At 48.8% G+C, this 143,084-nt stretch overlaps 1 protein-coding gene and 1 pseudogene across 5 annotated transcripts; both read left to right on the top strand.

Annotated features, from left to right (window-relative positions):
* The first annotated feature begins 35,099 nt into the window (after positions 1 to 35,099).
* Positions 35,100 to 36,065, top strand: LOC118708724 (annotated as a pseudogene).
* A 31,511-nt stretch (positions 36,066 to 67,576) lies between these two features.
* On the top strand, positions 67,577 to 126,537 carry BICD2 (BICD cargo adaptor 2). Of its 5 annotated transcripts, none has more exons than XM_036420121.2 (8): positions 67,580 to 67,966; positions 106,298 to 106,510; positions 116,043 to 116,195; positions 117,537 to 117,971; positions 118,704 to 119,699; positions 119,921 to 120,072; positions 121,060 to 121,270; positions 121,816 to 122,149. In XM_036420121.2, exons 1-8 carry the CDS (start codon positions 67,727 to 67,729, stop codon positions 121,975 to 121,977), a joined length of 2,562 nt encoding a protein of 853 aa, XP_036276014.1. In that variant the 5' UTR covers positions 67,580 to 67,726; the 3' UTR covers positions 121,978 to 122,149. The 5 variants fall into 5 exon arrangements, with proteins under 5 accessions (XP_036276018.1, XP_036276014.1, XP_036276015.1 ...); XM_036420123.2 differs by lacking the exon at positions 121,816 to 122,149 and adding an exon at positions 126,142 to 126,537 and having other exon boundaries at positions 67,582 to 67,966; XM_036420124.2 differs by lacking the exon at positions 121,816 to 122,149 and adding an exon at positions 122,860 to 124,807 and having other exon boundaries at positions 67,583 to 67,966.
* Positions 126,538 to 143,084: the final 16,547 nt, after the last annotated feature.

Below are 143,084 nucleotides of genomic sequence, written 5' to 3'. Positions count from 1 at the left end.
CACCTAAACTGCCACCTTGCACAACAATCTCAAAACAACTAAAAGACAGAACAAACATCATACAAAACCACAGGAAAGCTGGCAGAGTGGGAAATCTACAACTAGAAAGAAGGAGAGAGGCTCATGGATCAGAGCAACTGCCAAGCGCTGAGGCAGGGAGATGCATGCACAAACAGAGAGGAAGGGTGGCTGAGTGCTTGGCTGGTGGGAGGGGAAAGGAAGCCCCTGACTGCACTGAACCCCAGTTCCAACTGCACTGAACCCCAGCCCCGGCCGAAACCCCGTGGGTCCAGGCTCATATGGGTGGAATCTGGACTGTAGAGAAAGGCACCTGGAGATTCAGAGACTGGGAGACTTGGGGGAGCGAGGAGTTGTAGTGGGCAGGGTCTAAAGTCGCTTGCGAGTGAGTGCGCATACAGAGGTTGTGTCCAGGCTTTCCCTAGCAGAAGGAGTCAGAAGCTCCTAACTGCACTGAACTCCAGTTCCAGGCAAGCCCTGGAGCACTCATGTTCTTGCACAGGGAATCTGGACTATAAAGCGGAAACTCAGGGGAGTGCGGAAGGCAGAGGTCTGAGGCATGTGCACAAGGGCTGGACTGACAGGAAGCCAAGACTGGCAGCTCAGCTCTGAGACTCCACCCCATTCAAGCTGAGCACAGAGGCTTTTGCAATTTTGCAAGTCTGATCCTATAAGACTGTCTCCAATACAGAAGGTATCCCAGCATAGACACAGCTGATACTACAATTGGCCTGGAGGTAAATTCCTCCCAGTGATGCCAACAACAATCAAGACTTAACTACAACAAAGCTGTACACGCAATCCACCAAGGAGCACCAAGGAGCACCAAGAGTGTCTACCTCAGGTAACTGGGGAGGCTGACCCACAGGGCCATATAGGACACCTAGCACACAAAGCCATCCTAGCAACTCAGAGAAACAGCAAAAATGCCAAGACAAGGAAACAGATCTCAAATGAAAGAAATGGAGGAGATCAAATGACTGGATATAGAGTTCAAAACCACTATTATAAGGTTTTTCAAGAATTTCCTAGAAAAGGCCAATAAATTTAATGAGACCCTCATTAATAAAAAAGGACCAAGTAGAAATTAAACATACACTGACTGAAATAAAAATATTATACAGAGACCCAACAGCAAACTAGAGGAACGCAAGAATCAAGTCAAAGATTTGAAATACAAAGAGACAAAGAACACTCCTCCTGAGAAGCAAGAAAAGAGAATTCAGAAAGTTGAAGATAGTGTAAGAAACCTCTGGGACAACTTCAAGTGAACCAACATCAGAATTATGGGGGTGCCAGAAGAAGAGAGAGAGCAGATACTGAAAACATATTGGAAGAAATAATGTCAGAAAACTTCCTCCACTTGGTGAAAGAAATAAACTTACAAGTCCAGGAAGCACACAGAACCCCAAACAAAAGTAATCCAAAGAGGACCACACCAAGACACATCATAATTAAAATGCCAAGGGTAAAAGACAAAGAAAGAATCTTACAAGCAGCAAGAGAAAAACAGTTAGTTACCTATAAGGGAGCACCCATATGATTGTCAGCTGATTTCTCAACAGAAACTATGCAGGCCAGCAGGGATTGGCAAGAAATATTCAAAGTGATGAATAGTAAGAACCTACAACCAAGATTACTATATCCAGCAAAACTATCATTCAGAATTGAAGGGCAGATAAAGAGCTTCACAGATCAGAAAAAGCTAAAGGAGTTCATCACCACTAAATCAGTATTATATGAAATGTTGAAAGGTATTCTTTAAGAAGAGGAGGAAGAAGAAAAAAGTAAAGATAAAAATTATGATCAACAAATACATATCTATCAACAAGTGAATCTAAAAATCAAGATAATTAAAATTCTGAGGAACAGAATAAACTGTTGAATATAATAGAATCAGGGGCAAAGAAAAGGAGTAGATTGATAATTATCAGGGGGAAAGGGGTGTGGAGGTGCAGGAAGAGACTGGACTAAAATCGTACATTTATGGATGAGGACAATGGGGCGGGGAGGTAAGGGCAGAGGGTGGGGTGGGAACTGGGTGGAAGGGAGCTAGCTATTGGGGGAAAAGGGAGAAACTATTGTAATAATCTGAGCAATAAAGATTTATTAAATTAAAAAACTAAAAAATAAAAATAAATTTATGTCTAATCACTGGGGGATAAACATGAAACTAATATAATATTGTCTGTCAACTATAATTGAAAAAATATAATAATGAATTTTAAAACTAAAATATCTTTGTTAATCGTAACAGAACAAAATGAAATCAATAGCCCTGGCTGGTGTGAATCAGTGGTTAGAGTGTTGGCTCACCACAGGGGCACAGGTTTGAGTCCCAGTTCCAGTCGGGGCACATATGAGAGGCAACCAATCAATGTGGCTCTCTCACATTAATCTCTCTCTCTCTCTTTTTCTGTCTTGCTCTCTTCCTTCTTTTCACTCTCTGTAAAATTATCCTCAAGTGAGGATTAACAAACAAACAAACAAAAAGTCACTAAGGAAACTAGAAAACACCTGAGGAAAGTGAGAGTAAGAGCACAGCATCCCACTTGTGTGGACGGCCGCTGAGCAGCCCAAGAGGACCCCGTGCAGAACTGCAAGTGCACATGTGCGGAAGGAGAGGGATCAGCCAGCAGCCCGTCCCACACCTCCAGAAGCTGGAAGAGAGAGAACTAAGCCAAAGCAGTCCAAAGAAGAAAACAGCAGAGACTAGAATATGAGGAAAACAGAATAGAAAAACTGAAATAAATCAACAAAAGTAAGAATTTTTTTAAGAATCAATTAAATTGACAAACCCTTAGTTAAATTAATTAAGAAGAAAAGAGAAGACTCAAATAACTAATATCAGAAATTGAAAGAGAAAGCATGACCATTGATACCACCGAAATAAAAAGGACTATAGAGAATACTATGAATAATTGGATACCATAGAAGCAATGGAAAAATTCTTTGAAACACAAAACCTACCAAGACTGAATCACAAAGAAACTGAGAATCTGAACAGACCAGTAATGAGAAAAGAGATTGGATAAGCAATTAAAGACTTTCCAACAACAACAAAAAAACACCAATGGCTTCACTAGAGAATTAATAACACTGGAGAATCATCTATCTCAGATACTTCCGAAAAGTTGAAGAGACATTTCTAAGTTTATTCTGTGAGACAATACCTTATACCAAAGCCAGACACAAATGTTACAAGAAAACTACCGTATCCATCAATATCCCTGATGAACATTGATGCAAAAATCCTCAACAAAATATTAGCAAATTGAACTCAGTATCATATTAAAAGGATCAGCCTGGCCAGTGTGGCTCAATGGTTGACCATCAACCCATGAACCAGGAGGTCATGGTTCGAGTCCCAGTCAGGAAACATGCTCAGGTTGTGGGCTGGATCACCAGTGTGAGGCCTGCAGGAGGCAGCCAATTGATTATTCTCTCATTGTTGATGTTTCTATATCTCTTTTTCTCTCTCTTCCTCTCTGCAATCAGTAAAAAAAAAAAAAAATGTTAAAAAAAATTAAAAATGAAAGGATCATATGCCATGAGCAAGTGGAATTTATTTCTGGAATACAAGAATGGTTCACTAGGTGAAAGTCAGTCAGTGTATGCCGAAACCGGTTTGGCTCAGAGGGAGAGCGTCGGTCTGTGGATTGAAGGGTCCCAGGTTCGATTCCGGTCAAGGGCATGTACATTGGTTGCGGGCACATCCCCGGTGGGGGGTGTGCAGGAGGCAGCTGGTCGATGTTTCTCTCTCATCGACGTTTCTGGCTCTCTATCTCTCTCCCTTCCTCTCTGTAAAAAATCAATAAAGTATATTTTTAAAAAACAAATAAAAAAAAGAAAGTCAGTCAGTGTAATACAGAAAGAAGGGAAATTGGCACAGAAAACCCATTTGACAAGATGCAACATCCTTTTGTGACAAGAACAATTAACAAATTAGGACTAGAAGAAGAAATCTAATTGCACACAACACAGGCCAATTTGACATGTATGCACACCTGGGCGGCCTCCCCAGGCCAGCACCCCTTCGTCCCCCTGGATGGAAACTTGGGGCACAGGGTCCCGGCGCCTGGTCCAGAGCCCTGGCCTGAGGGTTGGGCCGACGAGACACAAATCAGAATCCCGTGATGAGGAACATAGACCCGTTCCCCACTGTGGCAGAGTAACATGCCATCTTCATGTCACGGACACAAAGCCCTGCCCGGGAGCACCCGCACACAGCCAGGCCGGCCCTGCCCTCAGACACCCTTTTCTAGGGGGGTGGCTGGCCCCCTCCCAGCGTGGCCTGGCTCACAGGGTGTCTATCCTCCGGTGGCCACACCAGCAGCACCGCTTTCTGGGAGGAGCCCGGCTCCCTGCCCGACACAGCGGCTCCCAGGCCTCTGCTCTGTGCTCCTCCTCCCATCCTGGTGGCCTGTGTCTGTGCACGTGTGTGTATGCGAGTGTGAGTGTGTGCGCATGAGTGTGTGTGCGTGTGTGTATATGTGCGTGTGAATTGTGTGCGTGTGTGAGTGTGTGCGCATGAGTGTGTGTGCGTGTGAGTGTGTATATGTGCGTGTGAATTGTGTGTGCACGTGTGTGCATGTGCTTGTGTGTGTGTGCATGTGAGTGTGTGGGGGTGTGAGTGTGCATGTACCTGTATGTGCGTGTGAGTGCGTGCATGCGTGTATTGTGTGTATACGTGCATGTGTGTGTGCATGTGTGTGAGTGTGCGTGTGTGCATGTTTGTGAGTGTGCGTGCGTGCGTGCGTGTGTGTGTGTGTGTGTGTGTGTGTGAGAGTGTGTGTGCGCGCCTCCCGCGGGCGCTGCAAGGGCAGAAGCCGGGGCGGGCAGGGGTCCTGGCTGCTGAGCAGGCCGCCGGCTCGAGGCAGGACGGCTGGGTGCTCCCGCCCGTCCAGGGGCCTCTGCCATGTGGAGGCTGAGCAGGCCCCCACCTCCCTGCACCCACCTCCGGGCACCCACCTCCCGGCACCCACCTCCCGGCACCCAGAGGAGCGAGGCCGCCCCCAGACCGGGCAGGAGGGCACCCACCTCGGCCGGGTCCGCTCGGGCCCCAGGGGGGCCGCGCTCCGGGGCTGGCTCCTGGCCGCCGGGGGCCGCCTCGGGGTGCGGGGCCGGGAGCGCGGGGCCGCCCGGGCAGGAGAAGGGCCCGGCGGGCGCGCCGCGGGGCGGGCTGTCGATGCCGCTGTCCCGGTCCGGCTTGGCGGCAGGCTCCCCGGAGGGGCTCCTCGGGGCCGGGCCGGCGCGGAGGGCGGGCGCTGCGGGGACCCCTCCTGCGAGCTCCATCCTCGGGCCGGGCTCGGTGAGGGGCTGGCGGCCGGCACCTGGAGGAGACAGGGTGGTCAGTGCCAGCGGGGCCGGGGCCGGAGGAAGGAGGCGAGGGGGGGTGAGGGAGAAACCCCGCAGGAGAGCACCTGCCGCTCAATGAAGCGAAGACAGACCAGGGCCACGGCCGGGAGGAGCCGGGCGGGGGCGGGGGGCAGGTCCCGAGGCCCGCAGGGAGGGGCAGGAGCCCCAGCAGCGTCCCCCGCGGGGGCAGCCCCGGCCAGCGGGGCACTCAGGCCAGAGCTGAGCCAGCCCCTGGCCCCCAGGGGCGCCTGCCGGGGTCCGTGTTCTGGGAGGGTGCAGAGCTCACCCAGGGTGCGGGCCCTCACTGCCCCTCTGACCGCCCCTCACAGGGGAGGGCACCTCGGGCGCAGACCTCCCACCCGCAGCCGGGAGGGGGCACACACCCTCTGGGCAGAGCGCGGAGGTCCTGGTGGTCCTGGTGCGGATCTGCAAGACCAGCTGATGATCGGGAGCTGAGGGAGGCAGCCACGGCCTCACTCTCTAAGGCACATGTGTCAAACACAAGGCCCGCGGGCCAAATCCGTCCCGCCAGGCCTTGCAATGTGGCCCGCACCGCGCTGTCATCACTGCACTCCGCTGCGTTTCCATCACAGTGACAGTTTATGACTGTTCAGTAAACCATTCGGCCCGCGATTTAGGCTGGATTTTAGATTTTGGCCCCTTCTCTGATTGAGTTCGACACCCCTACCTAAGGGCTGACTTCCCAGCTTCCCCAGGTCAAAGGGAGCACCGGGCAGGGCAGGCCAACCCAGCCTCCCCCACAGCTCCGGGGCAGTGGGCCTTGGGAAGGTCACTCACATGTGGACACGAGCTCCCACATGCACACCCCTCCACAGCACACGTGTGTGCACATACACCGCCCAAGGGACCTTGTCCCAGGAGAGGCAGCGGGTCCCAGGCAGCCAGGACGGAGCTGAGTGACATTTCACTTAGACGCAGAGGCAGGTCTGGTCAGGGCTGCCCCAAGCTCATCCTCCCTGTGTCAGAGCCTTCCAACGCCAGGTGGTGGCCGCCAGAGCCCACTGGGAGGTGGGGGCTGCGGTGAGGCGGCTGCGCCCCGCGGGGGCCACTTCTGCCCGTGGGCAGCGGGGCTGGGCTCACAGCGGGCAGGCAGCCAGGCCCGCCTGGCCCTGGGACGCAGGGAGCTCTGCCTCCGCTCTGACCGGGAAGGACGGGAGACCCAGGCCCGGGCGCCCGGGCGCCGGCGCAGCCTGGCAGCTTGCGGAGCCGCTGCGTCAGGGGGGGCAGCTTGCGGTCAGCCCTGCCCCTTCCCCGCCCCCGCCTCCTCCAAGAGCGGAACCAGGGACCTGGGCCTCTGCTACTCCCCGGCTGGGGACAAACCACTTCCTCTGCGCCCGCCCCACCCAGCCCCCCGCTGTCAGGCTCCGGAGGCTTGGAGAGGGGGGCAGGTGCAGGCAGCCGGTGCTGCATGTGCCCGTTCTCTCCTGCAAGAACCGCGTCTGAGCACCAGCCTGGCCCTGGCTCACCGCAGGCTGGCCCCCGGCCCCTCCCGGAGCTGGCCTGCTGCCCGCTCCATGTCTCAATGTCCGCTCGCCGTGGTCCCTGGAGGCCTGGGCTCGCCCTCTTCCCAAGGCACCATCTAGACAGGGGCTGGCGCAGGCGGTCAGAGCTGCAGGCTCCGGGCCGAGGGTGTTGGAGGGCCCAGCCCCCAACTGTGTCTGGGACCACCCACCCCTCCTGGCTCGGCCTGGAAGAGTCCAGTAGCCGGCTGGAGTGGGGTCCCCCTCCACCAGTCAGCCGCCAGGACCGGCCACTCCTGCACTCAGGGTCATCTTTCCTGGAGACGGAGACACTGACGACCCAGCGCTGTCCCTGCTCTCCTCTCCAGGGACCCGCACACTTGCTCTGCACGGCAACCGACTGTCAACAAGCGCAGAGGCCCCGGGGAGACGACACAACCAGACACCGGTGCCTCCCGGGTGGGCCCAGTGCTGGTGGAGCTGGGAGTTGGTGGGTGGTTGAGACAGGACATTCCCAGAGCAGCAGAGTGGCCATGAGGTGGAGGTCAGCCCCCAAGCCTGGCCAGACACAGCTTCCACTGTGGACACAGCTCATCAGGGGCCTCGCCGCCTCGAGACGTGCCCCCTCCTGATCCCAGTGCCCCCGGACCCAGGAGCACCCTCAGGCCCCAAGCCCCACCACTCACCTGCCCGGCGGCTTCTCTGGCCTCGGGTGGGTGGAGTGCACTTCCTCTGTGCTTCCGGTGCGTCACAGGGACAGGGGTGCATTTCCGCACCGTCACACCCAGGCCGGCCCAGAGGTGCGGCCGGGGGCCCAGGGGCCCACCGCCCCCTCCAGGCGTTTCCTAGCAAGCCCGGGGCACGCGGGCCTGGAGCCCTCTTGGGCAGGAGCAGTGGGAGGGGCACAGGGGTGGGAAAAGGAGAGGCCCCTGAAAATGGGTTATTTCCAGGCTGACGCCAGCCCTCCAGCAGACTCCCCGCCTGCCCCCACCGGGAGGGCGCCCTGACCTTCCGGAGAAGGTGGATGCATACATAAGGACACAGTCCTGCGAGGCTGAGCTCACAGACTCCACTCCGACCAGTTTAATGGTGTTTCTTCATCCAGCCTTATCAGCTTTTTACAAACAGTCATTTCCTGGGCATTGGCTTCCTCACTGTCACACGGGTCACGTGGGGCCCCCCGGGGACAGCGCCCCACCGGGAACTGAGTGACAGCTGGTCCAAGGGCCCCCCAGGTTCCTTCACTTGCTGCCAACTCCCTGGGCCCCTGTCCCCCCACACCCTGAGTGAGGCTCACAGCAGCTGGGCGGGCCGGCTCCCTCCCTCGGTTCCTCCTGACATTTGAGGCTGTGTGCTGGGGGATGCGGCCGCTCCCCTCCGCAGACAGGGCACTGTGAGCGCACGCTCCCCTCCGTGCGGTCAGGGAGAGCCCACCACCCCCAGCCCAGGTCTCAGTGGGACTCCGCCCAGGAACCCGCAGGACAGAGTGAGGACATGTCTGAAAGATGAGGCAGGGGGCCGGAGAGCAGGACACAGGCCTTATTGGAGGAGAAGACCCTGCCGGGCTGCCTTCCGAGGAGAAAGAGCACACGTGCAGGGCTGAAGGCGCCTTTGAGGGCAGGAAAGGGAAGAGACTGGGCTTAGGGCACTCGGCATGAGCTGATTGGTGGTTTCATATAAGGCACATGATTAGGGACCTAGGGACTTAGGAATCAGGGGCGTAGGTTATTTGGCAGGTGCTGATTGGTGGTTCAGTGTACAGTCCATCTGAGGGGCTTGGCTAGTTGCTCGGGAATGTTCGGACTGCAGTGGAGTTTACGTCTTTCTCCGTCCATCAGTTGTGGGAAGGGAGGCTCTATCAATGTCGGCCTGGCCCGCTGGCCGCCACCATCGCTGGGGACTCAGGCCAGCCCCTAACAGGTGGCAGAGGCGGTGCTCGCGTCTCAGAGGCCCATGAGTCCACTTTCCAGAGCTTTCCACATGCACAGCCTGAGCCTCTTGGCCTGGTCACTCTGTAAAACGGAGAGAACGCAGGAGGCCAGCCCATGGGAAGCACAGTACCCAGCAAGGTCCCCATGAGCACCGCTGAGTCAGGGATCGGCAGCAGACCTGCTGATCAGAGCCGGCCTCAGAGGCCCTGGCCAGGCAGCACAGTTGGTTAGAGCATCGTCCTGATAGGCCAAGGTCCCATCCCTGGTCAGGACAAACACTAGAATCAACCAAGGAAGGCATAAGTAAGCAGAACAACAAATAGACGTTTCTCTCTCTCCCTGCCTCTCTCTTTAAAATCAGTAACAATTTTAAAAAGTAAAATACTTTTTTTAAATGGCCTAAGAAGGTAGATGTGAATGTCAGCAGCATGGAAGCAGGCCTGGTGTAATGACCTGAAAGGTGAGGGGTCTTGGCAGGTGACTACAGAAGGTGGAGTTAAGGGAGGGGTGTGGCCGGAAAGTAGAATGGGCTCCAGATCCTCTCAGCCTGTGGGGTGTCGTCAGCAGGGAGGTGACGCTTTGCAAGAAGAGCGTGCTTGTGGCAGGCACTTCCTGGTGACCCGAACCTGAGAAGCCATGCCCACCTCGAATAGTGCCTGGCCACTCTGTCAGCTTTGGGCTCCTCTCGAGATAGAAACTGGGCACCCTGTGTGGTGGAGGTGGAGCCAGTTGGAACCTGCAGAAATGAGTGGTGACCTCTGAGACCAGGTCTTGCACCACATTGCAGCTTCAACCTTTCTCTCCTGAGTCATTCGCTGTAGGGAACCAGCTGCCTTGTTGTGAGGAGAGCCCTGTGTGGGGAGGAGGCCCCAGCCTGCACCCGCTGGCCATGAGGAAATGAATCATGTGGAAGTGGATTCCCGGCCTCAGTCAAACCTTCAGATGAGCTCTCAGCCCTGACCAACATTAGACCCCAGCCTAAGGGAGACCTCAACTTAGAGCCACTCTGCACCCAAATTCCTGACCTGCCAAACTAACCAGTGATAAGTGTTTACTAAATCTTGGGTAATTTGTTATGCAGTGGTAGGTGATATAACATGGATATCAGAAAAAAGGAGTAAGGGGTGATCTAAGGATAGGGAGCATCAGCCCACAGTGGAGAAGTGTCCACAGGGAATTAATGGCCCACATTCCTATTTCTCTGTCTAATTATTTCACTACTGGCTCACTGGTACAAACTGGGTCCTCAACCCTGAAGGGTTTCCTGGTGACGATGGTGAAGGTCCCTTTATGATGTTCTCTCTCAATAAGGCCTCCCTCCTGTTCTGCCCCCGCCCGCTTAACGCCAGGGGCAGGGGCTGCTTTCTCCTCCCAGCCTGCTGCCCGGAGGCAGCTCTGCTAGAGAGGGACCTCCCACAGGCGGCAGCGGCCTGGCCAGCCCCCTCCTGCAGGCCTGGGGGCCTGTGTGGGGCCAGAGCTGGGAGAGCAGGTGCACAGAGGCTCTTCCACCAGAGGCGCCACTTAGCACTTAGCACTGACCGGGAGGGGGGGAGGGGGCGGGGCCTGGGCCAGGCAAGAACCCTGGGAAGGAGAAGGCTGAGCCAGGGGGAGCCCACATCCTGAGGGGAGGCTCCTCCCAGCTCAGTCTCACAGAGGAGGGTGTGGGAGAGGGAGAGAGAGGGAAACACCAGTGATAGAGAGTAATGTCTATCGGCTGCCTCCTGCACGTCCCCTCCAGGGGACGGAGCCCAAAGCCCAGGCATGTGCCCTGAGCGGGAATGAAATGTGGCCTTTCCATGTATGGGACGACGCCCAGCCACTGAGCACCCTGCCAGGGCAATATTTGGGGAGTTCTTACGATAACAAAATTATTCAGTGTTTATCTGATCTAACTGGGCACCCTGTATTGTACTGAGCAACCCTAATTTCACCCAGTGACCAGGATTAGCCAGCCCATTTGAGCCAAATAGCCAGCGTGTGACAGCCACACCCAACCAGGTCACCCGCACCCATTGTAGGTGCCCATTCCTTGGACACCAGTGCCCTTCCAACCTGCTCCACTCCACTCCGGCCACTCTGTCTGCTTTGGGCTCCTCTCAAGGTAGAAACTGTAATTTTGCCGAAACCGGTTTGGCTCAGTGGATAGAGCATCAGCCTGCGGACTGAAAGGTCCCGGGTTCGATTCCGGTCAAGGGCATGTACCTTGGTTGTGGGCACATCTCCATAGGGGGTGTGCAAGAGGCAGCTGATCGATGATTCTCTCTCATTGATGTTTCTAACTCTCTATCCCTCTCTCTTCCTCTCTGTAAAAAAATCAATAAAATATATTTAAAAAAAAAAAAAAAGAAACTGTAATTTCTCTGCATCATTGGCTAAAACCAGAGAAACAGACACAGGGGACGCCTCAGCTGAACTCAGGATCAAGTTCACGCAATGCTTTGACTGTGGGAAATGCTCACCTGTCTGAATTCAAATAACGGACTCAGAGCCAGGAGTGTGGTGAGAACTTGCTCTGGAGCAGGTGCTCCTCTGTCCAGACTCGGCAGCTTGCACAGCCTACTTTCTCCCGGGTGCGAGTCCCTCTGGTAGGGTCGCCGAAGGAAGATCCAACCAGCATGTCCTTCAGCAATTGTATGATGAGGTTGAAAAGGGGACATAGCCTTCTAGAGGGGTCCCTGTGGAAGGGAAGTCTCCTGATAAGAGGGGTCTTCCGTACTTGAGTTCACAGGGACTAAGAAAGGAGGTGCACGGGGGCTGCCCTGATGGGCATAAGGGCTAGCGGTAGGAGAGCAGGTTCAGGTCCTTTAGTTTTGTGAGTTAGTTTAGTTAGGTGAGACTGAATTAAGGACTTTGCCTTTTCTACCTCGCCTGAAGATTGGGCCGGTAGGGGATGTGAGTTCCGCTGGATGTTCAGAGTGGAGGAGACCTGTTGCATTGTTTGAGATGTGAAAGCTGGTCCATTATCTGATTGCAGTGAGGTGGGGAGGCCAGATGTGGGGATGAGGAGCTGAATGGGAGCGGTGTGACCTCGGAGGACTCTCAGACGCAGTGGAGTGCTTCTGCCCAGCCTGAGAAGGTGTCTGGAGGATTAAGAGATACTTGGTCCTTCTAACAGGGGACAAGTGAGTGCAGGCAATATGCCAGTCTTGTCCAGGGACTTAGCCCCTTGCTGAGGAGTGGGGAGAGAAGGAGGTCTACCCTGTGCTTGGGGAGATGCTGAGAACAAGTGGAACAGGTTTTGAGATATCTTGCAGTAGGGAGGCCTGGCTAGGACATGTGATGGGGGCTTAGGAGTTGTAGAAGCCGTCTGCACCCTCTCTGTAGGGAATTTTTGATGAGTTTGGATAACAGTTTATTAATTTTGTTTATACTTTCAAAGAACAAGCTCTTGGTTTCATTGATATTTTGGGCCTGTCCAAAGATATCATGGGCCTGTCCCTGGGGAAGGATATACTTTCTCTGAAATTCTTTTTGTTAGTTTCTCTTTCTGTGAGTTCATTATTGGTGTATAAAAAGGCCATGGATTTCTGGGTATTAATTTTGTATCCTGCTACATTGCCAAATTCATTGATTAAGTCTTGTACCCTTTTGATAGAGTCTTTGGGGGCTTTCTATGTACAATATCATGTCATCTGCAAATAATGACAGTTTTACTTCTTTTCCAATTTGGATCCCTTTCACTTCTTCTTCTTGTCTGGTCACTATGACTAGCACTTCCAGTACTATGTTGAATAGAAATGGTGAGAGTGGGCATCCCTGTTTTGTTCCTCTTTGTAGAGGAAAAGTTTTCAGATTTTGCCCATCGATTGTGCTGTTGGCTATAGGTTTGCCATACAGGTTCTTTCTCGTGTTGAGATATGATTCCTGTATTCCCACTTTGCTGAGAGTTTTTATCAAAAATGGGTGTTGGATTTTGTTGAATGCTTTTTCTGTGTCTATTGATATAATAATGTAATTTTTGTTTTTCAATTTGTTTATGTGAGGTTTATTGATATGTGAATATTGTACCAGCCTTGAATGCCTGAAATAAATCCCACTTGATTATGGTGTATGATCTTTTTAATATATTGCTGAATGCGAATTGCTAATATGTTGTTGAGGATTTTAGCATCTATGCTCATCAGGAATATTGGCCTGTAATTCTCTTTGTTTGTAGTGTCATTATCTGGTTTTGGAATTAGGATAATGCTGGCCACATAAAACGAGTTTGGAAGTGTTCCTTCTTCTTAAATTTTCTGAAATAGTTTGAGGAGGATAGGTATTAGTTCTTTGAATGTTTGGAAAAACTCCCCTGTGAAGCCATCTAGAACTGGCCTTTAGTTTGGTGGAAGGTTTTATTTTTTATTATTACTTCTTCTATTTCATCAGGGTTTTTTGTGGTTTTTAAAAAAAATGTATTTTATTGATTTTTTACAGAGAGGAAGAGAAAGGGATAGAGAGTTAGAAACATCGATGAGAGAGAATCATCAATCAGCTGCCTCTTGCACACCCTTACTGGGGATGTGCCCGCAACCAAGGTACATGCCCTTGACCGGAATCGAACCCGGGACCTTTCAGTCCACAGGCCGATCGATGCTCTATCCACTGAGCCAAACCAGTTTCAGCTATTTCATCAGTTGTTATTGACCTATTCAGGTTTTGTTATTCTCCTGATTCAGTTTTAGGATATTGTATTTTTCTAGGAATTTGTCATTTCAACCACATTGTCCAATCATTTGTATTTCTGTGGTGTCCTTCTCCACTTTCATTTGTGACTTTATTTATTTGGGTCTCTCTCTCTCTCTCTCTCTCTCTCTCTCTCTCTCTCTCTTTTTCTTTGATGAGTTTGGGTAATAGTTAATTAATTTTGTTTATACTTTCAAAGAACAAGCGCTTGGTTTCATTGATATTTTGTTTTGTTTTTTCTGTCTCTATGTTATTTATTTCTGCTCTAATCTTTATTATTTCCTTTCTTCTTGCTCTGGGCTTTTCTTGTTGTTCTCTGTCTAGTTATTTAAGTTATGGGGTTAAATAGTTTATTGCTGATTGTCCTTTTTTTTTTTTTTAAAGAAATCTTTATTGTTCATATTATTACAAATGTTCCTCATTTTTCCCCCCTCCATTGCTCCCGTTCACCAGGTTCCCACCCCACCCTCTGCCCTTTCCCCACCCCCCATTGTCCTCATCCATAGGTGCTCAGTTTGTTCAGTCTCTTCCCGCACTCCCACTCCCCTTTTTCCCTGAGAGTCATCAGTTCACTCCCCTTCCATACCTCTGATTCTATTATATTCAATAGTTAATATTGTTCATCAGATTTTTTTTAATTCCCTTGGTTTTTAGATTCACTTGTTGATAGTTATGTATTTGTTGTTCATAATTTTTATCTTTATTTTCTTCCTCTTCCTAAATAACCCCCTTCAGCAATTCATATAATTCTGGTTTGGCGGTGATGAACTCCTTTAGCTTTTTTTTTTTTTTTTTTTTTTTTTTGTGAAGCTCTTTATCTGACCTTTGATTCTGAGTGATAGCTTTGCTGGGTAGAGTATTTTTGGCTGTAGGTTCTTGCTATTCATTACCTTGAATATTTCTTGCCATTTCCTTCTGGCCTGCATGGTTTCTGTTGAGAAATCAGCTGACAATTGTATGGGTGCTCCTTTATAGGTAACTATCTGCTTTTCTCTTGCTGCTTTTAATATTCTCTCTTTGTCTTTTGCTCTTGGAATTTTAATTATGATGTGTCTTGGTGTGGTCCTCTTTGGATTCCTTTTGTTTGGGGTTCTGTGCGCTTCCTGGACTTGTAAGTCTATTTCTTTCCCCAGATGGGGGAAGTTTTCTGTCACTATTTCTTCCAGTATTCTTTTGGTATCTTGCTCTCTCTCTTCTTCTGGGACCCCCATAATTCTGATGTTGGTTTGCTTGAAGTTGTCCCAGAGGTTTCTTACATTATCTTCAACTTCCTGGATTCTCTTGTGTTCTTGCTTCTGTGGAAGAGTGTCTTCTGGCTCTTTATGTTTCAAATCTTTGACTTGATTCTTGCAATCTTCCATCCTGTTTTTAGGACTCTGTATAATATTTATTATTTCAGACAACGTATTCTTTATTTCTAGTTGATCCCTTTTCATATCCTCATAGGTCTTGTTTATTTTATCGGCCTTTTCTAGGAAATTCTTGAAAAGCCTTATAAGCATGGATATCCAGTCGCTAGTTGTCCTCCTTTTCTTTCGTTTGTGATCTGTTTCCTTGTCTCAGCATTTTTGCAGCTTCCCTGATTTGGTAGCCTTAATAGTCTCTGTTTTCACCTTAGATGGGGCGGAGATTCAGGGTGGAGCCTACAGCCTTGGCTTCCTATCAGTCCCGCCCTATTAGGTTTCTGAATCTCAGTGTTCCTCAGTGTCCTTTAGTACTCGCAGCAAGCAACTCTGAGAGAAAGGTGCCCTCGAGTTTCACCCGCTACCAAACAGTCTAGGCTCTCCCCCAATGAGCCCGGAACTGGGGTTTGGTTCAGTTCAGTTGGAAGTGGGGTTCAGAGCAGTCTGGAACTTTTGTCTCCTTCCCACTAGGGCAATCCAGCAGCACAGTCAACCATCCGTTCTCTGCGCACAATGTGAGCGCCTCCGGGACTTCCTTTCGCCACTCCCCTAAGTTTCCGCCTTACAGCCCAGGCTCCCTCCTATGTGTCTGGGTCCTTAGGGTCTCGCCCAGAACTGGGGTTCAGTGCTGTCGGAACTGGGGTTCATCCCAGTCCAGAGCTTTTATCTCCTTCCCGCTAGGGAACACCAGCCAGGTTCTCAGCTTCCCCTCAGTCCTCTCCCTGCGTGCACGGTGTCTCCGTACCTTAGGCTTTACAGCTCCTCTGATTTTCCTTCTGGCTTTCTCTTTCCTTCTTGTTGTAGAATTTTCAGTCAGCCAACTTTCCTGTAGTTCTGGGTAATGTCCATTTTGTATTTTAGTTGTATTTTTTTTTAATTGTTGTGTGAGGCTGCAGTTAGGTGTTTACCTATGCCACCATCTTGGTTTCTCCCTGTCCTTATTCTTTAAAGTATGCCTGTAGTGCTATGAACTTCCCTCTCAGGACTGCTTTTGCTATGTCCAAAGATTTGGAGTTGTTGTGTGTTGATTTTCATTTGTTTTCAGAAAGCTTTTGATTTCTTTATTGATCTCATTGGTAACCCTTTCATTGCTTAATAACATGTTATTTAGCCTCTAGAAGTTTTCATACACACACACACACACACACACACACACACACATGTGTATATGTATATGTATATGTATATGTATATGTATATGTATATATTTCATCCACATTGTCCAGCTTGTTAGCATATAGTTGTTCATAGTATTTACTTACAATCCTTTGTATTTCTGTGGTGTCTGTGGTTACTTCTCTACTTTCATTTCTGGTTTTATTTATTTGAGTTTTATTATTTGTAGACAGCTCCTATAATGGGTGCATAAATGTTTACCAGGATTATAGCCTCTTGTTGGATCAATCCCTTTAGTATTATGTCGTGACCTTTGTTGTTTTCTGTGATGGCCTTCATTTTAAAGTCTATTTTGTCAGATATGAGTATGTGACTTAAGTTTTTTTTTTTTCTTTTCATTTGCATGAAAATTTTTTTTCCATCCCTTCACTTTCACCCTGTGTGTATCTTTTGTTTTGAGGTGGGTCTCTTGTAGACAGCATATAGTTGTGTCATGATTTTGTATTCATTCATCTACCCTCCACCTTTTTATTGGAGCATTTAACCCATCTACATTTATGGTTTTTAATGAGTGGTACTTATTTATAGTCATTTTAATTCTGTATGTCTAGGTTTCTCTATATGTTTCTTCTTCTCAGCAATCCCTTATAGAAATCCCTTTAGCATTTCTTGTAATGCTGGGTTGGTAGTGATGAACTCCTTTAGTGTTTTTGTCTGGGAAGCTCTTTATTTTGACTGTTTTTGAATAATAGCCTTGCTGGATACAGTAATTTTGGTCTTAGATCCTTGCTTTCTATTAACTTGAGTACTTCATGCCATTTTCTTCTGGCCTATAGAGTATCTGATGGGAAATCAGGTGTCAGCCTTATGGAAGCTCCTTTGTAGGTAACAGTTTTCTTTTCTCTGGCTGCCTTTAATATTCTCTTTGTCTTTAATTTTTGGCATTTTAATTATGATGTATCTGGGCATGGGTCTGTTGGGTTCTCCTTGTTTGGGGTTCTCTGTGCCTCCTGAACTTGTGTGACTTTTTCCTTTACCAGGTTAGGGAAGTTTTCTACAATTATTGTATTTCTTCAAATAACTTCTCTGTTCCTCTCTCCCTTTCTTCCTCTTCTGGCACATCTACTATTCTAATATTGTTACATTTCACATTGTCCCACAGCTCCCTTAAGCTGTCCTCCTGTCTTTTAATTGTATTTCCTTTTTTGTTCTCTAATTAAGTGATACTTTCAACTTTGTCTTCTAATTCACTGATTTGATCCCCAGCTTCCCCTAATCTGCTGTATTCCTTTCAATGTGTTCTTTATTTGTGTTACATCATTCTGTATCTCAGACTGTTCTTTTTTCATAGTTACTATATCTTTTTTTATGCTATTGAGTATTTTTATCATCATTAATCTGAACTCTGATTTGGATAAAAAAAATTTTATCTCTACTTCATTTGTCTCTTCTAGAGAATTCTCTAGTTCTTTCCTTTGGGAGTTGTTTCTTTGTCTCTTCATTTCCTTTTTGGGTTTGTGACTATTTTTTACGTAGATCCTCTACACCTCTCAATCTCCAGTGCAGGACAGTGTTAAAGGCCATTTCTGACTAATTTGATCAGTCATAGACTCAAAGCCTCCAGAGACTGCCTCTGTCTACAGACTAATAGGATTCTATCTTGAATTGCCCCCCAGCAATGGTCCTCAGGGTAGTGAGAGTTTTTTAACAGAGTGGGACAGTTGCTTCTGCCTGGAGGCTAATTGTTACTTTTAATCTCTTAAGTGGCCTCAGGGCAAGGTGTTTTCAAATAGGTGTGTCAACTGTCTTCCCTGCAGGCAAGACAAATGTCTATTTGGAAAAGATGTCCTCTGTTCTGTGAGGGAAGGAATCAATCCAGAAAACTTGGAGTGTCTGCCTTCTGAGCTCTACCCAGCCCCCAAGTCCCCAGTCCTGGGTTCTACTCTCACAGCTGCAGTTCACCTCACCCTCCCTTTGCCAGAGCACAAGGTGGGTGGCTCCACAGGGAATTTTTTTACATTGGCCCTTCAAGAGGGGCCAGACTACTCCCTGGCAGACAGCACCCCACTGCTTTCACAGTTAGATGTTATGTGGGTACCCTCCTCAGTTTGATGCTCTCTGCTGGGGAGCCCATCTTTGGTATTAGGTCATAGAGTTCTCGATGGCACCCCCCCCCCCAAAACACACACACATACATACACACACACACATACACACACACACACACACACACACACACACACAGCTGAGATATCTCTCAGGACTTCAGTTGCCATCTGTGGGTGTCCTGCCAGCCCTTTTGCACCTCTGCCCTCCTACGAGTGTCTGTGCCAGCTCTACCTTGGTCCTCGGGTATCAGATTTCTCTCCTGTGAGTTTTCCATTGATTATTCAGGAAGACTTTCCACATTTCAGTTGTAATTCCAGCTTGTTCCTGGGAGCATGTCTGTGTAGCATCCACCTACTCTGCCACTATTTTTAATCTCTACTTTTCCTGAAATTTTAACCATGGATCTTCCTAAGTGGCCTCAAGAGCTAAGAAGAACTAAGTTCCTATGGAGTGTATTAGGGTGTTATATGGGGTGGAGCTAAGAGTTGGGGAGACAGGGCTTCCTCTGAGCTAGTGCCTTGGCCTCCTGGTGTGCTTTGTTATCTCCCTGTGTTATGGGATCATTATTGATTTGGTGTCTTTCACAGTGTATGACTTTAAGAAGGCTGGGAAGGGGAAGATTAGTGCATAAATACCATGCAGGAAGAACTGAGAGACTTGCAATGATAGTGTCAAGCTCTGTGAATGAGCAGTGGAAATAAAGTCTAGGCTCCAATCTGAAGACTAAGAAATTGGAGAGAGCCTGGGCAGGCTGCTTTAGCTTCCTCAGAGAGAAGAGGTCCCATCGGACATCAGGGGAGATCAGATACTGAGTCTCTGGACAGACTTCTACAACTTTCACAGATCTTTCTACCCATTCACAAATAACCAACTTTAGCAAAAAATTAAACAACCAGCATTTACATTTATGAACACACTTTAAGCACTCTCTTACTTTCAGGAAACTACATTCAACAACGTACAAGAGACCTTCTGTACTAAAAGCATTCAGCAAACGAATTTAAAACTTGTCTAGCAATCAATGTTCCAGTATTTTATGTTATTTAAAAATATTTAGATGTTTATTTAACCCAGCAATACTCCAAAGCCTTAAAGTTATCAAAGACTTTGGGAAATTATGTGTAGGCACATGAGGCTGGAGAAAAGGCAGGGGTTGCGGGGGTTGGAGAGAGCAGTCCCATCAGCCTGTTCCCAGGCCTCCAGACACTTAGATTCCAAATGGCTACATCTTTCCTTAGGGATAACACGCTAAGGCTTGCGTGATAATGAGTTCAGCTTCTGAGAGTAGCAGGACTGTTAAAGGTGGTGAGAAGGTGCTAAGAGCAGTTTTTAGAGCATTAAGGGGGTGAGAATGTGGCCTTGGGATCTAAAGCCTCAGTGAGGGGTCCCTTTGCTTAGTAGGAGGAGACTAAAGTTGGGACCCAAGGGTAAAAGTATCCGGTGAGCACAAGAAAGAAGACTATTTCTCATTTAGAGGAGGGCACAGCCATGGAGGAAGTAAGGTGTGTATAGGCCCAGGAATGGCTTGCCTGTGGGGTGAGAGTGACACCGAGGTAGATCCCTGTGGCTTGGGAAGCTGGGCTTTCTGAGGGATGCACTGCAGCCCCGGCTGGGCACCGAGGAAGAACGAGAAAAGGGTGGGTAAAGGGGAGTCTAGTAAGTGCAGTGTAGAGGGGAGGTGGCTAATGGCTGTGAGGCTAGTCTGTCAACCCCCATAACAGAGACTGAGAGGACAAGGGTCCCCATGAATTTGGGGAGGGCAGAACAAGTGGCCCCAGTGTCAACTAAAAAGGAGATCGGCTTACCTGCCACCACAGTCGTTCTCCGAGGCTCTGCCCTGGTGATGTGAGTCTGTGGGGCCCTGTCAGGGCCTGGGCAGCTTCTGTCTTTGGTGCTCAGGCCCAGGAGGTCTGGGAGCTCCAAACCGGATCCAGAGGGCGGCCTCGCTGGCCTGGCTGAGGTCCGAACCGGAGGGGCCAGACTGCAGCCTGATCTCCGTGGCCTTCCCTTCCGCACCTGGGGCAGGGCCCAGGGGGGTCTCGGTTTGGGCAGGAGTGGTCCCGGTGTCCTTGTGGCATTTGAAGCAGGGCCCGGAGGAGGCTGAGCCCCTGACTTGCCCTTGTTGGAGGACCGGCACTTGTGTGGGATTTGTGAGAGCGGCGGCCAGGAGCTGGAGGGCCTCTGGGCCTCAGCTGGCCTGATCTCGCCTTGTTGATGGACTTGGGTCTCCTGGTCTCTGTTATTAAAGACCTCAGAGGCCAGGTTAACGAGGTCTGGTTGAGGTGTCTGTGGACCTGTGTCCATTTTTGGAAGCTAGCGGCATACATGGGGCTGATTGGGCTATAAAATGGGTGTTCGGAAGAAGGCTCCCTCTGGGAGGTGGGGTCTAAGGTGGTCATTTTCCATAAGGCCTCCATGAGGTGGGGGAGGAGGAATGTTGAGTTTCTGTTAGGGATAAACTGATGACAATCTCTCAATTGCTGCCACCTTTCTCAGGGATAGATGGGGCACAGGAATAGAAGTGGCTGTTGAGGCAGGTGGTCTTTGGGTGGCCCGACAGCGAGTTTTAGGTGGGAAAGTCTGTATTGGAGCTCAAGTTCTCAGAATTCGGGCTCTCAGGGGTTGGGGAGAAGGTGGCTGCTGGTTAGGAGGGTCTGGGTTTTGGGAATCTATTGCAGGTGAGGGAGGGGGTGTAAGGGATGGAGGTTGGTGGTCTGCTGGGTCAGGAGTAGATTCAGAATCAGAAGTGTTGGGGGGCTCTCCTCCCGTGTGCTGCTCAGATGTGGCTGCTATTTTCTCGAACATCCCACAGACCAGCTCTAAGTCACCACAGCTGGTGTGACCCCGAGGACTTCAGACCCTAGCCAGAGCCCTGGGACCAACAGTAGAGGGGTTCCTCGAGCTGCCCCAGTGTGTGTAGTCAGGTCTGCTGGCCCTGGAGCCTGGGAGTGCCAATGGCCTCTTCCCTGGATGCTGCAGAGACCACCAAGCAGCTGTGAGCTCCAGAACACTGGTCCCAGGTGGCGCGAACACTTGGACTCAAAGGAGCGCTCCACCGCACGATGAAAAGGTCAGATTTCAAAGGGATGGGGTGAGTCCATGTGGAAGAAAGAAGCGTGTGCGCCCAGCAGAAGCTGGAGGACTGGGGCGGTGTTTACAAGGAGAAGCCCTGGGCTGTTGCGCTGGTGTCACTCATGATTGTGGACAGGGATATCTAAAGATATCAACCCATTTTTATCTGACGCAGAGGGATAGCCAGCGAGCTTCAGGGCAGTGCACTCCGCTCAGACTTGCCCACCAACTTCCGCAGATCGGTGGAGTGTCATAGAGGGGAAAAAAAGCTAGAGAGGCTTTAGAGCCCTGGAAGTCAACCTGGAAACACTGCCACCCAGAGGCTACATCACAAATTGACCCAAGTGTAATAAAAAAATCAAAGCAAGGCCTGCTTAAAAATCAGGACTGGATTACAACACTGAGGAGCAGTGAAAGGCAGGGAGCTGCAATACTTTCCGGACTGGGAAACAGGTGTGCCAAACAGAACGATAGAGAAAGTGAGTGACCTTTACTAGTGCACATTTCATTTAATTATTTTATTTTTATGTTTTTATTTTTTATTTTTGTTTTTATTTTCATTATTTGCAACATTTATTCAAGAAACTATTTTTTTCTTTTTTCCTCGGTTGATTTTACCTTTTTAATTAATACATTTTTATTTGTAATCAGCATTATTACAACTACTATTATACCTTTTTTATCTTATTTACTTTTGTTTATTTTTTTTAAGTCATATTATTTGCTCTTTATTTTACTTCAGGATTAGTGTTCTACAGGCTATTTTTACCTTTCCTTCACCAACGCTTTATTCTATCTCAACCCTACCTTTATGCCATCACTCTCTTCCTAACCTTTCTCCCTTTGGTGTCCTGTTTATCTTAACCCTTTCCTGCTCTAGATTTTCCCTATTCTTTCTGTTTACCACCTCCTAAAATTTCACCCTATTTGTTTATATCTAATTTCCAACTCCCTGCTCCAAGCCCATATACACCTCCCTTTTCGCTGACCTAAAACAACAACAACAACAAAAAAAAGTCTTTCTCTCTATCCTTTTGTACTTTATGTTGAATGTTAACTATATCAAAGTTTTATGCTTTTTTGTGAGATTGTTTTGCTTATTCTTTCTGTTTGATTGTATGTTTTTGTTAGCTGTGTTTTAGTTCGTTTTTACTTCTGTTTTCCTTTTCCTCGCTTGATATTAGTTGGTGCTGTAACTTTTATTAATCTCCAGATACTTGTTGCTGGCATTTGCCATGATTAAGGGTTGCTCTATTGGAGTTTGCTTCCCATATATACATAGTTAGTTCCTTGTTTCTCTCTAAGTATCGTTCTAGCTTCTCTCTCTCTCTCTCTGTCTTTTTCTCTTTCTCCTTCTCCCAATTTCATTTTGCCACTCTTCCCCTCCACCCCCATTTTTACTCTATCTCTCCTACCCCCTAATTTGCCTTTCTCTAATGGTCACCTTTATTGGAGATTATTAATATCACAAACACATTTCTGTTCAGTGCCCTGTGTGTTGTACCTGGTTGTGTTGTATTTTGTGTGTTTAAATCAATGCAGGAGAGAGAGAACTACATAACCAGACATCCTGAAAAGAGAGACTATGGGGAGACAAAGAAACAGCCCGCATATGAAAGAAAAGCAAGCATCACCAGAAAAGGAAGTAAACGAGTTAGAGGCAAGCAACCTACCAGAGCAAGAATTCAGAGTAATGATCATAAGATGGCTAAAAAGAATGGAAGACAAATTTGACAATATGAGTAAGAACCAAGAGGAAATGAAGAAGAACCAAGAAGAAATGAAAAATGACATCACTACTGTAAATAACTCAATAGAAAGCATCAAGAGTAGACTGGAAGAAGCAGAGGACCACATCAGTGAGCTAGAAGACAAGATAAAAAAAATACCCTATCTGAAAAAAAAATTAAAAAGTAGCAGGAGAGCCTAAGGGAACTTTGGGACAATACAAAACAAAACAATATTAAAATAATAGGGGTTCCAGAAGGAAAGGAAACAGAGGAAAACATAGAAAACCTGTTTCAAGAAATAATGACAGAAAACTTTCCTGAGATAGAGAAGAAAAAACCCACACAAATCCAAGCTCACAGAGTCCCAAGCAAAATGAACCCTAAAAGACTGACGCCAAGGCATATTATAATTAAATTGGCAAACACCAACAACCAAGTAAGAATCTTAAAAGCAGCCAGAGAGAGACAGAAAGTTACATATAAAGGAACCCCCATCAGACTAGCAACTGATTTCTCAACAGAAACTTATCAGGCCAGAAGGGAATGGAATGAAATATACCAAGTCATGCAAAGGAAGGTCTGAATCAAAAAACTATACCCAGCAAGGCTATCAATCAAAATTGAAGGTGAAATCAGGGGCTTCACAGACAAAAACAAACTAAAGGAATTTATCACCACCAAACCAGCAATGCAAGAAATGCTAAAGGGTATGCTATAAAAATAAAGAAATAGAAAGCGAAGAAGGAAAACAGGGGTTTAGAATAAAAATGGCAACAAATAAGTACCTATCAATAATAACTTTAAATGTAAATGGATTAAATGCCCCAATCAATAGACATAGGGTAACGGATTGGATAACAAAACAAGACCCATATATCTGCTGTCTACAAGAAACCCACTTCAGAAAAAAAGACGCACACAGACTGAGGGTGAAGGGATGGAAAAAGGTTTTCCAGGCAAATGGAAATTTAAAAAAAAGCTGGGGTAGCAATACTTATCTCTGACAAATTAGATTTCAAGGTGAAGGACATAACAAGAGATAATGAAGGCCACTTCATAATACTAAAGGGAGCAATCCAACAAAAAGAAATAACCCTGGTAAACATATATGCACCCAATACAGGATCACCCAAATACATAAAAAACTGATGGAGGACATTAATGGAGAGATTAATAGCAATACAATCATAGTAGGAGATTTTAATACCCCACTATCACCTTTGGACAAATCATTTAAACAACAACAACAAAAAAATCAGCAAAGAAACATCAATCCTAAATGACTCACTAGACCAGATGGAATTAATTGACATCTTCAGAACATTTCACCCCAAAGCCACAGAATATACATTCTTCTCAAGTGCACATGGGTCATTTTCAAAGATAGACCACATTTTGGGACATAGGCAAAGTCTCTTCAAATTCAAGAAGATAGAAATCATATCAAGTATCTTCTCAGATCATAGTGGCATAAAACTGGAAATCAACTACAATAAAAATAATACAAACAAATCAAACACATGGAGACTAAACAGCATGCTATTAAACAAAGACTGGTTACCAGAGAAATCAAGGAATAAATTAAAAACATCATGGCGACAAATGACAATGAAAACATGACAATCCAAAATCTATCAGACACAGCAAAAGCAGTTTTGAGAGGGGAGTTCATATCTCTACAAGCCTATTGCAAAAAACAAGAAAAAATGGTAACAAATTAGAAAACTATACAACTCAAAGAGTTAGAAAAAGAGCAACAAGAAAAGCCCAATGTAAGCAGAAGGAAGGAAATAATAAAAATCAGAGTGGAGATAAATGACATAGAGACCAGAGAAACAATACAAAAGATCAACAAAACCAAGAGCTGGTTCTTTGAAAGGATAAACAGATTGATGAACCTCTAGCCAGGCTAACCAAGAAACAAATAGAGAGGACCCAAATAAACAAAATCAGAAATGAAAGAGATAAAATAATATAAAGAATTATTACAAAATACAAAGGATTGTTACAAAATACTACGAACAACTCTATTCCAACAAACTGGACAACCTGGAGGAAATGATATATTCCTAGAAAAATATAAACTTCCAAAACTCAATCAGGAAGAATCTAAAAATCTCTATAGACCAATGACTTTGGAAGAAATTGAAGCAGTCATCAGAAGTTTCCAGCAAACAAAAGCCCGGGGCCAAATGGCTTCACAAGAGAGTTTTACCAAACATTCAAGGAAGAATTAAAACCTATTCGCCTCAGCAGACTATTCCAAAACAATGCAAGAGGAAGGAACACTTCCAAACTCCTTATATGAAGCCAGCATCACCCTAATACCAGAACCAGATAAAGACAACACAATGAAAGAGAATTACAGGCCAATATCCCTCATGAACATAGATTCCAAAATCCTCAACAAAATTCTAGCAAATCGGCACATTTTGAGCACATCAGAAAGATCATACACCATGACCAAGTAGGATTTATTCTGGGAATGCAAGATGGTATAATATCTGCAAATCAGTAAACGTGATACATCACATAAACAAATTGAGAGATAAAAATTATATAGTCATATCGATTGATGCAGAAAAAGCATTTGATAAAATCCAACACTCTTTCCTGATAAAAATTCTCAACAAGGTGGGAATAGAAGGATCATATGTCAATATAATAAAAGCTATGTATGATAAACCCACAACAAACATCATACTCCATGGACAAAAACTAAAACCAGTCCCTCTAAGAACAGGAACAAGACAGGGATGCTCACTCTCACCACTCCTGTTTGACATAGTATTGGAAGTACTAGCCATTGCAATTAGATAAGAAGAAGAAATAAAAGGCATCTAAATTGGAAAAGAAGTAAATTTGTCCTTATTTGCAGATGACATGATATTGTACATAAAAAAACCCAAAAGACTCCATCAAAAAACTAATAGATTTAATAAATGAATTTGGCAATGTAGCAGGATACAAAATTAACGCCAATAAATCTTTGGTCTTTCTGTACACCAATGGAGAACTTACAGAAACAGAGACTAAAAAGGCAATCCCATTTACCATTGCACCAAAAAAATTAAGATGCCTAGGAATAAATTTAACTAAGGAGGTAAAAGACCTATACACAGAAAAACCACATGACACTGGAAAAAAAAAAAAGATAGAGGAAGATGTAAACAGATGGAAGAACATACCATGTTCATTGATTGGTAGAATCAACATCATCAAAATTCCCATACTTCCCAAAGCAATTTATAGATTCAATGCACTCCCCATTAAAATACCAACAGCATATCTTATAGGCTAGAAAGAACTCTCCAGAAATTCATTTGGAACAAAAAAAGACCCCTAATAGCCACAGCAATCCTGAGAAAAAAGAATAATGTAGGAGGGATCTCAATACCAGATTTTAAGTTGTATTACAAAGCCACTGTTCTCAAAACAGCCTGGTACTGGCACAAGAACAGACATATAGATCAGTGAAATAGAATAGAGAATCCAGATATCAACCCAAATCACTATGCTCAATTAATATTTGAGAAAGGAGGCACGAACATACAATGGACTCAAGACAGTCTCTTCAATAAATGGTGTTGGGAAAATTGGACAGATACATGCCAAAGAATGAAACTAGATCACCAGCTTACACCATACACAAAAATAAACTCAAAATGGATACAGAACTTAAACATAAGATGGGAAACCATAAAAATGCTAGAGGCATCCACAGAAAGCAAAATCTCAGACATATGCCAAAAGAACTTCTTCACTGATACTGCCCCTAGGGCAATGGAAGCTAAAGAGAAAATAAACAAATGGGACTACATCAAAATAAAAAGCTTTTTTACAGCAAAAGAAACCATCAACAAAACAACAAGAAAGCCCACTGTATGGGAGAACAAATTTGCAAATGTTATCACTGATAAAGGTTTAATCTCCAACATCTACAGACAGCTTATACAACTTAATAAAAGGAAGACAAGTGATCCAATTAAAAAATGGGCAATGGACCTAAATAGAATCTTTTCAAAAGAATACAGAAGGAAGGCCAAAAGGCACATGAAAACACGCTCAAAGTCACTAATTATCTGAGAGATGCAAATCAAAACGACAATGCAGTATCATCTCACACCTGTCAGAATGGCTATCAACAAATCAGCAAATGACAAGTGTTGGCAAGGTTGTAGAGAAAAAGGAACCCTCGTGCACTGCTGGTGGGAATGCAGACTGGTGCAACCACTGTGGAGAACAGTCTGGAGTTTCCTCAAAAAACTGAAAATGGAATCCCATTTGACCCAGTAATCCCACTCCTAGGAATATATCCCAAGAAACTAGAAACACCAATCAAAAAGGATATATGCACCCCTATGTTCAAAGCAGCACAATTTACAATAGCTAGGATTTGGAAACAGCCTAGGTGCCCGTGAGCAGATTATTGGATCCAAAAACTATGGTACATCTACACAATGGAATACTATGCTTCCATAAAAAAGAAGGAATTGTTATCGTTTGCAGCATCCTGGATGGAATTGGAGAACATTATGCTGAGTGAAATAAGCCAGTCAATGAAAGAAAAACACCACATCATCTCACTCATTTATGGATAATATGGAACATTATAAACTGATGAACAAAAAGATAGATACAGAGACAGTAATAAACAGTCAAATTACAGCGGGAGGTTAGGAAGATATGGGGGAGATAAGAGATCAACCGAAGGACTTGTATACCTGCATATAAGCATAACCAATGGACGAAAAACTCTAGGGAGGGAGGGCATGTATGGGCGTGGGGGGGGGGGGGCGGGGGGTGGTTGGTTAGGTGTGTCCACATATAATACCTTAATTAAAAAAATGAGAAGAGAAAAAAAGAAGTGTTGAGGGGGATGTTTCACGTGAGGAGAAGGGTCTGATGGGCTGGGCAGGACTGGCAGAGAGGGTGGGAACGGAAGGGTGAAAAGGCCTGGACGTGGGGAATCTGACCACTTTCCATTGCGGTGACAGCACTTACCTAAACAGCGCAATGTGTTAACATGGAAAGTGCATTTTCAGGCCATGAGACTTACCATCTGGTATTTATGTTGTGGCCAAACAGCATTAGGAAGGAAAATGCAGGCCTTGGGCCTGACCTCCCCTGTGAGTGTGCAGAGGGAGGTGCCGTGGCCCATGAGAGAGGAAGGGCGAGTGACAGACCACAGACCCAAAGGGGACTGTTAGGGCAGGCGTCACCATGAGAAACCAGGGGTGACCCTCAGGCTGGGCGAACCCAGTCCAGAAGGACCCGAGGCCGAATGGCTGAGGAGTCTTCTGCCCAGCGCTAGGACTTTCTAGAAGAGAGACTTTGGAGAAGTCAGAGAGAGAGAGTGGTCAGAAGACTCCAGACGAGGGGAATTGTGGGACATCACTCGCCTAGAGAAGACTGGCCAGTGTGGGGTGAGGGTCAGCAGTGGAAAAGGATAGGTTCCCCATCCAGTGTCCTCCTTGGCTGGTTCTGGAGGGTCTAGAAGGGAGGGAGGCTGATAGAGGCTGTGATCATGTCACCGAGTGGATCGGGAAGTGAGCCCAGGACGAGCTGCCGCTGCCTATGGGGAACGAAGCCAGGGTGATGGCTCCCCTTCCCCATGGAACCCTCCCAGGTTTTGGCACCAAAAGTTAGGGTCGCCAAAGGAGGAACACACGAGGCCAAAAGGGGTAAAGAATTGTGAATTTATTAGGTCATCTGGAAACCAGATGGGCTGAGCCCCTGACTCTAGGTGGGCTTTTTCTGGGCAGAGAATTCTCTGCAGGTCCGGATTCTGGGAAACTTCAGAGGGAGAGATAATGGTCTTAGCGGGCCGAATGTGGTCTCAGCAAGTGGGATGTCCATTGTGAAGTGGCCTGAAGGTCAGTTCCCAGGGGAGGGTTATCAGTTCAATTATTGGTCAGACCCAACACCTCCTCTGGCTCCTCAGGTGAGCACTGTGGGGTCACCTGCCTCCTCACGCTGGGCCTTGTAGGTGCTTCCACCTCCCGTCTGGGGGAACCTTCCTGCAACACGTGCTACTAGTCCCGTACATTACCCCCACCCCACCCCACCCGCCATCCTTCAGTCTCGGGGGTACAGTGCTGTGCTGGAGCAGGGGCACAGGGCAGTGCCATTTGGGGGGTCAGCCTCAGGCAGCACCCCTGGCCCCCCTCAGGGCTGTGCACTCCCCAGTAGAGGCGGGAAGAGGCTGTGCTGGAGGACAAGCCTGTGGCTGTCAGCACACAGCGGGTCTAACCCACAGGGACCTCCCAGCACCCTTTGTCAAAAACCAGTCTGTTAGACACACATGTAATGTTAGTCAGTGAAGGAAAACAAACAAACACCTGAGTCTTTTCTGAGGTAGAGTAGTGGTTGTTTTGCTTGCGCTGTGGGAGTGTGAGGAGCAGGACATCCTCCCTCCCTCCCGTCTCCTGAGGAGAAAGCCTCCCCTCCCCGGGGTGGGAGCTGACCAGGCCCAGACAAGGATGACCAGCCTTCAAGGCCCTCGAACACCCCGCACCTCCCAGCTCCCCTCCCGGAGGGTGGCCTGCGGGCAAGGGCAGGAGAGGCAGAGGGAGGGTGGCCAGCACTCTCCCAGGACCCGAGCGGGTCCCAGGGAGGCGGGTGGAGGCTCGCAGGCAGAAGGGAGAGGTGCAGTGGAACCTCCGTCCTCAAACAATTCCTTGTGAATGTTCGAGAAGCGATTTGTTCGAAAACTGAATCATTGTTTCCCATTAGAAAAAACATAAATTGGATTAATTTGTTCCAGACTATCCCGGTATAACCTTGACTACACACAGTCCGTGTCTAGTGTCTGTTTAACTGTAAACAAATACTCCTTTTCCTGAGTACGTGGAGCCCCCGACTCGCCTTAGACTAGACGCAGCCACCTCGCTCTGACGCCCTCGGTGGGAGGGCCTGGCCTAGGGGTGCGGCTTCCTGTCCCCCACATCGACCTCCTCCCTCCCGGGCGGGCAGCCTGGGCCAGTGCTTCCCGAGCTCTCACACTGAGCAATGTCCCGTCTGGCGGCTTCTTCATGTTCTCAAATTGTGCTAATCACACATTTCACCAGCAACACAAGAAAAAACAATAAAAGACACAGCACAGCTTCCTGAGATGTAACAAACTGAGGCCACTCTGTCCATGGCCTGAGAGACTCTTTCTGTCTGCCGATGGAGCGCGTGAAAGGGCTGTCAGGTCAAGAATTGAACTTGAGACATTTTTTTCTCTGAACAAGTTGATTAAGAACCAACTCGTTCAAGATGGAGAAGTTCAGGAACCGAGGTCTATAATGATAATTAATGTTAGAAAAGACAGACGTGAATTTCAGCAGAGGGAGAAATTAATCATCACGTGAAATGCTGCAAACAAACGCATGACATTCGAGCTGGGAGTCCTTCAGTGGGCTCACTGGGAGACTAGACTTCCAATGAGGAAAGAGCTGCACACTGAGGCAGAGTGACAGTCACCCAGACGGACACGGAAGGACAGAAGAGAGAGCAACAGCCAAGCAGTGAGCAGCACCTCAGACTGTCCACCGTGTATAAGTGAAGATGGAGGACAGAGAACAGGATGGAAGAGGTATTTGCAAAAGTATGGTGGGAGGTTTTCACACAAATATACACTAGATATAGCACAACTGTGTCCTCTGTGTTGGAGTCTCTGTGGGGTCTCTGTGAGAGGTCTCTCTGGGGTCTCTGTAGGGTCTCTGTGGGGCCTATATGGAGTCTCTATTACAGGCTGTGTGAGAGGTCTCTGTGAGGTCTATATAGGGTCTATATTGGGTCCTTCTTATAGGCTGAGAGGTCTCTGTGAGAGGTCTATATGGGGTCCCTCTTATAGGCTGTGTGAGAGGTCTCTGTGAGAGATGGGGTCTCTCTTATATACTGTGTGAGAGGTCTCTGTGGGATCTATATAGGGTCCCTCTCATAGGCTGTGTGAGAGGTCTCTGAGTTTATTATTATTTTTTAAATATATATAATAAACTCTTATTGTTCAGATTATTACAGGTGTTCCTCTTTTTTCCCCCCATAGCTCCCCTCCACCTGATACCTCACCCCATCCCATGCCCTTACCCCCTGCCACTGTCCTCATGCATAGGTGTAAGATTTTTGTCCAATCTCTTCCACACTCCTCAGACCCCCTTCCCCCTGAGGATTGTTAGTCCACTCCCTTTCTATGTCCCTGATTCTATTATATTCACCAGTCCATTCTGTTCTTCAGATTTTTTATTCACTTGATTTTTAGATTCACTTGTTGGTAGGTATGTATTTGATGTCTTTTTGTTGTTCATAGTTTTTACCTTTACCTTTTTCTTCTTCTTCTTCTTAAATAATACCCTTCAGCATTTCATGTAATCCTAGTTTGGTGGTGATGAACTCCTTTAGCTTTTTCTGATCTGTGAAGCTTTTATCTGCCCTTCAATTCTGAATGATAGCTTTCTGGATAGAGTAATCTTGGTTGTAGGTTCTTGCTGTTCATCACTTTGAATATTTCTTGCCACTCCCTTCTGGCCTACATAGTTTCTGTTGAAAAATCAGCTGACAGTCATATGGGTACTCCCTTGTGGGTAACTGTTTTTCTCTTGCTGCTTTCAAGATTTTCTCTTTGTCTTTTGCCCTTGGCATTTTAATTATGATGTGTCTTGGTGTGGCCCTCTTGTTTGGGGTTCTGTGTGCTTCCTAGACTTGTGAGTCTATTTCTTTTTTATAGGGAAAATTTTCTGTCATTATTTCTTTTTTAAAATATATTTTATTGAGTTCTTACAGAAAGGAAGGGAGAGAAATAGAAAGCTAGAAATATCGATGAGAGAAAAAAATCGATCAGCTGCCTCTTGCGCACCCCCTATTGGGGATGTGCCCACAACCAAGGTACATGCCCTTGACTGGAATCAAACCTGGGACCTTTCAGTCTGCAGACTGACGCTCTATCCACCAGGCCAAACCAGTTTTGGCTCATTATTTCTTTCAATAGGCCTTCAATATCCTGCTCTCTGTCTTCTTCTGACACTCCAAAAATCCGGATGTTGGGACACTTAAAGCCAACCTGGAGGATCCTTACACTATCCTCACACTTTTGGATTCTTCTTTCTTTCTGCCTCTCTGGTTGGGTGTTTTTGTTTCCTCATATTCCAGATCTTTGGTTTGACTCTTGGGGTACGTTAATCTACAGTTGAGTTTCTGTATATTCTTTATTTCAGACAGTGTATGCTTATTTTCTAACTGGTTTTTTTACTTTTCTTTTCTTTTCTTTTCTTTTCTTTGTATTCTCATTAAGGTCCTGAAAATCTTCAAGTGGTTTTCAGAAGATTCTTGAGTATTCTTATAAATGTGATTCTGAACTCTGTGTCATCCAGTAGTTTACTTTTCTCCATTTCTCCCATTCGTGACATGCTTCTGTGTCTCCACATTTTGGTTGCCTCCCTGTGTTGATGGAGTGGCTTTGTGTGGTAGGTGACTTATAGGGGCCAGTAGCTCAGCTTTCCCAATCACCCTAGGTGGTTGCTCTTGGTACACCCCTTTGTGGGCTGATTGCAATGACTTGGTTTAGTTAAGCCTTGATTGCTGTTGGTACACTGGGAGGAATTGACTCCAGGCCAATTGGCTGTGAGGACCCGCTGTATCTATAATGGAAGAACTGCTGCGCTGGAGACACATTTTGGTGCAGGCCTTGTTTCAGTGGGGCTTTGGTGCTCACTGAGTCTGCTTCTTGAATGTGTCCTTTATGAGAGTAGTTGAAATCTGGTGTCATCTCACACCGACCACTAGATACACTAGTTTCCGGATCTCCAATGGGGTGCAGTTCAGCTACTGTCTGAGGCCACCCTGCAGGAGCTACAACAAGAACCACAGTCCTCTCCTCCCTGCTTGGAGCTTGGAGGCTTTGGAGCTGTCTGCACCAGGTTGCAAGTTTGCTAAGTTAAACTGCAATAGAGAAGGCCATTCATATGCAAAAGCCGCTGCGTGGAGCTTGGGTGTGTTTGTAGATTGTGCGGGGCGGAGTCTCAGTGCATCTCTAGTCTGGGGCGTGGCCAATAGCGATGGCTGCCCATCAGCCATCTCTGCCTCTGACCACGTCCCTGTGTCTCATGCCCCAGCACAGCAAACAATTATTCTTGCATGCAGCTCTGAAAGCAAGCCACCCCCACTTTCTGACCCGATGGCAGACAGTCTAGCCTCTCCCCAGAAACTGGATTTCAGAGAGATTGGGAGTTTGTCTCTCTTCAGTTGAAGAAAGCAATGCCCTCTGCCAGCCGGGATCTGCCACCAGCCCGCATCATGCTCATGCCCCTGTGCCTCAGTTTTTCAGCGCTTGTGCCCTGAATGCTCCTTTCTCTTTCAATCTATTATAGTTGTAGAGCTTCCACTCAGTCAGCCTTCCTCTGGTTCTGGATGATAGACATTTTGTCTGTTAGTTGTAGTTTTTAAATTGTTGTGTGCGGCAGCAGTTTAGGTGTGTTTACCTAAGCCGCCATCTTGGATTCTGAGAGGTCTCTGTGAGAGGTCTCTGTGGGGTCTATATGGGGTCCACACACGATGCCAAGGATGGCCTCCATCACCCAGCAAGGGCTGGAGTGCTTCCAGGTAGCAATGGTGCTTTTCAGAGGACAGAGAAGGTTCTCCATGATCTGAATCGCACTGCTGCCCTCAGGCAACTGAGCATAGGCAGTCATGGAGGCCTGGAGGCCCAGGCTCACATCACAGCTGAGCCAAGTCACAAAGGGCTCCTGAGTCAAAGAGAGGCCATGAGAGGGGAGGCTGAGCACTGCCCCTCCCTCCCCACCAGCAGGCCCCATCCCTGCTCTCCTGGACCTAGACCAGGGCCTGGGAACCTTCTTTGTGTCAGGGGCCAAGCAGGTATTTATGACATCATTCTCAGGCCATATAAATTATCAGCTTAAACGTTAGCCTGCTGCCCAGCTAGCATGGGTCAGGAGGTCATGGATCCATTCCTATTCAGGGCATAGGCCCAGGCTGTGGACATCATCCCCAATAAGGGGCATGCAGGAGGCAGCTGATCAATGATTCTCTCTCATCATTAATGTTTCTGTCTCTCACTATTTCCCTTCCTCTCTGAAATCCATGTGTATATATACACATACATACATACACTAGAGGCCCGGTGCATGAAAATTCATGCACTGGAGTGGGGGGTCCCTCAGCCTGGCCTGCCCCCTCTCACAGTCTGGGAGCCCTCAAGGGCGGGAGGTGACCTGGCGATCAGGGGAAGGCGATGTCCCCATCACACCTCTCCTGCTGCCACTGCCAGCAGCACAAGCTTTGGCCAGCTCTGGTTACCTGACCCTTGGGCAGCTGCCTCAGGCCCACCCTAGGCAGCTAGACACCTGCCTTCCAAGGCTTGCCTGCACCTCAGGCTGGCCCTGGGCAGCTGGGAGGCTGAGGATGGATCCAGCCACACCACCCCCCTGCCACCCCTCAGGAGGCTGAAAGGACTGGGGGATTCTGGTGGGGCTGAGGGGACTGGGCTCCACCATCTTGTGGCTATAAGCACTGCAATCTTTGTGACGGCATGATGGTAAATTTGCATATTCCCTTTTTATTAGACAGATTATATATTTAAAATACCAATGGCATATTTCAAAGATCTACAACAAACTTTACAAAAATTCATCTGCAATATAAAAAAAACAAAAAACAACAACAACAAAACAAAAAAAAAAAAAAACAAAAAAAAAAACAAAAAACAGATAGCCACAGCTTCCTGAGAAAGAAGAAAAAAGTTGGAGGGATCACAATACCAGACATTAAGCTATATTACTAAGCCATGGTTCTCAGAACTGCCTGGTACTGGCACAAGAACAGACATATAGACAAATGGTACAGATTAGAGAACCCAAAAATCAACCCAAGCCATTATGCTCAATTAATATTTGACAAAGGAGGCAAGAGCATATAATGGAATAAAGACAATCTCTTTTATACATGGTATTGGGAAAATTAGACAGATACATGGGGTGTGGGGGAAGAAACTAGATCACCAACTTACACCATATATAAAAACAAACTCAAAATAGCTAAAGGACTTGAATATAAGATGGAAAACCATAAAAATCTTATAAGACTCTATAAGCAGCAAAATTGCTTTATGGTTTGTCATAGCAATATCTTTACAGACAGAGATCCTAGGGCAAGAAAGACTAAGGAGAAAATAAACAAATGGGACTACATCAAAATAAAAAGCTTCTGCACAAGTCCCATCTTGCAAGATGGCGGGTGGAAAGAAAACCGAGAAGCCGGATACTAAAGAGAAGAAGCCTGATACTAAGGAGAAGAAGCCAGACACTTAGGAGAAGAAACCTGAAGCCAAGAAGAAGGCTGATGCCGGCAACAAGGTTAAGGCCCCTAAGAAGGAGAAGCCCCACTGCAGTCGAAAACCCGTTCTCCTCAGAGGAATCGGCAGATATTCCCAGTCGGCTATGTATTCTTGAAAGGCCATGTACAAGAGGAAGTATTCCGCCCCTAAATCCAGGATTGAAAAGAAAAAGGAGAAAGTCCTTGCTACTGTCACAAAATCAGTTGGTGGTGTCAAGAATGGTGGTACCCGAGTGGTTAAACTCTGCAAAATGCCTTGATATTATCCTACTGAAGATGTGCCTCCAGACCTGCTGAGCCATGGCAAGAAGCCCTTCAGCCAACATGTGAGGAGATTGCGGGCCAGCATCACTCCTGGGACCGTCCTGATCATCCTCACTGGGCGCCACAGAGGCAAGAGGGTGGTTTTCCTGAAGCAGCTGAGCAGTGGCTTGCTACTTGTGACTGGCTCTCTGGCCCTCAATCGAGTTCCTCTTCGTAGAACACACCAGAAATTTGTCATCGCCACCTCCACCAAAGTGGATATCAGTGGTGTGAAAATCCCCAAACATCTCACCGATGCTTACTTCAAGAAGAAAAAGCTGCGCAAGCCCAAACACCAAGAGGGTGAGATCTTCGACACAGAGAAAGAGAAATACGAGATTACAGAACAGCGCGAGGTTGACCAGAAAGCTGTGGACTCTCAAATTCTGCCAAAAATCAAAGCTGTCTCTCAGCTCTAGGGCTACCTCTGCTCCACGTTTGCTCTCACCAATGGGCTTTATCCTCACAAATCGGTGTTCTGAATTTCTTATAAGAACCCGATTAAATAACTGATATGTTAAAAAAAAAAAAAAAAAAAAAAAAAAAAAAGCTTCTACACAACTAGAAAAACCAGCAACAAAATAACAAGAAAGCCCACTGTATGGGAGAACATATTTGCCAATATTATCACTGATAAGTATTTAATGGCCAACATTTACAGGGAACTCATACAACTTAACAAAATGAAGATAAGCAATCCAATCAAAAAATGGGCAAAGGATATAAATAGACACTTTTTGAAAGAGGGCATTCAGAAAGCCAAGAGATATATGAAAACATGCTCAAAGTCACTAATCATCTGAGAGATGCAAATCAAAACAACAATGAAGTACCACCTCACACCTGTCAGAATGGCTATCATTAACAAATGACAAATGCTGGCGAGGATGTGGAGAAAAAGGAACCCTCCTTCACTGCTGGTGGGAATGCAGACTGGTGCTGCCACTGTGAAGAATAGTATGGAGTTTCCACAAAAAAGTTAAAAATGGAACTGCTATTTGACCCAGTAATCCCACTTCTAGGAATATATCCCAAGAAAACAGAAACACCAATCAGAAAGGATATATGCACCCCTATGTTCATAGCAGCACAATTTATAGTAGCTAAGATTTGGAAACAGCCTAAATGCCCATAGGCAGGTGAGTGGATTATAAAACCGTGGTACATCTACACAATGGAATACTATGCTGCTATAAAATATTGTAGAAGGAATTCTTACCATTTGCAACAGATGGATAGAACTGGAGCACATTATGTTAAGTGAAATACGCCAGTCAGAGAAAGATAAATACCACATGTTTTCACTCATTTATTGATAATAAAGAACATTATAACCTGATGAACAAAAAGATAGATACAGAGGCTGAGAAGCATCGAACAGACTGTCAAATTACAGTGGGAAGCCTGGAGGGGAGATAAGAGATCAACCAAAGGACTTGTATGCATGTATATAAGCATAACCAATGGACACAAGAGACGGGGGGGTGGGTTTGAGGGCATGTACCAGGGGGCAGGGGAGGCCAGGGGAAGGTCAATGGGGAGGAAAAAGAAGAGATATGCACTACTATTTGTAGTACATTAAACAATAATAAATAAATAAATAAATAAATAAATAAATAAATAAATAAAATAGGCAGTTGGTCTGTGAATCAAAGTTTGTCCATCCCCAACTATGAGAAATGAAAACTTATATTCACTCAAAATCCTCTACACAACCCTTTATAGCACTGCTATTCATAATAGTAAAAAGACAACCCAAATGTCTTTCAACAGGTAAATGGATGAATAAACTGTGGCATATCCATACAACAGAACACTCAGCAATGAAGAGGAAAACGGATCGGTACATGCAACAACATGTATGAATCCCAAAGCCATTATCTTGAGTGAAATAAGGCAGTCCCAAGAATTTACCTATTGTATGATTCCATCAGGACTCACACAGTGCAGAAGCCCCCCAACAGGGGAAAAGGCTCCCGCTTGCAGGCCCCGAAACACCACAGTCTTCACATCGGCATTTGGATAAGAGCCTGACAGGTGGGGAGCGCACATGAGGATTTAGCACAGCCTTGGAGATCCAGCCAGAACTACCGTGGTGGCTGGGGACCCGGGAGGAGTCACAGCGAAGAAAGACATGAGGACCAGCTTATGGGCAATGAGGTGATAATGAGTGAGAGAGAGTGTGCCCTCCCCACCTCCCGGAGCTCAGGAGTTCAAATTCATGGCTGAATTATTCTAACTCTGTACCTTGGTTTCCTTGTCGGAAAAATGGGAATAATAGCGAGTCCACAAGGCTTTTGTAGGAATTAAATGAGATAAATGCTAGTAACTTAAATATAATCTAGAACAAAGGAGATGCTCAACAAATGATAGCTAATTATTATAAAAATAACAATAGTAATAAAGTATAGTGCTGGTGCAAGTTGGAGGTGAGCCACACTGTTGCAGAAGACCAAAGAAAAACCAAGCAACACTTCAGAGCAGCGTTTTTCAACCGCTGTTCCGCGGCACACTAGTGTGCCGCGAGATGTTGCCTGATGTGCCGTAGGTGCAGACAAGACAAGAATTTTATAATTTTTCACTATTTTGTTTACTTAATATTTCATAATAAAGTAATTATAAAATACTTTCTTTGTGTTTATTTGATTCCTATTCAAGAGAATTACTTTATATATAGTCAATATAGGCACAGAGTTAAATTTTTTAACATTTTCTAATGGTGGTGTGCCTCGTGATTTTTTTCATGAAACAAGTGTGCCTTTGCCCAAAAAAGGTTGAAAAACACTGCTTTAGAGAAAAGGAGTGACAGTGTTTATTTACGCCAGCAGACTCGGGGAATGACTTTCCAAATCTGAGTAAAGTAACATGCAGGGGGCTTCTCTTTTATATCCTTCTGGGGTCTTTGTCCCTCGAATATGGATTATGTTTCCAGTCCTTTTCGAGGGCCTTGCAAGAAGGCCCCCAGGTGTTGGTGGTCTCCAGGCCATATCCTGTGGTCTGGCCTGGCGATAACCCTCCCTCCAGTGTCCCGACCCTCGGGGGTACGCAGGAACCACCTGAGAGAATGAAACAAACAAGGAACATGAAAGAATGGAGGCAAGACAAGGTTTTGATCAAGCCTCAACTTTATTCTTTGAAATGGCTGTATATATGCAGCAGGAACAAAGTGGGGCAGGGTTGCCTATGCAGAGAGGTCTTTGGCAGTGTATAATTGGTTTAGGCACTGAGTGGCAAGGTGGTAAGGTATCTGGCAACGTAGGATTGGCTAACTGCCAGGGCGGCGTAATTTTCCAAGGTGTAACATTCCAAGGCTGGGCTAGCTCTGGGGGAGGATCAGGAAGGGGAAGTTGCAAAGATGTTAAGCGGCAGGTTAATCTTATCTTCTGGCCAAACCCTCAGGGCACCGAATAACTTCTGCTAGAAGGAACTTAATTCTATTTCCTTAAGATGGAGTTGCTTGTCTCAACTCTGATGGCTCCCAACACTCCAGGGCAGTGCATTGTTCACAATTGCAAGACCAGTTCCTAGAAAAGTGGTAGTGACTTAATTATAGGTTATCAAGAATTTACACTGAAAAATAAGGAGCTTACCCAGATTTTGATGAATAGGATCTGGGCACACCTGAAACTTTTGATCTTAAACTCCCCTTTGGAAGTCTATTAAAAAAAAAACACAAAAAAAAAACCAAACAACAACAAAAACACACACACACAAAAAAAAACACACAAGGGAATTAAAGAACCTGATGAACAATAGTAACTGTTGAGAACCTGATGAACAATAGTAACTGTTGAATATAGTAGAATCAGAGGTACGGAAGGGGAGTGGACTGATGATTCTCAGGGAAAAGAGGAGTCAGGGGTGCGGGAAGAGAATTAACATAAACTGTGCACCTATGGATGAGGACAATGGGGGGTGGGGAAAGGGCAGAGGGTGGGGTAGGAACCTGATGGGGGGGGGGGGGCGTAAATGAGGAACTTTTGTAATAATATGAACAATAAAGGTTTATTAAAAAAAAAAAAAAAAAAAAAAAAAAAAAAAAGAATGTACACTGAGCACCTGTGAAATCTGCAGGCATGCCAGAGCCTGACTGCCCACGGTAAGTGTGTGTGTGTGTGTGTATGTGTGTGTGTGTGTGTGTGAGCGCTCTGGAGGGGCGTGGAAACCCTTTGTGTCAGTAGTGCCCAAAGAGGTCTAGATGGACGCATTGCTGGAAGACCACGGGCCAGAGGATTCAGAAGACATTCCAACCTCCCAGGAGGGCCCCTCACAGGCAGGAGAAATGTGGAAACTTCTCCTAGGGGGCCACTCACAGGCAGGAGAGATGCAGAAACCTCTCCCAGTACAGCGGTCGGTGAGGTCGACATCTGGTTTACAGGCAGAAGAGATGTGGAAACCTCTCCCAGGTCTGGTTTTAAGTTGAAACATTGATGTTGAGCACCCTCTTTTTGCTGGTTGTTGTGATTCTCTGTGTTGTGGAGGTCCGGAAGGGCCGATGGCAGACTTGTTGTTCTAGTGAGTGGCCAGCTTTCAATGTCGGAGGGCCATCGGTCAGCGTGACGCCGTCGTTCAGTTTTGCTTCCACAGAGTTGGAAGACTGTTCTCAGGGCCCTCTGTCTGTTTCTGTGTTCCCTGTTTGTATGTTTGTATAAGTAAGGGTTTCAGTTTGCTCTTGTTTGTAAATTTGCTGACTCTTTCCCCCTCAGAGCATGCAGGAGGTGAGGGAAGGGAGAAGAGGCCTCATACTCACCGTCTTTTAGGCATAGGGATTTCTGTACTCATGTGAGGTGGAAAGTCCGATTCAAAACGAGTACGCATAGTTTTGGGCTGGGCTTAACTCTGTTCTGTGTACAGAATGAAACCCTAAACTGTTTTTTTGTTTGTTTGTTTGTTTGTTTGTTTTAGCTTTAAGGATGGTGGAGATGAACTGGGAGATAATTAAAGTTAGTTTCCCAAGAAGTTCTTTTGAAATTTCCTGCCCTGAGGCAAGTAACCAGGAGGTAGTAGGTAGCAAGTACACATATGAACGGCTGGGAGTCTTCAGCTATCTTTAAAGAATGTGTTCATTTGCATTTGAATGGCTACACCTCTGCTAGCCAAGGGACAAGTTTACTTGTGAATGGCTCCCAGTTTTCCCGGGCAGAGAAAAAACATGGTTTAATTGTTGGATTTTGGAATTTGTTCTTGAAAATACAAAGGTTTATTAATGGGGAGTTGCTGGATGTTTGACTTGTGAGCTATGAAGGTTTTGGGATTTGGATATGCTTAAAGAATGTGGTTTCTTGTTCTAATTAAAATCTTAGTTTGTATTTGGAATTTAAAATCTGTAATAAGAAGTGAAACTCCACTGCTGAAACCACCTCTGGTTTGGAGAAATTCAAAGGTGGCAAGAGAGGACGAATCTATCTGCTCTCCTGCAATGAGATTACTCAATGCTTTGTTTAAAAATTATAAAAGAACTTGCAAATTGGGTGTTATCTTGGCCAAACTGGGTGCTAGTTATTACTTCAGAAAGTAAAAAAGAAAGGGAAAAATTTGAGATCTTGTTATGCCCAGACTTCGTGATCCCCAAGGACCACCAGGGAGCCGAGTCCGATGCAATAAACAAAAGAGCCTTCTCCATGCTAGCATGGGCTCTTCCCACCCATGCCGGCAGCATGGCGGAAGAGGGCGAACTTCTCCCAGTCCAGGGGTTTTACTCTGGTTGGTGGTGATGTCACTGCCTCGGTTAAGCCTGATTGGTTGGGTGAGGGCTAGGGATAACTCCGCCCTGCGGGGCGGAGTCGGGAGCTCATCCTCGCTCTGCCCTGCCCTCTCAATCTGTCTTTATTTATTAAGCATGAAAAAAACGTGTGGCCAAATCTGTTGCTGAAACTTCTCCCAAAGTAAGCAGAATGTGGGGGAAGGAAGAGATGGAAGACCACTCTTTCAGTAAGCTAAGGAATATGATAATTTGCATTTGAATGGCCACAAACTTCCTTCAGACTCCTGTGGCAAAAAAAATTTTTTTGGAAGTTTGCTTATATAAATAAAAAAGCAAAGTTTAAATTTGCCTCATAAAAAATCTAGAGGACAGAATTGAAACTCTAAATTAATTATGTCTTGCATTTTTTTTTTTTTTTTAGAAATGTAAAGTGTTATTAATCTAGGACATGCAAAATATATTTGACTTGCCAGCTTTAAAAGTTCAAAGTATAAATTAAATTTGGAGAAGTTATATAAATGTGGTAACTAAATGCCTAAAGTAAATAATTAAGAATTCAAGATGTATTACTTGTTTGGTATGTCTATGTTTATTAATTTGAAAGTATGAAGTTGTAACAATTGTGGTCCAAAAGGTTAAAAGCAGGGACCAAATTCTAAAGTTAACTATTGTTTGTCTCAATCGGCCATTTAAGTTTGATGTGATTAATGATTACAGTACATTGTAAAATCTTTAGAAGAAATCCCCTCAAGCGAAGGGGCTTTTCAGAAAATTCAGGGAGTCTGATTGCAATGTAGGGATCACCGGTTCCCCTACTAGCAGGAGGCAAGCGCCTTTCCCAGTGGGAACAGAGTGGACTGCCGGATGAAAACGCCTCAGTGGGAACACCTCCTTCGGCATCTGGGACCTGCGCCACGCTCCCTGGCTCTGCCCACCCGGCGTCCACCTCCTCCAGGGGTTGTTTTGAGTAGCGGTGCCAGGGACAAGGAGAGAAATTCCCTTGTGATCCCCTGCCCCACAATGAGACTGTTATAGTTATATTAGTATGATGTTTGATTTATATTTTAAGAATTTAAAACAGTGTGAGAATAATTATTTGTGTGATTTAACCCCCGGCAACTGCTTGGACACTTTTCACCGGTGTTCTGTTAGCGGGCTTAGAGGTGCAGCTAGATCTGTATCTGTAGGGAAAATGTGGCATTTTAAATTTCAAGCGGCTGGAGGCCTGGGAACAGGATACTGGACCTGCTCCCTCGTCACCTTGCCTTTTCTATAAGATTTGAGACATGGTTATGTATTTTTGAAGGATATAGAAAGAAGATTTGAAAGTTAATTTGAAATTATAAAGGTTTTTGTAAAGGTTTTAAGCCTCTAGAGCACATGTGTCAAACACAAGGCCCACGGGCCAAATCCATCCCTCCAGGCCTTGCAATGTGGCCCGCACCGCGCTGTCATCACTGCACTCCGCTGCGTTCCATCACAGTGACAGTTTATGACTGTTCAGTAAACCATTCGGCCCGCGATTTAGGCTGGATTTTAGATTTTGGCCCCTTCTCTGATTGAGTTCGACACCCCTACTCTAGAGTAACCTTACAAGTGAGAGGCAAACCTGTTAGTTTCCTGGTGGACACTGGGGCAGGCTATTCAGTCTTGACAGAGCCTATGGGACCTGTACATCAGTCCAGGGAGCCACTGGACAAACTGCCTTTTTTCCTTGGACATCAAAGAAGGACTGTGGACCTCAGAGGGAACACGTACTGGGGGAATGCAGCTGCTGAACTGGACCAAAGTGGAACAACGGGCCTTTGAGGAGCTAAAGAAGGCTCTCATCTCAGCACCTGCCCTAGCCTTGCCAGACGATGCGGAGCCCTTCCACCTCTACATGAGTGAGGTAAGGGGCATTGCCAAAGGGATTTTCACTCAGATTCTAGGTCCCTGGAAGAAACCTGTTGCCTAAGAGACTGGAACCTGTGGCAGCAGGGTGGCCAGCGTGCCTCCGGGCAGTAAGCACTCTGGGCCAGGAGCTACACTGGCCATCAGCCCTATAGGCCTGCTCCCAGATGACGGTCCAGAGGAGCCCATTCGTGGCTGCATGGAGGTGACACAGAGCTGCCATCAGAGGCAGCAGTAGTCACCCTGGACCACACCATTTGGGCACAGTTCCTGAACTTTTGGCCTTAATCCAGGCCCTTTGATGGGGACACTGTGCCATCCATGGGGAAAGAAGGTTACCAACTGCACCTGGAAGGAATTGGCTGAACAGAAGCAAGCCATCAAAGGACCGGATGGTTGGTGGACCCTACAGATGACAGACTGCTGGTCCTAGAGGCTCTAGGTCAGACGTTAGTTGCCCAGTGACACCAGGTTACCCATTTAGGTGTTACCAAGACTTCCGAACTTCTGTGAGGCAGATACTACCAAGCTTGCTAGAAGTACTATCTGTACTCAGGTAAATGCTAAGCAAGGTAAAGGGTTCCCCCTGGGAATTCGGGTCCCAGGGAACTTCCCCAGGAGAGCATTGGTAGGTGGATTTCACAGAGATTAAGCCACCAGCATTAAGGTCTAGTTTTTGTAGACACTTCAGATTAGACAGAAACTGCCTCTATAGTAGTCAAGAGATTACTCCAGGAGTTTATACCTAGATTCAGTATCAGATAACAGTTCCACCTTTATAGCCAAGGTATCTCAAAGTATAGCTCAAGCCTTAAGACAGGCATGAACAGGACTCTGAAAAGGAGTTTAACTAAATGTGTCATAGAACTGGTGAAAATTGGACCAATCCCCTGCCCTTCACCCTCTTATGGGCCAGGTGTCCCCCCTACTGGGATGGGTTCCCCAACCCCTTTTTTGGGGATCATGTATGGTAAACCTCCCTCCATCCTTCCCAGGGTCAGGGAGAAACTGAAAGCTGGAATTCATAACCATTCTTTTGCTCAAGCCCTTACAGGCTTTGCAGTTTTCTTGTTCCAGATGCACTGCCAGTGCCCACTGCAGACCCTGTACACCCCTTCTAGCCCAGGAACTCAGTGTGGGTAAAGAAATTCACTGCCCAAGGACTTAAAGGGACACTACACTGCTATCCTGAGCAAGCCCATGGCTGTTGAAGTAGACAGCACCCAGACATGACTCCCAGCTCTTGCATGGCCTGGATCCTGGCAATTAGCGGCCTCACCTGTGAGATCCTCAGCCTGGGCTCCACGCAGGCCAGGAGAAGACTGGATGCCTGCAGGAGGGGAACTGGACTTCAGTGAGGACAATACTGATGGGAACTGTGGTACTAAGGGTCTTGGTAACTATATTTGTTGTTTATGCTGATTCTTACTCATGTTGTCAAGTACGTTTTTACTAGCCAGTGAGAAAGTCCATGTCTAAGTAAGGCTAGATAACAGAACAGCAAATACCCTTAAAGGAAGTGGGCTGAGGCAATGATTTGACTCATGCACATAAGACAAGGGGGGAATGAGAGGGCAAGGTGGGGTGGGGCTAACTCCTGACTCTGTTTTGTACTGTGAGGCAGGGCGGAGCTATCCTCCATTTTGTAACTGGACCCTAGCTCTCCCCAACCAATCAGGGTCAGCCAAAGCAGTGACATCACCACCCCTATAAAACCCCTTGACCTGTTGAAGCCCATGCTCTTCCACCATGCTGTCAGCATAAGTGGGACAGAGTCCATGCTAGCATGGATGAGGCTCTTTTGTTTATTGCATCGGACTCGGCTCCCTGGTGGTCCTTGGGGATCACGGAATCTGAGCGTAACAGAATGAAGGGGGAAAACAGCCACATGATCATCTCAGTTGATGCAGAAAAACATTTGACCAAGTCTAACGCCCTTTTATGATAAAACACTCAACAAACTAAAAATGGAAGGAAACTGTCTCAACATGATAAAGGCCATATATGGAAAACCCACAGTAAACACCATATTCAGTGGTGGGAGACTGAAAGCTTCAATCTTAAGATGAGAAACAAGACAAGCATTCCCACTTTTTCCTTTTTTGTTCAACATGGTTTTAGCAGTCCTAGTCAGAACAGTTAAGCAAGAAAAATAAAAGCATCCAACTGAGAAGGAAAAAGTAAAATTATCTTTGTCCATAGATGACACAATCTTACATATAGAAAACTCCAAAGATTTCACACCAACTTCCCACACACAAGACAACCTATGAGAGCTAATAAACAAATTCAGCAAAGTTGTAAGATACAAAAGTCAGTTACATTTCTCTAACAATGAACATTTTACAAAGAAAATTAAGAAAACAATTCCACTCAAATAGCATAAAAATACTTAGGAACTGATTTAACCAAGGAGGCAAAAGATCTGTAAACTGAAAATTGTAATACAATGCTAAAATAAATTAAAGAAGACATAAATATGGAAGGACATTCTATGTTTATGGACTGGGAGACAATATGGTTAAGAAGATGCTATTTCAAGCATTCTAAAGATTCACTGCAATCCCTCCAAAAATCCAAACGTTTTTTACAGAATAGAAAAAACTTTGCTAAAACTCATTTGGAATCTTAAGGGAGTCAAAGCAATCTTGAAAAAGAACAGATTTGGAGCACTCACACTTCCCTATTTCAAAACGTACACAGCGTTACTGTAAACAAAACAGTGTGGTGCTGGCATGCACACAGACCGGAGACGAATGGAACAGGAGCGAGCCCAGAAATAAACCTTCGCGGATAAGGCTTCTGGTTTCTGACAGGGCACCAAGACTATTCCTGGGGAAAGGACAGCCTTTTCAACAAATGGCACTGGGAAAATGGGATAAACAACATATGCAAAAGAAGTTGGATTCTTACCTCATTCTACTTACAAAAATTATCTCAAAATGGTTCAAAGGCCTAAATGTAAGAGCTAAAACTGCGAAACTCTTAGGAGAAAACCTAAGATTTGACACTGATTTGACATCAGATTTGACAATGATTTCTTTGATATGACACCAAAACACAGGCAACAAACAAAAAGATAGACAAATTGAACTTTCTCAAAGTTGAAAATTTGCGTATGAAAAGACTTTCAAAAAATGAAGAGACTCCACAGAATGGGAGAAGATATTTGTAAAGCATACATCTAATAAGCAATAAATATCTGGAATACAGAAATAACTCCTACAACTCAACAACATAACAACTCAATTCAAAAACTGGCGAAGGACTTAAATAGGAATTTCTCTAAAGATGATATACAAATGTCTAGTAAGCACATAAAAAGGTGATTAATGTCAGTAGTCATTAGGGAAATGTAATCAAAACCGTAATAATATACCATGTCACACCCATTTGTATGGCTATATTTTTAAACATGGAACATAACAAGTGTTGGTGAGGATGGAGATATGGAAATCCTCACACATTACTCATGGAAGTATAAAATGGTGCAGCCACTTTGCAAAACAGTTTGGCAGTTCCCCAAAAGGTTAGACCTAGAGTTACCATATGATCCACCTATTCCCACCTAGTTTACACTTAAGGGAATTAAAAGCAGGGACTCGGATATTTGTACACCAAGGTATATAGCAGCATTATTCATAATAACCAAAAGGTGCAAACAACCTGTGTCCATCAGCAGATGAATGAATAAACAAAATGTGGTCTAGCCATACAAAGGGATAGTGTCCTCTACTAGAGGCCCGATGCACGACATTCATGCAAGGGGCTTGGTCCATGCAGCCCTGGTTTCGTCCACAAGTTCGTCCGGACGGTTGTTCTGCCATCCAGTCTAATTAGAATATTACCCCTTTAATATATAGGATAATAAAAGCCTAATATGCAAATTGTCCCCTCAACCAGGAGTTTGACCAGGAATTCAACTGCTCACTATGATGTGCACTGACCACCAGGGGTGGCGTGGGACATAGCAGGTTTCAGGAGACACAGCACTGGCAGCGGGTGGCAGTGGAGGTGCAGCTGGCCCTGATGGGCCCTGACGAGAGTGGAACCATGGCGGGATGTTGGAACAGGTAAGCGGGCAGCGCCAGGCCAAGGTGGGTGTGAACAGGGCCTGATTGCCCCGCTGATCGTCACAGATGGTGACCAGCCACAGTGGCAGGGGGCAGGGCCACTGCCCGGATCCCAAGCACTGAGAGAGCTGGATATGGGCCCGATGACTCAGGCAGAGGGGGGCATGTGGGAGCCTGGGGTCTAGGTGTTGCCCAGGGCCTAGAGTCAGCTGAGACCTGCCCTTCCATACCGCACAGGTTCTTCATTGGCTGTTTGATCGCTGGCTAGGCCTATGGATTGCGCCCATGCATGAATATTGTACACCAGAACTCTAGTCTATATACATAAAAGCCTAAGTGACCATTACGACCAGTCAACCAAACGACTGGTCGCTATGACGTGCACTGACCACTAGGGGGGCAGATACTCAATGCAGGAGCTGCCCCCTGATGGTCAGTGTGCTCCTACAGTTAACTTACTGCAGCTGGCCAACCTCCTGTGGTCCCTCCCCCTGGCTGGCCAGCCTCAATGGCCCTGATTGGGACGGGGCTAAATGGCCCCAATCACTGGCCAGGGGCTAACTGGCCTCAATCACTGACCAGGCCAAGGGATCCTACTCACGCACAAATTTGTACACCTGGCCTCTAGTCTATATACATAAAAGCCTAAGTGACCATTACGACCAGTCAACCAAACAACCGGTTACTATGATGCTCACTGACCACCAGGGGGCAGATGCTCAACATAGGAACTGCCCCCAGGTGGTCAGTGAGCTCCCAGCAGCTGGGCTAACAGCTGGTGAGGGCAGCAGTGGTGACGAGAGCCTCTCCCACCTCTGCAGCAGCGCTAAGGAGCAGCAAACCAAGCGGTAAGGACCAGTGAGCAAGTGGGTGGTAAGGAGCAAGGGGTCCCAGATTGTGAGAGGAATGTCCATCTGCTGGCTTAGGCCTGCTCCCTATGTGGGCCTAAGCTGGCAGGCGGACATCCCCTGAGGGGTCCTGGGCTGCAAGAAGGCACAGGTCAGGCTGAAGGGACACCCCCCCCCCAAGTGCACAAATTTTGTGCACTGGGCCTCTAGTTTAACCATAAAATGGAACAGAATTCTGATACATGCTATACCATGGCTATACCTTGAAGTCATTGTGCTAAGAGGTAACTATCATTCTCCAGAACTTGTCCCAGCCAAGCTGACTGCAGCCCCACCTGACAGATGTGAACTCTGAATAGGTTTGGCGAGACTTGGTCACAGTTACAGTAAAATTCAGCTTCTTTGGACATTCCATCATCTTGCTGCTTTCTCTTTCCATCGATAGATGTTGATCCCTAATGAACATCTTTCACCTTAAATTGTATCTCAGCAGTTGCTTCCTACATCCAGAGAACTCAAATGCTCAAGTGGACCTGGTCAACACCAGCTTGAATTGATGATGCAGCTATTTGGCTAAGATAGAGTTTTACAATTTGATGCCTGCAAGTTTCCCCTCATCACCTCCTGTATACACACAGACATATGAATACTCCATCATGCTCTTAATTCAACTCCTGTCCTCACCCACATGTGGATCATGCTCCTTCATGATTCCTTCTGCCTCGCTGGGATGCTCTTCTCTATCTTCTGTGCCTGAAAAGCACCTGAGCATCCTTCAAAATCCCACCACTACCACTCACTTCATGACGTGCTCTGGGTCCTCCAAACTGGACACTGCCCCGTTAGCTGGTTAAGTGTGCTTCCCCTGCAACATGAACACCTGAGGCCTGTGTCCTCTCCCCCTGGGAAGGCTGCAAGCTAGGCCTGGGTTCCGATTCTGGGTTTCTCCCATATGAGTTATATGACCTCTTTGTGCCTCAGTTTCCACTTCTGTATAATGAGAATAGTGATACCTACCTTGTAATTAGTGAGGCTTATGAGATGAGGAGTTCTTACCATCAGACTTGGAGCAGGGTAAATGCTCAGTAAGTATGTTGGGTTCTTCACCTCCATAATTACTGTGTCTGAACGCCCTAGCTCTGGCACAGAGTTTATTGAATAAAGAACATTTGGGCCAAAGACTCAGCCTATGGCATAGAAAATGAATATGTGGAAGGAGGACCCAAGATGGCTGCACAGGTAAATACCTAACCGGAGCCGCACACAACAATTTCAGTAAAATGCAGTTAAAATACAAAATGGACATTACCCAGAATTACAGGAAAGTCGAATGACTGGAAATTCTACAATGAGAAGGGAAGAGAAAACCAGAAGGAAAATCAGAGGAGCTGTAAAAGCCTAAGGTACGGAGACATGCTGTGTGCGCAGAGAGGACAGAGCCGGAGAGGAGGGGGAGGCTGAGTGCCTGGCTGGCGTTCCCTAGGAGGAAGGAGATAAAGGCTCCAGATTGTGTTGAACCTCAGACCTGACAGCACTGAACCCCAGTTCTAGGCCAGACCCTGGGGACCCAGGCTCATACAGAGGGAGCAATGGCTGTGAGGCGGAATCTCAGAGGAGCGGTGAAGGGCAGAACCCCTGGAGGCGCGCACATTGTGCGCAGAGGACAGACTGTTGACTTGGCTGCTAGATTGTCCTAGCGGGAAGGAGACAAAAGCTTCAGACTGTGCTGAACCCGAGTTCCAACTGCTCTGAACCCCAGTTCTAGGCCAGACCCCGGGTACCAAGGCTCATCCAGAGGGAGCTGGGCTATAAGGCGGAACCCCGGGGGAGTGGCGAAAGGAGGTCCCGGAGGCACGCACATTGCGTGCAGAGAAAGGACTGTTAGCTGTGCTGCGGGATTGCCATGGCGGGAAGAAGACAAAAGCTCTGGACTGCTCTTAACTCCACTTCCAATCCCACTTCCAACTGAACTAAACCCCAGTTCCGGGCTCATTGGGAGAGAGACTAGACTATTTGGTGGCAGGCGAAACTCGAGGGCACCTCACTCTCAGAGGTGCTTGCAGCGAGGACCAAGGGACCCTGAGGAACACTGAGACACAGGAACCTCAAAGGGCGTGGCTGACTAAAGCCAAGGCTGTAGGCTCCACCCTGAAACTCCGCCCCATCCAAGCAGAACACAGAGACTTTTAAGGCTACCAACTCAGGGAAGCTGCGAAAATGGTGAGACAAGGACGTAGATCACAAGCGAGAGTACCAATTGGAGGAGAAACCAAGATGGCGGCATGGGTGAGCAACTGGTCTGCCACTTTCACAACAATTTAAAAATTGAAACTAATATGAAGGACATCTATCATCCAAAACCACAGGAGGGAGGTGCTGGGTAGTTAATAGTCAACAATTGGGAACAATGAGGGACCAATGGGGATCTTAAAATGTGACCAGCTGGAGAAATGGAAGAATAGCAGGCCCGAAGCAGCCAGGCCCGGAGCAGCAGCAGCCAGGTCCAGAGCAGCAGTAGCCAGGCCCTAAGCAGCCAGACCCGGAGCATCCAAGCCCGGAGCAGCAACAGCTGGGCCCGGAGCAGCAGCAGCCAGGCCCAGAGCAGCCAGGCCCAGAGCAGCCAGGTCATGAGCAGCCAGGCCCGGAGCAGCATGTTCCTGCTCATGCATCTGTTAGCTTCCAGTCTTCTGCAAAGTCTTGTGCAGCAAGTCCAAAGACTCTGAGTAAATCTACACCAGCAACAAAAGAGACTCATTTAGTAGCTAAAAATATTAATATGTTCATAATTCTGATTTCTCATTTTGTCGTTTTGCATTGTCATTGTTATTATTTAATAGCCAGAGTTTTGCTCTTGACATTCAAGTTTTGAAAATAGCATGTATGTGGTTTAGTTTTTGCATTGGCATTGTTTGCAATTGTTTTTAATTTTAGAGCCTATTATTGATGTTTAAATTTTTTTTAATTGTTTTACTTTTTAAAAATATATATATTTTATTGATTTTGTACAGAGAGGAAGGGAGCTAGAGAGTTAAAAACATCGATGAGAGAGAGTCATTGGCCAGCTGCCTCTTGCACACCCCCTACTGGGGATATGCTCGCAACCAAGGTACATGCCCTTGACCCGAATCGAACCCAGGTCCTTTTAGTCCCCAAGCCGACACTCTATCCATTGAGCCAAACCGGTCTTGGCTGATGTTTAAATTTTATTTTAATTAGTAAAAAAAGGTGAGATGTAGAGAGCTACCTGAGAAGGCACATGGACATTCTTTTAATTCTTATCAGCTGAGCCCGAGGTCACTGGCAGAATCCTCTTATCAGTGCTGATTTCTTAATCCATATGCTTGGAATGAGGCACAAATAGGACCTTGACTCACCCAGGTCTCGATATGCTAAATCTTGTACCAAAAAATAGGGAGCTTACCCAGATTTTGATGAATGGGATCTGGGCACACTGCAAGCTCCTTTTGACCTTAAACTCCCCTTTGGAAGCCAATTAAAAACAAACAAACAAAAAAAAAAAAAAAAAAAAAAAGGGAATTAAAAAACCTGATGAACAATAGTAACTGTTGAATATAATAGAATCAGAGGTATGGAAGGGGAGTGGACTGATAATTCTCAGGGAAAAGAGGAGTGGGGGTACGGAAAGAGACTGAACATAAATTGTGCACCTATGGATGAGGACAATAGGGGGTGGGGAAAGGGCAGAGAGTGGGGTGGGAACCTGGTGGAGGGGGAAAAATTTAGGAACTTTTGTAATAATATGAACAATAAAGGTTTATTAAAAAAATAAAAATAATAAAAAGAAAAAAGAAAAAAGAAAATGAATATGTGAGGAATGCCATGACATGCACTGTGCTAGCAACTGAGCCAAGTACACCTGTCACCTAAGAGAAGACGTTTTGGAACTCAGACCACAGCTAGACAGTATTAGGCAGAGAGGAGACAGGATTCCAGGAGGAGTCACATGGGCACACAGGTAAGAAAAACTCACCTGTCGGAATTAAAACGAATGACTCAGAGACAGAAGTGTGGTGAAAATGAGACTTTTAATACCTCTCAAGAGCGAGTGTACAACCAGAAACACCTGTAGTACCGAGCACAGCCTATTTATCCAGTCCCTCGTGTGGTTCCTCATTTGCTGACTACTACAGGGTCACCTGTTTCCTCATATGTCACCCAGGTCTTATTGTCTCACATGGGGCCATTTTAAAAAATTGGCCTGAAGCCTTTTCTCATGGCCTCCACCTGCCCCTGTCTAGCTGAGGCAGGTGCACTGGGGTTCCCACATGGTGCTGGCCCAGGTGCACAGTTCTTTGTTCCTACATCCTCTTCCCTCCTCCCTCCATTATGTGTGCCCGGGGACATTCAGCAACCACTTCCATTAGACGTGGCAATGCTGCAGACGGATCCTACAAATTCCCTCCTCTTTTTTTTTTTTTTTTTTTTTTTTTCACTAATTGATCCTATCTTCATTGCTGTTCTAAAATCTGTTGGATTTCTGAGAGGGAGAGGGAAAGAGAGAGCGTCTACACAGGTTCCTCCATTGCCAGTTTCAGAGCAGTTGGAGTGTGAAAGCACATCTCGGGATCCTGTCCATTTCTCTTCCAGTTGGCCCATCATCCTTGCTTGGCTCATGTCTGTTTAACTGTCTACCACATCCCCTCAAGGGACTCTGAATTCTTTTAGGGAAAAGGGCCATAGAGTCTCTTCTGAAACCGCTTCATGCTGAATTGGGATGGAGTTTCCTTTCAGAGCCAAGAGAGCCTTGCTCTCTGTCAGAGGGACCATGAGGCCTGGGCATGGAAGGAGGTGGCAATGGAGACTGGAGGTGGTAATCTCTAAGTGTGAGTAGGGCTTGTAACCTGCTAGAGGCAAAATGTGTTTAAAATTTTCAAAAGTTAGAACAGCAAGAATTATGAAAAATGGTCTGGTGGAAGAAAACAAAACAAAAAACATTTCAGTTATAATCATTCCCTATAGAAATATAATTTTTCTCCCTAAAATCACCCTTATTTTTATTAAAGAGCCAAATTTAGATCAATTTATCTATTGCATTTTGTCTAGTTTCAATTTGGCCTGATTGTTTGCATAAACACAATAAGAATAGCAGTTGACCACACAGGCTCTTCAAAATCTGCTTTGCTGGAATTTCATGATGAGTCTCCATGAGACGCTCAGAGCAGAGAAGCCAAGCCATCCAGCTGCCATCAGTCTTGCATATTAAAATACCTGAAGACTAGGAGGAAGTCCTCAACAAGATCTACACCTGCAGTGGCTCCACCTGTCCCTGCACCCTAGGCTTCAAGGCTCTATGCAGGAGCCTTCCTACTCGTTGTATAACTTGTGCAATGGGGTGGGCGGGCACACCTCGCTGTTCCCATCTCTCTTCACCTGAAAACCAGTGATAGCCAGATATGGCCCAATGCTCCAGTGCCATCCATTTTCAGGGCTACCAGGTGACCAAGCAAGGTTCCAGGCTTTCTCCAAAGTACTCTTTTTGGCTTCAAATCTTCTGGTGACATCCAGAGTCCAGACATGACTCGGATAAGCATGACACTCCAGTCAAAGTCTTGATTAATAAAACCATCATTGGAAACTGATCTTATTGAATTCATACTAAGAAACATATTGCCATGATTCACTCATTAAGAACTGCCAAATTCTGCCAAAACTGATTTGGCTCAATGGATAGAGCATCAGACTAAGGACTGAAAGGTCCCAGATTTGATTCCAATCAAGGACATGTACCTTGGTTGCAGGCACATCTCCAGTAGGGGGTGTACAAGAGGCAGCAGATCGATGAGAGAGAATCATTATATTATATATGAGATAGAATCATATAATCATTATAGAGAGATATTTCTAATTCTCTATCCCTCTCTCTTCCTCTCTGTATAAAATCAATAAAATATATATATTTTAAAACCTGCCAAATTCTGAAGGTACTCAGTAGAGAGAAAAAAATACACAATTTACCAAATTGCTTTAAGAAAACAAAGCTTCGACTCACCTCATGCTATCGGCACCAGCATCCAACTCCTGGCTGATTCCAGACAGACTAGCATCAAAGTCCTACACCAACCCGGATTCGATCACGTCATCGACCAGAGGCAGCTTCAGAACCCAAACCATTATGGCTCCTTCCTTGCCCCAGGAGACACTGTTGCTTGCACAAAGAGCTACGGGCTTGGATGGAGAAATCTCACCATCTTTAAAGGAAAAGTGAATATTGTCAAAGGCTTGAATATCCATAGCCACAGCAACCGCCGAGCAGCTGTGAGCCCCAGAACACCGGTCCTAGGTGGTGCGAACACTTGGACTCAAAGGAGCTCTCCACTGCACTACCAAAAGGAGGGAGAGAACTACATAACCAGACATCCTGAAAAGAGAGACCATGGGGAGACAAAGAAACAGCCCGCATGTGAAACAAGAGCAGGCATCACCAGAAAAGGAAGTAAACAAGTTAAAGGCAAGCAACTTATCAGAGCAAGAATTCAGAGAAATTATCATAAGATGGCTAAAAAGATGGAAGACAAATTTGACAATATGAGTAAGAACCAAGAGGAAATGAAGAAAAACCAAGAAGAAATGAAAAATGACATCGCTACTGTAAAGAACTCAATAGAAAGCATCAAGAGTAGACTAGAAGAAGCAAAGGACTGAACCAGTGAGTTAGAAGACAAGATGAAAAAAAAAATACCCAATTAGAGCAGCTTCTGGAAAAAAATTAAAAAGCAGCAGGAGAGCCTAAGGGAACTTTGGGACAATACAAAACAAACAGTATTTGCATAATAGGGGTTCCAGAAGGAAAGGAAACTGAGGAAGGCATAGAAAACCTGTTTCAAGAAATAATGACAGAAAACTTTCCTGAGATAGAGAAGAAAAAAAACCACTCAAATCCAAAAATCTCGGAGTCCCAAGCAAAATGAATTGAAAAGACCGACACCAAGGCACATTATAATTAAATTGTCAAACACCAACGACAAAGTAAGAATCTTAAAAGCAGCCAGGAAGAGACAGAAAGTTACATATAAAGGAACCTCTGCCGGGACCGGTTTGGCTCAATGGATAGAGCGTCGGCTTGGGGACTGAAGGGCCCCGGGTTCGATTCCGGTCAAAGGCATGTACCTTGGTTGAAGGCATATCCCCAATAGGGAGTGTGCAAGAGGCAGCTGATCGATGACTCTCTCTCATTGATGTTTCTAACTCTCTATCTCTTTCCCTTCCTCGCTGTACAAAAATCAATAAAATAAAATAAAATAAAAATAAATAAATAAATAAAAATAAAGGAACCACCATCAGACTAACAACTGATTTCTCAACAGAAACTCATCAGGCCAGAAGGGAATGGAATGAAATATACAAAGTCATGCAAAGGAAGGGTCTGAATCCAAGAATAAAGTAACCAGCAAGGCTATCAATCAAAATTGAAGGTGAAATCAGGAGCTTCACAGACAAAAAAAAAAAAAAGTAATTTATCACCACCAAACTAGCAATACAAGAAATGCTAAAGCGTCTGCTCTAAAAATAAAAAAGAAATAGGAAGCAAAGAGGAAAACAGGTGTATAGAATAAAAATAATTACCTATCAATAATAACTTTAAATGTAAATGAATTAAATGCCCCAATCAAAAGACATAGGCTAATGGATTGGATAAGAAAACAAGACCCATATATCTGCTATCTATAAGAAACCCATTTCAGAAATGAAAGAGGTGAAATAGCAACAGACCCCACCAAATTCAAAGGATCGCTACAAAATACTATGAACAACTCTATTCCAACAAACTGGACAACCTGGAGGAAATGGACATATTCCTAGAAGAATATAAACTTCCAAAACTCAATCAGGAAGAATCTAAAAATCTCTACAGACCAGTGACTTTGGAAGAAATTGAAGCAGTCATCAAAAAGCTTCCAGCAAACAAAAGCCCGGGGCCAGATAGCTTCACAGGAGAGTTTTACCAAACATTCAAGGAAGAACTAAAACCTATCCTCCTCAGACTATTCCAAAAAATTCAAGAGGAAGGAACCCTTCCAAACTCCTTCTATGAAGCCAGCATCACCCTAATACCAGAACCAGATAAAGACAACACAATGAAAGAGAATTACAGGCCAATATCCCTCATGAACATAGATGCCAAAATCCTCAACAAAATTCTAGCAAATTGGCACATTTTGAGCACATCAGAAAGATCATACACCATGACCAAGTAGGGTTTATTCCAGGAATGCAAGGATGGTACAATATCCACAAATCAATAAACGTGATACATCAAATTGAGAGATAAAAATCACATAGTCATATCGATTGATGCAGAAAAAGCATTTGATAAAATCCAACACTCTTTCCTGATAAAAACTCTCAACAAGGTGGGAATAGAAGGATCATATCTCAATATAATGAAAGCTATATATGATAAACCCACAACAAAAATCATATTCCATGGGCAAAAACTAAAACCAGTCCCTCTAAGAACAGGAACAAGACAGGGATGCCCACTCTCATCACTCCTGTTTGACATAGTACTGGAATTACTAGCCATTGCAATTAGACAACAAGAAGAAATAAAAGGCATCCAAATTGGAAAAGAAGAAGTAAAATTGTCCTTATTTGCAGATGACATGATATTGTACATAAAAAAACCAAAAGACTCCATCAAAAAACTAATAGACTTTAATAAATGAATTCAACAATGTAGCAGGATACAAAATTAACGCCAAGAAATCTTTGGCCTTTCTATACATCAATGGTGAACTTACAAAAACAGAGACTAAAAAAGCAATCCCATTTACCATCGCACCAAAATAATTAAGATACTTGGGAATAAACTTAACTAAGAAGGTAAAAAACCTATACGTAGAAAACTACAGGACACTGAAAAAAGAGATAGAGGAAAATGTAAACAGATGGAAGAACATACCATGTTCATGGATTGATAGAATCAATATCATCAAAATGTCCATACTTCCCAAAGCAATCTATAGATTCAATGTACTCCCCATTAAAATACCAATAGCATATTTCACAGACCTAGAAAGAACTCTCCAAAAATTCATCTGGAACAAAAAAAAGACCCCGAATAGCCACAGCAATCCTGAGAAAAAAGAATAATGTAGGAGGGATCTCAATACCAGACTTCAAACTATATTACAAAGCCACTGTTCTCAAAACAGCCTGGTACTGGCACAAGAACAGACATATAGATCAGTGGAATAGAATAGTGAATCCAGATATCAACCCAAATCACTATGCTCAATTAATATTTGACAAAGGAGGCACAAACATACAATGGAGTCAAGACAGTCTCTTCAATAAATGGTGTTGGGAAAATTGAACAGATACATGCAAAAGAATGAAACTAGATCAACTTACACCATACACAAAAATAAACTCAAAATGGATACAGGACTTAAACATAAGATGGGAAACCATAAAAATACTAGTGGCATCCACAGGAAGCAAAATCTCAGACATATGCCAAAAAAACTTCTTCACTAATACTGCCCCTAGGGCAATGGAAGCTAAAGAGAAAATAAACAAATGGGACTACATCAAAATAAAAGCTTTTTTTTTTTACAACAAAAGAAACCATCAACTAAACAACAAGAAAGCCCATCGTATGGGAGAACATATTTGCAAATGTTATCACTGATAAAGGTTTAATCTCCAACATCTACAAACAACTTATACAACTTAATAAAAGGAAGATAAGTGATCCAATTAAAAAATGGGCAATGGACCTAAATAGAATCTTTTCAAAAGAATACAGAAGGAAGGCCAAGAGGCACATGAAAACATGCTCAAAGTCACTAATTATCTGAGAGATGCAAATCAAAACGACAATGCTGTATCATCTCACACATGTCAGAATGGCTATCATCAGCAAATCAACAAACAACAAGTGTTGGCAAGGTTGCAGAGAAAGAGGAATCCTCATGCAGACTGGTGCAACCACTGTGGAGAACAGTATGGAATTTCCTCAAAAAACTGAAATCAGAGGCAGCTGATTGATGATTCTCTCTCATTGATGTTTCTAACTCTCTGCCCCTCTCTCTTCCTCTCTGTAGAAAATCAATAATATATATATATATTTTTAAAAAAGATTGTTGCTAGAGTGTTGAGTTTGACAGTTGAATAGTAGCCAATTTCTCAGAGGAAATTAATGTGGCTAATGGAAATAAATGAATATTCTATAAAAACTGATTGTACTTTACAAAAAGCTGTTCCTAAAGTGTTAACAAAAATTCTTATTGGCAGAGTGTCTCATGGTAAAATTGCATAACATGATATGAACCTGAAGCAGTTATAGTTTAGCACAAATAATTAAAATATAAAAGCTATCAAGACTACATTATAGCCGAAACCAGTTTGGCTCAGTGGTAGAGCGTCGGTGTGCGGACTGAAAGATCCCAGGTTTGATTCTGGTCAAGGACATGTACATTGGTTGCAGGCACATCCCCGGTAGGGGAGATGCAGGAGGCAGCTGGTTGATGTTTCTCTCACATCGACATTTCTAGCTCCTGTCTCTCTCCCTTCCTCTCTGTAAAATATCAATAAAATATATTTTAAAAAAGACTACATTATAAAATTTACAAAAGTCTCCTGTTATTTAAATTAAAAAAGGGGGTGACAGTGGAAGAATATCATGTAAGGAAAAATATCTTGTGAATAATTTACACCTAAAAAATTTGTACTTTAGAAAATTAACCTTCATTTGAAATGCTAACAGAAAGATACCCATGAAAATACACACATGGTGTCAAAACAATCCAGAGGAAATCATTGGGGGGGGTGGGGGGGAAGAGAGAGAAAGTGAAAAAGAATCCCAAGTCAAATTTATAGAAAATATCCCTTTATTAACTTTTGGTTGAGAATATGTTTGTATATTTTCAGAAAACAACTCTGAGACCATCTGGAATCTTGTAACAGATAGGAATAGACAGAAGTGCTCCAGCCATGAAGACAATTCAGAGATGGAAGATGCTGATGACACCTCGCCATACCAGCAGACAGCAGCTGCGAGTTGCTGAAGAATGCCTAGGACCAAACCAGAGACGGTCAGACCTGCATCACCACCATTTGTTCACCAACCAGATCTGAAATAGCATGGCTGACATGTACACATAAGGAACTATTTGACATTGAAATTGGGACTCAAAAGAACTGTTGGCCCAGAAAGGAACTCACTACAGACAGATTCATTTGCCTCTCAGCATGGCCATTATGGCTTGTCTCAGTTTAAGTTCTTACAAGGGTATTTCTTAGATCACATGATCTCACACATCTAGAGGAAATGATGAACAACATAGACTGATGAACAAAAACAGACCCAGAGAAAGAGAAGCAGCGAACAGACTTTCAAACCTCAGAGGGAAAGTAGGAGAGGGTGGGGGTAAAGGGGAAGAGATCAACCAATGGACTTGTGTGCATGCATATGGGCCTGGCCAGTGCCCATGGACAATGGGGGAGTGAGGGCATATGAAGGGAAGGATTTGGGATGGGATTGTGGGGATGAGGACAATTATGTGATACCATAATCAATAATTTTAAAAAAAGGTATACCTAAATCCTATCAAATAAAAATTGCAAGCATTCTACTTAAAAAAAAAAAAAAAAAAAAAAAAAAAACTGAAAAGAGAACTCCCATTTGACCCAGTAATCCCACTCCTAGGAATATATCCTAAGAAACTAGAAACACCAATCAAAAAGGATATATGCACCCCTATGTTCATAGCAGCACAATTTACAATAGCTAGGATTTGGAAACAGTCTAGGTGCCCATCAGCAGATGATTGAATCACAAAAGTATGGTACATCTACACAAAGGAATACTATGCTTCCACACAAAAAAAAGGGGGGGGGGATTCTTTTTTTAAAAAAATATATATATATATTATTGATTTTTTTTACATAGAGGAAGAGAGAGGGAGAGTTAGAAACATCGATGAGAGAGAATCATCGATCAGCTGCCTCTTGCACACCCTCTACTGGGGATGTGCCCGCAACCAAGGTACATGCCCTTGACCGGAATCGAACCCGGGACCCTTCAGTTTGCAGGCCGACCCTCTATCCACTGAGCCAAACTGGTTTCAGCAAGAAGGAATTCTTATAATTTGCAGCGACCTAGATGGAATTGGAAAATATTATGCTGAGTGAAATAAGCCAGGTAATGAAAGAAAAATACCACATGATCTCACTCATTTATGGATAATAAGGAATATTATAAACTATTGAACAAAAAGATAGATACAGAGACAGTAAAGCAACAAACAGACTGTCAAATCACAGTGGGGAAGGTAGGGAGATATGGGGGAGATAAGAGATCAACTGAAGGACTTGTATGCATGCATATAAGTATAACCAATGGACACAAAACTCTGGGGAGGAAGGGCATGTATGGGAGTGTGTGTGGGGGGGGGGCGGATTGGTAAGATATGTACACATATAATACCTTAAAAAAATGGGGGAAAAAGAAAGCAAAGTTTCCTTATGTCTGAAAAACAAAACAACAAGCAAATGAGAATCATCAATTTGTTTCTCCTGATTTTCCTTGCTAGTACTTCTGTAAATCTAGATACCCTAAAAGTTCTAATAATTTTCATCCAGGTCAAAGGGGATGATCTGAAAATGTCAGAGTCTTTTCCATGGATCCTTCAGAAGATGTAACTTTTCTTTTCTCAAATGCATCATAACAAAACAGTGACTGTCTCTAGAATGACAGTTATGGATTTGATTATAATGCAAATGACATGCAATTTTGTCCTTCCTGAAAAACACAATACTCCAGCTTCCTGGGCAAAAAACAGGAAAGACCTTTTCCTTTTTAACAGACTAGAAAAGGACTAACCAAAATGAGGTTTATTCTTTAACTTCATCTGTGACCAGCAATGACACTAATTGAATTTTTGCCATCCATCTTCTCTGAGTAGGCTGTCACAAGCCACTTACCCTCTGGCAAAATGCAAATCATCCGTCCTTAAGTGTCCTTGATTTAAGGAAGATAGGATTTACTAGATGGCTCCAAATGCTGTTTATCCATCTTAGTTTCCCGATTCCTGGATTACTGCCCTGTGTCATTTAACAGCATACTAAGTCATCAGGAACCAAGTTACATCAGACAGGTAGACGAGAACTCTCACTAGCTAAGAGTTTCTGGTGGCTAATGCCTTGAGAGGGAGAGCAGGAAGGGTCCCCAAGAATAAGAATTCTTGGCATCTGCTAGGAAGTCCTGCAAACTTTGCCACGTGTTCAGGCCATCCTCAAACAGCTGGGCCCCAAAGCGGGACATGCCCTATCTTTAAATAAGTTAAACAAAAAAACAAAGAGACACAAACATCGACAGAAACACTCATATACAATATTTACAGGTGTGCACAACCCACAGACAAAAGCTTCACATCATGTTCCTTGTCTGTCCAGTCACAGACATCACAGAATGCCCTGCATAAAAAATCACTGAGGCAGAGCAATGTCTCCTGTCCCTGATTTTGGGGACAGCCCCCCAGAATCTCAACATTCTCCCAATGGACTATCGGGGGAATGTCTTCCTAGGCCTAGAGTTTTTGTTTCAGCAAATCCCTTATGACTATTCTATGTGCTCAACCCCCATGGAGGTTTCTTGCTCTGTGCTCAACCCCCCTGCTTGAGATTTCTTGCACTCCCGGGGATCTGCTTCATCTGTATCTGGTCGTTTTCCTTGCTGGAGAATGGAACTGCAGATCAGAACTCTGCACTTCCTTTGTGTCCAAGACACTTCTTAGTCACATATACCCAAGAATATCCAACTCCCGAGGCAGTGCATGATAGTCCATTTTCTTACCTCGGCTCACGCATGAGGTTTGCTTGTTTGTCATATGTATGCTGGCTTTTTATTTTATTTTTTTATTTATTTTTAATAAATCTTTATTGTTCATATTATTACAAAAGTTCCTCATTTCACCTCCCCTCCATTGCTCCCCTCCACCAGGTTCCCACCCCATCCTCTGCCCTTTCCCCAACCCCATTGTCCTCATCCATAGGAGCACAGTTTATGTTCAGTCTCTTCCCGCACCCCCCACTCCCCTTTTCCCTGAGAATCATCAGTTCACTCCCCTTCCATACCTCTGATTCTATTATATTCACCAGTTAATATTATTCATCAGATTTTTAAATTCCCTTGGGTTTTAGATTCACTTGTTGATAGTTACATATTTATTGTTCATAATTTTTTATCTTTATTTTCTTCCTCTTCCTAAAGAACCCCCTTCAGCAATGCATATAATTATGTTTTGGCGGTGATGAACTCCTTTAGCTTTTTTTTATTAGTGAAGCTCTTTATCTGGCCTTCGATTCTGAGTGATAGCTTTGCTGGGTAGAGTATTTTTGGCTGTAGGTTCTTGCTATTTATCACCTTGAATATTTCTTGCCATTCCCATCTGGCCTACATGGTTTCTGTAAAGAAATCAGCTCACAATCATATGGGTGCTCCTTTATAGGTAACTACCTGCTTTTCTCTTGCTGCTTTTAATATTCTCTCTTTGTCTTTTGCTCTTGGAATTTTAATTATGATGTGTCTTGGTGTGGTCCACTTTGGATTCCTTTTGTTTGGGGTTTTGTGTGCTTCCTGGACTTGTAAGTCTAATTCTTTCACCAGGTGGGGGAAGTTTTCTGTCACTATTTCTTCCAATATGATTTTGATATCTTGCTCCCTCTCTTCTTCTGGGAACCCCATAATTCTGGTGTTGGTTTGCTTGAAATTGTCCCAGAGGCTTCTTACATTATCTTCAACTTTCTGAGTTCTCTTGTCTTCTTGCTTCTGTGGAGGAGTGTCTTGTGGCTCTTTATGTTCCAAATCTTTGACTTGATTCCTGCAATCTTCCATCCTGTTTTTAGGACTCTGTATAATATTTTTTATTTCAGACAATATATTCTTTATTTCTAGTTGATCCCTTTTTATTTCTAGTTGATCCCTTTTCATATCATCATAGGTTTCATTTATTTTATAGGCCTTTTCTAGGAAATTCTTTAAAAAAAAAAAAACACCTTATAACTGTAGTTTTGAACTCTATATCCAATCGCTGTTGTCCTCCTTTTCTTTCGTTTGTGATCTGTTTTCTTGTCTCTGCATTTTCACAGCTTCCCTGAGTTGGTAGGGTGGCTTTGTGTGCTAAGGTGTCCTATATGGTTCAGTGAGTTGGTCTCCCAGTACCTGAGGTGGACACTCTTGGTGCACCCCTTTGTGGACTGTGTGTACAGCCTTGTTGTAGTTAAGTCTTGATTGTTGGTATCACTGGGAGGAACTGACCTCCAGGCCAATTGGCTGTGAGGATCAGCTGTGTCTATGCGGGGAAACAGCCTTATTCGACTAGACTTGGAAAATTGCAAAAGCCTCTGTGTCAGCTTGGATGGGGCAGAGTTTCAGGGTGGAGCCTTCAGCCTTGGCTTCCCGTCAGCCCTGTCCTATGAGGTTCCTGAGTCTCAGTGTTCCTCAGTGCCCTTCGGTACTCGCTGCAAGCACCTCTGAGAGAAAGTTGCCCTCGAGTTTCGCCCGCTACCAGACAGTCTAGTCTCTCCCCCAATGAGCCCGGAACTGAGGTTCAGTGCAGTTGGAAGTGGGTTCAGTGCAGTCCAGAGCTTTTGTCTCCTTCCCGCTAGGGCAATCCAGCTGCACAGTTAACAGTCCTTCCTCTGTGTGCAATGTGTGCGCCTCCGGGACTCTGCCTTTCACTGCTCCCCTGAGTTTCCATCTTACAGCCCAGATTCCCTCTGTATGAGCCTGGGTCCCCAGGGTCTTGTCCAGAACTGGGGTTCAGTGCAGTCATAACTGGGTTTCAGTACAGTCCGGAGTTTTTATCTCCTTCCCACTAGGGAATGCCAGCCAGTCACTCAGCCGCCCCTCCTCTCCGGCTCAGTCCTCTCCCCACGCGTGCACTGTGTCTCCATACCTTAGGCTTTTACAGCTCCTCTGATTTTCCTTCTGGTTTTCTCTTTCCTTGTAGAATTTCCAGTCAGTCAACTTTCCTGTAGTTTTGGATACTGTCCATTTTGCATTTTAGTTGTATTTTTTGAAATTGTTGTGTGAGGCTGCAGTTAAGGGTTTACCTATGCCGCCATCTTGGTTTCTCTCCAATGTTAGTTTCTAAGTTACAGGGAATCATGCCCGTTTTTTATGTTTGTTGTCCCCTATGTTGGTTTTGACATCTTTGGGGGGAAGGGGTGGACCAGCCTCAGGCCTATTCTATGTCTTCCGTGAAGAGATGGGGCTCAGGCAAAGGGCCATTCAAAATTGGCTGGGATTTGTCTCCCCTTCATCCATGGCGCCTCTCTATATGGGCATAAAAATCCTGAGTGAGCCCCCAAATTGTGAGAAATTCTCACCTGTCCAAATTTAAGTAATAGATTCAGAGACAGAAGTATGGTGAACATGAGACTTTTAATACGTTCTTAAGAGTAGTTATCCGTCCCATTATACAGGCACACCTGGGGCAGTGAGCACAGCCTATTTACTTGGTCCCTTCTCCAGTTCCTCATTGGCTGAGTACTATGGGGTCATCTGTTTCTTCATACGTCACCCAGGTCTTGCTGTCTCCCATTGGACCATTAAAAAAAAGTTGTGCTGAATTATGTTTGGTTCAGTGGACATTTCTGCAGACTGAAATGTCCCAGGTTTGATTCTGGTCAAGGACATGTACATTGGTTGCGGGCACATCCCCAGTAGGAGGTGTGCAAGAGGCAGCTGGTCGATGTTACTCTCTCATCAATGTTTCTAGCTCTCTATTCCTCTCTGTAAAAAATCAAAGAAAGAAAGAAAGAAAAAAAAAAAGGTTGTGCTGAGGCCTTTATGAAGGGAGGGTAGACAGTTAGAAACATCAATCAGCTGCCTCCTGCACAACCCCCACTGGGGATGTGCCTGCAACCAAGGTGCATGCCCTTGATCAGAACCGAACCTGAGACCCTTCAATCTGCAGGCCAATGCTCTATCCACTGAGCCACACCGGTTTTGGCTTGCTGAGGCCTTTTCTTGTTGCCTCCACCTGCCCGTCTAGCTGAGGTAGGTGCCCTGGGGATTCCCACATGGGGCTGGCCCAGATGCACAGTTCTTTGTTCCTACACCCTCTTCCCTCCTCCCTCCATTCTGTGTGCCCAGGAAAAATTCAGTAGCCGCTTCCATTAAACGTTGGCGGTGCTGGAGACGGATCCAGAGGCCACTTCCTGCAGGGAAGTGGAGGGAATAGGAAGGAAGGAGCAGCAAGGCCAGCCTAGTCACCGCACATGAGCTCTTGTCCCTTCACCCAGGCTGGGAGGAGTGGGGATGGGAGCTTCCCTCACAAAGGAAGGGAGGATTCCTGGGAGGATGTCCTATCCCTGTGTTCCCAGGCGAGAGGTCACCCAGTGATTCTTGAGGGGACAAGGCCGTGTACCCTGGCATCCCACTATGCCAAGGCTGCCTCTGTTCTCCTGGGGCCCCCTCTTAGGCAATGGGGCTAAGCCACAAAGGGCAGTCAGGATGGCAGAAGGCTGAGGCTGGCTCTGTCCTTAGCTGTCAGACTGAGAAATCGGATGAGAAGTTTTCGAAGTTGGGGATCATACTGAGCATTTTGCCGAGCCTATTTCCTCATTTCTCAAAGAAAATAGCGTACTTCCCACCTCTTGGGGTGTTGTGAGGACTCAATGAGATGATGCAGGTCAGATACCTATGCACGTTGGGGAGTTGAAACTCAACAAGGGATGGCCCTGCTTCTCATTCTTGCCAATCCCCTATTGTGGTAGCCTGGCAGCCACCTCCTGAGCACACTTTGGGCCTCCACACAGGTCTCACCTCCTCAAGACATACTTCCCTGATGCCCCTACCCCAACACTCGCACATCTCCCTTATGGCTCTAGCCTTGATGTCCCTCCTGTAGGAAGCCCATAGTAGCCATGAGAGGTCCTCTACCCAGTACCTGGAAGTCCCTACCTGTCCCCCTTCTACCGGCAGCCTATCCAACTTCAAAGCTCAGTGGTCAATGCCACCCCCTCCCCTCCTCAGGCTAGCTCTACTTGAAGGTGAGAAGTGGGGTGGGGATTCTGAGTTTGGCCATCCTGAGGCTGTGTGATCTATGCTACAGTCCCTCAAACAAGGTTCATTCCATCTCCCTTCTTCTCCCTGGGATCTTTCCCTTAGGCTGAAAGGTGTGCCCTGGCCTGAGGGTTTCCCATACTTGGGATTCTCAGAGCTAAAACCAGTGTGGCCCTAGGGAAATGAGGCCCCTTGGGCATCCTGCTTTTACTGTGGTTGAATGCCTTAATTTTTTAAAAATTTCACAATTATGACATTCTTCTCAAACAAATGAAACATTAAACCAGGGGTCTTCAAACTTCTCTCATTATGAGAATCACCTGGTGGAGTTGTTAAAACAGATTCCCGGATCCCAACTATAAGAAGTGCTATCAGGAATCTGTGTTTTAACACCTCCACCAGGTGATTCTCATAATGAGAGAAGTTTGAAGACCCCTGCATTAAACCATTAAAATGAATCAGAACTCCTTGGAGAAATAGCAGATTCCAGTTTGGGACAGAATACAAAATTCTGGAACAATTTGTGCTAGAAAGTAAGAAAATGCTCAAATATTATGTATTGAAAGAACATGAGAGGCAGCTAGGAGCCCCACCTGTCAGTTGAGCATCAAAGGAAATGAGAGTAACAGAAAAAAACTGAGTAAAATCCTCCTCTATAATAAAAGCCTAATATGCTAAGTGTCTAGTTGCCAGTTCAATCAAAGCATAATATGCTAATGGTATGCTAAGGCTGCTAGCCATGGAGTGCACTGACCACCAGGGGATAGACGCTTGACAGGTAGGTTAGCTTGCTGTCCATCGGGACTGAGTGAGATGGGCTGGACTTGCCCTGGAGCCCTCCTCAGTCCTCCCTGCCCAGATCATGCACTGGTGGGGTCCCTCGGCCGGCCGGCCGGCCGGGCCTGCGCCCTCTTGCAATCCAGGCTGAGAGACTCCTCCCAGTGCACCAGGCCGCTAGTAAGAATATGATGCTAACGAATGAAACCTCTTCTCTAGAACATAAAGCCATTGGTGGAGAAGGAATGGTGGCAATAGTGAAGAAGCAGCGTGGACTCGTTAGTCTGAACCAGACTCAGCAATGAAAACTAAGGTTAGTCCTCCGAGGAGGGTGTCTGCAGGTCTCCCCGCAGGTGGTGATCACGAAGGGACACCAGCCGCGACTCAGGCAGGCTGCGCGGCCAGGACGTGCGCACCTCCCGGCGTCCCAAGCTCAGCGAGGGCACGTCCGGGCGCGCACGTACCGCAGCCTCGACGACTAGGTCCGCAGATGGAGGGGACTGAGGCGCGGGCCCAGGGCGCGGGCAGGAAAACAGCATACTTCCGGCTCTACGATGGCGGCCTCGCGGGCCAATCACGGCCGGGGCGGGCAGGCGCGGGCATGACGGTCCTTGTAGTCGGTGCGCGGGCGGGACTACGGCACCCAGAATACCCCGGGCGGCGGCGGCGCGGCCAATCCAGGGCCGAGGCGGCGGGCTCGCGACCGCACGGGCTCCGCGGTCGCGCGGGCGGGACTACGGCACCCACAGCGCCCCGCGCGGGGGAGCGCACTGCGGCTGTGCGGCGGCCCGGGCGCCGTCGGGCTGGGCGGTGGCCAAGCGGACGGGAGCCGGGTGTGAGCCGGTGGAAGCAACGTGAGCCGGTCCGCGGCCACCATGTCGGCGCCGTCTGAGGAGGAGGAGTACGCGCGGCTGGTGATGGAGGCGCAGCCTGAGTGGCTGCGCGCCGAGGTGAAGCGGCTGTCGCACGAGCTGGCCGAGACCACGCGCGAGAAGATCCAGGCGGCCGAGTACGGGCTGGCGGTGCTCGAGGAGAAACACCAGCTCAAGCTGCAGTTCGAGGAGCTCGAGGTGGATTACGAGGCCATCCGCGGCGAGATGGAGCAGCTCAAGGAGGTGAGGCGCGGGCGGCCGCCGCCACGCCCTCGGCGTCGCGGCCCGGCTCCCGCCCGCCCCCCCCCAAGCCGACCCCTCGCCGGCGACGGCAGCCCCGGGCGCCGGGTGCGCGCGGCCGGCCTGCCGCTGCGGGCCGCGCTGGGTGGGCCGCGTCGCCAGCCTGCCTGCTCGGGGGGCAGGCCTCGCGGACGACGGCTGGGTTCCTGCCGCACTGGCTCCCGGGCTGGGAGAGGGCGTGGGCGTGGGCTGAACGCCGAGGAAAGCCCGCCTGGTCCTGCATCACCTCCGGCGGACACTTCCCCGGGCGGCGCAGCGCCTTCAGCGGTCTAGTGGCCAGGACAGGGCTGGGGCAGATCGCCCGGCCTGCGTCTGGAGGCCTGTCTCCGGAGTCAGCTCCGACCATTCCCCCATTACTGCCCTGGGAAGCGAGCTGCTTCCGCCCACTTCCTGTCTTGGCGCCCTCCCGGCTCTCCCCTGCAGATGGGACGGCCGCTCTGGGTGTGTGTCGGGTTTTCACTCCGGGATGAGGAGGTCAGGTCCTCGGCAGCCTTCCGGGACGTATTCTCAGTGACTTGAACGCCAGCTTCTCCCAGCCCTGTGCGGGAGTGAGGAGGAGGCCTTCTGGCTGGAACCCAGGTGTGGACAGGGGCCTTGACTTCCTCCTCTGCAGCATGGCCCACCCACAAGGCTTGTTAGGAGGGCTTATATTTGAAAAGGCGAGGCATGGTGTCAATTTCCCTGACAGGGTGCCCCTTCCCCACCTGACTTTCCCCTTGTCCTGGTGGGCTCTTGGCCCTTGATCTTGGGATCCACCATGCTATCTGCTTCCCCCACCTCTCACCTCCTGGCACCAACACACCTGGTGGCCTGGGAAGGGTGCCTGGACTGGTCAGAGCCTCCCTGCCTCACTGGGAGTCCAGTAGAGTCCTCTTTTGAAGGTGGGAGGAGAGAATAAAGGAATCCGTGCCTGGCAGAGAGGTGCTTGGCGTTAGCATCAGTAAACAGCTGACATGGGCGGTGGGAAGGCAGGTGGCAGTCACTAACCCCAGGTCCTGACATCTGTCGGCAGCATTGAGCCTCCTTTGAGCCAGGCTTGGCTGGCACTGGATCTGCAAGAGGAGTAATATGTGGCCCCTCCAACAAGGGTTCCATTTGGTGTGTGTGCGGGGGATGGGAGCCACCCAGGGCCTCCCTGGATGGGGCTCACCCCCCACAGCACTCACAGTCCCCCTCTTGTGCTCACAAGCTTGCCTTTGTGACCCTGTAAGAGAGGACTGGACCCATGATTGCAGAGGGAACTGCCTTCCACTCAGGGGCCTTTCATTCGTTAGCCCTTTTCCAGGTGGACAGACATTGTGGCCCATGCAAGCATCTTGGCTCCATTTAGTGGGTGTGTCTGGGAGGTGGGCCCCAGGGAAATCAGGAGGAAGTGCGTCCGTCTCCACAGTGTCCTTCAGGTGCCTGCTTGCTTAGCTTGCTGTCACCTGCCTTTTGCATACACTGACCACATGGCCCTGGACATGTTGCCCTCTGTCCTGAATTCAGTTTTCCCCGTTGTAGGTGGGAAGTTCTGGCAGAAGCTAGAGGAAGATGAATCCGTTCAGTAGGTGTTGCCAGAAAGCTTGCACCAGTTCACTCATACCTGTACCAGTACAGGCTCTTGTCAACCTGTTTATTTTGTGTCCATTTCATATTTGGAAACACTGGCTCTTACTTTAAAAATCAAGATTTAAGTAGATAATACAGAGTGGGGCAAAAGTAGGTTTACAGTTGTGAGTACGTGAAACCATTAATCTTGTATTATTTTTAGTTATTGTATTATTTTTCATGTGAACAGCTGTAAACCTATATTGGCCCCACCCTGAATTTGTTGGCTCCATTTTTTTTTCTCCTGTAGAGAAGTGAACTATCTGAATTCTTTTAAAACTATTGGACTAAAGTGGATTCAGTTACTAACAAATGCAAACAATTGCCTGTACTCTTGTGCAGCATTTGTAGGTAATACCATGTTTGAGGGAGGGAAGCTGTCTGGCAGGGTGCAAGCAGCTTTACTGGTGCAGGCGTGTTGGGTGGGAGGTCCTGTCTGGTAGGGTTAGGTAAGTGCCAGAAGTAGGTGGTCCTCACAGGTTGGGGGCGGGGGGGGGGGGGGGGTGATGGCATCCCTCAGGCCAGGAGCAGGTTCCTGATGCAGTGTCAGCCCTGCCATCTCTCAGGATCTTGACTGTGTGGTGTACATACATCTTGGGGAAGCAGTGGGTGCAGTTGGTGAGCTCTGGTGTTTCATGGGCTGGGCATAGTGCCTGCCTGGCACACAGGAAGTGCTTACACTTGCTGGTTAGTGGCCTCAGCTCCTTCCCTCCACCTCTCCGGCCTGGATCCCCTCCCTGCTGTTCCCACAGCCACCAGCTCTGCTCCTTGGCTTGGTGTGATCTGTAGCGTCCCCACTGCATCTCCCAGGGGCAGCCCAAGCCTGCTGCCCGGGGCCTCCAGGTGGCCCAGCCTGTACTGCCCTCACTGCCGATGCTTGTAACCCCTCTGCCACCCCCTCTGGACTTGCCTGAGCCCAGCTCCCAACACTCATCTGTCATCCCTCCTGTCCTGCAGGCTCAGCAGCCGGGAGGGTTGGGGCAGAGCTGATGAGAGCAGCTCCCTTCCCTCCCTCTTATCATCTCCTCGCAGAGGACGTGGAGACTGAGGTAGAATGGGTGGGAGCGACTCAGGAAGGCTCAGCAGCTCAAACAACGTGGGAAGGGGTCCTTGGCACCAATTCCCCAGCCTTGTGTTTGCAGAAGTCACAGACGGGGTGGGGGAGTGCTGCCACTTGGTCTCACCCTGCAGCTGAGCTGCTCCTGTTGTAGCCTCCCCAGGCCCCACTGACTCCTGCAGTCCCATACCGGCCCTTGGATTACCACCTTCTTATAGCCATTGTACAGATGGGGAAACTGAGGCAGGTGCAGAGAAGGCATGTTTGCTCAAGGCTATGCCCCAGCATCCTGTCTGGAAAGGGCAGGCACCTGCGGAGGAGGCAGGGCGATTGGAGGCCTCGGCGTGGGCCCGGCCTCCTCAGTGTCTGCTACAGGGCAGGAAGAGCGCTGCTTGTGCTGAAGCCTGGAGGATTCTCCGCCCTCTGAGAGGCCTAGAACTCAGCAGAGTCTTTGGGGCTGGGAGCGGGGAGGGGCCAGGCCCTTTTGGAGCTGCAGCTGGAGCTGGAGCTGGAGTTGGAGCTGGGTGTGGTGCGTTCTGCTGTTGCGTGAGAGGCATGACTTGGGGGGCTGAGGAACCCTGAGGTGCTGATGTGGCCTGCTGGTCCACAGCCAGGAGAGGCAGCTACAGGTGTCCAAAGGCTGTGACTCCAGGGTTCACTGTGGCTTACTGCTGGACACTCCCTGCTGGCCCACAAGCAGAGGGTATGGGCTCCCTCCCTTGTAAAAGTACCGGGGCTGCTGCCATCTGCTGTCCTGGCGGGAGCAGCTGTGCCTCTCAACATCCCAAGGTGTGGCCTTGGACTCAAGACTGGCACACTGACAGCTGCTTTCCTACAGGTAGGCAGCAGGGTCGCCAGGCAGGGACCAGGAACCCAGGCCTAAAGGTGGCTTTTGCCTGGGAGGGGAGGAGGTACTGCTGTGCTGCATGGGCTGTTTTCAACTGGCTCCAGGAGGGTTCGATCCTGCTGGGCCCTCAGCTGTGTGGCTCTCGATAAGCAGCGTTGCCCACTGGAGCCAGGATAGGTCGCAAGAGTGCAGGTCACTGCATGGGTTGGTACACCTGAGCCTGTGGGGGAGTGATGGGGGTGAGTGGCTGAGGCTCCCTGGGCCTGAGCAGCTGACTGGGAAGAGCCACGGCCAGACCAGCTGGGCTCCTGCTGCACAACCCTCCGAACCCCGTCATTTCCAGTGAAGGAGGTCACTTCCCCTCATCAGTTTGGGGCAGTCACCCCTTAGACCTTCGCCATATCAGGACACTACACATATTGGGGGTAAAGAAAGATTGGGTTTCTTCTTAGACTGTGAAGGGAAGAGGGCCCGTGGCAGGGGCTGGCCCGGACTCTGCAGGCTCTGACACATGAGGTCCTCCCAGGCCCTGTGCTGCTGTCCAGCTGCTGTCCTGGGCATTAAACCCTGCCAGTCCGCTGGGCTCTGCCTTGGGATGTAGACTGGGCATTTGTAATAGTTGTTTTTAAAAAGACACAGAGTTGGGTATTACTCTCTGAGTTGCAGAAAAACAGGTTTCATTCAAGTGGATAAAGACAGGAGTTTCCATAGTTTGGAAGGTATGCACTTCGAGTCTGTTGGATCATGTGAAGTGATTGCGTGGTTTGTATCACAGGTTTGCTTTTTTAAAGACAGTTTTCTGCAATAATGGTTCCACCTTCTTTAGGGGAAGTTGTAAGTGTAACCAGAGCAGAGGGAATGTGCCTCTCTGCCTGCTCCTGGCAGCCTTCTCTTTGCTTCACTTTCTCTGTAAGTATGTTGGTGTGCTGTGCTGAGAAAGTAACTCTTTTTTATAAAACACTAGAGGCCCAGTGCATGAAAATTTGTGCACTCTCCGGGGGAGGGGAGGGTGTCCCCTTCAGCTCAGCCTGCACCCGCAGTCTATGACCCCCTGGGGGATGTCCACCTGCCAGCTTAGGCCCGCTTCCCAAAGGAATCAGGCCTAAGCTGGCAGTCCAACATCCCTCTAGCAACCTGGGAACCCTTGGGGGGTGTCTGACTGTGGCTTGGGCCAGCCTAAGCCACAGTTGGACATTGTTAGCGCTGCTGAGGAGGCACTGTGTCTGCAGCCATCAGCCCCGCTTGTAGCTGAGTGGAGCCCCCCTCCCCCCCATGGGAGTGCACTGGCCACCAGGGGGCAGCTCCTGCATTGAAGGTCTGTCCCCTGGTGGTCATTGCGCATCATAACGACCAGTCGTTCCACTGTTAGGATCAATTTGCACATTACCTTTTTACTATATAGGATAGGATAACCGTAGGTGAATTTTCGCACCTAACAGAATTAACAGTGATTCCTTAGTGCTGTGTCCGATCCGGTCATTGTTTGCATTCCCCATTTTTGGTTCATGAAGGCAGCTTTGCAGTTGCAGCAGGGTCTACTCCACGCAGAAGGCCTTGGTGCTTTATGGACAGAACCTCAGCCCGTCTGGAAGTCGCCTTCCTGCCTCCTGTTGGAAGCCTAGAGCTGCTCTCCTAGCTCCATCAGGACTGACACACTCTGTCTTTTCTTAATTTTCTCTTCTTTGAAAAATGGGCCAGAATGATGCCTTCAGTTGATATGTGGCCTGGCTCTTGGGTTGCTGGGTTGTTGTCCCCCATCTGGTCATGACAGCAGCCTTCATGGCACCTGCTTGTGCCTGCCCGGGCTCTGGGTCACCCATTGAGTGTGTTCTGACTGTGATGCTGAGCGCTGCCAGCTCTCTCTGAACCAGGAGGGGATGCAGGGGCCCAAAGAGTGAGGGTGACAGCCATGCTGTGTGCTAGCAATGCTTGATGTGACCCTGAGTGGTCCCCTCCCTGGGCCTCGGTTTTGGCCAGTGCATCCCTGAAGCCCTGAGAGTGGACCAGCTTCCCTCTCAAATGATGGCGTAGGGGAGCCGGGACCTCATTCTGCAGACTCCTGTGGTTTGCTGCCTGGGACTGGCTCGGCTCTCTCCTCCCTCTTTGCCCCTCACACCCTATCCTGCACTTGCTGCAGAGTCCAAATTGTTCCACCAGCTGGAGTGATACCCTGAGAGCTGTAAAATGTGACCTGAGTGGGCAGAGGGTCACTGCCCCCTGGTAGGGGGTGTGCCAGGAAAACTGTCTACAGTCCTGAATCCAAGCCTCACCTGCCATCAGTCACCATGTCGCCTGTGCAGATGCTGGGGTTGCGAGTGTCCCCCCTTTCTGGGAGGGCAAGCTCCTGAGCGGCCTCAGAGCCAGTCTGCATCTCACCAGCACCTGTTGTGGCCATCATCCTGCCCAGAGTTCTGAGGGAGAAATGGTATTGTGGGGGGTTGATTTCTATCTTCTGTGAAGCATCACTTATGCTGTAACACTTGTTTACAAAGTGCCAGTTGTGTCCTAGCCAGTTGCCCAGTGGATAGGCATCAGCCTGTGGACTGAAGGGTCCTGGGTTCGATTCCGGTCAAGGGCGTGGATCTCAGTTACGGCTCATCTCCAGCTTGGGCCCCGGTCTGGTGGGGCTTGTGCAGGAGCCAGCAAATCAGTGTCTCTCTCTCACATCGATGTCTCTGTCTTACCCTCTCCAACTCTCTCTGAAAATCAATGGAAAATATCCTCAGGTGAGGATTTAAAAAAGAGAAGTGCCTATTTATTTCAGAGTAGATGATATTTGAGGGAACAATGTGAGCACAATGAGATTTTAGCGTTTGCTTATGTGTGATTTTGTCCCTAGAACTCCAGATGAGCATAGAACCTGACCCAGTGGCCCTCCCCCCAGATCTGCTGCCACTTCCCATCCCATCTCGGAGGCCCCTTCCCCCCAGAGATGCCTGGCATCGGCCTCACTGCGCTGTCAGGATAAAGAGCTGTGTGTGTGGCAGCATTTGTGTCTGTTTGAATTCTCTAACAATGTTATACTGTGCTGCCTTTTTTTTTTAAATATACGTTTTATTTATTTTTTTACAGAGAGGAAGAGAGAGGAATAGAGTTAGAAACATCAATGAGAGAGAATCATCGATCAGCTGCCTCTTGCACACCCCCACTGGGGATGTGCCCGCAACCAAGGTACATGCCCTTGACCGGAATCGAACCTGGGACCCTTCAGTCCGCAGGCCGATGGTCTATCCACTGAGCCAAACTGGTTTTGGCTGTGTGCCTTTTTCAGGTAATTTTTAAAATTAAGCTACTTTAGTAAACTTTTAGGCTCGCAGAGCCATTGTGAAGCTATTAGAGGTCCTCCTGCCACCAGCATCCTACATGAGCGTGGTTAGCCAGCGTCCATGCGTCTTTCTTAACCAGAGTTCAGATTTGTTTAGATATTCTTAGTTTTTCCTGCTGTTCTTTTCCTACTCCAGGATCCCACATAACAGTTGTCATATCTCCTCTGGTTCTTGGTTGTGAAAATTTCTCAGACTTTTGTTGCTTTTGGTGACTTAGACAGTTTTGAGGAGTGCTGGTCAGGTATTGTGCTGAATGCCCTCATTTAGGATTTGTCTGATGTTTTCCTTGCAATTGGAACAGGGTTATGGGTTAGGGGAGGAAGACCACAGAGGGGCAGTGCCAGCTCCCCCATCCGATTAGGGTCCGTGCTTCCGGCGAGGGTGGCTGGACGCTGGCTGAGGCGGTGGCAGCGTTCGCACTGTGCCCTCGAACACTCTGTGGAGCTTTGCTGTGTGGGAGCTCCGCCTCCTCCTTCATTCACCCTCCAGTACACCACGTGGACTCGTGGTGTTTGTGTTTGTTAAATTCTTGTTCCTGACCTGGTCCCGGGAAGCGCTTCCATTTGGCGCCTGTGCCCTTTGCGATGCCTGTGGTGAGTCCCCTCCCTCTCTCCCTGCCTTCCTCAGCACCTCCTTCTTCCCAGCACTCCATGGTGCTCAGCGCCTTCTTTACACCCCTGCCCGTCCGGGTCAGCTCCAAGTAGCCCGAGTGTCCCTGCTTCCCAGCCCCTCGCCTGGGGTTGACAGCCTGGGGTAGACGTGTGCTCTGCACACACGCCTATAAACACCTCTAGGTGCGGCCGCCTGCATCTGTGTGTATGCAGCCGACCTGAGTCTCCCCTGCCGTAGTGATGCAGTCATTCTCTTCCCGCACACCTCACAGTGCTTCCCAGCTGCTGGCTGCACCCCTTGGGGAACAGTTTACCAACTAGACTCTAGTCGTATGTGCAGTCCCTTTGCTTTGGTCTGACACACTGCTTTTTCCCCAGTGAGTTACTTAGGCAGCACTCGGCGCCCGGGCCCTCCAGCAAAGGGGCTCTATCCATCTGGAACACAGGGAGGCTGTTGACCACATTCAGCATTTCATCCGGGGACCACTGACCTCCCAGGTGACTTAAGAATGTTGCATCTGCTCTCCGGGCTATAACACCATCTGGGTTTTGACAGATGCAGTGTCATTTGTCTACCATTAAATATCTCACAGAATTGTTTTGTTACTTTAAAAAAAATCTTCTGCACTGGCTGGTTTGGCTCAGTGCCGTGGTCGGCAAACTGCGGCTGGTGAGCCACATGCGCTCTTTGGCCCCTTGAGTGTGGCTTTTCCACAAAATACCACGGCCTGGGCGAGTCTATTTGGAAGAAGTGGCGTTAGAAGAAGTTTAAGTTTAAAAAATGTGGCTCTCAAAAGAAATTTCAATCGTTGTACTGTTGATATTTGGCTCTGTTGACCAATGAGTTTGCCGACCACTGGCTCAGTGGATAGAGTGTTAGCCTGTGGACTGAAGGGTCCCAAGTTCATTTCTGGTCAAGGGCACATGCCTGAGTTGTGGGCTTGAACCCTTGACCCCCCAGTAGAAGGTGTGCAGGAGGCAGCCGATTGAGGAATCCCTCTCATCATTGATGTTTCTATCTTTCTCTCCTTCTCCCTTCCTCTCTGAAATCAATCAATCATAGAAGAAAGTCTATGCGTCACCTATGCAACACCCTCCGTCCGCAAACCCCTGACGGCTGCTGATCGTTTACTGTCTCCATAGTTTTGCCTTTTCCAGAATATCACATCATGGATCATCCAGTACTTAGCCTTCTCAGACTGCTTCTTTCACTTAACAATATGTGTTTATGATTCATCTGTGTTGTTATGTGATTTGATAGCCTTTTTTTTTTTTAAATCACAGAATAATATTTCATTGTCTTGATCAGGACTGGAGGCCCTTTTTTCTGTCAATAGCCATTTGGATATTTATAATATATTCTGGTCATATAAAATTACCAACTTAAAATTTAGCCTGCTGTATTTGGTCAAACATTTCATTAACTTACCCTCCCCTAATGCCTTGGCAGGGCCAGACCAAATGACTTCGCGGCTGGAGGTCCCCCAGCCCTGGTCTAGATGTACCATAGTTTGTTTATCCATTTAGACCGGGCATCTTGGTGGCCTCCAGTTTGGGGCATTATTAAGAAAATTGCTGTAAGCATCCAGTGCACATGTTTGTTAGGGCATAAGTTTTACTTGGCAATTAATTCTTGGCTTGTCTTTTCATTCTTTTAACTGTTGTTCACAGAGTAGTTTTTAATTTAATACCATTTGGCAAATCATGCTTCGATTTTCATCACCAAACCCAAGATCACATAGGTTTTTTCCTGTGATTTTATTTAGACATAGTTTTATATTTCACATTTAGGTCTGTGGTTCATTCCAAGTAGTTTTTGTGAAAGGTTTAAGATCTGTGTCCAGATTGGGGTTTTTTTTTGCATGTGTATGTCTAGTACCATTTATTGCAGAGACTGCCGTATACTTTCTCAACGAAATTGCTTTTGCTCCTTTGTAAGCAACTATGTGGGTCTGCTCCTGGCCCCTGCCTCCGTTTTCTGCCCCCTTGATCCATGCGATTGTCCTTTTGCCATCTCCCTGCTCTTGATTGTGTGTTGCTAGTTGTTTTTGTTTTTGTTTTTTTAATATATTTTATTGATTTTTTTTACAGAGAGGAAGAAAGAGGGAGAGAGAGTTAGAAACATCATTGAGAGAGAATCATCCATCAGCTGCCTCTTGCATACCCCCTACTGAGGATGTGCCCTCAACCAAGGAACATGCCCTTGACCGGAATCGAACCCGGGATCTTTCAGTCCGCAGGCCGACGCTCTATCCATTGAGCCAAACCGATTTTGGCATGTGTTGCTAGTTTTATTGGGTTTCTGTCTTTTTTCTGTCACTGGTGAGTCTTTCTCTTCAGCCCTGTGATTTTTATTGTGTGACTGCACACCCGATGGTCCTGGTCACCATTGGATTGGTTCTGGTCACCATCAATTGATGATGGTTCCTTTTTAAAATTTTTTTCCTCGTCTTGAGAAAAAGTAATAGAATGCAAATGGTTAAAGAGAAAAATCATGCCCTGGCTGTGTGGCTAAGTTGGTTGGAGCATCATCCCATACACCAAAAGGTTGCGGGTTCGATTCCTGGTCACTGCACAAACCTAAGTTGTGGGTTTGACTCCTGGTCAGGGCGTGCACATCAGGGGCAACTGTTGATGTTTCTCTTTCTCTTCCCCTTCCTCTCTAAAAAAGTCAATAAAAACATATTCTCAGGTGAGGATTTAAAAAAAAGAAGGAAAGAAAAATCACTAGAATAGTTGGTCAGATTCTCAGCAGGACATGCGTGAGGCTTCTCTCCTCCGTGTGTGTCTGGAAGGCAGTCCACAGGACTTCCATTGGGCTCCGCTCAGTCAGGGTTGAAGTTCTTCCTGGGACACCACTAGCAAGCTGCTTAACTCACTGCCTTTGCATTTGACCCTGGAGGCAGGCAGCCACTGGTCAGACCTGGGATTCAGCCCTGCTCGGCGTTCACAGGCTGCTTGTCCCACGGGTCGGGGCTGGCTGCTCAGTCCCTCCAAAAGTATGACCAGCGTCCCCGTATGCGTTTCAGATGCCTCTGCTGTCATTTCAGGTGCCCCTGCCATCCAGGAGCACATCTTTCCGGGTCTGGTCCTTCTTTGGTGCTAGAGCTGGACTCCACCAGAGATGCCAGCCCCACCTCTACCCCATCCTGGTCCTCTTCACTGGCTTCTGGACGGCTCTGCAGGAACCGCTGTCAGATTTATGGCTGTTCCAGCCGGCACGCGCCTTCCCCCGTGCTCTCTGGGCACGGGTCTCACCCCACTGTAGCAGGCCTCACCATGCCGGCTGAGGTCTGCGGAGCCTTCCTGTTTTCAGAATCCAGATGGCAGTGAGGCTCAGAGAGGAAGCAGGCCTGGACTGGTTAGGGCCTGACATCACTCTCCTGGCTGTGATCTGCTTACACAGATCAGTGGCTGCTGCAAGGGAAGCAGTGTTGTGCTGTTGGGATTGGGCTGCGAGTTTGCCACAGGCAGTCTGTGGATGGCATCCAGGATGAGTCGGGAGTGGTGGCCCTGGACCCTCATGCCAGCGCTGTGGTGGAGCGGGCTGTGTGCGCAGTGTGGCGCTGGGAGGATCTGCAGGCCTTGCCCCTCCGGACAACTTCCAGGTGTTTGGGTGGAGGGGTGAGGCTGGGACACTACATACCCGGCTTTAGTTCAGGGTCCTGGCTGCCCCTCCCTGAGCCTCCGTCTCTCATCTCTTTTCATGGTCAGTGTCCTCATTTCCTCGGGGTCTGGGGGCCCCTAATGTCAGGTGATACTTAGTCCCTGGGGCACCTGGGACTGATCCTGCCAGGGTGACCAGGACAGAATGCCAGGCGTGGGGCACACGTGGTCCCTGAGACCTTTTCTCACCCTGGCTGTGACAGGTCCATCCACCTGCTGGAGCCCCTGGAGGGACATGTGAGCATCACAGCCACCCCCACTTCCACACACACACACACACACACACACACCGCCACCGCAGAACTCATTACCGGGCCATGGCCTGAAGTAGTCTCTAACTTGCTGAGTGTCCCTTCCTGAAACGCGCTGAGATCAGAGAGGAAGCGAAAAAGCTTGGTCACTCCAGCCGGGCTGCTGTCCTGGGGCTTCCAGCCCACACAGCCCCAGCTGCCCGGTCCTGGCCGTCCTCAGGCCTGGGACACATGGGGCTGGACAGCTGTCCTCCTGCCTGACTGCAGGCCGTTGAATGGAGGTTTTGTCAGGCAGCCAGCTGCTGAGGAAGATGGTGGCTTGTCCCGAGGCCCCAGGATTGGCCTCTGTGTCCCTGGGTGGAAGTGCCAGGGTCTGTGGAGGCTGCCACCAGCCACGGGGCTCAGCTGGCCAGAAGCCTGTCTGCTGCCACTGAGGCAATTAGGGTGTAATCTTCTCTGAATAGCACGAATTCTGCCTACATCTCTCCTACCCAAGAGTGGATGCCAGTTTTGTAAAAGCAGCTTAGCGTTTGGACGCTGCCCAGGGCAGCTGGGGTGAGCAGTAGGCGATGGGATGGACATGGGCAGCTGGGACAAACCTGGCGGGTGGTGTGTGATGACTGTCACAGCCAGTCTTGGATTCCCGCAGCCAGCATGTAAGGGCTCTGCAGGGAAACAGGCTGGAAGCCACACAGTGGGCAGGGCAGACCAATGGAGAGATGGACAGCATACACGTGACCCTGTGAGCACTGGAATGGGTGTTCTTGGCACACTGGTCTGATGGGTGAGGGCAGACAGCCAGGTAGGTGTGCAGGTGTGCCAGCCTTGTCCTGCCCCCCATTTCCACGAGGAACTTGCCCTCTCCTTCAAGGGCTGGAGCAGCCTTCCCAGGTTCCTCCCTGCCCACCTGCTAGATGAGCCTTTTGGGCCTCCTTGGGGACCAGCTTTATCTTTGACCCACTCCTCCCGCACATTCTACCCCTTCTGGGACACGCCAGCTCTGGGAAGAGGAAAACGTTTTGGAGTGAGAAGCCCTGTGGTGCCAACCACGCAAATCATCCGACCTCATTGAGCCTCAGTTTGTTCCCCTGTGAAATGGGAGTGGTGAAATTTCTACTTTGCCTGCTGTTGTGATGATGAAGTGAGATTGCACTCTGTCTCACTTAATCAGTGTCCTCTTGGGGAGGTAGCCCAGCCTCCAAGCTGCCTCCAAACATGCCAGGGCTTGGTGCCATACCCACCACCACCTGCCTGCTCAGGACATGCCCTCAGAGCAAGGGAGGAGGGAGTTGGTCTGGGGTCCTTCTTGGAGCCTCTCAGCCAGGTGGGAGGGGAGGGTGAGCAGGCTGACGGTGGTGAGTGAAGTCTCATTGGGTGGCCATGGGGGTCCCTTTCGGTGGGGTGGCAGGTCTGTGAGCACCTGGCTCTGTGGCTCTCGGCTGACTTGGGTTCCAGTGGAAGCACCTGCAAAGCCAGGGTGGTGCTTCCGAAGGGACCCCAGGGGGCAGCAGAGTTTGGGAGCCCCATCCTGTCCTTGCAGCTTACTTCGGGATCCGAGGCTTCCTGCCCCGTGGTGGAATGCCGCTCTGCACGGGTCCGAATTGGGGCCCGGGAAGCAGAGGTGCACACGTGCCGCTGGGAGGGCCCACCGCTGTATCTCGTCTCCCTGCGAGGTCCCGACCACCAGCTGCGCGGGCTGGACTGGAGAGAGCTCCTCTCTGGAGGTGTGTGTGAGCCGAGGATACACCCAGATAGAGGCGTGAGGCTGGGGCCGTTCTGCCCTGAGTCACTAGGGCTTCGTGCCTGCTGGCTAGGGGGGCGCAGTAAAGAAGAGACACCTGCAACACCTCCCCCAGACCTTGCAGCCCCCTCAGCCTTCCCAGCAGACCTGGGAGGCACTGTCCATTCACTGGGCCTGGTGTTCCCGTCCACCCCCTGCCGTGTCCCATGTCCTCCCTGACCCCCAGTTCATGGACAGGTATTTGCTGAGTACCTGTTCCTTGCCAGGTGTGGCTCTCAGTGCCTGGCATGGGGTGCCCAGGTGTGCACCGGTGCTTGCATTCCTTCCGTGTAAGAGGCCCTCCTGGCCCGTACTGTGTGTCTGGGTGTCGGGCCTTGCCGCCCCAGGCCCCTGTCTGTGTTTGTGAATTGAAATGGTAGAGTGCCAGCCCTCAGGAGGCATGGCACTGAGGGAGTTCTGCAGGGAAGGTCCCTTGGGTAGCCCTCGGCACTTTTCCTGCCTGCCCCTGGCCCCCTGGTGACATCCCGGCTCTGCGGTGTGGCCTGATGGGGGCCCCAGGGGGACTCCCACAGTCAGTCAATCAGCCCTCCATGTGGCTGTGTCTTATGCGGGAGCTTGGACACCCCTCCCGCCCCAGTGGTTCCCTCCGGGAGGCTCAGGAAGCTGCTCCCACAGCCCTTGCCGGCCCGGCCCTGTTTGTCCAGGAGACCCAGCCACTGCCTGTCGGGATGGGGGCTCCCTGTGAGGTGGGGCGAGCACCTATTCCAGCCGGGCTGCACTGTTGGCCTCTCCCCTCCAGGGGCAGATGCTTCTGGAGCAACTCTGGCTGCTGTCCAGATGATGCTGTCTCGTCAGCAGCTCTCATTTTAAAATTGGGGAATAATTTGCCCAGAAGACAGAGTTGTTGCGTTCCTGTGGGTGCCCCTTGGTGAGGGTCATCCTCATGTGCCTTCCAGCCCCCTCCCCGCCCAGGGGCCCTGCAGCCTCACCGGTGGTCAGGCTCTGTTCTAGGCATCCCTGCTGACGGCTGTCCCAGGTGCTTTTGTGTGGGCTCCTCTGAGAGGCATCGAGCTGCCCGTGTTGGTTGGTTTTCTGTGAGCCTGGGTCTGAGCCACTAGCGCCTCCCTCTGGGGGACCTCAGGGTTGCCCATGCCTGGTCTCAGGATCACAGTTGTGTGAACACCCAGGCATGTGTGGACCTGAGCTCTCACCTTTTTGGCAATTCCTGTGAGGTAAGCCCATCTCCCCATGTCCAGAGTGGACACACAAACAGCCCCCCTCCCTCTACCCCCATTCCCTGGCAAAAAAGACCGGCCTCTTCTCAGTTACCCAGCACCTGGGGAAGGGGCTGCGTGCCAGGAGGGAGATCATTGCCATAAATCCGTGGGAAGCAGGCCTGGCCTAGCCAGCTCTGGGGATAAAAGGCACTGTCCCAGGCACACCAGACTCCAGGCCCAGACCCAAGGCTGGAAAGGTGTGCCAACTGGCGGGTGTGCCTGCAGCTGGGACGGGTGTTTCTGCCTGCCTGGGTGGTTCTGAGGCTCAGGCAGCTGAGCGGTGGGGCTGTGGGTCCTGATCCTGGGTTTGCCTTTCAGCCTCTTCTGCCTCTTTCCTGTCTTTGTGGTGGTTCCACTGGGAAATGATATGGAGTTGTTTGTTCTCAGAGTTCAGTTTCTTACTTGTGAAAGGAGATCCCTCCCGAGAGAGAAGCTAATAGGCTCCCGTTAGCACAGACTGTGAAGTGCATAGGCCTGGGCTGTTGCCCGCCTCCCCTCCACGGCCTCTCCCAGCTGTTCCATCTCCTCCCTTGACCCCTCAGAGCTGGGAGGGTGCAGAGGGCACCTGGGGGCAGAGAGCTGAGCTGGCCCTGTGAGCCACTTTGTTTCTGGGTGCCTCAGAACTTCCCACGGGGCCTTAGGGTGGCCTTCCTGGGTGCCAGCCCCTCCCGCCCTCTCCCCTGACCTGGTTGTCTGCTCAGGTGTCTGTAGGGCAAACATGCCACACTCAGAGGCTACCACGGGCCAAGTAGACAAGGTGTGAGAGTAAGTGGCCGCAAAAAAAAGCTTCCGTTTTCATAGAAACGTAGGTTTATTCCGATAGAGACGTGCTGATTACAAAGGGCTGAAATAAAGGAGTCATCCTTAACATAAAATAACTGAACATTTTAATAACAATTAAAATTTTTCTTGAATAGTAACTTACCAGACACTGAATAACTGCACAAATTATAAGTGTAACACAAATAAACCTATTTTTCTCGCTCTCCAAAGTGATATATTTCCTGTTGCTCACACCAAACAAGTCAGTCCCAGACTAATGGTGGCCATTGGCTGCTAAAATATCCGCTGCTGGTGTTAGTGGGGGAAATGGTGCGCCTGCGCATAAGGGAAATGAATGCAATAGGATTCTAGTAATCAGCCATTAGTGAGCATTGTAGTTCATTATTAATAATTATGTAAAATAAGATATTGTAAAAATTAAGTTACAGAATTTTTAAAAATATATTTTATTGATTTTTTTACAGAGAGGAAGGGAGAGGGATAGAGAGCTAGAAACATCGATGAGAGAGAAACACCCATCAGCTGCCTCCTGCACACCCCCCACTAGGGACGTGCCCGCAACCAAGGTACATGCCCTTGACCGGAATCGAACCTGGGACCCTTGAGTCCGCAGGTGCCGACACGCTATCCACGGAGCCACACTGGTTCCGGCAAGTTACAGAAATTTTTATTAAAATGTTTCTTACATACCGTTGTGTTGGCTGAACCACAAAAATATTTGTTGTGGGCCACATGCAGGCTGGGGGCTGCAAGTTTGACACGCTTGGTGTAGGGGCTTCCCTTGTTCCTCTGTGTGCCTGTGCCTGAGTGCCTGTGTGCCTGAGTGCCTGAGTGCCGGAGCCGTGGCCCGGGGACCTGCAGCTTGTTTCTTCCCCCTTCCTGATGGGACCTTGCATTCTCGCAGCACGTTTTTGCTGAAGTGCTTGATGGGAAGTTGACCTTTCATCTAGTCTCTTACGCCTCTTGTCTCCTCAGGAAGGAGGGATTGGTCTTCCCTCCCATCCCTGGGCACGCTTGCCCTGCAGCTGCCTGTCTGTCTCTGCCAGGCTCGGGCCTCTCAGACATCTGTCTCCTAGCTTTGTGCATTTGGGTAACGTTTCAGAGGCTGCTTCCTTTTTAATGGTTTGCTTCTATTTCAATAGCATAAGATACAGAAAGTACACAAATCATAATTGTACTGCTTCATGGCCCCACATAGCTCTTCAGATGGAACAGTGGCATGTTGTCAGCATCCCAGGGACCGGTCCCTGGATTTGTCCAGGGGTAATGATTCTGGCTCTGAATTTCCCTATTTTTGAGTTAGGGTAGGCCAGGCGTGGGGTACGTCTGGCCCGTGAAATCACTTGGTCTGGCCCTGCCAAGGCATTAGGGGAGAGTTAATTAAATGTTTGACCAAATATAGCAGGTTAATGTTTATGTTGCTAATTTTGTGTGGCGGGAAACGATGTTACAAATACCCAGTGGCCCCTGGCAGAAAGAAGATTCCCCACCCCTGCGCAGCAGCCCCGTCCACAGGCTTTGTGTGCTCACTCAGCGTTTTGTGTCGTGAGGTGCTATTGCCTGAACTTGTAGATTATCGGCATTCGTTGCTGGTAGGGCTCTTGTGCACTCACCATGCTTCCCTCCCCAGGTTTGAGCTGTTGGCTCTGTACCACTGTAAGCATGTGTATGCATGGCACGGCCTGGGCCGTCTGAGTGGAGGCTAGGTAATTTCCAGGGTAGTTGCACTAGCAGTGTGGGTATTCCTGGCTCTCACCATCCTCCCTACCCAAAGGGGCACTCTCTGTGTTAAATTCCAGCCTTTCTGATCTTGTCTTTCTTGCTGGCCTGGTGCTGATTTGCATTTCCCCATTTGGAGACTCTTGTGAAGAGCCTGTTCAGGACCTTGGCCACTTTTTCCATGGGGTGTCTGCCTTTTCCTTATTGACATGTCAGTTATTTATTTATTCTGGTATAGATCCTCCTGCTCTCTGGCAGTATTTCTGACGCTAGTACCGTGGTAGGAGCTGGCGTGAGGGATCTATATGGCCCAGAGTTCCAGATGTCCCTCTGCTCAAAATAGCTGAGGCCTTGGCCTCTTGGAGTCTTTGTTTCTTTGTTCATAAAATGAGAATGTCATTTCTCCTGAAAACTTTGATATATTAGTAGGCATTAAGTGAAATAATATACTTACAGAGAATTGTGAGAGTAGTAACTATTATTGTTACTAATATTAATTTACTAGAGGCCTGGTGCACGAATTCGTGCATGGATGGGGGGTCCCTTGGCCTGGCTGGCGATCTAGGCCTATTGAAAGGGCCGGCCGGCCGCTTGCGTGGTGGGGGGCCCCTTTAGGAGGTTGGCTGGCCATGGGAAGTTGGTTGTGGAAGTGCACAGACCACCAGGGGGCAGCTCCTGCGTTGAGCATCTGCCCCCTGGTGGTCAGTTCACTTCATGGCAACTGGTCGACCGGTTGTTTGGTAGTTTAGGCTTTTATATATATGTAGGGTGTTTCCCCCCCATTTTTTTTTTTTACTGTTTGAAGCAGGCATCTTCAAACTACGGCCCGCGGGCCACATGCGGCCCGCAGAGGAGTCTGATCCGGCCCGCCAGGTTTTTTGGGCAGTGAGCGCAGCCGAGGTGTTACAGTAGGAATTAGTAGTTCATATAGTCCGGCCCTCCAGCTCTCTGAGGGACTGTGATCTGGCCCCCACTTTAAAAAGTTTGAGGACGCCTGTTTTGAAGGATTACAAATAGTAGTACATATGCCTCCTTTTTCCCCCCTGACTTACCCCCAGCCTCCCCTACCCCTATATATGTAGATTTTTAATGGGAGGAGATCTCATACCCATTAGGATGGCTAAAATCAAAAGACAGACAATATCAAGTGTTGGTAAGGAAATAAAAACTCACACTTTGCTGGTGGAATGAAAAATGGTGCAGCTGCTTGGCAAATAGTAAATTTGCAGTTCCTCAAAGTGTTAAACATAGAGTTAACAAGTCCCATCTATTTACTTATATGTATATGCCCAAAAGAATTGAAAGCATGTGTCTACACAAAAATATGTACATATGTGAAGTTACAACAGAATTATTCATAACTTCCCCAAAGTGGAAACCACATGAATGAATAAATGCAGTGTGGTCTGTTCTTACAGCAGGATAGTGTTTGGCAATAAGAGACGTGCTGGTGTCACTAGTGAAGGGGTTCTTGCCCCCCTCAAGATAGAAATCAATAGGAGATGAAACAGATTCAAAAGAAGAGGTTTACTGAAAACGAGGTGGAGGGAAGGAGAAAGGGAACTTGATGCATCAAGGGAGCAGTCACTAGTGAAGATTATGGCGCCCTGGCCCAGTAGCTTGGTTGGTTAAAGCGTCATTTCCAATATGCTAAGGTTGCAGGTTCAATCTCTAGTCAAGGTACATTCTAGAATCAACCAATGAATGCATAAATAAGCGGAACATCCTCCCTCCCTCCCTCTCTTTCTCCTCAAACAAACAAATCAGTAAATAAAAATTTAAAAGAAAACGGCTCCTTGAACTGCTGCTGGATCGAACTTATTCTGGCCTGGGTTCTTCACGCAAGTGCAGAACAGATTTCTTTGCTTTCCCGTCCCGCCATGGGCTGGTCTCAGCGGGTGCAGGTGGGTGTGCAGCTCTTTGGGGAGTGAGTGCTTGAAGAGAACTTTAAGCATATTGAGGAAAGGCTCAAAAAATCACTGGAGGTATTTGCATCTTTAAGGAAAGCTCAGCCTGTCTCAGTGGTACACATGGTGAACCTTGAAATCATGTTCAGTGGGAGAAGCCATAGAAACAGAAAATACATTGGAGGTTCTTAGGATCTGTGGGAAGGGAGCTGGGAGTGACTGTAATGGGTCAGGTCTTTCTGGGGTGAAGAAAATGTGCAATTGGATAGTGGTGATGGTTATACAAACGTGTGAATTACCAAAACCCACTGAATTATACATATTAAAAGGGTGACTGTAAGCCCCGCGGCGGGCTCAATGGTTGAGTGTTGACCTGTGAACCAGGAGGTCATGGTTCAATTCCCAGTCAGGGCACATGGCTGGGTTGTGGGCTCAATCTCCAGTAGGGGAAGTGCAGGAGGCAGCCGATCAATGATTCTCTCTCATCATTGATGTACTCTCCCTTCCTCTCTGAAATCAATAAAAGTATTTTTTAAAAGGATGGATGTTAGAGCATGTGAATTAAATCTTTAAATTTTTTTAGTGGCGATGAGGGGAGAGGAGAGTCTTTTTGCTTGCTAAATGGACTAGTTAAACTTGACTGTTACTCTGAAGTAGTCCCAGAGGATTTGGGCAGTTTTCTTCAGCCTTACAGCCTGCTGCCCATGTCATGTGAGTTTATGTAATGACTGGGTTCAGCCTTTCTTAGAATATCAATATTTATCCTTTTCTTTGACTGAGTCATGTTTCTAGTTAAAGTGATATTCAAGTGGTAATGATTTTGATGTTGATATTATAAATGTAATTGCTGCTTTTTTTTTTATTATGTGTTTCTTACCAAGTTTCATTTGGGGGGATTGGAGGTCTCGAAATGATCTTTTTGGAGATGGAATCATCACCTGTAAATGATGTGGAATTAATCTGTCCTCTCTTCTGCTCTCTGTACAGTGTGGTGGGCGGTTTTCTTGCCTCAGCCGCTGAGGGGAGTGACAGCAATGCTTGTCCATTGTTTATTAATGCATTCTGTCCGTTGTTGCTGTTTGCTGTCATTTTAAATCTGTGTGGGCAGATTTACAGTAGCCATAACGCTCTTTTTATGGCGTACGCTTTCTGAAGCGTCAGTGGAGGGGTGCGGCCAGGTCCCAGGGAATCTGTCCCAGTGCAGAGGGCATCTCCCCCGGTCTGCACACTGCTGTCGGGGCTCCCCCCCCCCTGTGCTCGGCGTAGCCTGACCCCTGGCCAGTGCCTGATCGATACTTTTTAAGTTGAATTGAACAGTGCCCTGGTTTTGTGCTCCTGGATCATGATGCTCAAGATGGATGCTTCTGTGTGCTGCGGTTTCGTCTGCTCAGTCAGCATGGCGTTGAGGAGCCTTCCTTTGAAGGGAGGGTGTGTGGAGCTCTGGTGCCAGGCCCAGCTGGGTTGAGCCTGTGCCGACCGGGACGTCCTCCCAGCCCCCTCCTGTCTCCTGCTGGGAGGGGATGTGACAGGAGGCCCTGAGTCCCAGCCCTGGTTCTGCCACAACCAGCGCCTGCCTGCCAGCCGGGGGTGGGAGGAAGCCGGGCCTGCCGGCTTCTGGATAAAATCATTGCCGGTTGAGAAAATAGACTAGCTTGGTTGCTTTTTCTTTTCCCTTTTGTGCTGTGCCACTGTCCCTGTGGGAGGCGTGCGCCTCATTTCCTTGCTCAGTGTCTGCCTTTCTTTACCGTTAACGTGTGTTTTTAGTGCAGCGCTCTCTGGAGTGATTTCCCCGGGTCTGATAATGGATGTTTCTATTTTTTAATGTAGTTTCCTTTGTGCTGTTCTGTCCGCCCTCTCTGATATAGACAGTATTGACGAGATCAATTTTCATGGGTTTAGGTGCATGCTAATATATCTTAGGGCAGTTTTAGGTGAAGAGAAAACTTTTAAGTACAGACGTTCATCTTGTTCTCCTCTGGTGGGTGCACAGCGGTGTGTCCTGTCTTCCCTTTTTACATTGCTGGGATGTGTTCCCGCCCATCGGGACGCCGTTTCTTAGGGAGCTGCTTTGGAAGAAGCTGTGTCCTTCAGCCCGCTGTTGTCTTCTGTGCTGTGTTGGGAAAGATTGCAGTTGCTAAATGCCAGGTCCCTAGTCAAACATTTTTGCGTGTCTGCCATTACTACGTAACTACGCTGTTTGGGCCAGCAAATGCAGTGTTGATAGGTTTAATCGACTTTTGACAAAGACTTTAATCTCCTAATGCTATAAAATCTTTCTCTAATAGTAATGTCCTTAACCTTCACCGGACTGAGCCCCCTTTTGAGTTTGGTGAGTGGAAATGGGGTTTTGCAAGGCCGACGGGCCCTTGCCGAGGGAGTTGGCCACACAGAAACGTCCAAGTGTGGCCCCTGCATACCATGTCCTCAGCGTGGCCAGGCCCCCCTCTGACTGGTGAGTGATGAGCCCTGTGGCTTTGTGGGAATCGCTAGTCCACCAGCATCTGTTGAGCAGAGTGTGGCCAGCCAGCATGGAGCTTAAGTTTTCCTCCCTCAGGGCAGAGGCAGTGAATTCTATCTTCAGCCGGCTCCGTGGGGCTGGCAGCAGATGACGACTGCTCTCTTTCCCTGAGCACCACACCCGATGGCCCAGCTCTGCCCACAGGCCCAGATCCCTCAAACAGGCATAAACCCTCTCCTTGTTACTGAGTTTATTGCTATCTGTTAACTATCCTGCACCCACCTAAGTAAGAGAAGTATGTGTCTATCATTTTGCTTTTTATACAATCCCACAGGTTTCCCTACTCTGTTTTCTTCCGCCTCCCTAACCTATCACCAATGGATTTCATTCACCCATTTACATCAGTCTTCTCTGTTGATTGCAATGTGTGACACAAGGTGCAAAAATGCCATTCTCCGGAGCATTATCGCAGTCCGCTGGGTATCTGGCATTTGTTGACAGTTTGACTCAAGTAAACTCACAAAACTCCTCACAGGTGTGACTGTGCTTATGTTAACACAGTGATTCTGGTCATTTGATTCCCCAGGATCCCTGGCTTTGGGGTCTCAGCTGGGACAGAGTTGGGTCCTGGGTCCTGACAATGTCTGGTGTCTGCACCAGCAGCACTCATCTGGGGCCAGGCATGCAGTCGATGCTACTGGTAAGGGGCGACAGGTGCTGCAGGCCACTGGTAAGGTCTGGTGAGGCCCCACCAGGCCTGCATGGGAGGGTGTGAGTGCACAGAAAGACGCCATGAGCCTCCTGGCCCTGGTCCAGGAGCCGGTGAAGATCAGGCAAGGAGCTCAGCAGCAGGGTAAGATGGACAGTTGGCAGAGCTCAGGAATTTCTGGGCTGCCCTTACCAAGCATAGGCTGGTGGCCCTTTAAGGGAGAATTGGGATTTGCTGGTGGTGAGTGGGGCTGGGTCAGCCCAGGAAGGAGCTGAGAATGCCCAATGCCAACTTCCTTCTGGGTTCTGCTTTCTGTAAGAATCCCTGTCTTCCTTGTGGGAATGCTGAAGTCAGCGCTCCTGGCTTGGCCTGTGGCGTGCCTGCTGCTTCAGATGCCAGACTGCAGGCCTGGCTCCTTGCGGGGCCAGGAGGCCACCCTCCCCTCCTGCAGCACTGCTTCCAGCTGCAGCTGTCCGATCAGCAGCCTCTGTGAGCAGAGACCAGTGCGCGTTGCAGAGATGTCCACGCTGTTGTCTTGCTGGGCAGACAGTGAGCCACTGACTGCCCACCGGGGCTCAGGGGCAGAACTCGCAGGCTGCTTTCCAGCCGTGGCACACCTCATAATTGGGCTTGACATGGCTCACCTGTGGACCGGGCCCTTTCAGCTGCCTCAGCACTGGGCTGGGCATGCCACACAAATGACCCAGTTTACACCAGGCCCAGTCAGCGGGAGGGACCTGCTTGACTCAGCAGGGACGGGCCCAGGCCGCAGGCATCATGGTGCTCACACTGCTCTCCGGCTGCCGGGTGCTAGGGCCTGTCAGGTGGGTGCCAGGCGACGAGGCCCTGGCCCCTGCGCGTCACACCCGGCCCTCAGCCTGGTCTTGTGAAGTGCGTTCTACTCGGATTGCACCTGCTAATGGATGCTTTCAAACACAGCAGTGGAGTGAGCGCTGCCGCAGCAGAGCCCGTGCCTGCGCGTTGGTGACGTCTGTGGACGGAGGGGGCCCAGCTGGCGAAGCATCATTTCTGGGCGTGTCTGAGGCTGATTCTGGAAGAGACCATTCGATTCAGTGGACGCGTCCCGGTGTGAGTGGCGTGATCCAGTCTGTTGGGTCCCAAATGGAACAAAAGAGAGTTCTGTCCCTTCTTGATCTGGGACATCCGTCTCCTGCCCTTGGGCACTGGAGCTCATGTATGTGTATTTGTGTATGTGTGTATATATATATGTATGTATGTGTGTGTGTATATATATATATATATATGTGTGTGTGTGTGTGTGTGTGTGTATGTATCTCCATGTCCTCTTGACTCTGTTTCCCTGGGGAACCATGACTGTTACAGATTTTGGTGACAAGGGTGTGGAGCTTCTTGGTGGCCGACTCTGTGGACTGTAGCTCAGCACACCTCAGCAGGAGCCCAGGGCCCTGTGCTCACTCCACTCCTCTGTGGGCCCCTCGGGCACTGGCCTCATGCTCTCGGCACTGTGTCTAGGCCGTGTCACCCCTCGGCTCAAAGGCAGCTGCTTCTGCGCCTCACTGCATCAGCGGCGCCTTCCCCCAGACTTGGGGCTCACTCAGCCCGGACGTTGGGCAGTGTCCCTTTGTGTGGATGAACTTGAAGGGAGGCCAGTTGTGACCTCACACCTGGGCTCACTGGGCTGTGTCGGGGCTTGCCCAGTCTGGGCAGCTTCAGAGCAGTGAGTCAGGAGCAGCAGTCAGCTGCCCGCAGCCAGCGCGTCCCCTGGGGACATCCCAGAGACAATGCCACCACTCCTTGAAGCCCAAACAAGTGTCCTGCAGTCAAGAAGACATTGCCCTTCTTCCCAAGTGTGCGGGCAGGGCTGGGGTGGGGGCCAGGCGGGACCCCCTCTGGAGGCGGAGGCCAGGCAGATGGTGAATGTCATTGCTCTGAGCACTTCCCAGGATGGGAAGGCAGGTTTGAGATGGATTCAAGGTCACACAGGATGGTGCAAGGTGGGAGTGAGGGTGCTTTGGTCAGGAGTTGTTCAGACAGGTCGACCGAGTTACCAGGGTCTCCACCTCTAAACCTCAGCCTCCTGGCCTGTGACTGGAGCAGAGAGCACATCCTGGGTTCACATCCTGCAGGTTGTGGGTAGAATGCTTCAGAAACACCCAAGATGTCTTAAACAGCTTTATTGAGGCATAATTGAAAAAACAGTAAATTGCATATATTAAAAGTATTCAGTTTGTTCACTTTTCATGCGAGTGTGTACTCAGGAGATCAACAACATAGTGGAGAGATGATGCAAGTATTCATCGCCACATGTTTTCTGGAGCCATTTGCAATCTCTCCCTCCTCTCCAGGTGAGCTCGGAATACTTACTCACATTTTCTAGTTTTTATATAAACGAAATCATGTACTGTTTTCTTGGTCTGGCTTTCCACTAAGCATAATTTGAGATGAATCTGTGTTGTGCTTATTAATAGCTGCTCCCTTTGGATTGCTGAGTGCCTCAGAGGCATTAGGGGTGGGGTTCCAGACTTCTCACACAGAGTGAACATAAAGTCAGTTGCCATCCTTCAGCTGGTGGAGGGGCTTGCCTGCAGTTTGTAAACACACACACATCTGCGAAGCACAGCAAAGACAAGTGCAATGGAATGAGGTGTGCCTGTGGTGGTCTGTTGTGTGGCTGCACCACAGTTTTAAAAAGTCCATTTTCCTAGTGATGGATGTTGGGTTGTTTTGGTTGGTTTGCTTTGTTTTGGCTATTAGAAATCTTTCTCTCTGAGTCTTTGTATGGATATGTGCTTTTATGTCTCTTGGGTTGCTATGCCATATGTCAGATACATTCTTAAATTTCAAGAATTTGCCAGCCCTGTCTGGGTGGCTCAGTCAGGTGGGCATTGTTCCATATACCAAAAGGTTGTGAGTTTCAATTCCCCGTCAGGGCATAGCCTTATACTAGAGACCCGGTGCATGAAATTCATTGTGCACAGGTTGTGGGGGAGTCCGTCAGCCCGGCCTGCACCCTCTACGATCTGGGACCCCTCGGGGGATGTCCTCTCGCAATCTGGGACTGCTGGCTCCTAACCGCTCACCTGTCTGCCTGACTGATGGCCCCTAACCCCTCCGGCCTACTTGCCTTATCACTCCTAACCACCTCTGCCTCGCCCTACACCCAGGACCCAGGATTCCCTCCTCTGGCTGATTGCAGGCACCCATGACCCAGCTGGCTTCACCCAGGCTGGCCTCAGCTGCAGGGGACCATGGGCAGGCAGCTTGTCCCTCTCCTCCTAGGCCACAGCCCCAGCCGCTGGCTCCGGGACCGCAGAGTGGGAGACTTGTTCTCTTCTGAACCACAGGCACAGGCACAACTGCTGGCCCCCAGGACTGCTGGCAGGCGGCTTGTCCCTCTCCTGGGCCGCAGTCTGGCTGGTCCCCATTCTTGTGAGCCCATTTGTGCCTAGCTGGTCCCCAATCCTCTCTCCCCAGTGGTGATATCTGAGCAGTCTCTGCTTGAGGGCGTGATGACCATTTGCATATTAGCTGTTTACTATATAGGATAGGTTGTGCAGGCTCATTACCAACTTGGGGAGGCAACTGATTGAAGTTTTTCTTTCATGAGGATGTCTCTCTCTCTCATATTCTCTCTCTCTCTCTCTCTCTCTCTCTCTCTCTCTCTCTCTCTCTCTCTGTCTTCTCCCCCCCCCCACCCCCACCCCCCCAATCTCCTCTAAAAAACCAATGGGAACATATCTTTGGGTGAGGATTAAAAAAAGAAAAAAATAGTCTGCCAAATTCTTTTCCCAGCGGCTGCACCATTGTACATTCCCCAGCAGCAGCAGCAGCTTAGGAGAGTTCCCATTGCTCCCCCTTGTGTCTGCACGCGGTAGGGCAAAGCATTGTAGTTGTCAGCATTCGAGTAGATGTGTAGTAGGAGCTTCTTGTGGTTGTCATTTTCTGTTGTTGAGCATCTTTTCATGTCATCCTTTCCCATAGACATATCTTTGTAGGTGAAGCATCTGTTCAGTCTTCTTGTCAGTTTTTTTTTACTGTTTTTTGTTTTTTTCACTTTCCTTTTTTTTTGGTGCTAGTAGGGATGTTTTTCTTACTGAGTTTTGAGAGTCCTTATATTCTGGATACAAGTCTTTTAATCAGATGTGTGATTTGCAGGGATTTTATCCTAGTCTATAACTTGTCTTTCAAACAGCATAAATTCTTAGTTTTAAAGTCCAAATTACCAACTTTTTCTTTTATGGGTCAGGTCGAAGGTCACATTTTCTCTTGTTTTCTCCTGGATATCTTATGCTTTTAATGTTTAAGCCTATGATTCATTTTTAACTAATTTTCGTATGTGCTCTGAGGTATGGGTGGATATCCTTTTCCATCAATTTGCCTTGTGCCTCTGTCAAATCAGTTGGCTATATGAGTAAATAAACACTTATTAAATCCAGACCTATTTCTGGATTCTCTATTCTGATCAGATCTATTTGTCTATCTTTATTCCAGTGTTGATAAATATAGAAATCAGGTAGTGTTTATTTCCATATGAATTTTAAAAGCAGGTGGTTTAATTCTACAACAACAAAAATGGTGGGAATTGACTGGCATTGTGATGAATTGAAAAATCAATTTGTGAAAAATTTACATCTTAACACCATGGAGTCTTCTGGCCCATGAACAAGGTATGATAAGGTATATTTTACCATTTACTTAATTTCTTCCAGCAATGTTTTTAGTGTGTTATTTCAGTATACTAGGAATGAACAATGAGAAAGTGAAAACAATTTTAATGCTATTTACTAGAGCATCAAAAATATTAAATACTTATGTTTAGGTCTGACAGTGTTTTGTGGCTATTGATGTGTGGGTTTTGTATATTCTCTGTCAGGTCTATAAGCATTTAATATTTCTGATGTTCTGATAAATAGCATTAAAATTGTTTCACTTTCTCATTGTTCATTCCTAGTATATTGAAATAAGTTTGATTTTTGCATTTTATCCTTTATCTTGCAAACTAGCTAACATCACTTATTCGGTCTAGTGGCTCCTTTGTAGATTTCTACGTATAGACTCTCATGTGACACGTGATTAAAACACATCACACAAGTTTTACCTCTTCCTTTCCAATCTGGAAGTCGTTTCTCTCGCTTCATTGCACTGCAGGCGGGGAACCCTTCACAGTAGGGGTGTCGAACTCAATCAGAGAAGGGGCCAAAATCTAAAATCCAGCCTAAATCGCGGGCCGAATGGTTTACTGAACAGTCATAAACTGTCATTGTGATGGAAACGCAGCGGAGTGCAGTGATGACAGCGCGGTGCGGGCCACATTGCAAGGCCTGGCGGGACGGATTTGGCCCGCGGGCCTTGTGTTTGACACATGTGCTTCACAGTGCTGAGCAGAAGTGGAAGGCTCCGTGTTTCACATTAAATACCGTCAGCTGTGAGGTTTTGGAAATGCCTTTACCGAATCAGGTGGAGCAAGCTCCTTTCTGTTTGCTGAAGGTATTTATCAGTGATGGATGTTGAATTTTGTCAAATTGTTTTCCTCCATCTCTCGAGATCATGTAGCTTTTCCTTTTTGTCTGTAAATATATTGAATTACATTGCTTCCCCCCCTAATGTTAATCAGCCCTACATTCCTTGGATAAGTCCCACTGTGTTGTGATTCCTTATCCTTCTTATATGTTGGTGGGTTTTATTTGACAAACTTTTTTGAAGAATTGTTTGCATCTGTATTCTTTTTTCGTACTGTCTTTGGTTTTGGTTTACAGGGTAATGATGACATCATAAAATTAGTTGGGAAGTATTTTTTCCTTTTCAGTTTTCTGGAAGAGTTTGTATACAATTGATTTCTTTCTTAAATGTTTGGTAGACTTGAGGAGTGAAGTCATCTGGGCCCAGCATGTTTTCTGTGGGTTTTTAACAATTATACATTTAATTGCTTTAACAGATACAGGACTATCCAGGTTTTCTGTTTCTTCTTGAGTGGACTTTGGTAGTTGTCTTTCAAGGAATTTGTTCATTTTATCTAAGTTACCAGATTTATTGGCATAAAGCTTCCTTATTATTCTTTTTAATATCTGTACTGCTATTACTTTTCATTCCTGATATTGGTAATTTGTGCTCCTCCTCCCATTAGTGTGGCTGGAGGTTCATTTATTTTGTATACATTTTTTATTATATATATATATTGATCTCAGAGAGCAAGGTGGAGGGGGTGAGAGATAGAGAAACATCAATGATGAGAGAGAATCATTGATCAGCTGCCTCCTGCACGCCCCACACTGCAGATCAAACCCACAACCCAAGCATATGCCCTTGACCAAACCAAACCCGGAACCCTTCAGTCCACAGGCTGAAGCTCTAGCCACTGAGCCAAACTGGCTAGGGCTGGCTAAAGGTTTATTGATTTGATCTTTTCAAAGAACTTGCTTTTGATTTTTCTCTTTACTTTTTCTTTCTTTGACTTCTACTCTGATCAGTTTTTACTGGGTTTCCTTTGCTCTTATTCTAGTTTATTTGATTTTACTTTTTATTGAGAAAAAGCTTATAGAGTACAAATCATAAGTGTGAACTTTCAGTAGCTGACCACACACACATAACACCCAGTTCAAGAATCAGTCTGTCTCCAGTCCTAGAAGTCCCTTCAAGAGCCTGCTCAGAAACTGACCCTCCCTCAGTCCAGGGCTCACACTGCCCTGACTTCTGCTAGCATAGGTTACTTATTCTTGCAACTGTATCTATAAAAAGAATCCACTTCTATGTCTGGCTTCTTTCATTCAACATTATGTGAGACTAGAGGCCCAGTGCATGAAAAACATGCACTCAGGGAGAGGGGGTCCCTCAGCCTGGCCTGTGTTCTCGCAGTCCCAGGGCCCTTGGAGGATGTCCAACTGATGGCTTAGGCCCATTCCCCACAGCAGTCGGACATCCTTAGTGCTGGCACGGAGGTGGGAAAGACTCCGCCCACCAGTGCTGCACTCGCCAGCCGTGAGCCCAGCTTCTCATGTGGGAGCACAGTGACCATCATTGTTTGGTGGATTTGCATATTAGCCATTTATTTACTTACTTATTATTTTTAAGGTTTAACTGCAAGTCTTCATATATATATATATATATTTTTTTTAATTGCTTTTTTTACAGGTAGGAAGGGAGAGGGATAGAGAACCAGAAACATCGATAAGAGAGAAACGTCGATCAGCTGCCTCCTGCACACCCCCTACTGGGGATGTGCTCACAACCAAGGTACATGCCTTTGACCAGAGTCAAACCCAGGACCTTTCAGTCCACAGGCTGATGCTCTATCGACCTAGCCAAACCGTTTTCGGCTCCATTGATTTTTAGAGAATGTGGAAGAGAAAGAGAAAGACAGAGAGAAACATCAAAGTGAGAGGAACACTTTGTTTGGTTGCTTCCTGCATGAGTCCTGACCTGGGTCCTGGCCAGGTAGGAGCCTGCAACTTAGGTACACGCCCTTGATCAGAATTGAACCTGGACCCTGCAGTCGGCAAGCCTAGGCATTATTCACTGAGCCAAACCGGCTAGGGCAGGATGTGACATTTCTTAGCTCTCTAGCAGCGGAACTTTGTTTTTTTCTCCAGGTGTGAGGAGGCAAAACCCTAGATCACCTTTTTGGATTCTTATTACCTAAGTTACTAAGAATAGTACCAGTGGCATACAGGAAGCTTAGCCAATGCGCAGTCAGAAAAGGTGTTTCCTCTGTAGTTCACACCTATCACCTCCAATCTCCAGCTCCAGCCCTACCAAGGACTAAAGCCTCAGGTCTGGGCAGGGGCGCTCCAGCTCCTTCCAATCCTGGCACCACCCCTGCCCAGGAGCCCCCTAGCTCAGCCCTTCCCAGGTTGCTCAGGACCCACTCGGGGCCTACCTCGGAGAGTGACCTGGATGTTGAGAAAGTTCCCAGGGGCCAGGCTGCTGGGTGCCTACATATGCAAATTAACCTCCCTCTTTGTTGGGTTAAGTTGCATACTCTTGCTGTGGGCGTAGCAGAGGTATAGTCAGTTTACATGTTTGTCTATTATTGGGTATGACTAGAGGCCCGGTGCATGGATTCGTGCACCGGTGGGGTCCCTCGGCCTGGCCTTTGCCCTCGTAACAATCCAGGACCCCTTGGGCCAAAACAGGCAGTCCGACATCCCCTGAGGGATTGTAGCAGTGCCAAAGTGGCAGGTGGCTGGGGAGGAACCTGAGCCAGGGCTGGGCGCCCCACTGCACTGGCTGCCGCTGCCTGCCACCTGCCACCTGCCACCACCTCCTGCCGCCTCCTGCCGCCACTGCAGCTGTGCTTGCCAGCCATGAGCCCAGCTTCTAGTTGAGCTGTGCACGGAGCACACTGACCACCAGGGGGCAGTTCCTGCATTGACCGTCTGCCCCCTGGTGGTCAGTGTGTGCCATAGCAACCAGTCGTTATGGTCAATCAGTCTAATAGTCACTTAGGCTTTTTTATATATAAGTTGTGTCCCTCAGCCCAGCCTGCACCCTCTCCAATCCGGGATCCCTCTCACAATCCAGGACTGTTGGCTCCCAACCCCTTACCTGCTTGCCTGCCTGATTGCTGCTAATTGCTTCTGCCTGCCAGCATGATCATCCCCTAATCACTCCCCTGCCAACTTGATTGACGCCTAACTGCTTCCCTGCTGGCCTGATCCCCTCCAACTGCCCTCCCCTGCAGGCCTGGTCCTTCCCAACTGCTCTCCCCTGCAGGCCTAGTCTCTCCCAACTGCCCTCCCCTGCAGGTCTAGTCTCCCAACTGCCCTCCCCTGCAGGCCTGGTCACCCCTAACTGCCTTCCCCTGCTGGCCTTCTTGTGGCAGCCATCTTTGACCACATGGGGGCAGCCTTTTGTGTGTTGGAGTGACAGTCAATTTGCACATTACTTTTATTAGATAGGATAGGATTCTTTGTTGTCTGTATAACAGTAATTTACTCATTTTGTGTAGTATTCTGTCATGTGATTGTATCTTTTCTTCTGTCGACAGACACTTGGGAAGTTGTGGTTTGAGGTTTCTGAAGATAATGCTCCTATAAATGCGTTCTCCCATGCACATGTGCAAGCGTCCTGGAGCACAGGTGTGTCCTTAGAGTTAGTAACAGTTTCCCTGTGTGGTTGTTGCAGTTACACTCCCACCACCAGAAGATGAGATTTCAGGAGGGTTTTTGGCAGGCCTTGTCCATGATGCTGTTCAGTGTTTGTTGGGTGACTGTGAAGAGAGAGAGTCTGACTGGGGCTGGCTGAACACCATCTGGGCCCAAAGACCAGCCAAAACAGGAAGAGCCCCTTTCCTGAGACCTCACAGCTGTATGGAGGGTTTAACACTGTGCTTCAGCGAGGCTTGGGTTTTCTGTTCGGGACAAGTGAGCTTGTGGTGTCTGGGACAGAGGTGAGGAATATGGCGGCCGGCAGGCAGGACTTGAGGCCTTCATCCCTTGGTCTGCAGGAGGCCCACAAGCCATTTGGGCAAAGGCCTGGGGGAGCGTTGTCTGGAGAAAACCAAGTGAGTGAGTGAGTTGGGGTGAACACCAGGCTCTTACCAGCCGTGAACAGGGCCCAGGCTCGAGGCCTTGTGAGCCTCAGTCTTCTCATCTGTTGAAAGGGCTCGGCCCCATAGGTTGTTAGCTGTGCTTTGCACATGGTCCTGGTCTGGTTTTTCAGTGGGAGCGGAGGTTGTTGCTCGGATTGCTCTTTTGTTCCGATCAGTCATTTAGTGCTGTGAAGACCCTGAGTTCTTGGCTTTAGGGTATCCTAGACCCCATATCACCTCGTTTTCATTGTTACAGATACTTTCTATTCCCCTTTTTATTTCTTTTTTGATCCATGAGTTACTTAGAAGTCTATTATTTAATTGCCAGATATTTTGGAATTTTCTGGATGTCTTTCAGTATTGATTTTTCATTTAATTCCCTTTGGTCAGAATGCATACTTTTTATGGCTTGAATTCTCTTAAGTTTGAGACATGTCTAATGGCTCAGAATCTGGTCTATTTGGGTAAATGTACCATGTGCCCCTGAAAAGAATATATGTGCTGCTGCTATTTACAAGTTAGTGACTGTGTATTTTTTTTTTATCAGTTTTTGCTCATGTATTATGAAGTTCTGTTATTAGGTATACAAACAATTAGAATTGTTATGTTCTCTTTGTGAATTAACCTCTTCTTAAAAAAATATATTTTATTGATTTTTTACAGAGAGGAAGAGAGAATTGGAAACATCGATGAGAGAGAATCATCGATCAGCTGCCTCTTGCACACCCCCTACTGGGGATGTGCCCGTAACCAAGGTACATGCCCTTGACCAGAATCGAACCCGGGACCTTTCAGTCCGCAGACCGACACTCTACCACTGAGCCAAACCGCTTTCAGCGAATTAACCTCTTATTATGAAATGACCCTCTATCTCTGGTAGTATTTTTTGCTGTGAAATCTTTATTTGATATTAATAGAACCCTTCTTCTTTTTTTTTTTTTTTTTTAATATAAATGTAATTCCTAGTCCAGTGTTAATGCTTAACATTGCTCAGGGTTGAAGGAAGGAGAAGGTGGTCATCTAGTATTGGTTGAGGACAATTTAAATACCAACTAAATACCTCATCTCCTTTTTTTGGGGGGGGGTCTTCCACAAAGACATTGCTACCAAGCACTTTTCTCTGAGCCAGTGACCTTGTGTAAGGGAAGCTGAGCAGTCATCGAGAGCAGGGGCTCCTACACACAGCAGAGTTTGACCATCCCTGTTGTAGTCCGTCTCCATTTTTGTTGATGAGGAACAGCAGTCCAGAGAAGATAAGTAATCTGCCAGTCACCAAGCTCGTTGGCAATAGCACCAGCCTGGAACTAGTGTCCCTCGGGACCAGCCTGGGGCTCAGAGCACCCTACCTTTTTTTTTTTTTTTTTTTTTTTTAATTATTTTTTTTATTTGGAGAGAGAGAGAGAGAGAGAGAGAGAGAGAGAGAGAGAGAGAGACTGATAGAAGAGCAAAACATTGATCAGCTGCCTCCTGCATGCTCCCTACTGGGCATCGAGCTGCAGCCCAGGCATGTGCCCGGACCACGATTCCGGTTGGTACCTTTAGATGCACTGAGTGACACCCAATGAACTGAGCCACACTGGCCAGGACTAGCTTTCTTTTGATGAGTGTTAACATGTTTTTTTTTCACCCATTAAATTTTTTAAACAGATGTATTTTAACAGCTTTACTTATTTCTGTAATCCACCTAATACAATTCAGTGGCTTTTGGTACAGTCACAGAGCTTTGCAGCCATCCCCACAACCCATGTTAGATACCCTGGACCCTTCGCTTTCACCTGTTCCTACCTCCCAACTCCCTCCCCAGCCCAGGCAACTGCCAGTCACATTTTCTGTCTGTAGGTTTGCCTGTTTTGGATATGTCATGTACATGGAATCATTCAGCATATGGTCCCATGTGATTGGCCTTTTTCACTTAGAAGAAAATTGTCCAAGTTCCTATATGGTGTACCATGTATCAGTGCTTCATTTCTTTTTGTGAACAACCAGTACTCCCATTTTATGGTAGACTACATTTATTCATTCATCAGTGGGGGGCATTTGGGTTGCTTCTGCTTTGGGCTGTGATAAACAGCTCTATCAGGAGGTGCTTGTGTGGACACTTATTTCTTTGGGGGCTCTGCCTAGGAGAGGAATTGAGGCTCACATGGTGATGTGTGTTTGGCATGTGAGGAACCGTCATGCTGTTTTCCACAGCAGCAGCACCAGTGTACGAGGTCCAGGTTTTCCAGATCTTGGCCAGCATTTTCCATTATCTTTTTATTGTTGAGTAATAGGAGCTCTTTATATGTTCTAAATACTAGATCCTTATAAAAATACGATTTACAGCTTTTTAACATATATTTTAATGGTTTCAGAGAGGAAGGTAGAGGGAGACAGAAAGAAACATCAGTGATGAGAGAGAATCATTGCTCAGCTGCCTCCAGCATGCCTCCTACTGGGGATCAAGCCCACAACCTGGGCATGTGCCTTTGACGGGAATCGAACCTGGGACCTTCAGTCTGCAGGCTGACACTCTATCCACTGAGCCAAACTGGCCAGGGCTGATTTACAATCTTTTCTTCTATTGTGTATGTTGTCTTTTTACTTGATAGTGTCCTTTGATACATACATTTAAAAAATTCTGATGCAGTCCAGTTTATTTTTGTTGTTGTTGTTGCTTATGCTTATAGTGTCACCTGTGAGAGCCATTGTGAACAAGGTCATGAAGATGATTTTTTAATTTAATTCATTCACATCGGACAGCTATTGTGTTGGCTGTTGTCGGGCTCTCCCCCCACCTCCCCCCAATGTATCTTATTTATTTTTTACAGAGAGGAAGGGAGAGGGATAGAGAGTTATAAACATCGATGAGAGAGAAACATCGATCAGCTGCCTCCTGCACACCGCCCACTGGGGATGTGCCTGCAACCAAGGTACGTGCCCTTGACCGGAATCGAACCTGGGACCCTTCAGTCTACAGGCCGACGCTCTATCCACTAAGCCAAACCAATTAGGGCAAGATCATGAAGATTTTATTTCTGTTTTCTGAGTGTTGTAGTTTTAGATCTCACATTTAGATCTTTGATCCATTTTGAGTTCATAATTTTGTACATGGATGTCCATTCGTCCTGCACCATTTGTTGAAAAATTCACCACTTAATTATTTTTGTGTCCTTGCCAAAATCAATTGACCACATATGTGAGAGTTATTTCTGTTCTCTTCTGTTCCATTGGTCTCTTGTCTATTCTCATGCCAGCACCATACTGTTTTGATCACTGGAGCTTCGTGTAAGTTTTGAATTTGAGAATTCGAGGTCTCCGACTTTGATCTTTTTCAAAATTGTCTTAGGTGTTCTGCCCTTGCAGTTGCATATGAACTTCATTTGTGCAGAAAAGGCCATTGGAGTTTTGATAGGGGTTGCATTGCATCTTCAGCTAATTATCTTTTAAAGGGATTTAAAGATTAAGAAAAGTAAGTCTTTTATATTTACCCACACAGACTCCTTGTAAATCTTGATTTTCATCTTGGATTGTTTTCTTGTCTGTTTTGCTTGAAGGATTTTATTTAGCATCTTGTGTGCAGGTCTGCTTTTGTATATTTGAAATGTGTATCTCACCTGTTTGTGAGCAGTTGTCACTGTGTGTAAACCGGCTTTTGGTTTTGTTTTCCAAGATGCCGCTCCACTGTCAGACCCCGCCGCCCTTCTGTGTGCTTCTCTGAGGGAGTGTTCTTTTTCCTAGGGTTGCTCTTAGTGTTTTCTCTGCATTGCTTGTTTTATTTTTTATTTTTTTCTATTTTCTTTTTTTTAAATAAATCTTTATTGTTCATATTATTACAAATGTTCCTCATTTCACCCCCCTCCGTTGCTCCCCTCCACCAGGTTCCCATCCCACCCTCTGCCCTTTCTCCACCCCCTATTGTCCTCATCCATAGGTGCACAGTTTATGTTCAGTCTCTTCCCGCACCCCCCACTCCCCTTTTTCGTCCGTCCACTCCCCTTCCATACCTCTGATTCTATTATATTCACCAGTTAATATTGTTCATCAGATTTTTTAATTCCCTTGGTTTTTAGATTCACTTGTTGATAGTTATGTATTTGTTGTTCATAAGCATTGCTTGTTTTAAACAGTTTGCATATAGTTTTCTGCATATTTTTTTGTGCTGGGGGGTTGGTGCGATGCTAGTGTTTGTGGATTTGTAGTTTTCATCAAATTTGCAAGGTTTTCAGCCATTATTTCTTCAAGTATATTTCTCTCTTCCCCCTCCCCTCAGAACTCTGGTTACCTGCGCACCGGCTCCTTGAAGGCCACAGCTCATTCCGTTGTTCGGCCTTTAGTCTTCTTCCTGCGTTTCATTTGGGTGGTCTGATTACTGTTTCTTCAGGTTCCCTCCCCTTTCTCTGGTAGGCAGGTCGCCATTAGTCCCACCCAGGGCCCCTTTCATCCGCATGTTGTCTTTCGTCTTCTGTACCTGGGCCTCCTGAGCCCACCGGGGGGCTCCACAGCTGTCACCGCACTCAGGTCTCAGGTGCTGCCGGGCCGCCCTGCCCTTGTGAGCCCTGGGCCTGCGGTGGGCTGGGCTCTGGCTGTGGATGTTCTGTGCTTTGTTCTGGGATGTGGCTGGATCCTTCCAGGCGTTGCCTAGGTGTTGTTGGTCAGGACTGAGGATTTGCTGGCTCCACTCTGGCCAGGCCTGCGGGTGATGGGATGGCTCCCCCTGTCCTGCTGGTGGTACCTTTCTGGCTCTGGGGGTCCACTCACAGGCTTGCCATCCCCTGCTGAGGCCCTCTGTCCACAGGCCTGCTGCCTGCCTTGCCTGGCCACAGACTTCCCGCGATGCCTCCTGCTCTCGTTCTGTTCTGTGGCTGGAGTTCGTTCTGGGAGGGGCCGGGACTGTCATCTGTGCCTGCCTCTCACTTGGAAAACCATTGCTTAGTCACATCGACTTCCCAGTTAGATTTAGTTTCTCCACACACGAAGTAGATCAGTCCCTGCCACAGCCTCGTCCTGGCAGGTGGGATAAGTCTCCGTCTCCATGACCTTGGAAAGGCTGCCTGGGTGCTCCGAGGCCCCCCAGCAGGAGCGGGAGTGGGAGCTGGGCTGAGGCTGAGGGTCAGACTGCAGCTGGCAGACCTGGGTGCTGCAAGTGTGTGTGCCTCTCCCCCTCTGGAGCGCCCCTGGGGTGACTCCATGCCTTGTGAGATGTTGGCATTTTGGCTTAAGATTCGTAAGTGTGTTCTGCTCTGTTCGCCCAGGTAGGCTTGTCTGGAGGTTTGGAGAGACACCATAGCTGACTGATGCTTCCTGCACTTCTTGGAGCCCAATGCTCTGGCAGGCCCAAGCTGGTGTGCAGCCCAGGAAGGGGCAGATCCGCATAGACATGATTTGTGCTCTGGGCTTTCCCTGACCAGGATCGGGGGAGAGGGGGAAGTAAAGGGAGGAGTGGGGAGAGGAAGGAAGGGGGAGGAGGAGGATGACAGAAATCACAGGGCTGACTAACTTGGTTTGAAAATAAACCAGTATCTTCACCGAATGGCTGTGCCAGGGCTGGAGACAATAAGCAAGACCTGCCCTCGGAGGGTGAGCCGGAACCCTAGCCAGACCCTCCTTTATTTGGCCCGTCACTTCTTTTTTTTTAACTTTTATTCTTTAAATATATATTTTTTTATTGATCAGAGAGAAAGTGAAATGGAGAGAGAGAGAAACATCAATGATGAGAGAGAATCATGGATCAGCTGCCTCCTGCATTCCCCCTACTGGGGATGAAGCCCACAACCTGGGCATGTGCCCTTGACCAGAATTGAACCTGGGACCCTTCAGTCCACAGGTCGACGCTCTAGCCACTGAGACAAACCAGACAGGGCTGGCCAGTCACTATGTTTTAATTTGTTCTATTAGAAACACTCTTGCTAGTAGCATCTTATACATAACTTTGCTTCCCCAACTGTCTTCTTGGACTAAATTTCTGGACTTAGTATTATAATTTGTCTGGTCATATTGGCATGTTAGCCTAAACCTGGATTATAGTAAACGAGTGGAAATGTTCTTGTTTCTCTCCTGAAATAAAGGCATTAATTTCCTTGCTACTCAACCCTGTAAAGCAGGGGTCCTCAAACTTTTTAAAGTGGGGGCCAGATCACGGTCCCTCAGAGAGCTGGAGGGCCGGACTATATGAACTACTAATTCCTACTGTAACACCTCGGCTGCGCTCACTGCCCAAAAAACCTGACGGGCCGGATCAGACTCCTCTGCGGGCCGCATGTGGCCCGCGGGCCGTAGTTTGAAGACGCCTGCAAAGAGACTGGTCTCCCCCTCTCCTGAGGTGTGCATAGGGCAGCCTGTGGAAAGCAGGCACTGGGAGGGCACACAGCATTGGCCTGTAGGGGTTCCATTTTGCCTGCTGGGATGTACAGGATGGGAGGGCGGGAGGGAGAAGTAGGGGTACTTCCTGGGCCTGCCACTTGCCTGGAGGACAGGCACAATGGGAGGCGCCTGCCGGCACAGCACTCGGCCTAGTTCGTCTCACCCCCGGGGGCTCTTCCCTGGGTCTGGGGTGGCGGCATCCTCTCCCGTCAGACAATTTCAGCTCTGTGCCCAGGTCCTGGGCAGGCAGGTGGATTCTCACATTAGGCACATGTGGTGGCCTGTTGGCTGCTTTTGAGTGTCCTGGTTCATGCTCTGGTCCCTTCATGCAGGCCTGGCCCCCTTGGGCATAGGTGTCTACCCAGGATGAGTGGACAGATCCACAGTCAGTACCCCCGCTCCCCACCCTCCACCCCATGTCTGGCTCCACTTGCACTTGCAGGAGTGCTGGCCTGACCTACTCGGTGTCTCTTCCCCCGCAGGCATTTGGGCAGGTGCACACAAACCACAGGAAGGTGGCCGCGGATGGTGAGAGCCGGGAGGAGAGTCTGATCCAGGAGTCGGCCTCCAAGGAGCAATACTACGAGCGCAAGGTGCTGGAGCTGCAGACGGAGCTGAAGCAGCTGCGCAACGTGCTCGCCAACGCTCAGTCGGAGGGCGAGCGCCTGGCCTCGGTGGCACAGGAGCTGAAGGAGGTACCTCGGGCTGGGCACGGGCAGGCTGCTCCCTGCGTGAGGAGGCAGCCCCGGTGTGCACGGGGGCAGGGCGGGGGGTGCCCACACCACCAGTTGTCCCACCTGCTCAGCTCCAGCCTCATGTGGTCCAGCCAGTAAGTGTCCTGGCTCCGCTTGAGCTGTGCATCCTGGTCTCAGCGCAGCTCGTTCCTCAGATGAAAGTGGGATGGAGCGCCCCTGCCATCTTGTGATGAAGAAGTCAGAAGGGGCACTGCAGATGACACCGGGACTAAGCTCCACCACCACCCTGATAGGGCAAGGCGGGCCACTGACCTCTAAACAGAGCTGGACAGGGACGCAGGTCAGCTGGGACTCTGTGAGCTGCAACCATACCCGTGGCCGTGGCCTCTCAGAGCCAGGTGCTCAGGGCAAGCAACGGGCTTGTCTGGCTGCCGAGAGGCCCACCTCTGTTTCCTGGGAGGGTAGTGACAGGCAGGCATACGGCTCCGAGTGCTAGCTAGATGAGGGTTCACACCTTAGACGTGATGGTCCCACAGGATTGGGAGGGGACACTGGCAAAGTTTGGGCCAACCTCAATGACCTCTGACCCAAATGAACCGTCCCTTCCCCCTGTGGTTCGTTTGGGTCCGAGGGCTTTGCGGCCTGTGAGCCTAGGAGGAGCTTGGCTTAGACCTGGAGGCAGACAACCCTGTGGGCCTGGAGCTGGAATGTGTGATCCCATTTCCTCCCACAGGATTGCCCTGGTCCGGGTTGCGGGCGGGGCTGTTAGGGTGAGAAATGGCCCAGCCGGTTCATTCTGCCTCTTCCCTCTTCCAGAGGCGCCTGTCCTGGGCTGTGCGGAGAATGCTGGGACCTGCTCACTCCTGGCTTTGGGTGCCAGGAGGTGAGTGCAGCTGGTCCCACAGGCTGTTAGAAGAACAGGTCTGGTGGGCCCGGGACCCCTGCTATCCCTGTCAGTGCTCCCCACCCCCTCAGCCACCTTTCTCCTGAGGCACACCCTGTATCCCCGAAGTCTCTGTGGTGCAGGCCATGGGGAGCCGCTGGTTCCTGTGGGGGAGGAAGCTCCCTCCGGCCACCAGCTTGGACCGAGTCCTGGTCAGTGCCTTCCATTACTGGCTCCATTCGGATCCTGCTCCCAGCCCGAGGAGACTGTGGCTCTCCTACCGTCCTGGCCCTGCCGCTGCTCCCGAGCTGCTGTGCCAGCTCCTCTGTGCCTCTGGCATGGCCAAACCCCTCTTGCACAGGGTTTGTGCCAGGGCTCAGGCCTGGCTAAGGAGCCTGGATCATGAGGACACAACACCAAGCACTGTCCCCAATGAACACCAACCTGCAGCTGCTTCAGGATAACCCAGTTGCACAGACCTTGTGGGTCACCCCACGTGATGCCCCTTTCATGAGGAGTATATCTGTGTTCCCTGGTGCCCAGTCCTGACCTATGTCCAGTGATGATGAACCAGTCTGTCTATCCTCCTTGTGACAACTGGCTTAGGTGTCTGTGTCCCGCGTGTCCCACTAACCCAGGGGACCCTGTAGCCTAGGGTCCTGACCTCTGAACTGTGTGTAGACAGGCCAGCTAGCTTCTGTCCTGGGACGTGGCCTTGGTCTCCATTTTTTAGGAAGAGAAGTAGAGTCCCAGGAGGCCAGCCCCGGGCACCAGGTGAACACTGCTGTGTGGGTAGACGCTTGGGTCCAGGTCTGCAGCCGCTGGAGGCAGAGCCAGGCCTGTGTATATGCTGGGGATGGCCCTTGAGAAGCACGACTGCTGTCGGGAGAGGGGTCAGCCTCATCTACCAAGTGGGGGCCCTTACCCCCTGGCCTTCCTGTCCTGGTGGGCCCTTACCCCCTGGCCTTCCTGTCCTGGTGGGTCCTTACCCCCCTGGCCTTCCTGTCCTGGTGGGTCCTTACCCCATGGCCTTCCTGTCCTGGAGGCCGTTACCCCCTGGTATTGCTCTTCTGATGGGCCCTTTGTGTCCTGGGCCCAGTTCAGCTCCAGGAGTGAGTGGCAGGGATGTCCCCTCCACTCCAGGCCAGGAACCACCAGGAAAGGGCTTGTTTCCTTCTGTGGTGGCCTCTGGGCCCCAGGAGCACCTGGACAGAAGCAGGGCGTCTGGTCACAAGCTGAGGTGTGTGGCGGGTCAGGAGCAGCAGGGCCGGGCACCAGGTGAACACTGCATTGTGGGGTAGATGCCTAGGTCCAGAACAGAGGACAGAAGTTGGGGTCTGTCATGTCAGCAGACAGCCGGGGTAAGAGGGTATGAAGGAACTAGCAGGGGTAGGGCCCTGCAGGGGTGGTGGAGCTGTGGGCTCCGATGTGGTTCCTGAGGGAACGAACCCCATGAGGAAGCACACATTCCTCCAGGAAGTAGGACCTGAAGTGCTCTGGTGTGCCATCCCAGGAGATCGGGGAGTTGGTGAGAGAGGGTCTGCAGGGGGCGGGGGATGCCCTGCCTAGGCAGCCTGCATGGGGTAGGCTTGCTCCACTCCCAGGCTCTAAAATGGCCCATGAAAACACACGCCTTCCCAGATGTCCAGGGAACGCTGCCCCCAGCACCAGGCAGATGCGCCTGCTCCCCCATCCTGCTCCCTCAGAGCCTGGCTCTCAGCTCGGCACAGGAACTTCCTGGGAGATGAATTCTAGTTTACTAGAGGCCCGGGGCACCAATGGGGTTCCTTGGCCTGGGCTGTGACCTCTTGCAATCCAGGACCCCTCGGCGGTGTCGGACTACCCACAGGCCTGATCCCCACAGGCCACGCTGAGGGACCCCGCTGGCGGGTCTCTAACATGCAGATAAGATCTTTGGTTACCCTCTTCCCGCTCTCCCCTCCCTCCCTTCCCTCGGCGATTCATCAGTCTGTTCCATGTTTCCATGCCCGTGTGTTGAGTATCTGTCCTCTGGTGGTCAGTGTGCATCATAGTAACGGTTGAATGGTCAGATGGTTGCTTAGGCTTTTATATATATAGGTTACACTTACTTTTTATGAAGTGCCCCTGATCGTGCATGCCTTGTGGCTGCAGTGTGTACAGCAGAGCTCTGGAATCTTCCATATTCTTGTGGAACCACATTCCTTGGCCTATCCTGGGACCATCAGGGAGGTGGCTTCAGGGTGAGAGGCACCAGCAGGTGCCAGGCCCCAGAACAGATAAGGTTGGGGGTTTGGAGAAGCAAGGAGACAAGGACAGGAGGGAGCATCAGAGAAGGGAGCATAGAGAGGGAGCTGGACCGAGCTGCATGCAGGGCCTGTGATGGCCAGGCATCCAGAGTGGAGGGGCCCACACACATGGTGGAGGGAGGAAGCCCGGTTGCCATGGGAACCACGTGTGGGCCTGTGAGTCCTGCAGGTTCAGCAAATGGTGCCACCCTCTGCCATGTGGTGCCTCGCCTCACTGCTCACAGGCCCACCTGCAGGTCTGCCTTGGAGCAAGGCAGGACACGGCGCCTGGGTCCTGGAGAGCGCACAGGCCCTGCCCCAGGACCGCCTACTCCAGTTCCCAGTTGGGAAAGTCAAGTCTGCACTCCCACATGGGCCGTTCCTCCGAGTTTCTCTCCACAGCCTTCGGGTCCGTATGTGTTATCAGTCCTGGTGCAGACTTGGGGAGCTCTCCTTTGGGGAGCTCGTGAGGTTCCGACATGTCCCTCTTTTCCCCTCTGCAGTGGCCCTGGCTGGGTGCTGCCCGTGTCTGGGCACTCCTGCATGCCAGGTGCGTGACTGAGCAAGGAAAGGGAAGGTTTGATCAGACCTTTTGGCAGAGGATAAGCAAGCCCTGCTTGTGTGCTCAGGAGCACGCGCCGCAGGCTGTGTGTGCAGGAGGCGGGCGCACAGCCACGGCCTGCAGAGAGCCAGGGGACCAGGGAGGAGAGACGGGAGAGCAGAGCCATGGCATGGTGTCCCTCGGCGGATGAGGTGGGAAGACTGGTTTTGCAGCTGGTGCTGCCTGTGGTGCGGCTACAGCGGTTGGAGGTGCTTTGGATGGATGTGTACAAAGCCAGTGCTTCCCTGCCACAGCCTTCAGAACAGAGACGAGGCTCTGAGAGGCTCCCCAAGGCGTGGCAGCCATGCGGGGGCAGTGGCCTCTTCCTGTCATGCTCAGAACGCCCAGCCTCAGATCCCGACTCCATGGTCACTTCCACGCCCAGGTGTTTGTTACAGCAGCGCTGCTCTCCTAGTAGCAAGCCTGTATTCGCTTTCCCTGACAAGTTGGCACAGAACACAGCTTAAAAGACAGAAGCTGTGCTCTTCGATTTCCTGTCTGAAATGAAGGTGCCAGCAGGGCTCTGCCCCTGTGGAGTCTCCCGCCTGGTGGTGGCCGCCTCGGCATGTCAGTCCTGTGGCCACCCTGTGCCTGTCTCTTCCTCAGCGGTCCCCTCTCCTGTGCTCACCCCCCGGCTCAGGGCTGGGACTCAGGCTGTGGGACACCCGCACAAGTGGCACCCTGGCGGCACCCAGGCCGTGCTGCAGGGACAGATTCTGCGGCAGCACGACATGCTCCCTGTCCCTCCCCCACCCGGGGCTTTCTTTGGGGGTCGCCTGGGGTGCTTCAGCTGCAGGGAGTTCCTCGCTGGCCAAGCCCCAGCACAGTGCCCGTGGAGACGGGGCCAGTGAAGGTCCTGAGCCAGGCAGGTCCACACCCCGTCCGGCCCATGGTCGCTAATGGCCGTGTGGTTCCTTTTAGGGCAGTACCGTGCCCTGGCGCTGGGTGGTGGTGTGCAGCTCTGCGCCAGCGGGCTGCTGGTTCCTGCGCTTTCTGTGGGCGGCCCTCTGGGTGTGTGACGCCCCCGCCATGACGAGCAGGGGGCTGTAAAGGAGGCCGTGCGGATCCAGCGCAGCACCGGGTCCACTTGAGGGGAGTTGCTCAGTTATTGTTTTTTTGGTTTGGCTTTTTTTTTTTTTTTTTTTTAATCTTTATTGTTCATGTTATTACAAATGTTCCTCATTTTTTTTTTCTCTCCATTGCTCCCCTCCACCAGGTTCCCACCCCACCCTCTGCCCTTTCCCCACCACCCATTGTCCTCATTCATAGGTGCACAGTTTATGTTCAGTCTCTTCCTGCACCCCCTACTTCCGTTTTTCGTCAGTCCACTCTCCTTCCATACCTCTGATTCTATTATATTCACCAGTTAATATTGTTCATCAGATTTTTTAATTCCCTTGGTTTTTAGATTCACTTGTTGATAGTTACATATTTGTTGTTCATAATTTTTATCTTTATCTTTTTCCTCTTTCTAAAGAACCCCCTTCAGCCGAAACCGGTTTGGCTCAGTGGATAGAGTGTCTGCCTGTGAACTGAAGGGTCCCAGGTTCGATTCCAATCAAGGCAATGTACCTTGATTGCAGGCACATCCCCATTGGGGGGTGTGCAGGAGGTAGCTGATCAATGTTTCTCTCCCATCGATGTTTCTAACTTTATATCCCTTTCCCTTCCTCTCTGTAAGAAATCAATAAAATATATTAAATAAATAAATAAATAAATAACCCCCTTCGGCAATTTATATAATTCTGGTTTGGCGGTGATGAACTCCGTTAGCTTTTTTTTATTTGTGAAGCTCTTTAACTAGCCTTTGATTCTGAGTGATAGCTTTGCTGGGTAGAGTAATTTTGGCTGTAGGTTCTTGTTATTCATCACCTTGAATATTTCTTGCCATTCCCGTCTGGCCTGCATGGTTTCTGTTGAGAAATCAGCTGACAATCGTATGGGTGCTCCTTTATAGGTAACTACCTGCTTTTCTCTTGCTGTTTTTAATATTCTCTTTGTCTTTTGCTCTTGGAATTTTAATTATGATATGTCTTGGTGTGGTCCTCTTTGGCTTCCTGGACTTGTAAGTCTAATTCTTTCACCAGGTGGGGGAAGTTTTCTGTCACTTTCTTCCAGTATGTTTTTGGTGTCTTGCTCTCTCTCTTCTTCTGGGGACCCCCCCCCCCCCCCCCCCGCCATAATTCTGATGTTGGTTCGTTTGAAATTGTCCCAGAGGTTTCTTATACTATCTTCAACTTTCCGGATTCTGTTCTCTTCTTGCTTCTGCAGAGAAGTGTCCTCTGGCTCTTTGCGTTCCAAATCATTGACTTGATTCTTATAATCTTCCATTCTGTTTTTAGGACTCTGTATAATATTTTTTATTTCAGACAATGTATTCTTTATTTCTAGTTGATCCCTTTTCATATCCTCATAGGACTCATTTATTTTATCAGCCTTTTCTAGGAAATTCTTAAAGAACATTATAACAGTGGTTTTGAACTCTGTATCCAGTCGCTTGTCATCCTTTTCTTTCGTTTGTGATCTGTTTCCTTGTCTCGGCATTTTCACAGCTTCCCTGAGTTGGTAGGGTGGCTTTGTGTGCTAAGGTGTCCTATATGGTTCAGTGGGTCAGTCTCCCAGTTACCTGAGGTGGACACTCTTGGTGCACCCCTTTGTGGACTGTGTGTACAGCCTTGTTGTAGTTAAGTCTTGATATTTGTTGGTATCACTGTGAGGAACTGACCTCCAGGCCAATTGGCTGTGAGGATCAGCTGTGTCTATGCTGGGAGACAGCCTTATTAGACTAGACTTGGAAAATTGCAAAGCCTCTGTGCTCAGCTTGGATGGGGTGGAGTTTCAGGGTGGAGCCTACAGCCTTGGCTTCCCGTCAGCCCTGTCCTGTGAGGTTCCTGAGTGTCAGTGCCCTTCGGTACTCGCTGCAAGCACCTCTGAGAGAAAGGTACCCTTGAGTTTCGCCCATTACCAGACAGTCTATTCCAGGCGTCTTCAAACTACGGCCCGCGGGCCACATGCGGCCCGCAGAGGAGTCTGATCCGGCCCGCCAGGTTTTTTGGGCAGTGAGCGCAGCCGAGGTGTTACAGTAGGAATTAGTAGTTCATATAGTCTGGCCCTCCAGCTCTCTGAGGGACCGTGATCTGGCCCCCACTTTAAAAAGTTTGAGGACCCCTGGTCTATTCTCTCCCCCAGTGAGCCCCAGTGGGGTTCAGTGCAGTTGGAAGTGGGGCTCAGCACAGTCCGGAGCTTTTGTCTCCTTCCCGCTAGGGAACGCCAGCCAGGCACTCAGCCGCCCCTCCTCTCCGGCTCCATCCTCTCCCCACATGCGCACCGTGTCTCCATACCTTAGGCTTTTACAGCTCCTCTGGTTTTCCTTCTGGTTTTCTCTTTCCTTCTAGTTGTAGAATTTTCAGTCAGTCAACTTTCCTGTAGTTCTGGATAATGTCCATTTTGTATTTTAGTTGTATTTTTGAAATTGTTGTGTGAGGCTGCAGTTAGGGGTTTACCTATGCCGCCATCTTGGTTTCTCCCAGAGTTGCTCAGTTTTAAACAAAGCCCACTGACAGGGACAGAGTTTGCTTCCCTTGCCCCAGTCTCCTCACACTGAACGGGCAGCTGTCCACACGTGTTGTCTGCCCGGGGAAGGCTGACCTGCAGGGAGGAGCACCCCGCCCTCCTCACAAAGCCATGCCGTAGCCCATATTCTGATGGTGGTGAGGCTCGTAGAGAATCAGACCAACGAGATGTGTGTGGGAGAGGGATGTGTGTGGGAGTGATGGGGAGGGTGTGTACGTGTGTGTCATGGAGGGTGTGCGTGTGAGATGGAGAGTGTATATGTGTTATGTAGGGTGGCGTGTGAGATGGAGGGTATGCATGTGTGTATTATGGAGGGTGTGTGTGTTAGATGGAGAGTGTACATGTGTGTCATGGAGGGTACTGTGTGAGCCGGAGGGTGTATATCATGGAAGGTATGCGTGTGAGCCAGGGTGTGCACGTGATGGGGCAGGTGTGCTCATGAGACAGAGGGTGTATGTCACGGAAAGTATGAGTGTGAGACAGAGGGTGAGTGCGTGAGATGGCCGGTGTACATGTATGTGTCATGGAGGGTGTGTGCAGGAGATGGTGTGTGTGTGTGTGTGTGTGTGTGTGTGTGCGCGCGCGCATGTGCTGCCCAGTACGAGGTTGCGTGCGCATGGAGATCCAGTGCCTCTCCAGGTAAATGGAGCGGCCCTCATGCTGCCATCGTGCTTCGTTTTGCCTGTTTGCCGGGAGTTGTGCTCTGGGCCGGGCCTGTTCTCCAGCAGCCCCTGGTGCTGACTCCCGGCACCCACCTGAGGGCCCTTCTGCAGAGCCTGCGCCCTTCCACTTGCTAGAGGTCGTGGTGGAAAGCCTTTGTCAGTGGGAGTGTACGTGATGACCCCTGTGGCTTTTCTTTGCTCTGCTACAATCCCCTTCATTCAATAGTGCACGTTGCTGTGTGTGTGCCTGTGTGGGCTTTGGAATCGGGTCTGCCCTGGGTGCATGGAGGCCATCACCAGGGCCCTCCCCCGACCCCCGTTTCCACGGAGAGGCCTGTACATTGAGAAGGCCGAGCAAGCTGGGGGCCCTGCAGTGCCAGGGCCCAGGGGCGGCGGCATTGCCTGGGGCACCAGATCTTTGCCAATATACAGGGAGGCCACTTGGAGCGACAGGGGAGGGAGGGGAGACGGTGTGTCTGGGGTCAGTACGTCCCAGGGGACACTGGCTCTGTCTGGAGACCATTTCTGTTGCTTCCACAAGGGAGGGCCTGCATTTGGGGGGCAGGGGGCAGGGGGCAGGGAACTACTAAACATCCTTCAGCGTAAATTTGACCCCAGGATGTCGCAGAGTCGAGGGCCAAGGGACAGGTTCTGTTATATGGTGTACACGCAGCCTCTCCCTGCAGGACACCTGAATCCTGCAGGCAATCTGGAGGCGGGAACTATTTTCTAACAGGTTTGTTGAGAGAATTTACATCCTTACAACTCACCCACTTAAAGTGTTAAAGTCAGTGGGCTTTAGTATATTCACAGATTATGTATCATCAGCAATCGGTTTTAGAACATTTCATCATTCCAGAAAGAAGCCCCATTAGCAGACACTATCCACCCACCCAAACCGATCTCCCCCTACCTTCTATAAGCCTCAGATACCCTCTGGCGTCATCTACTATCCATCTCTGCATTTGCCTCTTCCGGACATTTCATTTATGCGGAATCAATTATGCAATACATGACCTCTTATGTCTGGATTCTTTTCCTCATGATAATGTTTTCATTTGGGTTGTGGCATGGTGTCAATTGTATGAATGTTTTAAAATGTTTTTATTGATTTTAGAGAGAGGCAGGGGGGAGAGAGAAAGATTGATCGGTTGGCTCCTGCACGCATCCCGACTGGGGATTGAACCCAAGTCTTCGCCTGTGCCCTGACCTGGAATCAAACTGCTCAGGATGACCGCTTAGCCACCTGACCCACGCTGGCCCTCATGTGCTTCTCTTCAGTCTGTGCTTTCGTTTCTCGGGGTGCAGCTGAGGAGCAGCATTGCCAGGGCAGGTGGTAATTGCTGAGCTATTCCCACAGGATACACCACTGTAATTCATTTTACAGATGAAGAAATCAAGGGTCAGAGCCCTTCCCTGTTCACCCCTCACCCTGCCTGGGGCCCCTGCTCCCCTGCAGGCAGCCACGCTTGGCCTGACTGCACTGAGCCCCCCAAGTCCCAGGGGTGGCAGGGCCAGCTGGGCACACCTGCCTTCCTCCCGGCAGATCAATCAGAACGTGGAGCTTCAGCGGGGCCGCCTGCGGGATGACATCAAGGAATACAAGTTCCGGGAGGCCCGCCTGCTGCAGGACTACTCAGAGCTGGAGGAGGAGAACATCAGCCTGCAGAAGCAGGTGTCTGTGCTCAGGCAGAACCAGGTAAGTGGTGGCCGGGTTAGCTATGGGCCGCCACCCTCACACTCCCTCACTCTGCCTTTTTGCGTTGTCAGAATGCCACACACTAATGCTGACAGGAAGTGTGGGGCAGGGTCTGGGCCCCCCACAGCCGTAAGAACAGGGCCTCTGGCTTCAGTGTTGGCTGAGCACGGCCTGGCCTCGCCTCCTGGCCAGCAGAAATGGGGGGTGCGGGTGCTGCTGAAGAGGTGACACCAAAAATTCTCAGATGCTGGGCATCCAGCTTAGCCAGTCCCCTCCGAGGTGCTGACAGGAAGCCCGATGTTCCGTGCCCTGGGTGCTTGGGAGGTGTTGGCCTGCACATCCCTCCTGCTGTCTCAGGTGCCGGCCTTGTGGTCCTTTGTGGTCCCGGCCTCGAGGGACCCTCTGGGTAAAGCCAGGGCCTGCCTTGAGGAGCAGTGGGGATGTTCGAGCCATCATCTGTCCTCGTAACTCAGCAATGGGTGAGATGAGGAGGCTCATCTTCCCCTGTGACCGGCCAACCAGGTGGTTCTGGCCCGAGGGTCTCGGTGCTATCCTGGCACCTGTCAGTAGACACAGCTCCACAGTGGGCACTGCGGGGCCTCCTCCCCCGGTGGGAATTCTGCAGAGGGGGTGTGGGCCATGTGCTTATCCCAACAACAGAACCTCCGTGTTTGCAAAAGCCAGCAGAGAGCACACTTCTCCCCAAGAACGCGGCACAGAGCTCTGCCTCGAGTTGCACAGGGGCCCCAAGAAAGGGAGACCTCGCCTCCAGCCTGGGCGGCATGTAGTGGAATCCAGCTCCATCTTAGGAACTGTCCTCTGGCCTCAGCCATCCAAGAAGCGCCCACTACTGCCTCTCAGTGGGTTCCTTCTATTTCTCTCAAATCTCGCATAATAACTAGCAGTGTTTTGTTAAGTTACGCATAGACCTGATCTCCCACCCCCCATGTCCAGCACAGGCTTCTGCCTGCTCCTTCCTCGTCCATCTGCACATGCAGTTTCAGTAGAATCCGCCTCCTCCTCCCCGGGCTGCCTGCGGGTGTGCTGAGCACATCCTGCCTCCGTGGGAACTGCGGGCTGTTTTTGAAGTATCATTGGGATCAGTGGTCACAGCACACATCCAGACACGTATTTTACGTTCCTTAAACTGTTGATGTGCAGTAGCTGCTTAGCACTCAACGTCAGTAGACACTTGGTAACCATCACGTCATCTAAACCATTACGTTTAGATTCCCATGGGTCTCTGCTCTGAGCCCTGGCTGGTGCTCTGCACACACCTGTGCACACTGTCCTGGGTGCTTCCTCTCATCACTGGCTGAGACAGATTGGCTTCTTTCCCAGGTGGAGTTTGAGGGCCTCAAGCATGAGATCAAGCGTCTGGAGGAGGAGACCGAGTACCTCAACAGCCAGCTGGAGGACGCCATCCGGCTCAAGGAGATCTCGGAGCGGCAGCTGGAGGAGGCGCTGGAGACGCTGAAGACGGAGCGGGAGCAGAAGAACAGCCTGCGCAAGGAGCTGTCGCACTACATGAGCATCAACGACTCCCTCTACACCAGCCACCTGCACGTTTCTCTGGATGGCCTCAAGCTCAGCGAGGACGCCGAGGCCCTGGCCAACGGCTTTGAGCACGGCTGCCTGGCCAAGCTGCCCCTGGACAACAAGACCTCCACGCCCACCAAGGACGGCCTGGCCCCGCCCTGCCCCGGCCTCGTGTCCGACCTCCTCAGTGAGCTCAACCTCTCGGAGGTCCAGAAGCTGACGCAGCAGCTGGTGCAGGTGAGCAGGTGGGCGGAGAGGGGGACGGTGGTGCAGGTGAGGGCCACCTCCCTCTGCCCCCCCCTTCACCGTGGTGTAAGTGCAACTGCAGCATTACGCGTGAAAGGTACCCAGAGGGGTGGGTTCCTGGTTATGGGGTTGAATTCTGTGTGCTGGCCAAGGTATTCTCGTGGCCCCTTGCAGTGCACGTGCAGCCTTCCTCTCTGTCCTGTGGACATGTCTCAGAGGGTTTCCTCCTGGACTGAACAGAACCCCAGTGTCTTACCTGCAGTTTGCCCATGTCTCTGAGGGACCTTCATGGCCCCCCAAGCCTAGGCAGGGGAGGACCAACAGTGGCCCCACTCCAGCACCCCATGTAGGCATGTTACTGAACTCAAGGGGTCTGCACTCGAGGTGCCCTAAAACAAGGCGTGGTTGTTACAGGCAGTTTTTAGTTGCAGCAAGTAAAGGGGATTCATAGCCACGGTGCTGCCTGCAGGAAGGAGGCTGAGCCATGGCTTAGCACACTGCCAAGTACACCTTGGTGTTCTCTTCACAGATGTTTGTCAGGCTGAGTGCCTATCAAGCTCATCCTGTTCACCACTGCTTCTGCAAAACACTGTGCTGCACTTAGCACTTAGCACACCAGCATGTAGTAAGACTGCCCAGGCCTGGAGACCCTGTCCTGTCTCAGTGCCAGGCCAGCAGCATGACAGGTGGGGCTGTTGACGGGCCCTCTCTGTGCCTTTGCAGATGGAGCGGGAGAAGGCAGGCCTGCTAGCGACCCTGCAGGACGCACAGAAGCAGCTGGAGCAGGCTCGAGGGGCCCTATCGGAGCAGCGGGAGGAGGTGAGCCGCCTCACCGAGAGCCTGAGTGCTCTGCAGCGCCTGCAGGCTGGCAAGGAGCGACGCACAGCCCTGGACAGTGAGAAGGAGCGCGACAGCCATGAGGATGGCGACTACTACGAGGTGGACATCAATGGGCCTGAGATCCTGGCCTGCAAGTACCGTGTGGCCCTGTCAGAGGCCGGCGAGCTTCGGGAGCAACTGAAGGCCCTCCGCAGCGCACACGAGGCCAGTGAGGCTCGGCATGCTGAGGAGAAGGGCCGCCACGAGGCCGAGAGCCAGGTGCTCGCCGAGAAGGTGTCTCTGCTGGAGAAGGCCAGCGGCCAGGACCGCGAGCTGCTGGCCCGGCTGCAGACAGAGCTGAAGAAGGTCAGTGACGTCGCGGGTGAGACTCAGGGCAGCCTGAGTGTGGCCCAGGATGAGCTGGTGACCTTCAGTGAGGAGCTGGCCAGCCTATACCACCACGTGTGCATGTGCAACAACGAGACGCCCACCCGTGTCGTGCTGGACTACTACCGCGAGGGCCCAGCTGGCGCAGGCCACTGCAGTCCCGAAGCCCACGGACACCGCTCACCAGTCCTGCCCAAGGGGCCACTGGCTGCAGAGGGTGGGGCTGGAGACAGCAGCCTCTCACTGCCCTCACCCTTGAATGACCCTCGCCGGGAGCCCATGAACATCTACAACCTGATTGCCATCATCCGTGACCAGATCAGGCACCTGCAGGCGGCGGTGGACCGCACCACGGAGCTGTCGCGGCAGCGCCTGGCCTCCCAGGAGCTGGGCCCTGGCACAGATAAGGACCGGGAGGCGCTCATGGAGGAGATCCTCAAGCTCAAGTCTCTGCTCAGCACCAAGCGGGAGCAGATCACCACCCTGCGCACCGTGCTCAAGGCCAACAAGCAGGTGCGTGCGCTCGCTCCCTGCCCCCGAGGCCTGCATCTCAGGTCCGCTCAGGCCTCAGGCTATGGATCGTGTTGGTTGTGCTACTGAAGGTGGGAGAGCCTCGACTCAGTGCCATGGGGAGGAGCTGGGTGCTGAGGGGCCAGACAGGTTGGGGTCTTGGCTATGGCACTCCATGAAATAGCAGACGCCTCACCCGCCACCTGTGTCTCTCTGACCCCCAGACAGCCGAGGTGGCCCTTGCCAACCTGAAGAGCAAGTACGAGAACGAGAAGGCCATGGTGACGGAGACTATGATGAAGCTGCGCAACGAACTCAAGGCCCTGAAGGAGGATGCAGCCACCTTCTCCTCATTGCGCGCCATGTTCGCCACCAGGTACCTGCTCCCCGGGACGAGCCATCCTGGGTTTGCGAACACCCCAGAGGGCATAGTGTGTGTTCACGTTGGATGAGGAAGCTGAAGGCAAAAGCTGAAGAGGACAGGTCCCTAGTGGGGAGATTGGGGCCAGTAACTGACAAATGAGGAGTTGCCCCCTCCTCCCCCCGCCCCCCAAATTTGGCTGGAAGTTTGTGGATTAAGAAGCAAGGCCTTTCTCAGCCCATCCCCCCTCCTTCTGATTGGCAGAGATTTGTGTGTGTGGGGGGGCCCAATTTCGGGAAGGTCATGGCTTCCTGGTGTTGCTGCCATCCGGAGCAGCCTGGTGCCATCCATCTGCTGCCGGCTTCAGGAGACCCTGGTCAGAGGCCATAGCCCCAGGATGGTCCAGGCATGCCCTCAGGGTCAGGAGTCAGAGGCTCCCTGTGTTATTGGTTGTCAATGAGCTCGGGGCCTGCTTTTCCTCCCCCTGGGGTCCTGGGTGACCATGCTGTCCAGAGGGAGGGTGAAGACAGGGAAGGAAGGTACCAGGCTCCTGGGAAGCGTGCTCTCCTGGGCAGAGCGGGCAGGAGGGGTCACTCGGCACCGGCATGTGGACACTCGCTTCCTCCCCGTTCACAAGCTGCCGTCTCGGAGCGGAGAGCAACAACTCCCTGGTGGCCGGGGCTCCGGCGAAGGAGAGCGTGGAGGCAGCCCTCTGCCCAGGCCGCTCCCTCCTCGGGGACAGACCGGAGGGCTGCTCGCTCCCCGCGTGCGCCTCCCAGGCTCAGGTTGGCCACTGGGTGCAGGTTTCCCGAGCTCCTCCTGGGTGCACGTGCTCACGTGGGAGCAAGCCACGTCCCTTCCCGGGCTTTACCCCACACGGAGAGCCAGGTGACATCCGCCCCCAGCCATCTTCCCCGGGTTACCTGAAGGCCGTCAGCGAAGACCAGCTCTGTGGAGTCCCTCCCGGGCCTCAGTCACACTCGCATCTCCGTGTCCCCACAGGTGTGACGAATACATCACACAGCTGGACGAGATGCAGCGGCAGCTGGCGGCCGCGGAGGATGAGAAGAAGACGCTCAACTCCCTGCTGCGCATGGCCATCCAGCAGAAGCTGGCGCTGACCCAGCGGTTGGAGCTGCTGGAGCTGGACCATGAGCAGACCCGGCGGGGCCGTACCAAGGCCACCCCCAAAGTCAAGTCCAGCACCCCAAGCGTAAGTCACACCTGTGCCAGTGCCAGCGACAGGACCGAGGGTGCCGGGCTCACTGCCCAGGTGCTCTGCGGCGAGAAGTATAACGTTTGCTGCGATTAGGCCTCCGGGCCACCCACCGCAGCTCACCTGTCGCCACCACCTATCTGCTTCATCTCCACTAACCCAGCAGCAGCGGGACCGCGCGCTAGGTGGTCTTCCCGGGACTAACGCGGAGGGAAGGGTTTGGCTGAGATGGTGCTTCCTTCCACCGGACAGTGCAGCTGGGCGTCTGCAGCTCACCCTACGTATGACCCCCTTCATGGCAGCGGCTGTCCTGTGGGAAGGGGCAGGGGTCGAGATGGGATCAGATCCAGGAGTCCTTGAAAAACTGTGGCTTTCCAGGGCCTGGGTGCCATCGGCTGCGATGAAATGTGCATGTGTGTAGGGCAGCTGTGTTGCCGGCACCTGGGAGCATGTCAGAGGTTCTGAGAGTTCCGGCTGCTGCCTCTGAACACCATCTCACTGCAAATCCTATTCGGGACTAAAGGACCAACTTTCTCCCCCAGAGAAAGCGCAGCCCTGAGCCCCAAGCCCTCCAGCCCAGGCATGTGTGTGCGCCGAGCACCAGCTGCACGCAGCAGAGGCACGCCCGGCCACACCGAGATCGGCTCAGAGCCTCGGCTCCTCTCTCTGAGATGGGCGCACTGGTCTGGTGGCCTGCGAGGTAACACAGCAGCAGGCCCGAAGCCTGGGGTTTTCCCTGAGAAAATCTTCCCAAGTGCCTGACCAGAGTCCCTTCCTTGGGGGAAGCCCATCCTTTTGTATCAGGGTGTCCCCAGCTTCCCATAATCAGGCCTTCCTCCCCAGGGGCTTTAGGCCCTAAGAAACAGTATTCTGGAACCCCAGCCGGCCCAGCCCAGTGTGGGACAGGAGACGGGGTGGGCCCAGGACTCGCTGAGGTCCTCCCGAGTCACTGTCACTGCCGCTGGCGCCGGGCAGGAGAGGAAGCTGCTGCCACACCGGAGGCTGGCCCCGTTCGGAAGCGGAACCTTACCAGTGTTTCTCTCCCTTTCACCCACGGGGCCTCTCCCTGAGGGCGCTCCGGCCCAGGGGCAGATGGCATTGCCCGCTCACACAGCTGCCTGCCCCAGCGCCACTCTTCCCTTGGTCCCCTCGTGTGTCAGTTCCCGCCCGGCTCCACATGCTGCACAGACCACCCGGGCTTTGCCAACCACGGGAGTGGGGAGATGCGGGCTGGGCATCTGCTCCCTCGTGTGCCTGGCCTGGTCCTGGGTGGCTTTGCTGAGGGGATGGCTGTTTTGGATTCTTCCCCTCCCACTAGAGAAGGGTCAGGCCCTCCACCTTATGCAAGCAGGACTACTGGGGCTAGGGCTCCACAGCTGCTGCCGCCCCTCGCTGAGCCGGCACACAGCTTCCCTCCGTACTGATAAGGAATCTTCACAAAGCACTGGGAGCTGGCGGCTTCCCTAACACACGCAGGCCTTCTCTGCTGCTGACTAACGCGCCTGCGCACTCAGCTCAGCAAGAGCTTCAGCCGTCCGACGAGTGACTGAGTGTTCTAACGCTGTCTTGTTTTCTCCCGTTTTCAGCTGTAGATTAGCTGCCGGGAGAACTCGGCGCCGGCCCTGTCACTCCGCAACCCCTTCCCTCCCCTCCCGTGGGCCCACGCAGAGGAAGGAAGGGCAGCCTAAAGTCCACTTAGAAACGTTTTTGGATATGCCACTGCAGATAGCATTGCTGAGTGTTTAATGGCAGAGGAAAGAGCTTTCACGTTCAGAAAGCTGCAGCCGCTGCTGGGAAAGGCTCTTGCACAAGCGCTTGAAGAACCTGCTGGGACGGCGGCCTCCAGGCTCACTTAGGCAGAGCCTCCATCATCCCGCTAGAAACGCTCACACTGGGCTCCTGTTACAGAAGCTCCTTCTCACTGACCAGCCTGTGCACTTTGATACTTTGGTATAACATTTGCTTCCTTAGTCCCTTGCGTAGAGATGGTCTCATGCTGTGGTCGCCTTGTCCTGGGGTCAGCGTGTGGCACAGAGTGTCCTAGTGTGCGGCTCCGACTGCAGGGAGCTCGCTCACACCCACACTGCAGGCCAGCAGCCTTTTAGCTCATGCGGCATTGTGGCTCATGTTTGAAATTAACAGTTTCAAACGCCATGCTCGTTAAGAAATCCAGGGTGTTCTGATTCTGGGGTTTTCATATTGTATTATTATTATTCTTAGGAATAGTTCAATGTAACAAGAAGAAAACTTGACCTTTGCTCTGGTTAAACAGTTATAGGCACTTGAGAGAAAAAAAAGATAAATTATTGAATGAGTAGTATTACCTACAAATTCCAGAATTTTCTGGGTTTTAGGATGTTGTGAAGCATGACTGATTAACAGAATTTTATACAACTGTACCAGTAAAATTCCAAATTGGAATTGTTTTGTTACTCTGGTTTTGTGCCAAATTGTGGTACACTTAGAAAATTCTACAGCCGTCAAATTTTAGGGTGTTTTATTTCAACACCTTTTTCTTAGTAATCATTGCCAGTAGTGCCTTCATCAGTTAAGGGAGGTGTCCCAGCCTAGTTTATTCTCTAAAATGGACCGTGAAGAGCTAGTTGGGAATGTTGAAGGCCGTTGTGGACTAATAGGTGTGAAAGGGGGTACACTTCACACCTGAACCTGGGCATCTTCATTGAGGGGAAGAAAACAGCAATTGTACAGAATTCTGTTAGTCAGTGATTCTTTACTGTGCAGGCCCTTGCAGATTTAGGGGCTGAGCAATGAAAGTGGACACAAGCCTTGAGGAACCAAACGGACGTTATGGGACAAGCTAAGCAGGCGGTGTGAGGACCGTGCCCTGTTTGCGAAGAGCCACGGGCAGCAAGGAAGCGGTGGGGAGAGGGGCTAGCCATAGTATTCTTCGCAAACGTGAGAAAAGATGTCATATATTCTCTTGCTTGGTGTACCTAATCACTGTTAGTTTCAGGAAACAGAACTTGCTAAATAAAACTTCTTGGCAAGCTAGTTTGCCAAGTGAGGTTGTATGGTCATATTGGTACTCAAAGAGGAAGAACAATTGTCCTCTCTCCTCCAAAATACAGGACAAATTCTAATAAGTAGGAAGAATAGAAAGAGTTCTGTTTCCTGGAATGAGCATTTCTTACTCCTAGTTGTAGGGACCCTCTTTGTACCTTCTGTTACAGTGCTGATTCATAAGAAATGTTACATTTATGATAACTTCATCTATATGGGTATTTATTTGCAATGTCTGAGTACTGTATTTTTTTCTATGCATTGCCTAGTGTCAGAGTGGTGTTGTCTTTATTAAGATCGTATGCATGTCCTCCTGCCAAGGAACCTTTACGCAGACCCACACAGAGACAACGGTGGCTTCAGATGCTGGAGAATGGAGAAGGAATGGGAAGATAAGTCGGTCACGATGTGGGACAGGCGTGGCGGGAAAGCGCTCCACGCCGGTGCGCGTGGGAACAGTGGGCCTGGGTGAAGGGTCACGTTGGTGGGACCAATAAATAAAGAGTAAGACAAGCAAAGCCAGGCGTCCTCTGTGCTGCATTGGCCACTGCCCTGGATGACCGGCCCGGCCATGCACTGCCATTCCCACACCTGGGACAGCGAGCCAGCCCCCGGGAGCCCTGTGGTGGGAGCGGGGAGCAACTTTCGGTAAATGGGGAGTGGGTGGCTGTGAGCACCCCGAACGGTGGTAGGAGAGCACCCTGCCTTCACGCCATCCTGGCCAGAAAGCAGAGATCTGCATAACACAAGGGCCTCTGCTGGCCAGACTCGTGCTCACTGAGCCCAAGAGTGACTGGGTGCTAACAAGACTCACCTGTTTGTCATCACAAATCCTATTCCTCTACATCAGTGTTTCCCAAACTTCTCTCATGATGAGAATCACCTGGTGGAGCTGTTAAAATACAGATTCCTGAATCCCAACTAAGAAGTGCTAAACTAGAATTTTGGGGAACATATAGGTAAAATTGTGTACCTAACTAGTGCTCTGAGACAGAGAAGTTTGGGAAACACTGCTCTACACTCTACAGAGATGTGCGTAAGGCATCTTGGCTCCATCCGGGACGGCTGGGGACAGTTCTTGGCAGAGGGAACAGGAAGCTTCAGGATACTCTGCCACCCGCTTCCGACGGCCTCAGTTTGGCCTGAGCAACTCTGTCCACGCCTCGGGAAATGCATCCGAGGCAGCGTCTTTCTGCCCTGGCTCTCCCAGGACCCTTCCCTCCCGCTGGGATCGCCCCGGGCTCCTGGTCACTAGGGCCCCTGCCTCTGATGAGTCCCATCCCTCTTTAGTAGCTGTAGCTTGGAACTATCTTCAGTTTGAAGCTTTCTTTAAAAGAGACTTGTTTTCCTAACTCTGGGATCGCCCTCCTCTGCTGGCTGGGGTTCCCCGCCAGGCCCCGCAGCGGCAGAACTGAAGGAGCCCCTGAGGAGGAGCCCGGGGCCCTGGGCAGGCAGAGCAGTCCTTTCCGGGCTGAGTGGTTGGCACAACACAGATGCAAGACCTTCCCTGCCCCGGTGTGCTCTGGGCCCTGCGCATTGCAGGGCTGGAGAGGCAGCCTCCCAAGTGGCAGCATCTGGGAGCCTGTGCGAGGGGCATTCGGTGCTGAAAGGCCTGCTCAGCCTTCCCTTCCATCGGGGCCATCTCCATTCCCACCACCTCCTCCCTCTTCGGGGCAGTGCTCCGCCCACCTCCCACAGCAGGTTCCTGAACTGGAGACAACAGAGCAGGTTTGGAGCCAGACCTTCGGTTGCACCAAACAATGGAGCCCAAAAATACAATAAGCAAAACTGCCAAAATTGAAGACATAGTTCAACAATAGTCTTTAATACCCCATTTTTAATTACAGAACAAGACAAAATATCAATAGAATACTTCAACAGAACTGTAAGCCAAGATTACTTGAACAGACCTGTAAGCCAAGCCTAATATATTTATAGAACACTCCAATTGACAATAGAATACATATTCTTAAGTGCATACAGAACATTTTCCTGGATAGACTATATGTTAAACCACAAAACAAATCTCAAGGAATTAAAGAAAGTTGAAGTTAAACATTGTCCAATGGCAATGGAATAAAATTAGGAATAATGAAATGTAGGAAAGTCACAAATATATGTAGATGAGATAATGCATTTTTTAATAATGGAACAAAGAAGATAGCAAGAGGAAGGACAAGTAGCTCTCAGATCAAAGATTAGCATGAAGAAAATGAAATAGGAAATGGGAGTGGGAGAGAAAAATCAACAAAACCAAAAGTTATATCTTTGAAAAGATGATAAAAAATGCTAAGTCTTGCCAAGACCTGTTTGGCTCAATGGATAGAGCATCGGCCTGTAGACTGAAGGGTCCCAGGTTCGATTCCGGTCAAGGGCATGTACCTTGGTTACGGGCATATCCCCAGTAGGGGGTGTGCGAGAGGCAGCTGATGGATGACTCTCATCGATGTTTCTAACTATCTCTCCCTTCCTCTGTGTACAAAATCAATAAAATATATATATTTTTTTAAAATGCTAAGTCTTGTAAACATACACCTACAAAAATGAAAATGGAGAAATTATTATCGAGTTTGCAAAAATATGAAGGATTACAAAAGAATACTGTGAATAATCACATACCAAAAAAATTGGATAAACTAAACACAAGCCAAGAAGAAAATAGAAAATACTAGAACAGAGGTAAGTGAAATAGAAAACTCAGTTGAGAAAATCAACATAACCAAAAGTAGTTTCCTCTAGGGAGGGAGGGCATGTATAGGAGGGGGTGGGCAATGGTATATGTACAAAGATAATTTAATTTTAAAAAATTAAATAAAAAAAACAAAAGTAGTTTCCTGGGAAAGTGACAAACCTTTAGCTAGACAAAAACAGATGACTCGCCCTGGCCAGTGTGGCTCAGTGGATAGAGAGTTGGCCTGGGGACTGAAGGGTCCTGGGTTCGATTCTGGTCAAGGGCACATGCCCAGGTTGGGGGCTCGATCCCCAGTGGGGGTCGTGCAGGAGGCAGCCCATCAATGATTCTCATCGATGTTTCTGTCTCCCTTTCCTATCCTCTCTGAAATCAATAAAAGTACATTTTAAACAACAGATGACTCATACAGTTGATTGTAAGCAGCAATGAGAATGGGACACTGCTAATAATTTGACATGAAAAGATTATAACACAATATTATAACAATGCCAACAAATTAGATAACTAATAAAGTGGCAAATCAAACCACACCACCTACCAAAAGTGACTCCAAAGAAATAGTCTTAATAGCTCTGTAACAAGAAACAATCAGAACTCTTCCCACATGCCTTCTGGTTTCTGGGCCAACCTGTAAGGAGTTTGGAACCCATGACTTTGTCATAACAATAAGTCAAGTGCTAAGCAAACTGGAAAACTTTCTAGACCCATCACAGAATTGAGGACAGGGTGCACTGCTGTCCATGCCTCCCAGCACTGTAGAGACAGGTACAGAGAATGCAACTTCCCCGAGTAGGTGTGACCAGTGCCTGGGAAGGGCAGACTTCTGCAGGCTTAGTGCACACAAGTGCGAACGGTAAAAACTCCTGGGGACACTCACACTTCACACCTGTTTTCCCCCAGGATCCCTATCGGGTCCCACAGCAAAGACTGGAGGGAAATCTTCCAGCAACAGAAGGAAAGGAGCCATTTGGAAAACGCTACACCCTTGCATTTTTAAAAATATATATATATATATATTTTAATTTTTTACAGAGAGGAAGAGAGAAGGATAGAGAGAAACATCGATGAGAGAGAAACATCGACCAGCCACCTCCTGAACATCCCCCACTGGGGATGTGCCCACAATCACGGTACATGCCTTTGACCAGAATCGAACCTGGGACCCTTCAGTCCACAGGCTGATGCTCTATCCACTGAGCCAAACTGGTTTCGGCCAGCCTTGCATTCTTAACGAGGTCCCCTTTTCTGCTACTGCTAGCACCTCAGGACAAACTCCTTTCCCACACACTCATCTCCAAGTCCCCTCTGGCCATACTTCACCACCTAACAGATGAAAAGAAAAATCTGAAGCATGGGGCACTGATAACAGGTCAATCAGCCATAGAACACTTCCTCTCCCCACACTACCATTCGTCTGGCTTTCAACAAAAACTTAGCCATAATAAAGTGGAAGAAAAGAAAAAGCACAAGCATTAGAAACAGGCTTAAATATGGCAAGAATGTTGGAAGTACCAGACCAGAAATCCTACCTAATAAAAGAGTAATATCCGAATTAACCATCACTCTGTTACACCCATCAGCAAGTATGCAAATAAACCCAACCAAGATGGCTACCAGAAGGGAGGCTTGGGTTTCCCTGGCAATGGAGGAAGCCAAGCTTTCCACACGGGCGGGCTCAGGCTCCACTCCAGGCTACAAAATTTCAATTGTAGAAGGTAAATGAATTCCAGTTACCAGGACCTCTGCTTGGGTTGCCAGGGGGTGTGGCCAGTCTGCAAACCACCACAGGCCCCTCATTCAGGCCACCCCACGCCCCAAGGGAACCCCCACCCTGATCCAGGACACCCTTCAGGGCAAACCAGCTGGCTCCCACCCATGCACCAGGCCTCTATCCTATCTAATAAAAGTAATATGCAGATTGACCATCACTCCAACACACAGTATGGCTGCCCCCACGTGCTCAAAGATCCTGCCCCTATGTGGACACAAGATGGCCAGCAGGTGAGGGCAGTTGGGAGGCACCAGGCCTGCAAGGGAGGGCAGTTGAGAGGGACCAGGCCTGCAGGGGAGGGCAGTTACGGGTAACCAGGCTGGCTGAGGAGGGAAGTTGGGGGCAAACAGGCTGACAAGGGAGCAGTTAGACATCAATCAAGCTGGTATGGGAGTGGTTAGGGTGATCAGGCTGGCAGGCAGAAGCAGTTAGGGGCAATCAGGAAGGCAGGCAGGCAGGCGAGCAGTTGGGAGCCAGCAGTCCTGGACTGTGAGAGGGATGTCTGACTGCCAATGGGATCAGGCCTAAATAGGCAGTCAGACATCCCTCAAGGGCAGGGGTCCTCAAACTTTTTAAAGTGGGGGCCAGATCACGGTCCCTCAGAGAGCTGGAGGGCCGGACTATATGAACTACTAATTCCTACTGTAACACCTCGGCTACGCTCACTGCCCAAAAAACCTGGCGGGCTGGATCAGACTCCTCTGCGGGCCGCATGTGGCCCGCGGGCCGCAGTTTGAAGTCAAGGGGATCCAGATTGGAGAGGGTGCAAGCTGGGCTGAGAGAAACACTCCCATCCCCATGCATGAATTTGATGCACCAGGCCTCTAGCATAAAATAACAGATAAACATACTGAGGGCAGTGATGGAAAAGAGAGACAATGTGTAAGAACACATGCATACTATAAGCAGAAAGGTAGAATCTAGGAAAATAAAAAATGAAATTAAAAAACTAAGAAATAAAGCCTTTGGTTGGCTCATAAGTAGACTGGACGCAGCTGAGGGAAGCTTGAGGGTATGTCAATAGAGACTTCCAAAACAAAACAAAAAAGACTGAAAAATGGAAAGTCTATCCAAAAACTGTGGGACAACTACAAAAGGTGTAGCACAATGGGAAATACCAGGAGGCGAAGGAAGAGAAGCATATTTGAAACAATAGTGACAGAATTTACCAAAATTGTCAGATCTAAGAAGCTCAGAGAACAAGCAGGATAAACAAAATAAAACTACACCTTGGTAGATGATACTCAAACTGCAGACAATGAATCTTGAAGCCAGAGGGGTAGACAAAGGCTTGCTTATAGCAAAGCAAAGATAAGAATGACATCTGACTTCTCGAAGCCTTGCAAGCAAGCAAGAGGAAAGGGAAGTGAAATATTTAAACTGGTGAGAGACAAAAACAACCCCTAGAATACTGTAGCCTGTGAAGTTATTCTTGAGAGGTAAAGAATAGACTTGCTCAGACAAACAAAAATGAAGGAAATCTGTTGCCAGTAGACCTTTCTTGCAATAAATGTCTACATAGTTTTTCAGAGAGAAGGAAAGTAATATAGATGAGAAACTCAGATCAATATAAAGGAAGAACATTAGAGAAGGAATAAAGGTAAAAAAAAAAAAAAAAAAAAAAAAAGCTTTTATTCCTTAACACCTATAATGCATTTAATAATTATAGATTATGGCCCTAACTGGTTTGGCTCAGAGGATAGAGCATTGGCCTGCAGACTGAAAGGTCCCAGGTTCAATTCCAGTCAAGGGCATGTACCTTGGTTGTGGCCACAACCTCAGTAGGAGATGTGCAGGAGGCAACTGGTCAATGTTTCTCTCCCATTGGTGTTTCTAACTCTCTACCCCTCTCCCTTCCTATCTGTAAAAATCAATAAAAATATATTTTAAAAATAATTATACCCTGTTTCCCTGAAAATAAGACAATGTCTTATATTAATTTTTTCTCCCAAGTTGTGCTAGGTCTTATTTTCAGGGGATGTCTTATCTTTCCATGCACTAGGTCTTATTTTCGGAGGATGTCTTATTTTCGGGGAAACACGGTATATTATATATAACTGAAATGAATGACAGCAATGATAGAAGAAATAAGAGGAGAGGACTATGAATATTCTGTTTTAGGCCGAAACCAGTTTGGCTCAGTGAATAGTGCGTCGGCCTGCGGACTGAAAGGTCCCAGGTTCGATTCCGGTCAAGGGCATGCATCTTGGTTGTGGGCACATCCCCAGTAGGAGGTGTGCAGGAGGCAGCTGACTGATGTTTCTCTCATCGATGTTTCTAGCTTTTTTTTTTTTTTTATATACAGGTTTTTAAAAAATTATTTTTTTGTTTTGTTTTTTTGGGTTTTTTTGTTTTGTTTTTTTAATATATTTTATTGATTTTGTACAGAGAGGAAGGGAGAGAGATAGTTAGAAACATCGATGAGAGAGAGTCATTGATCAGCTGCCTCTTGCACACCCCCTACCGGGGATATGCCTGCAACCAATGTACATGCCCTTGACCGGAATCGAACCCAGGACCCTTCAGTCCCCAGGCCGACGCTCTATCCACTGAGCCAAACCGGTTTTGGCCGGTGTTTCTAGCTTTCTATCCCGCTTTCTCCTCTCTCAATAAAATATATTTTAAAAAAAGAAAAAGTATTTTGTTTTAGGGTACTGCATTACCTGTGAAGTGGGATAGTGTTATTTGAAAATGGACTTCATTAGTTGTGAATGTATTCTACAGACTCTCTGGCAACCACTAAAAAAGGAAAAGATGTATAATTGATATTTGAAGAAAGGCAGAAGATAAATGTAGGAACAAAGAACAGTAATCATTAAACATCAGTGGTTTAAATACATCAATTAAAAGACATACTGTCAGAGAGGACCAATAAGCAAGATCCAAATATATGTTGTCTCAAAAGGGCACATACCCATTTTAAATAAAAGACATATAACTTAAAAGTAAGGCTATACCATGCTACACCAATCAAAAGAAAGTGAGTGTAGCTATATTACTTTCAGAAGGAACAGAGAAAGAAAGTTATGAGGGATAAGGAGAGTATTACATGATGATAAAGGGGTCGATTCTCCAAGAAGACATAACACTCCTAAATGTGGCTGCAGTAATAGCAGAGTATCACACTGAGGCAACAGCAGCTGGAACTGCAAAGAGAAATAGATGAATCCACTATTTTGGTTGGAGACTTGAACACCCCTCTTATCAGAAATAGATCCAAAGGTAAAAAAATCAGCAAGGACATATTTGAACTCAACAGCACCATTGATCATTTGGACACAACAGACAATTGCAGACTCTGCAGAATACAGTTGTCAAGCTCACATGAAACATTTCCCAAGATGGACCACATTTGGGGTCCTAAAGTACACGTTAACAAATGTAAAAGAATAGAAATCATACAATGTCTGCTCTCAGCCCACAGTGGAATTTAGAAATCAGTAACAGAAAGACAAAATCCTGAAATACTTGTACATTAAGTGATGTACTTCTAAATAACAGATGGGTCAAAGAAAAAAAAAATCAACAAATTTAAAAATAATTTGAAGTAAATAAAAATAAAACCAAGCCAAAACCGGTTTGGTTCAGTGGATAGAGCGTCGGCTTGTGGACTGAAGGGTCGCAGGTTCGATTCCGGTCAGGGCATGTATCTTGGTTGCGGGCACATCCCTGGTGGGGGGTGTGCAAGAGGCAGCTGATCGATGATTCTTTCTCATCGATGTTTCTAGCTCTCTATCCCTCTCTGTTCCTCTCTGTAGAAAATCAATAAAATATATTTAAAAAATAAAATAAAAGCAAATTTAATGTTAGGCATTAAAGCATTGACTTAAGGGAAATTTATATTATTAAATTCATATTAGAAAAAATAATCTAAATCAGTAATACAAGGTTCCCCTTTAGGAAACTAGTAAAAGAAGAGCACAATAAATCCAAAGTAAACAGAGGAGGGCAATAAAAAAAAATTTATAGCAGAATCAATGACATTTTAAATAAAAAATCAATAGAGAAAAATAAAAGTAAAAGCTGGTTCTTTGAAAAGATCAATAAAATGTATAAGCTTCTAATCAGGTTAAAAAAGTTAAAGTCCTATCTCATAAAAGAGTAATATGCAAATTGACAGTACCTCCACTACACCCGCAAGCCATGCCCACCAGCCAATCAGGAGCGAATATGCAAATAAACCCAACCAATATGTCTGCTGCCACAGGGAGCAGGAGGGAGGCTTGGGTTTCCCCTGCACTGGAGGAAGCCAAGTTTTCCGCCTGTCCTTGCCAGCCTAGGCCTCCACTCCAGGCTACAAGTTTCAATGATAGAAGGTAAATAAATCCAGACAGAAATGGCAGCAGCCACGGAGCTGGAAAGAGCAGGAGGCTGGGGTTGCCCCTGGCGATGGAGGAAGCCAAGCTTCTGAAGCCCTGGCCTGCCTTCGCCTCCTCCGTTTCAGGCTACGAAGTTTCAATTATAGAAGATACACAAACCCCAACACAAATAGCTGCCTCCACAGAGTGAGCAGGTTTGGCTCTACTCCCAAAGTTTCAATTGTAGACAATAGGGGGAGAAAATGGCAGCAGAATACAGACCTGTTCCCATCCTAGTTCTGGAGCAGATAAAAGGAGCACCTGAGAGTCGCTCGGGGAGCGTTTGTTGGCAAGCTAAGGGATGGCAGAACTCTAAGAGAAGGTGGGGGGCTGATGGACTGGGTTCCCTGACCAAGCAGCACACACTGCGGTGGAGACCTCTCCCGGAGCTACGGGCTCAGAGGGAAAAATTGTTCCATCTTGCAAGGAAAAGTGAATCATATCTGAGGCCTGAAAAACCCACAACTGTGGAGACCACAAAACAGTTGTGAGGCCCCAATTGGCACAAACATGCAGATTCAAGGGAGCTCTTCACTCCACCATGGAAAGGTCAGATTTCGTCGGGGATAAGGTGAAGGATCTGGCTCCCAGGAGCAGCGGCGGCCGCTCGGACATAACGGCTGCAACAGTGGCAGTGGTGGCAGAGAGAAACGCACGCACTGCAAGACCCTGAGGACCGGGAAGTCTGTGCCCACAAAAGTCCCCCGCTGTTGGATCTGGTGTGATCTGTGAATGTGGAAGGGGGTCCTCAAGGTTGCTAACAGAGGGGATCTCTAAAAAGCAACCCATTCTGATCTGACATGGAGGGAGAGTGTAAGAATTTGAAAGGTGTGCAGTCTGCTTGAACTTGCGCACAGACCCATCCTTCGCACACCTGGGCTTTTCCCCCTGCATCCTCTTGCTTCTGAGTACTAAGTAAAGACCACCCAGTTTGGCGTGCCCTGGGAGACTGCAGGAAAAAATTGATTTTCTGGAAACGGGATCAAGTGGGGAGAGACCATCTGGGAGCCAGCTCGGAGGCAGCTACCTCCACAAACTGGTATTGAGTGCCATAGAGAAAGAAGGTTAGAGCAGCCAAAAAGACGTGGAATTTAGTCCAGAAACACTGCCACTTAAGGGCTGAATTATAAACTAACTGCTTTTATTCTTAGTTTTATTTTTAAAATATATTTTATTGATTTTTTACAGAGAGGAAGGGAGAGAGAGAGAGTTATAAACATCGATGAGAGAGAAACATCGACAAGCTACCTCCTGCACACCCTCTACTGGGAATGTGCCCGCAACCAATGTACATGTCCTTAACTGGAATCGAACCTTTCAGTCTGAAGACCGACACTCTATCCACTGAGCCAACCTGGTTTCGGCTTATTAGTTTTATTTAATCAAAAATAAAGGAACACAAGAAACTGAGAAACCGCCTACTTAAAAAAAAGGACTAGCTTACAACACTGAGGTGCAGTGGAATGCAGGAAACTGCAATACTGTCTGGACTGAGAAACAGGTGTGCCAAACAGAATAACAGAGGAGGTGAATGACCTTCACGACTGAACATTTTTTATGCTATTTATTTTATTTTATTTTCATTTTTTTGTATCTTTTACTTAAGAAACAAATTTTTTCCTTTTTCCTCACTTGATTTTACCTTTTTAATTATTACATTTTTAGTTTCAATCAGCATTATTACTACTGCTATTTTAACTTTTTTATTTCCTTTTTCTTTTCTTTTTTCTTCTTTTAAATGCCATTTTATTTTCTCTTTATTTTACATTGGGATTAGTGTTCTTCATTTTATTTTCATCTTTTCTTTAGCATCATTTAACCCTATCTCAACACGACCTTTACACCATCACTCTCTTCCTAACCTTTCCCCTTTTGGTGTCCTCTTTATCTCAACCCTTTCCTGCTTTAGATTTTCCCTGTTTCTGTCTACCCCTGCTAAAATTTTCACCCTACTTATGTATCTAATTTCCAATCCCCTGCTCCAAGTACTTACACACCACTCTCTTCACCATCTTATTAAAAAAAAAAAATTGCGTTCCTCTCTGTCCTTTTGTTGTTGTTTGCGTGAATGTTGATTATATTGAATTTTTATGCTTTTTAGTGAGATTATTTTGCTTATTCTTTTGTTGTTGTTGCTTGGTGTTTTTTATTTGCTTTGTTTTTATTTGTTTGTTTGTTTTTCTTCTGTTTTTCCTTGCCTTGCTTGACATTAGTGGGTGTTGTAGTTTTATTAATCTCCAAATACTGTTGCTGGCATTTGCTGGGATTAGTGGTTTTCTATTGGAATTTTCTCCCCATATATATAGTTAGTTCCCCTTTTCTCTCTTAGTCTCTTTCTTGTCTCTCTTTTTTTTTTCTTTTCATAATTTCATTTTGACACTCCTTTCCCCCCACCCCCTTCTCTTTTTACTCTTCTTTCTCTCCTATCCCCTAATTTGCCTTTCTCTACTGGTCACCTTTATTATAGGTTATTTATATCACAAATACATTTCTGTTCAGTGCCTTGTGTGTTGTACCTGGTTGTGTTGTATTTTGTGCATTTAAATCAACACAGCTGAGAGAGAACTACATAACCAGACATCTTGAAAAGAGAAACCCTGGAGAGACAAAGAAACAGCCTGCATATGAAAGGCCAGCAGGCCTCTCGGCCGTGTCCCTGCCCACCATCCTTTCTCCTCCTTATGTCACAATTCCTGGCTCTTCACCTGGCCCCGCCCCCTCGTTGACTTGACCACCTTCAGCTCTCGGCCTGCCCCACCCTCTTGTTCCAGAAACCCTGCCCTTTTATTCATTGGACCAATGAGCGAACAGCACAGGCCAGGCTGCCTGCTCCTCACACATGGGGGCCTACCGCCCCAACTGCAGATGACCTTCTGCTCACAGGCTGCCTCCCACCCATGGGCCAGGTCCACAAGCATGGGAGACCAACACCCCTTTCAGACAGCCATGGGCCTCGATGAGCCCCGGGAGCCCCTCTAGCCCCCAACAGGGGGCATCTCACAATGGAGTGTCTTGCGACCCCACAGCCCTGTCTATGGGCTTTGACATCGGGGAGGGAGCTGTGTCAAGTCCCCGAAAATCACTTTTCACTCTGGGGGCCCTGACCCGCCCCTCCTGAGGTGCTTACCTGAGGGCCGGCTTTCTGCCCCATTCACGGGGAACGCCCTTCCTCCAGGACAAGGGACCTTCTTGCTGGCATCCAGTCTGGACCACAGGAAGGTGGGGTTTTTGTGGCCTCTCAGGACCCCCGTCCTCATTCACAGGGCCCCATGGCCTTTTCCACTGGACCACTTCCAGGTGTTGCCCCTGGCCTCACCCATTCTTGGCTTGGCCGCTTCTGGCTGATCACCTAGCCTGCCCCCCAAAACTCCCAGCCCCCTTGTTTAGGTCGCTGCTGCTGAGCGGTCGGCCTGACGGTCAGCAGGCCTTTCACCCGTGTCCCTGGCAACCAGCCTCTCTCCTGCTTAGGTCACAATCGGGGCTCTTCACCTGGCCCCGCCCCCTTGTTGCCATGACTGCCTTCAGCTGTTCACCTGGACCCGCCCCCTCATTGACTTGAGCGCCTTCAGCTCTCGGACTGGCTCCGCCCCTTGTTCCAGAAACCCCGCCCCCTTGTTCATTGGACCAATGAGCAAGCAGCACTGGCCAGGCTGCCCTGCTCCTCACACACGGGGGCCTACCCCCCCACACACCTCTGGAAGTGGTGTTCGGTGCCTAAAAACCCCAACTGCAGATGGCCTTCTGCTCACAGGGTGCCTCTTACTCAGGGGCAAGGTCCACAAGCAGGGGGAGACCAGCCCCCCTTTCGGACAGCCATGGACCTCCATGAGCCCCGGGCCCTTATTGCCCCAACCACGGGCATCTCACAACCGAGTGTTCTGCGACCCTTACAGCCCTGTCTATGGGCTTTGACATCAGGGAGGGAGCTGTGTGAAGTCCCCGAAAATCACTTTCCACTCTGGGAGCACTGAACCAGCCCTCCTGAGGTACTTAATGGTCGCCGGGCCCTGAGGGCTGGCTTTCTGCCCCATTCACGGGGAACGCCCCTCCTCCAGGACAAGGGACCTTCTTGCTGGCATCCAGTCTGGACCACGGGACTGTGGGGCTTTTGTGGCCAATAGGGACCCCCGTCCTCATTCACAGGGCCCCATGGCCTTTTCCACTGGACCACTTCCAGGTGTTGCCCCTGGCCCCAACCCATTCTTGGTTGGCCGCTACTGGCTCATCACCTAGCCAGCCCCCCAAACTCCTAGCTCCGTTGTTTAGGTCAATGCTGATGGGCAGCCGTCCTGATGGCCAGCAAGCCTTTCCCCTGTGTCTCTGGTGACCGGCCTCTCTCCTGCTTAGGTCACAATTGCAGGATCTTCACCTGGCCACGCCCCCTGTTGACATTACTACCTTCAGCTGTTCCCCTGTTTCCGCCCTCTGGTTACTTGACCGCCTTCATTCCTTGGCCTGGCCTTGCCCACTGCTTCCAGAAACCCCACCCCTCGTTCACTGGACCAATGAGCGAGCAGCACTGGCCAGGCTGCCTGCTCCTCACACATGGGTGCCTACCGCCCCACCTCTGGAAGTGTTGTTCGGTGCCTAAAAGCCCCAACTGCAGATGGCCTTCTGCTCACAGGGTGCCTCCCACCCAGGGACCAGGTCCATAAGCATGGGTAGACCAGCGCCCCCTTTTGGACAGCCAGGGGCCTCCATGAACCCCGGGGCCTCCATCGCCCCCACCTCGGGGCATCTCACAATGGAGTGTCCTGTGACCGCCACAGCCCTGTCTATGGGCTTTGACATCGGGGAGAGAGCTGTGTCAAGTCCCCGAAAATCACTTTCCACTCTGGGGGCACTGACCCGCACCTCCTCAGGTACTTAATGGTCGCCAGGCCCTGAGGGCTGGCTTTCTGCCCCATTCACTGGGAACGCCCTTCCTTGAGGACAGGGGACCTTCTTCCTGGCATCCAGTCTGGACCACGAGAAGGTGGAGCTTTTGCAGCTACTCGGGCCCCCATCCTCATTCACAGGTCCCCATGGCCTTATCCACTGGACCACTTCCAGGTGTTGCCCCTGGCCCCAAACATTCTTGGTTGGGTTCTACTGGCTGATCACCTAGCCAGCCCCACAAAAACCCAGCCCCCTTGTTTAGGTTGCTGCTGCCAGACAGCCTGCCTGACAGCCAGCAGGCCTTTCCCCAGTGTCTCTGGTGTCCAGCCTTTCTCCTGCTTAGTTCACAATTGCTGGCTGTTGACCTGGCCCCACACCTTTGTTGACATGACTGCCTTCAGCTGTTCACCTGGCCCCGCCCCCTCATTCATTGGACCAAAGAGCAAGCAGCACTGGCCAGGCTGACCGGCTCCTCACACTCGGGGACCTATAACCCTACCTCTGGAAGTGGTGTTCAGTGCCTAAAAGCCTCAACTACAGATGGCCTTCTGCTCACAGGTTGACTCCCACCCAGGGGCCAGGTCCACAAGCATGGGGAAACCAGCCCCCCTTTCGGACAGCCATGGCCCTCCGTGAGCTCCAGGGAACCCCAACACCCCACCATGGGGCATCTCACAACGGAGTGTCCTGTGACCCAAAAAGCCCTGTCTATGGGCTTTGACATCGGGGAGAGAGCTGTGTCAAGTCCCCAAAACTCCCTTTCCACTCTGGGGACACTGACCCGCCCATCCTGAGATACTTACTGGCTTTGGATCAGAACCTTAAGTATGGGGCCTGTGACTTGGAGGTGCTGGTAACATTCAGGACCCACCCCTCCTGAGGCCCTGAGGGCTGGCTTTCTGCCCCATTCACGGGGAACGCCTTTCATTGAGGACAAGGGACCTTCTTGCTGGCATCCAGTCTGGACCACAGGAAGGTGGGGCTTTTGTGGCCACTCAGGACCCCCATCCTCATTCACAGGGCCCCATGGCCTTTTCCACTGGACCACTTCCAGGTGTTGCCCCTGGCCCCAACCCATTCTTGGCTTGGCCACTACTGGCTGATCACCTAGCCTGACCCCAAAACCTCCAGCCCCCTTGTTTATGTCGCTGCTGCTGGGCGGTCTGCCTGATGGCCAGCCGGCCTTTCCCCTGTGTTTCTGGTGACTAGCCTTTCTCCTGCTTACAACTGCCTGCTCTTCACCTGGCCCCGCCCCATTGTTGAAATGACTGCCTACAGGCCCCGCCCCCTCGTTGACATGACCTCTTTGAGCTCTTGGCCTAGCCCAGCCCCCTGTTCCAGCAACCCCGCCCCCCTCTTTCATTGTACCAGTGAGCAAGCAGCACTGGCCAGGCTGCTCTGCTCCTCACACAGGACTTGCTCAAGTCTCTGAAGGATTGTAGAGTTACATTTTAAAGAATCTAAATTAAATTTATGTTTGAGTATTTCATTACATTTTCTTTAAAATAGACTGTATGTTACTGAATAGTATAACAAAAATACAGCAGTTATAAACATATAGATGATAAATACGGATATTTTAACACTTCATATAAAGGAGAGGAGGGAGCCCTCCCTGCCGTGGCATCTAGGATCAGGATCTAGGACCACAGGCCTCATAGGCACTGAGGCGAGTTGCTCAAATGCTGCAGGTGGTTCCACATCTGGATTTTCAAGGGCAGCTGTGCCTGGAGCCTGCACTGGCTCTGGAGAGGACACAGAGTTGGCATTTCCTCTTCAGGTGTTTCTTGATCTTGCTCAGGAGCTGCTTCTGTAGATCCAGGAAGAGAACATGTTACACCATGACTGCCTTTTGTGTGCCTTCCAAGGAAGGGAACCTCCCATGTCCATCACTGAAGTCCCAGTTCCAGCCCCCACCCCAGGAGCCCTCCACACTGCAGGCCATGGGCACTGACCTGCGCGACTCTGTGCTCCTGCCTAACCCCAGCCACTGGGAGCTCATCTCCTTGTGGGCAGCCCATCCCCTCCCCGCTCACCCACACCACCAAATCCACATGCACAGCTCTCTGACTCCTTCCATTTTTTTCCAGGAGAAGCTCTCAGACCTCTGTCCTCTTGCAGAAATCACACAAGGCATAGGACCCAGAATGTTACCAGCACCTCCAAGTCACAGGCCCCATACTCCCCTTAAGGTTCTGATCCAAAGCCCACTCACTTTTTCTGCTGCTCCAGAGATCCACTTTCTGCTTCAAAATATGAGAAAATGCAGCAATACTTGGAAAAAGAAGTCCCATTGACTCTCCTGTGGACACTACCTGCCTGAGCAGCCTCCTGTGACTGAATCACTCCTGACTAGAAGGAAGCTCTTGGGTGCAGTCCTGGGGGCAGGGAATTTCCTGACTGAATGAGCCCAAACCAGCCCCATCTCAGATAGCTAGATGACACGGGGGACCCCTGCTCACCCCTGGGATTTCTAATCTGGCTTCACCCAGGACAGGGACCCCTAATGGAATCTCCAATGTTTTTATCCCAAGAGAAAATAGCTTACCCTACGGCCTGAGGAGAATCACAAATAAGGCAGAAGCTTCTTTAAGAAGAAGACAAAATGGCCAATTAGGACAACCACAGCCCCTTCAGCACACCTCTCCAGTGTCCAATTCTGACAGGGCCTTTTTTCCAGGGGAACACCCCCACCCCAATTCCCTACAATAACCTATGAGGCTGGGCCTCCGTATTCCCCATGGTCAGAGAAACAAACACTCAGAGAGATGCAGTGACCTGAAGACTCACAGCAAGCAGGTGGCAGAGTGACCACTGTGCTCTGGAGGGGCAGGGCTCATCTAGTACATGGTTGGTCCCACCCACGTTTAGTAGCAAATGTTCTGTATGAACACGGAAAGGTGGATCAGGACCAAGGCAGGGATGCTGCCTAGGAAGCTGGGCACCAAGTATAATATTTGATCAGTTTGCCCACTGTTCCTGGCAGCCTGCACTGTACATCCTTTATTTGATTTCGGCCTTGCAAGGGTCAGGTGTATTTGGAAGCCCAAGTGAGTGGTGTTGGGGTCAACATGAAGGCCCAGGGCTGGGATGTCTGGCCTATATGTTGGGCTCAGGAAGACGCACAGGGAGGCCAGTCTTTGTTCTCTGGCCTCCCAGCTCTGAGTCTGGGCACAGGAGCAGCCAGCTCCCTGGGAAACAGAGTCCTGGCTCAAGGAAGGGCAGGTAGAAAAGGTGAGGATAGTTCGCCTTGTGTGGGTCAGGGTCCAGAAAAACAGACTTGCTCAAAGTTCTGAGGGTTTATAGGGTTAAATTTTATAGAAACCAAATTAAGCATATGTTTAGGAGATTTCAATAAATTTTCTCTACAATACACTCTATCTTACTAAATATCATAAGAATTCAGTAAAATTGTAAGGATATATAACATGAATTAAAAAAAAAAAAAAAACGTTTAACAATGCATTTAAATGAGGTTGGGGGCGCCCTCTCTGCCATTGCAACTGACAAGTTCTGTGGCCCAGAATCTGGCACCACAGGCCTCGCAGAAGCTGGCAGAGTTGCTGAAATGCTGCAGGTGTTTCTTCTGCCTCTTGAAGGTCAGTGAAAGCTGGGCCTGGATCCGGCTGTGGCTCTGGTGTGGCCTCTAGGGTGGCGTTGCCTCTGGAGGGTTTTCCTGATGTTGCTCTGGAGCTGGTTCTGCAGATCCAAGAAGAGGACATGTTACCACCCTCACTGCCTGCTGTGTGCCTTCCAAAGGCACACTCCCCCACACCGCCCCAGAGGCCTCCTCCTCCTCCTCCTGTCTCAGCCTCAGTGGGCGCAGGTGCTCCAGCCTTGACTGGAGGCACTGGGCCTGGTTTGGCAGGTCAGGGTCTGGAAATTTGAGCTCTATGGAGGCCAACAGCATCATCGGGCTGGGAAATTCTGGAGGCGCTGGTCCAGCCAGATGCCCAGGAGGCAGGAGATGGCCCTGGGGAGAGAGACGGGTGGGAAGCAGGGTATGAGGTGTGCCCTTTCCTCCCAGAGGTCCTCTGCCTCCTGCTCTTGCCCATCCAGAAGCCAGACCTACTCCTTGTCCACCTGCATTCTGGCAGTCCTGGAAGACATGTGCCTGGTCACCCAGTAGGGGATGATACATAGCACTCCTACCTGACAGATCTGGATCAATGAGAGAACCACCTGTCCCCTTGTTCAAGGGAACCTGGCATGGTCTCTCAGTGCCCCTGTTCCCTCCCATTAAACTGAGAGGGCTGCTGTCTACCCTGCTCATGTCACTCATTGGCACAGAATAGGTGCTTCAGGAATACCGACCAAAGGAGAAACAACGAAGCCCAGGGCCTTCCTATCACCTGGAACTTTGGCTCCTGCACCTACATGCTGGATAATTCACTAGTTGTGCTGTGTGGTTCTTTGCCTCCCACTGAAAGTAAACTTCCACAGGGTGAGGTACACCCGCCAAGCCGCCACTGAGAAGGTTCTACCAGATTAGTTAGCAAGGTCTCAGGATAGGGGTGCAGGCAGGGCTGGGATTAGGATCGAAAGGATAAAGATTTCCTGAGGGTCTGACTCTCTCACTGACCTCCCACTACTCACCCACACCACCCATATCCATATGCACAGCTCCCTGACTCCTGTCCTTTTTTCTAAGAGAAGCCCTCAGACCTCTGCACTCTGGCAGAAATCCCACCATGTGTGGTATCCAGGGTTCTGCCAGTACCTTCAATTCACAGGCCCCATACTCCCCTCATGGCTCTGACCCAAAACTGACTCACGTTTTCTGCTGGAACAGAGGTTCACCTTCCTCTTCACTGTACAGGAAGATGCAGCCACGGGGAGAGGAGGCCAGGAGGACGTCACATCAGCCGTTCTGTGGACACTAAGAGCCTTGCAACCTAGTGTGACTGAATCACTTCCAACTACAAGGAAGCTCTGCAGTGCAGGCTGGGGGTCTGCTCTGTGCACTGGATTATGGTCAGTGCCTAGAGACGTGTCTGTTGTACCTGGCAGGGCTTCTAATACATCTGCTGAATGAATGAGCCCAAACCAGCCCCATCTCAGATACCTGGGTGACCCTGGGCCACACTCCTC

The sequence above is a fragment of the Pipistrellus kuhlii genome, unplaced genomic scaffold, assembly GCF_014108245.1.
Source record: "Pipistrellus kuhlii isolate mPipKuh1 unplaced genomic scaffold, mPipKuh1.p scaffold_m20_p_62, whole genome shotgun sequence".
NCBI classification, from domain to species: domain Eukaryota; kingdom Metazoa; phylum Chordata; class Mammalia; order Chiroptera; family Vespertilionidae; genus Pipistrellus; species Pipistrellus kuhlii.
This window is presented reverse-complemented; position numbering and strand designations above follow the sequence as displayed.

What these genes read in the sequence shown, in the direction of transcription:
- BICD2 (XM_036420121.2), top strand. Translation starts at nt 67,727, where the DNA reads ATGTCGGCGCCGTCTGAGGAGGAGGAGTACGCGCGGCTGGTGATGGAG. An exon ending in AGATGGAGCAGCTCAAGGAG is followed by an intron (nt 67,967 to 106,297) that starts GTGAGGCGCGGG and finishes CTTCCCCCGCAG; the next exon opens with GCATTTGGGCAGGTGCACAC. An exon ending in CTGTGCTCAGGCAGAACCAG is followed by an intron (nt 116,196 to 117,536) that starts GTAAGTGGTGGC and finishes CTTCTTTCCCAG; the next exon opens with GTGGAGTTTGAGGGCCTCAA.